The 144,179-nt window shown below is 42.9% G+C and overlaps 2 protein-coding genes and 2 long non-coding RNA genes across 6 annotated transcripts; 2 read left to right on the top strand and 2 right to left on the bottom strand.

Annotated features, from left to right (window-relative positions):
• Positions 1–7,311: 7,311 nt before the first annotated feature.
• On the bottom strand, positions 7,312–46,136 carry LOC149450035 (uncharacterized). Its single transcript, XR_016315317.1, has 2 exons — positions 46,069–46,136; positions 7,312–7,722 (listed from the first exon to the last, which is right to left on the bottom strand). It is a non-coding gene; the product is annotated as an uncharacterized LOC149450035 (long non-coding RNA).
• A 2,701-nt stretch (positions 46,137–48,837) lies between these two features.
• TGOLN2 (trans-golgi network protein 2) lies at positions 48,838–75,392 on the top strand. Of its 3 annotated transcripts, XM_089692471.1 has the most exons (5): positions 48,838–48,945; positions 65,761–66,390; positions 66,571–67,151; positions 70,692–70,793; positions 74,921–75,392. In XM_089692471.1, the coding sequence occupies exons 1-5, from the start codon at positions 48,873–48,875 to the stop codon at positions 74,924–74,926; spliced, it is 1,392 nt and encodes a 463-aa protein (XP_089548597.1). In that variant the 5' UTR covers positions 48,838–48,872; the 3' UTR covers positions 74,927–75,392. The 3 variants fall into 3 exon arrangements, with proteins under 3 accessions (XP_089548597.1, XP_089548595.1, XP_089548596.1); XM_089692469.1 differs by having other exon boundaries at positions 65,761–67,151; XM_089692470.1 differs by having other exon boundaries at positions 65,761–67,151; positions 70,710–70,793; positions 74,921–75,389.
• A 42,365-nt stretch (positions 75,393–117,757) lies between these two features.
• On the bottom strand, positions 117,758–124,096 carry LOC149450037 (caspase-7-like). The gene is made up of 4 exons (XM_089692399.1): positions 123,898–124,096; positions 121,114–121,286; positions 120,871–121,000; positions 117,758–119,690 (listed from the first exon to the last, which is right to left on the bottom strand). Exons 1-4 carry the CDS (start codon positions 124,094–124,096, stop codon positions 119,440–119,442), a joined length of 753 nt encoding a protein of 250 aa, XP_089548525.1. The 3' UTR covers positions 117,758–119,439.
• On the top strand, positions 119,570–138,390 carry LOC149450038 (uncharacterized). Its single transcript, XR_016315318.1, has 2 exons — positions 119,570–119,716; positions 138,214–138,390. It is a non-coding gene; the product is annotated as an uncharacterized LOC149450038 (long non-coding RNA).
• Positions 138,391–144,179: the final 5,789 nt, after the last annotated feature.

Consider the following 144,179-nt stretch of genomic DNA (forward strand, 5'->3'; position numbering starts at 1 on the left):
GGCACTGGCACGAGGCACTGATGAGCACTGACACAAGGCACTGATGGACACCGACAGGTGGCACTGCTGGGACTACACTGATCATCAGAGCACACTGATCATCAGTGCTCTGATGATCAGTGTACATATCCCCTCTGCGGAAAGCCAATTACCAGCTCTCCTCTCCACTCAAGCTGTCAGCGTGACAGCTCGAAAGGAGAGAAATGCCGATAACCGGCATTTCCCTGTTTACATGTGATCAGCTGTGATTGGACACAGCTGATCACATGACCGAGCCGACATCTTCGGCTCTTTCCATGATCGGTGATCCGCTCTGTCCGGGGAACACAGCGCACTGGCGATCGCCGAGCTGCGCGCTCCCTGAGCCGCGCATGCGCGGTGAGAATGGGAGGAGGTCATATGACGTCCTCCCAGAACGAGAGAACCACCTTGCATCTGTCATATTACTATATGGCGAGCAGGAGGTGGTTAAATAACATTTATTGATAAAAAATAATAGGTAATATACTCACAAAGAACAAATGTATAAAAGCTCATCATAAAGAACAGCACTGTCCAGTGCGCATGGTATGGCTATCCATATAGGAACATATATGCTTTGAGGCAAATGCATACTATAGAAGGATGTGCTTTGTTCACTTTCATGTGTGAGGTTTACAACCACTTTAAGATAAGACACCAACATGCTTGGAAACATTGGCAGGGTGAATCAAATGTTAAAGGGAACCAGGAGTGTCATTTGTGAACCAGTTGCCCATCACAATATAGTGACAGCAAGATCGGCTGTGGCAGCTGCAAAATAAACATAATATACAGGCTAAGGTCTCATGCACACCGGGCGCTTTTAATGCTGCTGTTAGGGATGTCTAGCATTTTTTCTTCTGCATCTTTGAAGCAATCATTGTTCAAAGAGCAGACCATTAAAGAGAATGGGCTGCCCTATGCACAACACGCATTTCCTCATGAGAACAAAATTGTGGGAGGGAAAACAAGTATCTGCTACTTGTAGTGTGAATGGGGCCTAAAGGATCCAAAGAAGAGAGCGCTGCAGATAGACAGGTACAACTTATCTAGGAGGCTTTGTTTTATCTCTGTATCACCTGAGGCCAGTCACTTCACTAGATATATGTAAGACTTTTCAACCACTTTTACCAGAGTCTAAAAGTAGAACAGGTAGCAGGAGATCTGTCAACCTAAGCTAAATGTTCCTGCATGCTAGCCTATGTGTTCATGTGTCTATGTGTCCATGCACACCTAAGCATTTAGAGGCAGAAAAAAAAAAACCCCACTGTCAGGGTGTTCAGAAGCAGTAGCGTTTTGGCAGAAAAACTTTTGATGTGTGTAAATGCGTCTAAACATGTATTAACGCTTGGCCAGAATAAATTATTATTCTCATAGATTGTAAACTCCAAGGAGCAGGGCTCTCCTAACCCTCTTGTATTGAACTGTATTGTTGCTGTATTGTCTCCCGTTATATTGTAAAGCGCTGAGCAAACTGTTGGCGCTATATAAATCCTGTATAATAATAATAATATTCTAAAGAAATTAATTAATACCTAAGCGCTTGACGTGCCTAAACATGTTACACACGTTTGCATGCGTCAAATGTTTTTTCTGCCAAAACGCTGCTGTCTGGAGGAAAGGCATCTAGGAGAGATGACCAAACGTCCAGTGTGCATGAAGTCTAATAGTACAGGCAGTACTTATATACTACAAAGGTGTTATAATGGAATACAACAAATAACAGTATCATCTGCTTTATACGAACCGCTATAAATCAATCAGACCTGTTCTAATGTTGTTTACGGGGAGGGGCTGTGAGAGGTAAGGACACCTAAATGTTATAACACAGAGGGGCCCCAATCAAATCTCAGTTCTGTAGCCATACACATTTAGTGAAAACAGACCACAAATAACAGCTTACCTAAAGCAGTATAATACATCACACTTACTTAAGTCATACACTGGAAGCACAGTCCAATGCCTGCTGCACAGTTAACAGCTGCAGGCACATAACCTGCTCCTAAATTAATTGCTATGTAAATAGGTAACATATGCATTATATATGTGTCTGCTTTTGCACAGTACAGCTAACAGCATTATTTACAAGCCTAAGGGCAAGGGAGGCTCTCACATCTGGAAACTGACTGAACAAAACTTCGCTGGAGATTATCTGCTTATTCGGTGAAAAAAAAAAAAGCAAGAAGCGAACTGCTAAATGCAACCATAGCAACCAATCATATTTCCTTTTAAGGATCTCAGATTAGTAGAAGATGGATTGTGATTGGGTGTTATGATGCAGCACTTAGTGCTTTATTCCTTGCATTGTTGTTTTCAATAAGTCTGTATGTGTGGTCATGGCGCAGAGATTCCTACAATCAGACCACGGATGTGCTAAAGTAGGACTTTCTCCGACATCAAAACATATGTAAAACGTTTATAATTTTTTTATTTTGGATAGAATAAGGAAGAGGTAACACCAGGGGCAGACTGACCATTTAGGAACTCGGCCACTGCCTGAGGGCCCAGGAAACATTCTCTTTCACTGCCAGCAACAGCAAAGGTGTCAGCTGTAATTTTGTAGCAGCCTTGGTACCTTGCTCCTGGGATTCATCCAGCCCCGGTATAAAGATACCCATTGATGTTAGCTGTTTGTTGCCCAGCTCTTGCCATTTCAACAGGTATGAATGACTGGTCAGCAGCACACTACTGTGCCTGGACTGGCATGTAAACTGAATGGATAATTATGCAGTACCCTCTAGTGGAGAGATATAGATATGACCAATGTAAAAAGGATTTTAAAGCCCAACATGGACTGATTTCTAACATAAATTGTAATTCAGGGCAAATAAAATAAACCAGATTTAATACATCTCTGAAATACATCCATATTTTTCATATAGTTTTAGCCCTTTTAGCAGGGGTCTCCAAGATTTCTAAGCAAGGGGCCAGTTAACTGTCATTCAGGCTTTTGGGAGGCCAGACTGTGTCTAGTAGTATTAGAAAATTCCCTGGCGTCAGCGGGAGTAAACAATGCCCCATCATTGGTTTTTGTGAGAGAAATAGTGCCTCATTGTTTGTATCAGTGAGAGGAATGGTGCCCCATTGTTGGTGTTTAGAGGAGGAATAGTTCCCCATCGTTGGTATCAGTTGGAGGAATGGTGCCCCAACACTGGTGTCAGTGGAAGGAAGTGTGCCCTATCATTGGCGTCAGTGGATGGAATGATGCCTCAAGGGCCAGATAAAGGCAAGCAAAGGGCCACATCCAGCCCGTGGGACACAGTTTGGAGACCACTGCATGCAAGCACTGAAAAAATAAAACTGTTGATGTGCCAGAAAAAGTATGCCCCCATTGTCACCTTGACATGACAACATGGCTCTTCAGGGATAAGCCCAGTCTACTACAGTGAAGGAAATAAGTTTTTGATCCCCTGCTGATTTTGAATGCTTGCCCAATCACAAAGAAATGATCAGTGTAAAAATGGAATGGTAGGTGTGTTGTACCACTGAAAGACAGAATAGCAAAAAAAAAAAATTCAAAAGAAATGCATATCTAACAAATTATGCACTGATTTGCATGTTCATGAGGGAAATAAGTATTTGATCCCCTATCATTCAGCAGGATTTCTGGCCACCAGGTGTCTTTCATACAGGTAACAAGCTGAGATTAGAAGCAGTCTCTTAAATGGAGTGCTGCTAATCTCATTTTGTTACCTGTATAAAAGACACCTGTCCACAGGAGCAATCAAACAATCAGATTCAAAACTCTCCACCATGGCAAAGACCAAAGAGCTGTCCAAGGATGTCAGGGACAAGATTGTAGACCTTCAAAAGGCTGGACTGGGCTACCAAACTATTACCAAGCAGCTTGCTGATGCAAGATCTCACCTCATGGAGTGTCAATGTTCATGAGAACAGGGAGGAATCATCTCAGAACTACACATGAGGATTTTGTCAATGATCTCCAGGCAGCTGGGACCACAGTCACCAAGAAAACAATTGGTAACACACTACGCCGACAAGGATTGAAATCCTGCAGTGCCCGCAAGGTGCCTCTGCTCAAGGAAGCACATGTCAAGGCCCATCTGAAGTTTGCGAATGAACATCTGAATGATGCAGAGGACTGGTTGAAAGTGTTGTGGTCAGATGAAACCAAAATTGAGCTCTTTGGCATCAACTGAACTCGCCGTGTTTGGAGGAGAAATGCTGCCTATGACCCCAAGAACACCATCCCAACTGTCAAACGTGGTGGAAACGTTCTGCTTTGGGGGTGTTTTTCTGCTAAGGGGACAGGACAACTGCACCGCATCAAAGGGGTGATGGACGGGGCAATGTACCGTCAAATCTTGGGTGAGAACTTTCTTCCCTCAGCCGGGGCATTGAAAATGGGTCGTAGATGGGTGTTCCAGCATGACAATGACCAAAAACACACAGCCAAGGCAACAAAGGAGTGGCTCAAGAAGAAGCACATTAAGGTCCTGAAGTGGCCTAGCCAGTCTCCAGACCTTAATTCGATTGAAAATCTGTGGTGGGAGCTGAAAGTTCGAGTTGCCAAACGTCAGCCACCAAACCTTAATGACTTGGAGAGGATCTGCCAAGAGGAATGGGCCAAAATCCCTCCTGAGATGTGTGCAAACCTGGTGGCCAGCAACAGGAAACTGACCTCTGTGATTGCCAACAAGGGATTTCCACCAAGTTCTAAGTCATGTTTTGTGAAGGGGATCAAATACTTATTTCCCTCGTGAACATGCAAATCAGTGCATAATTTCTTAGACATGCATTTCTTTTGAATTTTTTGTTGGTATTCTGTCTCTCAGTGTTACAATACACCTACCATTCAATTTTTAGACTGATCATTTCTTTGTGAGTGGGCAAACATTCAAAATCATCAGGGGATCAAATACTTATTTCCTTCACTGTATAATTCTGATGAATTATAAAAACCTCTCCTCATCTCCTCCTCCCTCTTTAACTCCATAACCCCTCCTTGTACGTCTCTCCAATATAAGCAATATTTAATTGCTTCAAAAACAGAAAAACACCTGTTGATCCTGCCAGAAATTCAGTGCCCTCCTAACTTCCTTTATTGATCTGATAACACAGAGCTTCTCCTGAACTAAAATCACAGTGTTTTCAGCCCTGCCTGAGTTCCCCTCTCTTGACAGAATACCTCCCGCATATATTATGGAGATGAGGAGGCAGGGGGGTTGGGGTATTCTGTAGTTCAAAATGGGAGAACTGGGCAGGGATGGCTGATAACATTGTTTGGGATTTCAGTGCAGAGGAGCAATGTTGTCTACCCATCAAGAAGGTTATGAGCTAATGCATTTCCGGCAGGATAAACAGATATTTTTCTGTACCTACAGTTTTTGAAGTGGACCTTCACCCTAAAGGGCATGTCATGTTGCCCTGCTTTTTCCAGCTTCCCCCTCTCTCGCAACTGGACATTTTTTAAAATTTAATGTCACTTATTTTTGCTGTCCTGTCGCACTTTGAATGACAATTGCGCGGTCATGCAGCACTGTACCCATATTAGTAATACCTGAAGGGTGTTTAACCACTTGCCTGACAGGCACTTTTACTGCCTTCCTGCCCAGGCCAATTTTCAGCATTCAGTCCTGTCGCACTTTGAATGACAATAGCGCGGTCATGCAACCCATATGACATTTTTATCATTTTTTTCACACAAATAGAGCTTACTTTTGGTGGTATTTAACCCCTTTCCGCCGACATCACACAAATATGCTGCCTCGCAGAACTAGGCTTTTTTCTGTGGAACTGCATATTTGCGTACCTCTCTTTGTGCTGGGAGCGCGCCGCACAGCGCAATCCCAGCACAAAGACTAGGGTGTCACTGAGAGCCCCGGGTCCCGTTCTAACAATCAGGACCCGGGACTCCCAATTCCGGGTCACATGATTGCTGTGATAGCCTTTGATTGGCTATCACAGTCACCAGTCACTGTGAAGCCTTCCCCCTTGGTTTTTTTTCTCTCTGAATGAAAGAGATACATTGCAGAGGGGAAAAAAACTGAGAAAGAAAGAAAGAAAGAAAGAAAGAAAGAAAGAAAGAAAGAAAGAAAGAGAAAGAAAGAAAGAAAGAAAGAAAAAATACCTAGATCAAGGTTTGATCTAGTTCAGTGCCAAGGTTAGTGTTTGGGTCAAGGTCAGGGTAAAAGGTCAAGGTCTTGGCTGTAGTACAGGTACAAAAAACAAATACCATACACATATGTTATTGCTGCAATCGTCAAGAGCTGGAAATTTTATTTTGGGTTGTTCTTTGGTGGTAGGTTATGGCAGTAACTAAAAACACACAGCTAAATTTGAAAAAAAATATATTTTTTTACTATTTTTGGCCAAAAAAAAAATCAGGAGATATCCATTACCATTTACCACCAAATGAAAGCCCAATTTGTCCTGAAAAAAAACAAGGTATAATTCACCTGGATGTACAAAGTAGTAGTGATGATATGTATGGTTTTACAAACACATGTCAAAATTGTAAAATTTTACTTAGGCTTTAAGATTTGTTTTACCTTAGGTGTGAACAGGTTAGTCACAACTGGGTGTTTACAATTTTCCTAGATAAACGAAAAAAAGAAACGTAAAATTTTGAAAAAAAAAACGTTTATCTTTGTTTCTATTATCACATTTTGCAAACAGGCAATCTTTCTCCTTCACTGATGCACTGTCAGTGTAGATGTCTCCTTTCACACTTGCTGGTTATCAGTAGTACTGTGTGAGGAAAGTACTGCCGATAACTGGCAAGTGTGCTTACATGGTGATCAGCTGTGATTGGACACAGCTGATCACGTGGTAAAAGGCCACTGTGATTATCTCTTTACCATGTCATGTGATCAGCTGTGTCCCAAGGACACAGCGATCACAGAGCGCTAGGTGCACGCCATTGGGGGTGCACGGGGGAACATATGACACCCTCCCAGAACTGGAGGATTGAGCTGCCGTCATTCGGCTATAGTGTGGTCAACAAGTGGCTAAGGAGTGTGATTGATGGGACTGAGGTAAGAGGTTTTCCCAGTAGAAAAAAGTACAAAGATTTCAGACCAAAACTTATTGATCACAGGACATGCCCACCAAATGTATAGATACATTCATGGCCAAAAATATTGACAACCCTGCACTTCTGTCAGATAATGCACCACTTCACCCAGAAAATTGTTGCAATTACAAATGTTTAGGCATTCTCATGTTTATTTCTTTTGTTTGTATTGGTATGACACAAAAAAAAGTGAAGAAACAAAAAGCCAAATCTGACACATTCCACACAAAGCCCCAAAAATGGACTGGACAAAATTATTGGCACCTCAGTTTAATATTTGGTAGTACACCCCTTGAAAAAAAATTACTGAAATCGTTTCCTGTAACCATCGATGAGTTTCTTACACCTCTCTACTGGAATTTTGAACCAGTCTTCTTTCACCAACTGCTCCAGCTCTCTCAGATTGGAAGGATTCCTTTTCCCAACTGATGTTTTGAGATCTCTCCACAGGTGCTCTGTGATTGACATCTGGACTCTCAAGCACTTTCTCTGAAACCATTTCTGGGTGCTTTTAGACATGTGCTTTGGGTAATTGTCCTTCTGTAAGACCCATTGCTATTGATGGAGAACCAAATTTTTGACACTGGGCCCTACATTGCACCCCAGAATTCTTTGGTAGTCTTCCGATTTCATAATGCCATGCACATGGTCAACACATCCAGTGCCTGAAACAGCAAAACAACACCAGTGAACCTTCACCATGTTTGACTGTAGGAACTGTATTCTTTTATTTAACCACCTTCTGCCCGCCATATAGTACAATGACGGGCGCAAGGTGGTTCTCTCGTTCTGATAGGACGTCATATGACGTCCTTCCATTCTCACCACGCATGCGCGGCTCAGGAAGCGCGCAGTGCGGCTATCACCAGTGCACTATGTTCCTCGGACACAGCGGATCACGGATCACGGAAAGAGCTGAAGATGTCGGCTCGGTCATGTGATCAGCTGTGTCCAATCGCAGCTGATCACATGCAAACACGGAAATGCCGGTTATCGGCATTTCTCTCCCTCACTAGATCTCCCCCACTAGATCTCCCTCACTAGATCTTCTTTGATCTTCGCGCTGCAGCTCAACTCCTCCTCTTAAAGCTCCGCCTCCTCGCCAGTGATTGGCCGCTGGAACTGTAGCTCAGGAAAGGCACACAGGTGGCCAATCACCGGCGAGGAGACGGAGCTTGAAGAGAAGGAGTCGAGCGGCAGGGCGAAGATCAAAGAACATCTAGTGAGGGAGCGGCCGGAGCGAGTGAAGAGGAGAGCGGCCGGAGCGAGTGAAAAGGAGAGCAGCCGGAGAAGGAAGACAGCTGACCGGTAAGTGCCTGTGCCGTGCAGATGGTGCTGCTGCAGCCAGGTATGCTGGCTGTGGATAGGAGAGGGAGAGAGTGAGCCCAGGCTGGAGCAGGGGTCAGCAAGGTAAGTATCATTGGTGTCAGCAGGAGGAATAGTGCCCCATCATTGGTGTCACTGATACCAATAATGGGGCACTATTCCTCCTACTGACACCAATGATGGGGTGCTATCCCCCCCCCCCACTGACACCAACGATGGGTTACTATTCCTCCCCCCACTGACACCAATGATGGGTCACTATTCCTCCCCCCACTGACACCAACGATGGGTCACTATTCCTCCCACCACTGACACCAACGATGGGGCACTATTACCCCCCCTGACACCAACAATGGGGCACTATTCCCCCCCACTGACACCAACATAGGGGCACTATTCCTCCCCTCCACTGACACCAACAATGGGGCACTATTCCCCCCCACACACTGACATCAATGATGGGGCACTATTCCTCCCACACTGACACCAATGACGGGGCACTATTCCTCCCACACTGACACCAATGACAGGGCACTATTCCTCCCACTGACACTGGCACTATTCCTCCAAATGATGGGGCACTATTCCTCCCACTGATACCAATGATGGGGCACTAGTCCTCCCACTGACACCAATGATGTGGCACTATTCCTCCCAATGACACTAATGATGGGGCACTATTCCTCCCACTGATACCAACTATGGGACACTATTCCTCCCACTGACACCAATGATGGGGCGCCGTCCTATGTGTCAGTGGGAAGAATAGTGCCCCATCACTGGTGTCAGTGTGGAAGTAATAGTACCCCATCATTGTTGTCAGTGGGAGGAATAGTGCCCCATTGTTGGTGGCAGTGGGAGGTATAGTGCCCCATCATTGATGTCAGTGGGAGGAATAGCGCCCCATCGTTGTCAGTGGGTGGAGCTCTAATAGGAAGAGGTGGAGCCTAAATAGGAAGGGGTAGGGTTTAAAGATGAAGGGGTGGATCTTAAACAGGAAGGGGTGGGGCAAATTTAGATGCAGGGGGGTGCCAGATTTTAGTCTTGCCTAGGGCAGCACAAAACCAAAATACCCAACTGTTTGTGAGCAAGATCTAGTTGCAGCGGCGGACTGACCATTTGGAAACTCGGGCACTGCCCGAGGGCCTGGGGTCAGAAGGGGGCCCCATGAGATGCCCCTGGTACCTTTCATAGGCTTTTTTGAGTTTGGGCAAGGACACAGGGGCCCCATGATCCCCTATTGCCCGGGGGCCCCATGAGTTGTCAGTCCACCCCTCTCTGGTTGCTAACCATATTATTGAACCGGTCCTCAGGTACCACTGTGAAGCTGAGGTCAGCCGTAGATTTATCCATGCATGAAGAGGGGAAAGAGGAGGGTTTAGAGACAGGTCATGTGTTGGCAAAGTTTGGAAATAAGGCCTGCAGAGTGATCATTTTTTGTGCACATATGCTCAAAAGGAGAGCTGATCTAAAGAATGAAAATGCACGGTGGAGGTATAGAAGTGTTTGATCTAAAGCAGGGTTTCTCAACCAGGGTTCCTCTAGAGGTTTCTAGGGGTTCCTTGAACATTGAGCAATATTTAGCAGATAAGATCTCACTGACACCATTGATCTTTTTAGCTGTCTGTAAGAGGTAATTCATCCAAATGACCACAAGTATTCTTCCCACTAACCATCACACTAATGTATCATGAGCAGTAGCTATTTATTACAGGTATTTATATAGCACCATCAGATTATGCAGCGCTTCACATATATATATTACATTCACACCAGTCTCTGCCCTCATGGAGCTTACAATCTAAGGTCCTTAACTCACACTCATACATATACTAGGGACAATTTGGAGGGAGCATGGGAGGAAACCGGAGTACCCGGAGGAAACCCATACATAATAATTTTTAGCAGGGTTCCCTGAGACCTGAATCTTATTTCAAAGTTTTCTCTGTGTTGGAAAGGTTGAAAAAGTCTGATCTAAAGATGCCAGATTTCTGAACTGAGCAATTTATGTGTCATGTAGAGCATTTACTTCATTTCTAAATAACTTTGTAACGCTTTGTACTAAAATCGGAATTTTTTTGTCAGTGTAAATGGGACAGATTATACAATAAAACGGATACATTTTATCTATTTTAACCATATTGTTGATTTATTTTTTTTTAACAACCACTTTTAGAAAAAAGCATATATGTATATTGTCTATAGATTGCATAGAAAATAAAGTCATTTTTTAAGAAGCCAAAGAAATAAAGACTTGCTTGTTCAAAAAAATAAAAAGATATTTTGTATGATGTATTTATTTTGTGCTCTTAGGTAGTAACAAAGTTATCACCAAATAAACAGACCCATAGCAGAAATGTACAAATTGCTCTGGTCCATAAGGGATATACAGATGTGAGAGCTCAACTAATTAAAGTGGTGGTAAACGGAATTAAAAAAAAAAAAAAAACACCTGCAAGGTGCTAGTATGCATTGCATACTAGCACATTATGAAGGACTTACCTTGAAAAGAAGCTCTCCAGCGGAGCGCTGTCACAGCTCCCCGGGGCTTCCATCTTCACCCGGTCTTCCTTCCGGGTTTGGGAGCTCTGGCAGGCTGACTGGCCAAGTCATGATGACATCACTCCCACGCGGGAGTCCCGGGCCACGGCACAGTGCTCTGAAGGAACGGCACGGCATGCCGTTCCTTGAGAGCGTATACTCCGAATATCTAAAAGAGCTAATATCTCCTAAACGGTTCAGGTTTAGGAGATATTAATTTTACCTACAGGTTATTATAAGCTTATTTGTAGATAAAATTATTAACCTCTTCCCGTCCAGCCCATGTCGATAAACAGCCGGACGGGACAACTGCGTTGCAGGTGGACATTTCTAAACGTCTCCCTGCATCCATTGCCTGTGCGTGCTCCCTGGGACACAGATTGCTGTACAGGACCTCTGTATGAGGTCCCGATTCATGTGATCACTAATTGGCCAATCAGTGATCACATGAATAGTAGTAAACAAGATGTCACGTCCTCACATCATTGCTTACTACTTGTGAAATCTGTGAATGATCACAGAGATCACATGGTACAAGGCTATTCACAACAGCCTTGTACCATGTGACCAATCACAGCTCTCACAGTAGTTCTCAATGGCTGCAGGATTGCTTGAAATGATTGTTTTTACAGCCTTTATGGGTGTAAAAGCAATCAGTGTAAAAAAAGAAAAAAAAAATCTTCATCACCCCCCACAAGTAGTACAGTGTCACTATGGTGACACTGTATTGCTAGGGTGACAGTATGAAAAAAAAACAAAAAACATAACTAATAATATAAAAAAATTAAATAAAAATGTAAATTTTTTTTTTTTAAAAAAATTATAATTTTTGGTTTTAAACTAATTTGGATTATTTTTTTTTTCACTAAAAAGATAGCTGAATACATTTTGGCCAAGATTTATGAAGAAAGATTATTTATTTGCAAAATTTTATAAGAAAAACCTTTTTTTATAAATGTTTGGACTTTTTCATTTCTATAGAAAAAATCCCAGTGGTGAGTAAATACTACCAAAATAAAGTTTTATCTGTCTCAAAAAAATGCTAAAAAATTCATATGGGTACAGTTTTGCATGACCGCGCAATTGTCATTCAAAGTTTGATAGCACTGAAAGCTGAAAATTGGCCTGGACTGGAAGGGGGTGAAAGTGTCCGGACTTGAAGTGGTTAAACTCCCTGGAGGTATTCCAGAGTGTACCTCGGGGTAAAGTTTCTGCACCACAAACGGTAACCCCGAGCTACACTCGGGAATACCTTGCAGCGCTGCTTCGGGATCTCTTCTTCACTTACCTTGTCCTGCGCTCCCGCGATGTCCCCCCTGCAGCGTCTCCGGCAATGTCCTCAGGCCGATGCCAGCATCTGTCTTCCGGGTTCTGTTCCCTGCGAGCCTTGGGACGTACGGGGGATGGAACTGGCGGGAAATTTTAAAAGTGACATTCACTAAATTCACTAAAATCACATAGTATAACATTACTGTATCAAACCATTTCACATACATTTTGTCCCTAGTGCTTTGTCCACATTTTTACTGTTCTTTGTGCCTTGAAACTGAGAAAAGTCCATGGCGTCCAAAAAGCGTCCCTTTAGGTCAAAAGTGGGTTTTAGACCAGCTAGAGCAGGGCTTGAAATTTGCACTCGCCAGCTCACCAATGGCGAGTGGAAATTATGGTGGGGGCGAGTGTGTCCCCCAGGGCCATCTTGCTGAGCAGGCTCTGAGCTCAGGCCGGATCTGTCATTGGCACTGGGAGCTGTCAGACTGCTCAATAGCTGAGCGCAGTGAAAGCAAAGGAAGGAGTGTGTGCTGTGCTCTCTGCCTCCCCCTAGAGTGCAGTACCCGGATCTGTGAGTGACCTACGAAGTACTGCAACTTTTTATGGGGGGGTGTTTGTGTGTGTGTATGCATGTACAATTGTACATGTGTCTGTGTGTATGTACATGTGTGTATCTGTACATGTGTCTGCGTGTATGTACATGTATGTGTGTGTGTACATGTCTGTGTGTGTGTATACATGTGTCTGTGTGTGTGTACATGTACGTACATGTGTCTGTGCATGTGTATTTCTGTGTATGTACATGTATCTGTGTGTATGTATGTCTGTACGTGCCTGTGTGTATACATGTTTGTGTCTGTGTGTGTACATGTGTCTTTGTGCGTGTGTGTACATATTTATGTGTGTATGTACATATCTGTGTGTATGTACATGTGTCTGTGCGTGTGTATTTCTGTGTATGTACATGTATCTGTGTGTATGCGTGTCTGTACGTGCCTGTGTGTATATACATGTGTCTGTGTGTGTGTGTGTGTGTGTGTGTGTGTGTACATGTGTCTCTGTGCGTGTGTGTACATGTTTCTGTGTGTGTGTGTACAGGTGTCTCTGTTTGTGTGTGTTTGTTGGTGGCGAGTAACTCTAAGGCCTGGCTAGTAGCTCAGGACTTGAAATTTTAAGCCCTGAGCTAGAGAACAGCGATAGTAAATGAGAGCCACTTGCAGAATTGAGTGATGATTCGTGGGGAAATTCGTCATCAGATACTGAAAACGATTTTGCGACTTTGCTCAGTGATGTGCGAACTTGGCGCTATATTTCAAATTTCAGTGTTTTTTGTTAGATTATATTATTGAATTAAATTTATTATTTTTTATGATTATTTATTAAATTACAATTTCTGATTTCGTGTTTCAAATTTTGACATACCCGGGATGTTTACTAGACTCTTGTTCGACAGATTTCAGTGAGTTATTCTTAAAAATTACAGGCCTACAATAAAAAAACGACATATTACCATGCAAAAAAATGTACCGCTTTGAGCACAGAAATATGGTCATAATCAGACCACTAGGGAGGTTAAATAAGAGTTTGCTTCCACTTTAAATCTACAATCTGGAGATCCTGCCATGAAGGTCCTTGCTCAGGCACTTCCTGTTATTGAGTGACAAAATGTCCGTCTTCCAGATTCTCTCCTGTATTTTCACCATGTCACATGTGCTTCTCATTGTGTAGACATGTCCTGCCCTCTAGTTGCCATTATCAGGAAGCCTAATATAGTCCACACAGGCAGACAGGAACTGGTTATAAAGAGGCTGCAGGAGAACAGCAGCACTGAGATGTATAAAAGGATGAAATGACAATGAATTCTGTTTATGATCTACAATGCTTTAGCGAACTAAATGTCATCCAATTAGGTTCTACATCTACTTTAAACAGAGTTCCTCCGAGAGCATTGTGTAAAGCCAGGGCGCTGAACATCTTACAGCAACATCACAGACAATTACTCCAGGAACGATCTCTTGCAGAAATGTTGGCTTAAGCACATAGTAGCAGAAATGACATGGCTCACCGATTAGCCTTTATGACATGCCGAGCTAACTTTAATCTGTTTTACAAGGTATAAAATAAACATGCTTCAGTGGGGAATTGAGCAAATAAAAGCTTTGTTAGCAAATTTAATTTCTGTGAATAATTGCATATTTCCAAAGGTTTTAACTCACCTGCTACTCAGAGCATTAGTAATATGGCTGTGCATTGAGACGTGATTCCTCACACACTGGCCCCCAAATGTTTATATGAAGAAGATTAGTGACATGTCAGTGTATTAGTTAATAACGCTCTCCAAAACACACAGGTTAGAAATGTATGGCTCAGCAGTCTTTGCTAGTTCCCATCCAGGACTTTCCAATCTATTTGTGGCTGAGCCTGCAGAGAGGACACCTCACATACCAAGATTTATAAAGAGTCCATGAAACCCCTTCACCTGCATTGTAAAGTGGTTGAGGGGTATGCGTAAATCCTGGAGTTCCTCTTTTAGGGGTCTTTCACATGGGTGGCTGGAAAGGGGGGGGGCAGTAAAAACAGGCAACTGAGCATAAGTTTTACTACCCTCTGGTTGCCTGCCTGCCTTATACCTAACAATACCATCGGACAGGGCTGTACACATGCTGCAGCCATGATGCTTTGCTTCCCTGCCCCGACATTTTCAACTTGAATTGCAGAGTTTGATAGGCGGCACCACCTGTCAAATTTGCCCATTAATTTCAATGGGACTGCTCCGCAACTGAGAGCTAAACACTTGGCTCACAATTGCAATGCAGTCCTATTCATCAATTAAAAAAAAAACCAAAAAAACAGGCATAAGGAAGCGGCAATAGTGCATCCAGAATGCCTGTCAGCTGCTGCTATACTGCCCTTTATAATGTGATCCAGCTTGCTTTTCAGAGGGCAGTAAGCTTACTGCAAATGTGAAAAAGCCTTAAGCTGGCTATAGATGGATCGAAATTTGGCCAGTTCAGCAAACACCATCCAAATTTCATTCCATCTGCAGCCATTCACACTTGACAGAAGTCAATCTAATGATCGAATTCTCTCAAACAGGACTGTTGGAAAAAAGAAAAATAAGAAAGTGAGCGCTCTCTCAGCAGCAGCCAATGCACTCAGGGTAATCACAGCAAAACCCTCAAAATACACAAAGATAAAAGAAGTGCGGCGCTAATGAATATATGTCTCAGATGATCCAAAACACAATATGATGTATAAGCAGAGATCAATGCATCAGATAAATAATAATGTCCAAATAAATAAACGCAGGATCTTGCATGGAAGATAAAAGAACCAGGATCCAACGGTAAAATTGCGCACTCACCGGACGCGCTATAAGAAAGCGCATATGTAGTATGACCACTGGAAATCCCTCATCATGCGGGGACGGTAGATAGCCTTCCAGGAACAGGTGATCTCAGTGTAATGGACAACCTCCAGATCCAGAAATCCCCTTTAGACTGGGTGAATAATAAGTGAGGAACTCCCTCCGGTGGTGAAGATGAGCAATAGAATAACCTGAAATATGTTAGCTCCAAAAAGGAGCCAAAGAACACCTCATAGTGTAGTAGGTGTAGTAGGGAGGCCTCCCCTCTGATGATGTGCTGGAGCACGAAAGGCCTTTGGAGGAGCCAGCAGAGCGTGACATTTAGCCGCCTGGAGCCACGAGGAGGCCCAGCGGCCATTTTACTTTAGGGTCAGTTGCACTTCATTCATTTTTCATTGTCACAGTGTCTCTGCCCTGTTTTAAGTGCTTAACTTTTGGAATAAACATTTTTGTTTTATTACCTACTACACTATGAGGTGTTCTTTGGCTCCTTTTTGGAGCTAACATATTTCAGGTTATTCTATTGCTCATCTTCACCACCGGAGGGAGTTCCTCACTTATTATTCACCCAGTCTAAAGGTGATTTCTGGATCTGGAGGTTGTCCATTACACTGAGATCACCTGTTCCTGGAAGGCTATCTACCGTCCCCGCATGATGAGGGATTTCCAGTGGTCATACTACATATGCGCTTTCTTATAGCGCGTCCGGTGAGTGTGCAATTTTACCGTTGGATCCTGGTTCTTTTATCTTCCATGCAAGATCCTGCGTTTATTTATTTGGACATTATTATTTATCTGATGCATTGATCTCTGCTTATACATCATATTGTGTTTTGGATCATCTGAGACATATATTCATTAGGACTGTTGGAAAACTTTCATTTGATCAGCACCTGCAGCCAAATGGCTGCAGTGCTGATCAGTGTATTCTGACAGAGACAGCCTGTCTGATCAAGGTTTGTTAAGTGGAACTTAAAGTGATTGTAAACCCTCACCTTGTAAAACAACCCATTCAGTTTAAAATAAAAATTTAATTCAAAACGTGTGTATAGATATAAAAAACATTATATCCACTTTTTCCCCTTGATCACATACCCTCTGTTCTCAGCTGCATTGGACCTGGAGGAGGAGAAACAGCAGTGCACTGCTGAGAACTTACCCTACATACCAGAGAAAGTAAACAGATGTGTCATGCATGTGTAGACAGAGATCTAGCGTCATGTCTATTTACATATTATTCTATGATTCCTGGGATATGTGATGTCGGTATCCTAGGACGCATTACACTCCTCTAGTCATAGAACAGTAAGTAAAGGACACAGCACAAAATCTTTGTCTGCACATAAGCAAGATCTGGCACTGTGCCACTGGAGGGCCGGCTGCAGGAAGAGACCAGAAAGACTGGAGGAAGCAAAAAGGCTCCCTGTAATGTAAAAAGGAAGAAAGTGGCATGGGACAGAACATGGAGTAATAGAGTGTTGCAAGAGATGAGGACAGTGCTGGATCAGCTAGGCTTTTAAGTATATTAATCTAGCAAAGCACCAAAGGCAAGTGAGGAAAAAGACTAAAATTTGCATTGGGAGGGTGGAGTTCCTCTTTAACCACTTGCACACCTGAGGATTTACCCCCCTTAATGACCAGGCCTCTTTTTGCTACTCAGTGCTGCACTAATTCAACTGATAATTGCGTGGTCATGCAATGCTGCACCCAAACGAAATTTACGTAATTTTGTTCACACAAATAGAGCTTTCTTTCCGTGGTATTTGATCACCTGTGCGCTTTTTATTTTTCACAAAAAAACAAAAAGAGACTGAAAATTTTGAAGAAAAACAATATTTTTTACTATCAGCTGTAAAAAATATATAGTAAACTCAAAGTTAGTATAAATTTAGGCCAAAATGTAGTCTGCTACATGTTTTTGGTAAAAAAATCCCAATAAGTGCATATTGATTGCTTTGTGTGAAAGTTATAGCGGCTACAAACTATGGTATAGATACTGCAATTTACACCATTTTTTTGCTATACAGCGCTGCGCTAGTTTAATGGACAATTGCGCGGTCATGTTGCAATATGGTACATAAATGAAAATTATTCCCTTTTTTTCACACAAATAGAGCTTTCTTTTGGTGGTATTTGATCACCTGTGCACTTTTTATTTTTGGCGCTATAAACAAAAAAATTTTGAATAAAAAATTTTAAAAAAAACCAATATATTCTCATTTCGGTCATAAAAAATATCCAAAAAAACTAACATTTCATTATAAATTTAGGCCAAAATGTATTCTGCTACATGTTTTTGGTTAAAAAAAATCCCAGTAAGTGTATATTTATTGCTTTGTGTGAAAGTTATAGCGTCTACAAAGTATGGTATAGATAATGGAATTTACACAGCTTTTACTTTCTGATTGCTCATCACATTTCTTGAGGTGCTAAAATACCAGGATAGTACAAACACCCTCAAATGACCCCCTTTTTGGAAAGTAGCCACTCTAAGCTATCTGCTGAGAGGCATATTGAGTCCATGTAAGATTTATTTTTTTTCCACAAGTTTCTGGAAAATGACAAAAACATTTTTTTTTACACAAAGTTGTCATTTAAATGATTTATTTCTCGCACAAGCCATGGGCATATGTGCAATTACACCCCAAAATACATTCTTCTACTTCTACCGAGTATGGGCATACCACATGTGGGAGACATTTTGGGAGCCTAGCCACATACAGGAGCCTGAAATCCAATGAGCACTTTGAAAGCCTGAAGGTGCGTAACTTCCTCATTTCACTTCCTCAATACATATCACAGTTTTGAAGGCCTTGACATGCCAGGATAGCACCAAACCCCCCAAATGACCCCTTTCTGGAAAGTAGACACCCCAAGGAATTTAAAAAGAGGCATGGTGAGTATTTTGCAGATCTCATTATTTTCTCACAAGGTTTTCAAATATAAAAAAAGAATAGAAAAAATATGTTTTTGTTTTTTTTCTTCCTTTTCCAAAAACTTGTGGCAACAAATGAGATCTGCAAAATACGTACCATGCTTCTTATCAAATTTCTTGGGGTGTCTTTCCAAAAAGGGGTCATTTGGGGGGGCTAGGTGCTATCCTGGCATTTCAGGGCCTCCGAAACTGTGATAGGTAGTCTGGAAGTGTAATGAGGAAATAAAGTCCTTTAAAAGCCTGAAGGTGCTTATTGGATTTTGGGGTCCTGTACTTGGCTAGACTGTCAAAACGTTTCTCACATGTGGTACCCCCATACTCGGGAGGAGTAGCTGAATGTATTTTGGGGAGTAATTCCACATATACCCATGGCATGTTTGAGCAGTAAATCATTTAAGTGACAATTTTGTGTAAAAAAAATAAAAAAATGTTTTGTCATTTTCCAAAAACTTGTGGTAAAAAAATAAATTCTTCTATTGATTCAACATGCCTCTCAGCAAATAGTTTGGGGTATCTACTTTCCAAAAAGGAGGTGTTTTGGGAGATGGGGCGTTTTATGCCCAGCATTAGAAGTTTATGCCACACATCACTCACTTTTCTAACCACCTGAAGATCAAGCCTTTTCTGACACTTTTTGTTCACATGAAAAAAAATCTGTATTTTTTTCTAGGAAATTAATTTATTTCAAATGTTTTTATTGAAAGATTTTGATACAATACAAAATAATATATGTCAGTGCGGTTCACAATTGGGTACATACATACTTATATGAAAAAGAAAATCCCCCACCAATTGGCTGGGGGTATATGAACATATATCGAGTGTTTCAAAAGGTATTGTTTGTTTAGTGTGAACCTGTTAGGTGTGAAACGTTGTATAAGGTGGAACAGGATAGGGGAGGGAGGGGGGGGGAAGGGGGACACCAGTCTAGGACATAGGGTTGCAGTATTGTTCATTTATGAATATATTATCATTTTATAGAGCAGTTGGGGTTTTGTAGCCATAGAGACCATTGGTTATTGAATTTGTAATGGGAAGAATTATTAAGGGCTGACCTTCTTTCCATGTCGCATTGGAAGTTCAGGTCCGCTATAAGGGCAGAGAGAGAAGGGGTTTTGGAAGAATTCCATAGTTTAGTGATGTTAAGCTTTGCAGCTGCTAACGTGGATAATGATGGTACGGGATATGTTACTGAATTTGTCGATTCCTATATGGAGGAGAGCGAGAGCTGGATTTGGAGCCACTTGGGCTCCAACAACTGTTGAGATCAATTGGAAGATACTATTCCAGTACGATCTTAGAGATTTGCAGGTCCAAAGTATGTGTAGGGTTGATCCTGTTTCTCCACATTGTCTCTAGCAAGCGGATGAGGGTGAGGGTAAAATAAAGAGAGTTTGACAGGTGTAAAGTACCACTGGTGTAAAATTTTCATGTACGATTCCCAGTGGGAGCTACATCTAGATGCTCTGTGTGTGATGTTAAAGGTTCTTTCCCATGTGTGGGGTTGTATTGGTTGTGAGAGAAGTTTCTGCCAGTTAGATAAGGAGGTGGATTGTAGGGTAAACAGTGATCTGGTTATAAGCGTGTAAAAGGTCGATATCCCTTTCTTAGGATATTGCGGTTTATTAAGAAAGAGGTATGCGGTTGTAGGAACCTTCAAAAGATGTGGAATATTCATCTCTTGTAAGGAGTGAGCTATCCTCAAGTATGTGAAGATTTCACTATCAGGAAGGTGAAACTTCTGTTGGATGGTCGGGAAGGAGTCTAGTTTGTGGTTTGTATAGAGGTCTTGTATACAGGCTATATCTTGATTTTCCCAATGTAGGAGGTTCAAAGAAGGGGTAAGAAAGTGCAGTACGGTGATTGGGGTAGGAATTGCTTTTGACTCTGAAGAGTTAGATAGTAAGAGGTCATACCAAGCTTGTGTGGAGGCCCGGAATTAAGGGTGTTTGGGTAGATTTCTGGATTGAGAAGTTTGTGGTAGGAATAGAATGTCACAAAGTGTTGGCGGAAGGTGAGGGAGAGTTTCCATAGTGGTCCACGTTTTTTCGATAGTTGGGTGCCACCAAAAGTAGAGTTGGTCTATAAGTACAGCATTATAGCATGATTTTAAGTGCGGAAGACCTGCCCCTCCTCTACAGGTTGGGTGTATAAGAAGGTTTGTCGTACATCTGGGTTTCTTTGAGTTCCAGAGGAATTTGGCAAGTAATGCTTGTAGTTTGGAGAAGAAAGCATTGGGGACGGGTATGGGGAGTATGCGAAAAATGTAAAGGATTTTAGGCAGTATGCACATTTTTAGAGCAGCTACTCTTCCCAGTTTTGATAATGTGGATGTGCGTAGGTTTTTAAGTTCTTGAGGGATGGATTTGAGTATTCGCTTATGATTTGAGGTGTAAAGTTGGTCTGTCGAGGTGGTAAGTTTAATTCGCAGGTAAGGGATGCTGTGGTGCTCCCAGGAGAAGGGAAAGCGTTTGAGGAGTATTTTCTGGAGCTTAGTAGGTATATTAAGGTTTAAGATAGAGGATTTGGGCGCATTGAGTTTGTAGTATGATACCTCTGAGTATTTGTGAAGATGTGTCTGGATCGTTTGGAGTGATTTACGTGGATTGGTAATCATTAGTATGATGTCATCTGCAAATAGGCTAATTTTGTGTTCTCTTTTGAGATGGGTGATTCCTGTGAATGTTGGGTCCTCTCTGAGTTTTGAGGCTAGTGGTTCAATGAGTAGGGTGAAGATTATGGGGGATAGGGGAAAACCTTGTCTGGTACCGTTGGAGATGTTGAAAATCTGTGATAGCGTACCGTTGGTTAGCACTCTCGCTGAAGGGTTGGAATAGAGGGCAAGAATTGCCAATAGCATCCAGTCTGTGATTCCAAACTTATGAAGCGTGAGTGTCATAAAGTGCCAATGTATTCAGTCAAATGCTTTCTCAGCGTCAAGGGATAAAAGTAAGGAGGGTCGTTTAGTGGTTTCTAATGTGTGTAAGAGAGAGATGAGTCTTCTTGTTGCATCTGGTGCTTGGCGACCAGGAACAAATCCTACTTGGTCTGGGTGGATTAGTGTAGGTAGGTGGGGAAGCAATCTTCGGGCAACTAATTTAGCGTATAGTTTTATATCTGTATTTAGTAGTGAAATCGGTCTGTAATTCTGGACAAGTTGGGGGTCTTTGCCGGGTTTTGGGATAGTTGTGATTATGGATTGCAGCATTTCATTACGGAATGTACCTGTAGAAGCGGCATGGTTAAAGAAAGCGGTTAGGTATGGCGTAAGGTTAGGGGCAAATGTTTTATAAAATTTGTTGGTAAAGCCATCATTCCCTGGAGATTTTTTCAGGGGTAAGGTTTTTATAGTGTTCTCTACTTCTATGGGAGAGAATGGGATAGATATAGAGGTGAGTTGTGATGGCGTAAGATGGGGTAGACTAGTGATAGTTAAGAAGTTTTGTATGGACAATGTCGTTGGTTGGTGTGTATCTGGATCATCTTTGATATTGTACAGGGTTTGGTAGTAAGTTGCAAAGGTGTCAGCTATGTCTTTAGGGTTTGTAAGCGAAGTACGGGTAGTTGGGTGTAAAATTCAGGAAATTTTAGATTTGAGGGGTCTTTGTTTGATTATTTTTGTTAGAAGTGAGTTTGCTTTATTACCTAGGGAGTAAAATTGTGATTTAGTTTTTTGAAGGTTGAGGTCATATTTATATAGTAAAAGGGTTCAGAGCTGGTGTCTGTCTGAGGTGAGGGATGCAGATGTGGAGGCGTTGGGGGTTTGTTTGGTAATTTCTTCGTTTAGTTTTATGGAAGCTAGAAGTTGATCGATTTGTTGAGATCTGTGTTTATTGATTCGGGAGTTGAGTTGTATGAGAATACCTCGCATATAAGCTTTGTAAGCGGGCCAAAGTGTGGTTATAGAGATATCAGGTGTAGTATTCAGGTCAAAAAATAAGTTATGAGCTTCTAATAAATGTTTTTTATTCTCTGGATTCTTTAATATGGTAGAATTCAGTCTCCATATGGGGGATAGTGCTGAGCGTTGAGAGTCGTCCAGGATTATGTTGATTGGAGCGTGGTCTGACCATGTGATGGAGCCAATGTTGGATGACGTTACGTGTTGTAGAGTCCATTTATCTGTAATAAAGAAATCGATTCTGGAGTAGGACAGGTGGGAAGGGGAGTAGTAGGTGTAGTCTTTTTCGGTGCTGTGTTGACATCTCCAGATATCATAAAGGTCGTGATCATGCAGGAAACGATTGAAATTCTGTTTGGGGGATCTTTTGTTGGAAGACGAGTCTAGGAGTGGGTTGCCGATAACATTGAAGTCTCCGCCGATGATAAGTCTGCCTTGCTTTTGGGAAGAGATAATGGTGTGAAGTTTACGATGGAAATGGGCCTGATTGTTGTTTGAACCGTAAACATTCACTAGAGTGTAGAGGGTATCGTTAAGTTTTCAGATCAGGATATGATAGCGACCTTGAGGGTCAGCTATTTCTGAAACATGACTGAATTGTATAGTGTCCTTTATAGCTGTAAGAACGCTATTACGTTTCTTAGGATTGGTGGCCATATAAATGTGGGAGAATCGATGTAGTTGTAGTCTGGGAGTCTTGGATGTTGCAAAATGTGTTTCCTGTATGAAAAGAATGTCCGCATGAGATGCCCGAATTTCCTTTTGGAGCATCAATCTTTTAAAAGGGGAGTTTAGGCCACGAACATTTAGAGATGTTATGTTAATCATAATGTAGATCCTTGGTACGGTTTATGGGGTAGTCGGGTTGGTGTTTAAGGCCTTGATCCAGGCTGGACGGATACAGTTGCGAGGAAGATTTTTTGGTCTGGGCAGTGCGGAAATGGCTCGGTCGGAGTTTCAGAAGCTTTGTTCCATGTTCACTTGGAAGACTTAGTTGAGCTGGTGAGGTGTTTGGTTGACTGGTGATGCAGGAAGGGAGGGATGCGGACAGGGATAAAAAAAGGCTTGCAAAAAATGCAAGAAACTTGAGTAGATTGGTACGCTACTTCAAAACTGGGGGGTGTGAACAAGCATTGACCATAGATAAGGTCATGCCAAACAATGTTCTGTAACAAGAGAATTTTCTAATCGGGCCGATCGCCAGATCTCAATAGGATGGGATATAGTGGAGTAGAGCGTCAGAGGTGCGGAATTTAAAGTGGATTAAAAGTATACTATGTCAGAGTCATTCTGCTTCCATCTGATGCGTATTTGCAGAGGTGGATTGTTGGGGATCCGCGGGTATTATGTTCCATGTCTTCAATAAGTCTATGCCCGCTTCTAGGTTTCTAATTGTATAGATTCTTCCCTGGTGTCTGACAGTTATTTTTGTGGGGAAGCTCCATTGGTAAGCAATGCCATGGTTCCGTAAGGCTTTGGTGATGGTAACCAATTTTTGTACGATTAAGGAGCGTAGCTTTTGATAGGTCTGCGTATAATTTGATGTTTGCATGTGATGCCGGGAGTGGAGGGGGGGTTCTGGCTGCTGCCATTATCTTCTCCTTTATGTGGTAAAAATGAATACGTGCCAAGACATCTCTAGGGATTGATGCTGACAGGAAAGACGGTTTGGGTATTCTATGAGCGCGGTCTATGGCGAGCTCTACATCTGAGAGAGACGGAATAAGGTGTTTCATATATTGTTGGATGTAGGGTAGCAGTGCCTCGTTGGTGATATTTTCAGGAATACCCCTAAATTTGATGTTGTTGCGTCTGGAATGATCCTCCAGGTCCGATAGTTTCAAATTAATTTGTTCGATGTCAGACGTGTGGTCAGCATGTGCGTCAATCAAGTCGTTGTGGGCTGTTATTTCCCCCATCTTTGTCTCAATATGGCATAATCTGTGGTCCTGTTTTTGAATCACGGTAGTGATTTGGGCAAGTGATGATGTTAGGTCTCTGTGTAGCGTCTGCCTGAGTGAGAGGAGCATGTTTTTCATGCAGATTTCAGAGATAGGTTGGTCAGACACAGGGAACGATTCTATCACTGGAACATCATTGGCATGTTGAAGGGATGGATGGATGAGGGTTTGGTAGGTGGCTGCAGTGTCTGTGTCCAGGCATGGTCTGGATTTAGCTGGGCTACTTGTTGTGGGGGACAGGGGAGGAGATGACTCACCAGGGTCCTCTGGGTAGAGCGGGTACTGCAGCCTGGGATCTGTCTGCTGGATCCTGTCATCCTCCTCATGTCTGCCTGCTCCGTTCAGACATCTTGGATCCCTTCCTGAACAGCAGGGAAGAAATGTGTAAGTTTTCCCGGCTGTCCCGGGATTTTTCGATGGCGGGGCATTGCTGGGGAGGGTTGTACACCTCTTCCCTTGTCCACTGTGTGGTTTAAATCCCCTGGGGCCGGTGTGTGCCATGTCGGGTCTGGCGGATGGACGGAGAGGTATTCACTGCACGTCCATTCAGGAGTCGGCTGCGCATGCGCCCCCCAGGAAATTAATTTAAACACCCAAACATTATATTTTTTTTTAAAGCAGACACCCTAGTTAATAAAATGGTGGGTACTACAATTTTTTATGGGACATAGTACGCACGCAGCGATTTTTCAAATGCAATTTTTTTTTTTTTTTGTAAAGATACCAAACATGACATGCTTTAAAACTGCGCATGCACCGTGCAATGGCGACAAACTGCATACATTTTTAATATCCATAGGCAACGTTTTAAAAGCCTTTAAAAGGTACCATATTAGATTTACAGAGGAGGTCTAGTGTTAGAATTACTGTCATTACAGGTGTGCGCGCATGGGAGGGGCAAGGTTTTTTTTTATGTTATTTTGATTTTTAAATTATTTTTACACTGTACCTTTAATTTTTTTAGCACTTTTAATGCTATCACAGGGAATGCAAATATCCCCTATAACTTCAATGGGGAATTGTCATATATTCCTTTTTGAGAAATCTGGGGTCTATCAGACTCTAGATATCTCCTCTGCCCTTACATTATCTAATCAAACCAAGATCGGTGTGATCAGATGCTTTCCCAATTTACAAATGGCGCTGTTTATATGCTGCGAAACTGAAGTGATGAAATGCTCGTAGCTTCTGATTTCTTAGGCTATAGAGATGATTGGCACCATTCTGGTCTCCAATCAGCTCAATGGTCAGCTGGCAGAAACACCGGCTGCATTCTCAGGTTCCCCCGATGGCACGGAACTGCCCGAGAAGGCCGTGGAAGGCAGCGGGGGAGGGTGGGCATCATCCCCCGCTGCTTGTAAAAGCAATCCTGCAGCTAATTAGCCACTAGGACTGCTTTTACATGAAAGCCGATCGACAGCTGAAAAAAACGATACCAGGATGATGCCTGCAGCTGTAGGCATCATCCTGGTATTACCATTCAAAGTCCAGTGAGGTACCAGTACGTCGCTGGTCCTTGTTTGGTATATATGCTATGTTCTTTTTTTTGTATGCAACCTGTGGACTGAATGAAAAAAAGAGAAGAAATCTCTGCCAGAAAAAGTGTGTGGTATGCCTACCATTAGAATATACCGCCCTGCATCCACCCACTTCTAATGGTGGGCACACATTAGGTCACACTTTGCCACAAGCGCCAATTCCAAGATTAACAATCAATACAAGAGGGTTAGGAGGGCCTGATCCTGGGAACTTACAATCTAAGAGATATGTGAAAGACCAAGATGTACTAGACTGCTGGTATCGCCAGTTCACCAAAAGGTAGCGCTGCACTAGTACTGGCACTCTGCTGCATATGAGAGTCATCAAAATTTACTGGCAAGTGCTAACAGAGATCAGTCCTGATTCTGCGAACACTGCGCTTTTGTGTGCAATGTATCAAGTGACAGTGACCTACTTGCTGGGGAGAAGGGGGGGGGGGTAAGCATAGGGGCTAAATGCAGGTGTAGGCAGGTGCCGGGGCTGATCCTGCTAACGCTGCGTTTTTGGGTGACGCTATACTAATGTGAACACTGGTATAGTGCTTATCTGATCAAAGACATTGATCTGTTCAGACACTATACTAGCAATGGAGGTTTATTGTGAATGAGCGTCTTCCTGGCAGTCAAGGGGTTAAATGTGATGACTGGTGTACTTACGGGCAATCTGATGCTATCTGGGAGGGGCGTGAAAACCACGGGAACGCAAATCATGTGTATATATATATATATATATATATATTTGTGATTTTGCGCACCCATGTCGCCCTGTAGCAGTATTTCTGCTATAGGGTGATCAGGAAGCGGTTACAGAAGCGGTTTGTGTTACGTCGCTGCGTTACTTTAACTGACAAACGCACCGTCATGCAACACTGCACCCAAATTAAATTTACTTCCTTTTTTTCCCACGAATTGAGCTTTTTTTCCGTGGTATTTGATCGCCTGTGAATTTTTATTTTTTGCGCTATAAAAAAAAAAGGCTGACAATTTTGAGAAAAAAAACAATATTTTGGACTTTTTGCTATAAAACATGTCCAGTAAAAAATTAAAAAATCAATTTTCGGCATAAATTTCAGCCAAAATGTATTCTGCGACATGTCTTTGCTAAAAAAAATCCCAATACGTGTAAATGAATTGGTTTACGTGAAAGTTATAGCATCTACAAATAGTGGGAAAGATACTGGGATTTTTTTTTTATACTAATAATGGCGGCAATCAGCGACTTATGGCGGTGATCAGCGATTTATGACAGTGATCAGCGACTTATGGCGGGACTGGGGGGAACTGACTTGGGATCACTGACATCCCCAGTGACACCAATACAGTGATCAGTGCAAAAAAAAACACTGACACTGTACTAATGGCACTGGGGAGGAAGGGGTTAACTTTTTTTAGGCAATCAAAGGGTTAACTGTGTGAGGGGAGTGTTTTACTAGTGGGCGGGGGGTGTGGACTTCACAGGAACACACTGATCCCCAGAGCTAAACTCCGCTCTCAGGAACAGTGTGTTGGGAACTGACAGGGAGCAGAGCTGCATTGTAAACAATGCAGCTGTGCTCTGTGTCACTGTTTGCCGGCAATCGCCGGGACCCGGCGGGTAATGACCAGCCGGGACCTGGTGATTGACACCCGCAGCCGCGATCGGTAATAACAATAGTTATTATTGACTTGGAAAATCTCCTTCCTGGATTCCCAGCATGTTTTGCAGATTCTCCTCTGCTGTTTACTTCCCATTTCTAAAGACTACATATCCCATGATACCTTGCTGCCTGCAAGCCGAGATTCTTGTACTGTCACCGCCTCCTGAAACTCTTCCTCTCAGCTCCTCTGTAGTTCAGAAGGCAGGCTTTATCAAATGTGTGACACGGCATTGCCTACTCACGTGGTATAGTGAATACATGTCACAGAATTCAAGGAGGTAAATGTGTGGGGATCTTCACAAGGCAACTTTACAAATTTCAAAAGCATTCAGAGTAATAGAAGTAGGCTAGAAATAACTGGAATACAATGTGGAAATTAATATAAAGATTTTAGGCCTCATTCACACTATGCCTAGCAGAAATTTGCATTCTCACTCTCGATTTTGTGTGATTCTCATACAGAGACATGTGTTGCACATAGGGCAACCCATTCACTTGAATGGGCTTCCCTATGAGTGACTGTGGCTCCAAAGAAGCTTAAGGAGCAAATTTTGGCCCTGAGCCAGACTTTACATTTTGACCATAGATGCGCTTTAACATATCCAATCTAGGTATGAAGTTTTGGTCCACCATCCAAAAATCAGAACCCAAAGCAGAATTATTATGAAACAAATCTTGTTTTACTGACTGAATTCTATTACAAGGCTGTGATAACCCTACAATGAATTAACTGAATTGTCAACAACTGCATTAAACTCAGAGAAATTACTTCAATTAGCTATTTAGGCCAGTAACATCTCGTATATATTCATTTCCTTTCATTTCCTAGATTGTAAGCTCGAAAGAGCAGGGCCCTCAAACCCCTCGTATACTGTTTTGTTACTGTATTGTCTCATGTACTGTCCCCCACTACTCTGTTCAACGCTGAGCAAACTTTTTGGCGCTATATAAATACTGTATAATAATAATAATAATTAACTAGGAATGCAAAGCCATTGTGGACGCAAGTCCAGCCAGGGCTTAAAGTAAACCTGACATTTGAGAAATACAGGGACTGCCTCAGTCCACCCTAGTTGTCGGGCTGTTATGCTGACCCTCTGGCTTCAATACTTTCTAAACCATGGAAGAAGCATGCCTCAGGGGCTTTCTCCACTTTGTTGTATCTTAATTTGCACAATTCAAGGTTAAAAACAATTAAAACATTGGCCATCAAATTTCTTTGACAAAGCATGCGGTTAGCATATGAAGTGGCCATTATTGGCCGATGTTTTAATAGTTTTAAACCTTGGGTTGTGCAACTAATGCTGAGACTGTGCTCAAAGTGGATCTTTTAGGGCCCATTCACAACATAAACTGTACGTAACTGTGCGTTCTTTTCTTGTTCCTATGCATGGATTTGATGCACGTTCTACATGCAGTTGACACGTGTTTTACATGTAGTTGATGTGCCTTTACATGCAGTTGAAATGCGCTTTTCTATCTGCATTTGACCTTTGAGGTCTCTCTTTTCTTGGGCTTTTATGTGCACTGTGATGCGTTGCAGTGCAATTGCATGTGTCTATGCAGTTGGAGTGCAGTTTAAAATGCATACACTTGCATCCCACTGCGTTAGGTGTAAAAGGGCCCTTATTGAGCATTACTGCAAAGTTAGTGGTTATGAATGCGTAATGAGACTCAGACCTGGAACACAGAACTTAATCAAGAAGGTTGGAGAAAAGTCAGAAGTCTTTATTTGATTCCTGTTCCTGGTCAGTGACTCAAAGGGGTGTATTTAAAAAAACATTTGTTGGGCGAATGTCACAAGCATTTGTACAGGCTGCACAAATTTATCTCTTATTTTCTCTAATACTACTCCTTCCCATGATTGTCAGATTAATCTAGTTGCCGAAAAGCGGTATATTTTTATTCCCATTCAGAATATATACTGCATTTTTGGCCACTAGATTGAGCTGGTTAAATGTCAGTACCATCCCTTGTTCTGATTAAAAAATAAATTACCCGCTGCTACCAATCTGACATCCATGTGGGTGCGGTTGTGTGCAGGTTCCTGAACCCACACTGTGCATATGGGGCAGCGCATCCGCACTTGCACGGCTGTCAAGGGAGCAGCAGCTGTGTCCTTGCAGTCGCTGTGTCCTGATTGACATGAATGTAATTGCTTGCACAGGGATGCATGGAACACCTGTGCACGTCGTGCAGGCAAAAATAGCTCTTGCAAAGGCGTACACTTGAACAAACCTGCAAGGGGCCCATTACCAAAAAAAAAAAAGAATGTTTAAGTTTACTACCACTTTAAGTGGCTTCATAGTTTGGCGGCCATCACGGTAAATTGAAGGGCTCACTTTTTTGCCTATTTCTATATTCTTTTAGTAGTGCTGGAGTAATCATGCTTTCAAAACAAGTCTGAAAACAAATTATTAAAGGGAATCTGGGGAAACATATGGTACCGTATGGCTATGTACTTATAGGTGCAGGTTTAAGGGATGTTGTCCCAACTTGGCTTCAATGTCCAGCAACAAGATTGGAGTCAGTCTGACCATCCTTCATACTACAATGTTAGTAACTTGCTGGGTAGTGTCATACTTGTAACCAGGAAGACAACACTGTAACAAGCAACTAAGTAGTTAGCAACAACAGCTACCATACTGGTGTTCTTACATATTCCCTTCATCATGGAACTTTTAAAACACAAATATAGAACTGAGAAATTGCATGATTACAGTTCTGACAGATTGCTGACACCTGAGTCCGTTCTCTGTATTGGCATTTATTATTTATTTATTATTTTTATTGAAATACTGCCAAATAGCCATTGGCTACTTCAGACTGAATGATACCCAGCCTCAATCAGCCCAGACGTCTGTACAGGTGGACATGGCTCCACCACTGTTCTCTGGGCTACAAGAAGTATAGCCATTGGCCAGTCTGTCAGTGCACGTCACTGCTGGGAGGAAAGGCAACTGCCCCATGTGCAGTGTTTTCACATGGGGTGCCACTTGGACTGCTGTACCTCATCATGTGTGCCCTGCAGTGGTGTACCTGGGGAAAGTTGGTCTTCACCAAATACCACTTAGAAGGTGCAGCTGCCAGTGGCAGCAGTGTGACACTTAATAGAACGTTCTGTTCTCCAGCACCCAGCACTAAAAAAAAAGAAAACTGTCAAACTGAGTAACAGAACTATAGTGGTGGCTCAACTGGGAGAAAGAAAATATAAAGGACTGCACCATAAACAATATAAAAAAATATGAGCACCCAAGTGCACACAAACTGACCTAATCTCACACGGAAGCTGCTTTTCAATTATAAAGTAATCACCATATATGAATTAATGTGTAAATAGAACAATGATAACCTTCTGCTCCTGGAGGACGTTGAGTGATGAAACTTGTAGGGCGGGGCTTGGATGTGACATCACCACGCGCGGCTGTGGTTGGACTCGTAGTTTGGTTTTCGCGGCCAGAGATAACCCAGTTTATTACAAATGTGCCGAATTACTTGTGTCAGTGGCCACACTCGCTAATGTGAGTGGACTGATGTTTTTACACAATAAATAAGTTTAAATGGTTTTATGCTATGGGAGCTCCGCTTTTTTCTTATTGATGCGATTGATTGAACCATGAGTGTGCTGGTCTGAGAAGTCCTATGAAGGAGGACCATGAGGCTGCAGATTGTTACTCCCAGAGCAACACGCAGTTTAGCTGGTTTACGATTTGACCAACATAGGGCTCTTGTGAGTTTATTTAGTTTGTCTGTAAGGCCACTCAAGCTCTAGGAATGCAGAGCGTGCCATGAAATGTTTATTCCACAATTTAACAATCCATACACAATTCCTAAAATCCAACAGGAACAGGACACATTAATATTAGGTATATACACTGCTCAAAAAAATGAAAGGAACACTTTTTAATCAGAGTATAGCATCAAGTCAATTAAACTCCTGAAATATTGATCTGGTTAAAGAGTTAAAGAGGAGTTCCACTCACACTGTAAAAAATGTCAGACAAAAACTGTAGCTGCTGACTTTAAAAAAACATCCACTTACCTGTCCCACGATCCCGCGGTGTCCTCCCCATAGCCTGTTTCACCAGCCATCTGGTATTCCAGGTGTCGGCATCTTCAGTGTGGGCACCCGGCTGTGGCAGCCTGCGACTTCACAGCAAGGTGCCCACTGTGCATGCGCAAGTTGCACTGCGCTTCCTGAATTGCCCCATAGTCTTCTGGGACCTGTCACTTGTCCCAGAAGACTACGGGGAGGGAGGGTAGGAGGACAACTTTCGCTTCTGATGGCCTAGGTCAGGGGTCTGCAACCTTTAAGACATAAAGAGCCACTTGGACCCGTTTCCGAGAGGGAAAAAAAGACTGGGAGCCGCAAAACCATTGCAACATTTAAAACAAATCCGACACTGCATATATTGCAAAAAGCGCTCTGGTCATGAAGGGGGTTTAAGGGCCCAGTAAGCAAAGGGTTAATCAGGGCCACAGTGTATCGTCATAATCACAATCATAGCCTTAGGTCAGTGGTGGGCAACCTTTTCAACTGAGCCAAATCTCGCCAAAACCACGATTAAAATTTATTTTGAGAGCCACATTTTTAAAACTGAAAATACATCCCCCATATAGTAATTCATCCCCCATAGTAATTCATCCCCCCTATAGTAATTCATCCCCCCTATAGTAATTCATCCCCCCTATAGTAATTCATCCCCCATAGTAATTCATCCCCCCTATAGTAATTCATCCCCCCTATAGTAATTCATCCCCCATATAGTAATTCATCCCCCCTATAGTAATTCATCCCCCATATAGTAATTCATCCCCCCTATAGTAATTCATCCCCCCTATAGTAATTCATCCCCCCTATAGTAATTCATTCCCATATTGTGTCAATTCACTTACCTGTACTCCGCGCGTTCCTCTCGCCGTGTTCCCGCGCAGTTCTGGTCTTCAGGGCGGACTGTGAGAGGAGAGGAGTTCGTCACGCTGCCCCGCCTACATCCTGACAGCCAATGTTTGCCACGCTCCGCGGGCCGGATTATAAGGTCCGCCGGGCCGTAGTTTGCCCATTGCTAGGCTAGCTGCAGAGTCCTGACTTTTGGGGCGGCCGCCCGAGAGGAGGGAGGGGAGCGGGCGCCCGGCACACAGAAGAGCTGCATTAACCTCCCTGGCGGTATGATTCCTTCCGATTTTTTGTGCTGAAAGTGGTACCATTTTTTCGCATGGAAATAGTTTTTTATTGTAGGCTGTAATTTTTAGGAAAATTTCCCCACAAATCATTATCACTCAATTCTGCAAGTGGTTCTGATTTACTATCGCTGTTCTCTAGCCGGTCTAAAACCGCTTTTGACGTAAAGGGACGCTTTTTGGACACCATGGACGTTTCTCAGTTTCCAGGCAGAAAGAACAGACAAAATGCAGGCAGGGCACAGGACAAAGCACTAGGGACAATATGTATGTGAAATGGGATGAAACAGCAATGTTTTACTATTGAAAATTGAAAAAAAAAAAATACATTTTTTAAATTTTTTAAATTTCCCGCCGCCGGCGGCGCCCGTACGTCCCGACGTCACGGGGACCGGAACACAGAAGCCGGATGCCGGCATCGGCCGGAGGAGATGGCCGGGGACGCTGCAGGGGACACATCGCGGGAACGAATGATAAGGTAAGTGCTGCAGGGACCCCCAGAGCAGCGCCGCATGGTAAGCCTGAGTGTAGCTCGTGGTATAGAAATTCTACCACGAGCTACACTCGGGAAAACCGCCAGGGAGGTTAAAAGAGCCGCGGCTTGCCGACCACTGAGCTACGGCAACCCTATTGCCTGTCACCTGGTGGGCAGTGTGCTCCGGAGCCGCAGCAAAGGTGAAAAAGAGCCGCATGCGGCTCTGGAGCCGCGGGTTGCCGACACCCGACCTAGGTGATCGCAGCGGAAGTGGGAGCGGGTACTTGTCAATTTCGGGTACCTGCTCCCCCTCCGCTCCCCAAAGGTTCCAATCCTTAATGGGGAGCAGGGGACCAGTCTTTGAAGCGGAACTTCCCCTTTTGGGTGGAGCTCCGCTTTAAGTAGCAGAAGGAGTTGTTAATCAGTTTCAGCTACTTTGGTGTTAATATAATTAACAAGTTCACTAGATGGGCAACAATGAGACAACCCCCAAAACAGGAGTGGTTTTACAGGTAGAGGCCACTGACATTTTTTTCCTATGCATCTTTTCTGATTGTTTTTCACTAGTTTTGCATTTGGCTAGAGTTAGTGTCACTACTGGTAGCATGAGGCGATACCTGGACCCTACAGAGGTTGCACAGGCAGTCCAACTCCTCCAGGATGGCACATCAATATGTGCCATTGCCTGGAGGTTTGCTGTGTCTCCCAGCACAGTTTCAAGAGCATGGAGGAGATTCCAGGAGACAGGCAGTTACTCTAGGAGAGCTGGATAGGGCCTTAGAAGGTCCTTAACCCATCAGCAGGACCGGTATCTGCTCCTTTGTGCAAGGAGGAACAGGATGAGCACTGCCAGAGCCCTACAAAATGACCTCCAGCAGGCCACTGGTGTGAATGTCTCTGACCAAACAATCAGAAACAGACTTCATGAGGGTGGCCTGAGGGCCCAACATCCTCTAGTGGGCCCTGTGCTCACTGCCCCGCACCATAGAGCTCAATTGGCATTTGCCATTGAACACCAGAATTGGCAAGTCCGCCACTTGGGCCCTGTGCTTTTCCGGATGAGAGCAGGTTCACACTGAGCACATATGACAGATGTAAAAGGGTCTGGAGAATCCGTGTAGGACGTTATGCTGCCTGTACCATCGTTCAGCATCACCGTTCTGGTGGTGGGTCAGTGATGGTCTGGGGAGGCATATCCATGGAGGGACGCACAGACCTCTACACGCTAGACAATGGCACCCTGACTGCCATTAGGTATCGGAATGAAATCTTTGGACCCATTGTTAAACCCTACTCTGGTGCAGTGGGTCCTAGGTTCCTCCTGGCACACGACAATGCCCTGCCTCATGTGGTGAGAGTATGTAGGCAGTTTCCAGAGGATGAAGGAATTTATACCATTAAATGGCCCCCACGCTCGCTTCACCTAAATCCAATAGAACACCTCTGGAATATCATGTTTCGGTCCATCTGACGCCACCAGGTTGCATCTCAGACTGTCCAGGAGCTCAGTGATGCCCTGGTCCAGATTTGGGAGGAAACACCGCAGGACACCATCTGTCATCTCAGTAGGAACATGCCCCAACGTTGTCAGGCATGCATACAAGCACGTGGGGGCCATACAAACTACTGAGTATCGTTTTGAGTTGCTGCAATTAAATTTCAGCAAAATGGACTAGCCTGCTGCATCAATTTTTCACTTTGATTTTCGGGGTGTCTTTCAATTCAGTCCTCTGTAGGTTGGTAATTTTCATTTCCATCAAACGATGGAACATCCTTGCGTTCCTAACACATTACCCAGTCCATATCCGGTATAGATATCCAGCATATTTTTCTCCATTGAGATCTGATGTGTTTTCAAAGTGTTCCTTTAATTTTTTTGATCAGTGTATTTTGCACTTTATCATTACATTATTGTTGCATGGTATTTTTACATTGCACTTTAACCCTTTTATGTGTTCTCATATGAGAGAAATAGTTTTTTCCTTTTAGTGTGGTTAGCGCTGTTCTATGTACACATTAATTTAACTTGGAGAGAGCCTAGCAGAAGCATGTGTTAAATAAACACCATCTCTGGAGGTGTTATTACAGCCAGCCACTGACTACCTATGCTGGGGGAGAAGGGTTAATATAACTACCACTGACCTCCAATGAAGGGGGTGATTGTTGCAGCCACTAATTCTAGGTTTTAATGTTAGTGCCATGGACCCACATTACAAGACATACACCATGAAGTAACACATATTTTGTTGGCCACACTTGCAGGTGTTCAATACACAGTGATGAATGGTGACATGCACCATTTTCTTAATATCTTTAAGATGTTTCTCCTAACCATTTTCAAATTTTGGTGACTAATCATCAGGGAAGGCTTGCCCATAGCTCAGGTGAAGTTTTGCAGCACATACGTACATATGTGCATGCGCAGACTGGCAACCGGCTGGGCAGATGTGCACAAATACGTGCATAGACGCGCGTGCACTCGCACAAACGGGCACGCACCTGTCACCAAGGCTGGCGCCAAACTACCTATTTAAACTGAGCTACTGTACTGGCTAACTGCTGTTTGGTCTGCACCTTCTGTGCTTGTATATCCTGACTCCTGTGTTTGACCTCTGATCTGGACCTGGCTTGCTTCTGACTCAGCTTGTTTACTACCTGCCCTGACCTTGGCTTGTTTTCCGGATTCTGCCTCTGCCTACTGCCTTTGCCTGAGCTGCCTCTGCTGTTGCTGACACTGGCCCGTGACCCGACTTCTCTCTTGTCTGTCGTTTATGCCTGATCTGCCTGTCTGTTGCCAACTCGGCTCATCTGACCCTGCATGCTGCTCATCCAGCCTGTTACAGCGACGTAGTCCAGCACTTCTGCATCTGGTGCATCTGCTTGCTGCCAGCTCGTCAGCTACCAGCCTGCTCTGCTGTGACATCTGCCTGTTGTCAGCTCATCTTCTAGCAGCCTGCTCTGCTGTGACATCTACCTGCCGCCAGCATGTCCGCTACCAGCCTGCTATGCTGTGCTGACTGCCTGCTGCCAGTGTGCTCTGCTGAGACATCTGCCTACCGCCATCTGTCCTAGGCATCTTTCCAGCAAGACCTTGGCTATTACCCACGCAGACCACCGGACTGATCACGGCACTCGCCGTACTCTCGTGGTTGCTGTTCCACTTCCAGTGACCCCTGAGCCAGAATCTGTAAGAGAGGCCTTCCTCTCCAAGTCAGGCTCACTACCAGGTACGTGACACTAATGCAGGAGATGAGGTCTTCTGCAAGATGGGCAAATTGGTGTCACGTTCATTATCTCTGCATAAAGTGGCATCGGTTCTTAGAGCTGCTGCCATCTATCCTCCAAAAGCTAATGCTACTTCACTTACAGCATGCATGACATTCAATCTAATAATTGCTGAAAATTTTAAATGTATGGGGGGAGGGGGATGATCTGCCCTAGGAGCCACTGCTTCCTTTTTGTCCCATCATAATCAGTGCAAGGAACTCGGCAGGGGCAGGGAACGCACAGCAGGAAGACTCCACAATGTCTTTGTACATTTTGGGTCCACAAAGAGCTGAACTGGTGGACCCGGAGTTGTGCAGTGATGCTGAGTGGAATTCTAGTTGCAACATGGGGATGGATCCACAGTGTGGTATATTCATCCTTGGCACTGGATGACATTTTTCTGGCACCGTGTGACATGTGTATGCTGCTCTAGTTCACCAACAGAATGCCACCAGATCAAAAACTAGGAAGAGGTCACGTGCCTGGGAGAACTTTTATTAGGAAAGAGAAGCATTATGTGCAGGAAGGGGCTTTAAAGCACCTTCAACTCCTTCAGGCCCCATCCTTTCTATAAGGCACTTGTGGCTGTAACCCAAGTGTGGTCCTGTATGCGCCTCTTGTGACTTCATGTGGCCAAACCTTCAGCTAGTGCCCTGCTGTAATAAATTGAGCTGAGCTGAGCTGAGCTGTTCTGCTTCCACGCCAATCCTCTTCCCACCTGGAGCACTCTCTTGTAGGGCCTTGCATATACCATAGTTCAAGCTAGGGATGTGAAGCAGGTCTGAATGCCTGAGGACCATGTGACACGGACCCATGCCAGCTGCCAAGAGGGTAAACCTCATTCTAGCTAGTCCCTACCAGTTCCTAGGTCAGGTTTACACTCAACGTCCTACTTCAGAATACTTTCCCCTGATATACACAGCCGCCCCCCCGTGCCCCTGCCACCGCACAGCCCAAAGCCCCGTCCAATCTGGCAGAGGTGAGCCTACCACGCGGCCTACAGCACCCACAGACGCTGGGCCCTACAACACCTACAGACGCTGGGCCCTACCGCTCCCACAGATGCCGGGCCCTAGAGCACCCGCAAGTGCTGACCCACAGCACATACAAGCGCCGGCCCACAGCACCTACAAGCGCCGGCCCACAACACCCACAGACGCCAGGCCCTACAGCACCTACTGACGCCTAGCCTACAGCACCTCCAGACGCCGTGCCCTACAACACCTCCAGACGCCGTGCCCTACAACACCTCCAGACGCCGTGCCCTACAGCACCTCCGGACGCCGTGCCCTACAGCACCTCCGGACGCCGTGCCCTACAGCACCTCCGGACGCCGTGCCCTACAGCACCTCCGGACGCCGTGCCCTACAGCACCTCCGGACGCTGGCCCACAGCACCTCCAGACGCCGGCCCACAGCACCTACAGGCGCCGGCCTACAGCACCCAGAGACTGCCGCGACTAGCCAGCAGTAGACCCAGCTGCCCACCACTCTCCCTCTCCTCCCACAGATGAACCTGGCCTACGAGACCCGACTCAGCCTCTGCCACTGCGCGACAGACTCTCCGCATCAATACGCCCTGATGTGAAACCTTTCACCTCCCTCAATTGACCAGCACTCCGCTCACCCTCCTAATATGCCACCTGTACTCCTCCTCCTCATACTCCTCTCCTCCTTTCCCAAAATCTCCTCCCTCTACCCCCCTACTCCCCCAAAACAACTATACATAGGACCCTCACTACTTCCATCTCCCCATTACGGCTCTCACCACCTCCTCCTGATACTCCACTCTCCCACCGACCCACACGCCACCACTAACAGACCCACACGCTCTTGCACATCCGGCTCCCATGCCACTTTTCCCACCCTTCTTCTTCTCCTAACCGCTGGGGATACCTCCCCGAACCCTGGCCCCTCACCACCTCACTCACCCACTAGGCACCCTCCTACTCCCACAAACCGCCGCAACCCCCTCAACCTTGTCCCCCTCCTCCCCGAAACCACCCCTCCACTCTCGGTTGCACTCCTGAACGCCCGATCGGTTTGCAACAAGCTCACCGCCATCCATGACCTCTTTATCTCCCACTCCCTCAACCTCCTAGCGGTCACCGAAACTTGGATCCAAGCCACTGACTCCACCTTCCCTGCGGCACTCTCCTATGGAGGTCTCGTCTGGTCCCATTCGCCCAGACCGAGCAGTCGCGGAGGTGGTGGGGTCGGCATGCTCTTGTCACCGCTGAGCACCTTCCAGGTCCTCCCAAACCCCCCCCCTCTCTATCCTTCTCCTCCTTCGAGGCCCACTGCATCCGGCTCTTCTCTCCCACCCCTCTGAGGATTGCAGTAATCTATCGGTCTCCTGAACCCGTATCCTGCTTCCTCGACGACTTTTCCACCTGGCTACCCTTCTTCCTCTCCTCTGAGCTACCCACCATCATCCTTGGAAACTTCAATATCCCTATCAACGTCAACAACATGGCTACATCCCAACTCCTCCACTTAACATCCTTTGCACTCACACAGTCCTTCACACACACCGACGGGAACACTCTGGACCTCGTTTTCTCTCATCTCTGCACCCTCCACAACCTCACAAACACCCCTTTCCCTCTCTCTGACCACAACCTCATTACATTCTCCATCTCCCCGTCCTCTAACACCTCCCCCCCAAACGTCAAACCATCACCAGCCGTAACCTGAACCCGGCCCCTCTCCACTCTGCAGCTGACCGTCTGTATGACAGTATCCTTCCACTGTCATGCCCTGACCTGGCCACTACTGCGTATAACGACTCGCTGTCAGCTGCCTTAGACTCCTTAGCACCCCTAACCACACGTAGCATTAGATCCTGACAGCTTCAACCCTGGCAGAACGACCACACTAAAAATCTTAAACAACTCAGTCGCGCGCTGGAGCGATTATGGCGCAAAACCAGATCCCCTCGAGCGTTCTCCCTCTACAAATCTGCCTTCCTCACCTACACCTCCTCCCTCCACGCCGCCAAACAAGCCTACTTCGTAACCCTCATCAACACCCTCTCCACCTGTTCTTGCCGGCTCTTCACTTTCATCTCCCTACTCTCTCCCCCCCCACCTCCACCCAGTACCTCACTCACCGCCCACGAGATTGCCAATCACTTCCAAAACAAGATCGACGCAATCCGTGAGGACATCGCCAATGCTCAATCTACCTCCCCACCTAGCCTCCCTCCCACTATAACCCCATCTACTCTCCCCTCCTCTGACCTCGCAACCGCCCTGCCCCCCACCACACCTAACATCCCGCACACTATAACCTCCCCAACACTCCGCTCCTTCAGCCTTGCTGCCACTGAGGAGGTCACTAAGGTCTTCTCAGAAGCCCGCCTCACCACTTGCCCTATTGACTCTGTCCCCACACAACTCCTCCGGTCACCCTCCTCCTCCATCCTACGCTCCCTCACCCACATCTTCAATCTCTCCCTCTCAACTGGCGCATACCCCTCCCCCCTAAAGCACGCGCACATCACCCCTATACTCAAAAAACCCTCCCTGGACCCCACTGACCTGAACAACCTTAGACCCATCTCCCTGCTGCCATTCACATCCAAGCTCCTTGAGCACTTAGTCTACAATCGCCTAAGCTCCCACCTCACTGACAACAACCTCCTCGATCCACTACAGTCTGGCTTCTGTCCCCTACACTCCACCGAAACCGCCCTACTCAAAATCACTAATGACCTGCTAACCGTCAAAGCTAATGGCCACTACTCAGTCCTCCTACTCCTCAACCTTTCTACGGCCTTCGGCACAGTTGACCACCCCCTCCTCCTTAATAAACTACACTCCCTTGGCATCCGAGACTCCGCTCTCTCCTGGCTATCCTCCTATCTATCCCAACGCTCCTTCAGCGTTACCTATAACGCTACCACCTCCCCCTCTCTCCCCTTCTCTGTCGGGGTCCCCCAAGGCTCTGTCCTTGAGCCCCTTCTCTTCTCCATCTACACCTCCTCCCTCGGCAAACTGATACACTCCCACGGCTTCAACAATCACCTCTACGCCGATGACACGCAAATTTACCTCTCCACCCCTCACCCCTTCAGTCTCCGCCCGTATCACCCACCTACTGAACGACATATCAGACTGGATGTCGCTCCATTTCCTCAAATTGAACCTTTCCAAAACTGAGCTCCCAATTTTCCCCCCCATCTCCAAGATACGTACGTTCCTAACCCCAGACACTACTAAACAACTTGCTCACTCCCTTATTATCTCACGCCTGGACTACTGCAACTCCCTTCTCACCGGCCTATCCCAAAACAGGCTATCCCCGCTTCAGTCTATCCTGAACTCAGCGGCCAGACTCATCCACCTTACCAACCGCTCGGCTTCTGCCACCCCCCTCTGTCATTCCCTCCACTGGCTTCTGATTGCCCAATGTATAAAATTCAAACTACTAACATTGACATACAAAGCCATTCATAACGCTGCCCCAAACTACCTCACCGACCTGATACCCAAATACTACCCAACCCGTACTCTTCGCTCCTCACAATACCTCCTACTTTCTAGCTCCCTGGTCTCCTCCTCCCACGCCCGACTGCAGGACTTCTCCAGGACTTCCCCCATCTTCTGGAACTCACTACCCCAATCCATCAGAATGTCACCTACCCTCCTCACCTTTAGGTGCACCCTGAAAACCCATCTCTTCAGGGAAGCCTACCCCACCCTCACCTAACAGCCGATCTCCTCCACTCCTCCTACCACTCCATTCCCCACAGCCACATACAATTGTTAGGCACACAGGTGACCCTTTGATTGTCCTCCTGATCACACCTGTCACCCAACCAGTGCCATTAGTACAGTGACAGTGTACAGTATTATCACTGGTCACTGTATTAGTATCTCTAGTGATGTCAGATAGTTTCAGTTATAGTCAGTAAGTGTCCCACCCAGCCAGCGTCAGTTAGTGCCAGTCCCTGATTGCCCGCCACACTATCATAGTAACACCATAAGTCGCTTATCACCGTCATTACTAGTATAGTGTCTGTCCGGGTCCGTATCCTGGTCATAGTCAAAACTATCAAGATATTGGATGAAGCGCTCTGCTATAATAATGCTAAAAAAACAAAATGTTATACACAAATGTAAAAGTGACTAATACTTAAATAATATATGTGCTAAAATTATATAAAAAATTCATATAAGACCAGTCTGCCCCCTTCATCCAATATCTTGATATTTAATTTATGTGTCCCATGGTATAGGGTGTAGATGATAGCAGCTAGCTATATATAAGGAGTCTGTGGAGCGCAGGTGGATATATATTTTTTATATAGTCAAAACTATACTAGTGTTACTAGTGTCCCCAATAGTGTAGTGCCCCCCCCCCCCCAAAAAAAAAGTTTGCAGGATCAACCCCAATAACTGCCAGCACTTGTGTTTTTCTGATCACTGCCCCCACTGATACATTGTCTGCAAAACTGTAGTGTTATCAAGATCAGGCCAGGAGCTCTTTTTTCCATAGTTGCCACTAGGTACCTGTAAAGTTAGTGCCCAAAATGTCCCAGAAAAGGTACCCTAGTGAGGACACATACAGGATTCTCAGCATGATAGATTAGAGCAAGGGGAGGCTTCTCAGAATTAGGCTAAGAATATGAACCCGTAGATAACAGTGGCACCCTGACAGCTAGCTTGGACGATGGTAAAGAGGTCCCTGCTAAAATCCCCGACCTCATGTTGCTGGAGTGCTAGAAACACATAATAATGCTCAGATACACCAGGGCGCAAGTATTAGCACTGTTACTACTGTTTGGTGATCTTGCAAGCACAAGTAGTGTAGTACATCCAGGCATTTTACACACCAGCACTGCAGTATTGCATGCTGAAGTGGCAAGCACCAAAAGTGCAGTACAAGCTGGTGAGGTAGCTAGCACTAAGAGCGCAATGCAACCGCAGCCACCAAGAATTTGAGCACAGGCCTGTAGCGCCTGTAGGCCTGTAGAGCCCATAGTAGCCTTCCAGTGGTGCTTGCAAACTCTCTTTGGCTTCTCCCAGATTCAACAGCACCAATTATCCTCCCATTTACAGCTCAGCCCAGGATTCAGGTGGAAACAGTGAACTTAACAACATCCCTTGACTCGATTGAGCTGGTTTTCACCAAAGACCTCTATAATTTGATTGTGGACCAAGGTAATGTTTTTACCCTATAGTACATCGCTGCCAACCCAAATGTATAGCTTGACAGGCCATTCAAGTGGAAACCAATCACAGTTTCTGAATTTAAACTTTTTTGGGCCTAACCCTTAACATGGGCATTACAAAAAAGAAGGAACTGCGGGCCTATTGGTTCTCAGACCCAATTCATCATATGTGCATGTTCTCTGCTGCAATGACCAGAAAAAGATATGACAGAATAATGTTGTTTGTACATTTCAGTGACAATAACCTCTGTTCTCCCAGGGTGACCCTAACTATGATTGGTTCCACAAAATTCAGCGCCTCATAAATTACATGTCCCAGAAATTTGCAGATGAATATATGCCCCAACAAAACATCTGCATAAATGAGTCCCTTGTACATTTTGCTAGCAGGCTTGCAAACAAGCAATATCTCTCCAGCAAGTGCGGCAGATCTGGGCTCAAATGTATAAGCTCTGTGAGAGAGCCACAGGCTATATATACCGCTTTAGGAATTTTGAGGGAAAACACAGTCAACTAGAGCCCACCAGATGCTCAGACTACATGGGGAGCAATGGAAAAATAGCTTTGGACTTGGTGTCACCCTTGTTCTGTGTTTAGTACCATTTGCATGTGGAAAACTTTTATGCAAGCATGCCACTTTTTAGACATTTGTTCCTTAAAAAAATTGGCTGCTGTGGCACCATGTGACCTAATTGCAGGGGCTTTCCCTAATGGCTTGTTAACACCCCACTTAGAAAGGGAGAGAACGCCTGCTTGGAGAATGAAGAACTACTAGCAGTAAAATGGAAGGACAATCGTGATGTATTCATCTTTTCTTCCATTCATACAGACAGGACAAAGGCTCTCTGAAAAGCCTCTCTGTGTGCACAACTATAATCTAAATATGGGAGGTGTAGACTTCAACGACCAAATGATTCATAGTCATATTAAGTCATATTTAACCTCCGGTAGAGCTACACACTGGTACAGAAAGGTGTCTATATACTTATTTCAATTGGCTCTATACAATTTGTTGGTTATTTACAAAGCAAATAGAAGAACTGGAGCCTTTCTAAAATTTCAGGAAGCGATCACCTCAGCCTTTTTGTATCCAGAAGGTGCCATGGCCCAAAACCAGATGCAGTTAGCTGGCTTCATGAGAGACATTTTCCAGATGTCCTCCAACCTACCCCAACACAAAGGTCACCCCAAAAAAGATGTTGTATCTGTGGTAAACTTAGAACAAGCGTTGACACCTGTGTTTTTTCCCTCCTGTCCTGACCAACCTGGCTTCTGCATCAAACACTTCTTCCGTTGCTACCACACTGTAATGAACTATTAGTCTACCTCTCCACCTAGCCCCCCTCCCTCCATCACCCCCTCAACTCTCCCCTCCTCTGACCTCGTAACCGCACTGCCCCCCCCACCATACCTAACGCCCCGCACACTATCACCTCCCCAACGCTCCGCTCCTTCAGCCCTGCTACCACTGAGGAGGTCACTAAGGTCTTCACTGAAGCTGGCCTCACCACTTGCCCCCTGGACCCTATCCCCTCACAACTCCTCCAGTCACCCCCCTCCTCCATCATTCGCTCCCTCACCCACATCTTCAATCTCTCCCTCTCTACTGGCACATTCCCCTCCCCCCTAAAGCACGCACACATCTACCCCATACTCAAAAAACCCTCCCTTGACCCCACTGACCTAAACAACCTTAGACCCATCTCCCTGCTACCATTCACTTCCAAGCTCCTTGAGCACTTAGCCTACAATCGCCTAAGCACCCATCTCACTGATAACAACCTCCTTGATCCACTATAGTCTGGCTTCCGTCCCCTACACTCAACCAAAACCACCCTACTTAAAATCACTAACGACCTGCTAACCGCCAAAGCTAATGGCCACTACTCAGTCCTCCTGCTCCTCAACCTCTCCGCGGCCTTCGACACAGTTGACCACCCCCTCTTCCTTACCAAATTGCACTCCTTTGGCATCAGGGACGCTGCTCTCTCCTGGTTCTCCTCCTACCTATCCCAACGCTCCTTCAGCGTCACCTATAACGCTGCCACCTACCCCTCTCTCCCCCTCTCTGTTGGAGTCCCCCAAGGCTCTGTCCTCGGACCCCTCCTCTTCTCCATCTACACCTCCTCCCTTGGCAAACTGATACACTCCCAGGGCTTCAACTATCACCTCTATGCCGACGACACACAAATTTACCTCTCCACCCCTCACCTCACCCCCTCTCTCTCCGCCCGCATCGCCCACCTCCTGAGCAACATATCAGACTGGATGTCGCTCCATTTCCTCAAGTTAAACCTGTCCAAAACCGAGCTCCTGGTTTTCCCCCCAGCCTGCGCCCCATCCTCTCCATCACGACTAGCAACGCCACCATCAATCCCACCCCACATGCCAAAGTCCTGGGTGTCACCCTGGACTCAAACCTTTCCTTCCAACCTCATGTCCAATCACTATCAAAATCATGCAGACTCCACCTCCGCAACATCTCCAAGATACGTACATTCCTCACCCCAGACACTACTAAACAACTCGTACACTCCCTCATCATCTCACGCCTGGACTACTGTAACTCCCTTCTCACTGGCCTACCCAAACATACACTATACCCACTCCAGTCTATCCTGAACTCAGTGGCTAGACTCATCCACCTCACCAACCACTCCACATCTGCCACCCCCCTCTGCCAATCCCTTCACTAGCTCCCGATTGCCCAGTGCATCAAATTCAAATTACTAACTCTGACCTACAAAGCCATTCACAACGCCGCCCCAAACTACCTAACTGACTTGATACCCAAATGCCACCCTACCCGTGCCCTTCGCTCCTCACAGGACCTCCTACTCTCTAGCTCCCTGGTCTCCTCCTCCCACGCCCGACTCCAGGACTTCTCCAGGACTTCCCCCATCCTCTGGAACTCCCTACCCCAATCCATCAGACTGTCACCTACCCTCCTCACCTTCAGGCGCACCCTGAAAACCCATCTCTTCAGGAAAGCCTACCCCACACTCACCTAACAACTGATCTCCTCCACTCCTCCCACCACTCCATCCACCACAGCCACTTCCTCCTGTACCACTATCCCCTCCCTCCTAGATTGTAAGCTCGAAAGAGCAGGGCCCTTGAACCCCTCGTGTATTGTATTGTTACTGTATTGTCTCATGTTCTGCCCCCTCACTATTGTACAGCGCTGAGCAAACCCTTTGGCGCTATATAAATACTGTATAATAATAATAATATTAGTCTAGGGTACAGCACAACACAGTATAGGGGTCCACAGAATGCTGCACAAGAAGGGTCTTTGTTAGGTAGTTAGGAAACTGTCTATCACATTTTGAGAGACTCTAAGCTCAAAGGCCAGAAAAGTTATTGTTCTGAAAAGTTAGGTAACAAAAAGTAAACAAAAAAAAGTTGTTTTATTGAGTTAATGTTATATTGTTACCTCTTGTCTGCTGAATACATATGTCAGTGCCTGCATGACAACAGGGGGAGATTTCTCCATCCGCAGCTAGAAAAAAAAAAACATGATTGCCCAGCATTAGGAGCGTGAGGGGGGAGCGGGTCAGCCGGTGGTAGCTCCTATGCTCGGCACATAATTTTCTCACTTTTTTTCTAGTGGAAGATCTCTTCCACATCAATCAATATGAATGAAGGAATCTGTTAGGTTCTTTTTTGTAGGCTGAATGAAAAAATAACATTACATTTAAGCTCAACATAATGTTTTTAGAGACACTAAAGAGCCAGGACAGTTCAAACCCCATATGACCCCTTTTTGGAAAGTAGAAACCCCAAGGTATTTGCTGAGAGCGACTTGAGTCCAAGGAAGATTTTATTTTTTGCCATAAGTTTTTAAAAAAATGCCAAAAAATACTTTTTTTTAAAACAACGTTGTCACTTTACTGAGATGTTTCCCACACATGCCATAGATATATGTAGCATTACACCCCAAAGAACATTCTGCTTTTTCTCCTGAGTATTGAGATACCACATGCATGAGACATTTTGGGAGCCGTGCAGCGTATGGGAGCCCAAAATCCTGTCAGCACCTTCAGACTTTCAAGGGGCATTAATTATACATTGGATTTCCTAACTACTTTTCACATTTTTGGAGGCCCCAAAATGCCAGGACAGTATAAACACAACCTAAAAGACCCCTTTTTGGAAAGCAGACACCCCAAGGTATTTGCTGAGAGACAGGGCAAGTCTTTGGGAGATCTTACTTTTTGCCACAAGTTTTTGGAAAATGAAGAAAGAAAATGAACATTTTTTTCATTTTTCAAAACCTTGTGACAAAAAATTGGATCTGCAAAATACTCACCATGCCACTTATCAAATAATTTGGAGTTAGGGATGCACCAATATACCGACCGAAAATAGTGTTATCGGCATTTTGCTGATAGGAAAAAAGCTGCCGATACATGCAAAGTCGCATCTCATAGACTTTTGTGCAAAATTGCATCCCATAGACTTTCATGCACAATCGTAGCTCTATTGACTTCAATGCAAAAATGCCCCCTAGCCACATTACATTAAAAAAAAATTAAAAACTATCCGTTTTCGGCCAAGTACATCCTGTATTTTTGGTTCGGCAACAGAATTTTCATTTCAGTGAACCACTACTTGGAGTGTCTACTTTACGAAAAGAGGTCATTTGGAGGATGTTTGTACTATCCTGGCATGTTAGAACCTCCAAAACTGTCATAGGCAGTCAATAAATCAAATGTGCAAGTTACGCCTTTTGAAAGCCTGAAGGTACTCACTAGATTTTGGGCCCACATTCGCGGCTAGGCTCCTAAAAAGTCTTACACATGTGGTATTCCAATACTCGCAAGAAGTAGCAGAATGTGCTTTGGAGTGTAAGGTTATGTGTACCCATGACAGGTGAGATATATCTAAGTAAACTGATAACTTTGTGTAAAAAAAAATACATTTTTTCATTTTCAAAAATAAGATCTTTCAAAGACTCAACATGCCTCTCAGCAAATACCTTGGGATGTCTAATTTCCAAAAAGGGGTAACTGAGGAATGTGCTTATATTGTCCTGGCATTTAGAGACTCGAAAAATTGGATAGGTAGTCAGGAAATCCAATGCGTAATTAAAGCCCCTTGAAAGCCTGAAGGTACTCTTTGGATTTTGGGCCCCTGTATGTGGCTAGACTGCCAAAAAGCCTCACACATTTGGTATCCCCACGTTTGGGAGAAGTAGCAGAATGTATTTTGGGGTGTAATTCCACATATACCCTTGGCATGCGTGAGAAATATGTAATTAAAGTTACAACTTTGTGTAAAAAAAAAATTTTTTTGTCATCTTCCAAAAACTTGTGTCATAAAAATGAAATCTTCCATGGACACAACATGCCTCTCAGCAAATACCTTGGGGTGTCTACTTTCCAAAAACAGTCTTTTGGGGTGTGTTTATACTGTCCTGGCATTTTAGCGCCTCAAGAAATGTGATAGCCTGCCAGAAAGTCAGAACTGCCTGAAGTCCAGTATACATACTGTAGCTTGCAGATGCTGTAACTTTCATACACACCAATTAATATACGCCTATTGGGATTATTTTTTACCAAAGACATGTAGCGGAATTCATTTTGGCCCAAATTTATGAAGTAATATGATTTTATTGGATTTGTTTTATAACAGAAATTATTTTTTTCAAAATTGTCCATTTTTTTCCATTTATATATATATATATATATATATATATATATATATATATATATATATAAAAATAAAATAAAAAACCAAATGGTGATAAAATACCACCAAAAGAAAGCACTATTTGTATGAAAAAAATATAAATTTCAGTGTTGCATGACCGAGCAAAAATGGCCTAGTCATGAAGGGGGTAAAAGTGGTTAAAACCAGCAAAAATAATAATAATAAGTCCTCAGAGCCAGTAAAGAGCGCTTGTCACACCACTCAAGGTACAGAAGTGAGCACCCCAGGTGCCCCCAGATCCGCCTCCCCGGGGCCCTCTAGCTGCCATCCAATGAGCACGCCTTCTCTTCTCCCCACAACAGTCCTATATGTAAACCATTACAAAGACAGCCTCATTCCCCTACATCTTCCTTATACTATAGAACAACCGTGTTTTACCTCACGATTACCCCAAGATGGCGTACTAACACGTTTCTGAACGTCGCTACCTCTCTCCTCCCACATTGTGCTGGGTGTAGTAGGCGGCTGCCTCAGCCGGAAGCAGGAAGTTTTTCCGGAAGTGACTGTCCAGTCCTGTCTGTAGCTATGGAGTGTCGTGTGTTGTGCGGAGCCGGGTTGGTGGTTGTGCTGCTGGTGGGCGTTTTGTGCCCGGCCCGAGGTGAGGAGAACTTTACTATCATTATATATAGAGGAAGACTGAGGGTGTCCGGGGTTAGGGGAAGCTATTGGCTCTAATTTGTTCTTAACACTTCATTATCTACTTCCGGCCATCGTCCTACTTCCCCCACCCCCCGCTCCTCTTCCACCATAGTCGTGATTGTAAATGGAAACAGGATACCGGAGAGATTACTGAGCAGAATGTGGCATGGATTTCCTTTCCATAGATCAGTGAGAGCGCCTAATTTCTATTGAATGTGAATTGAATGGATGGTGTAGTGTCAGCTTACCACTCACAGTACAATCTACATCTATTAACAGCTTTGTAGTGCAAGGAGCCGCCAGACTGTATATACAATGTGATCGTTTAGGTTGGTCCAAGTATGACATACACTATATTGCCAAAAGTATTGGGACAGCCCTCCAAATGATTGGATTTAGGTATTCCAATCACCTCCATGGCCACAGGTGTATAAAATCATGCACCTAGGCATGCAGACTGCTTCTACAAACATTTGTGAAAGAATGGGTCGCTCTCAGGAGCTCAGTGAATTCAAGCGTGGTACCGTGATAGGTTGCCACCTGTGCAATATGTCCATCTGTGAACTTTCCTTGCTGCTAAATATTTCACGGTCAACTGTTAGTGGTATTATAACAAAGTGGAAGCAACTGGGAACAACAGCAACTCGTAAAATGACAGAGCGAGGACAGCACATGCTGAAGTGCATAAAAAAGAGAAATGTTTAGTGAGCGCTACGCAAAGAAGAGAGAAACAAGGTAGCTGCTAGAACACCAAAAAAAGGCAACCAAAAAAACCTTCCAAACGTACATATATAAGCCAAGACAGGTGCAGCGCTGAGTCATATTGTGCAACTTATTATATATATGTATACCACTGTATATTTACATCTTTAATAATACATCAGGTGCACTAAATGATGTCACCATGTGGTGATTTAGTGAGATAATTGTCCAAAAGAGGTGTAAACGTGTGGATCCCAAAGGATCTCAATTCTTAGTGTATGGATATCCGATCCGGGAGTGACAGACTATGTGTTCCAAGTGAATAAAAATGCGCACTCACCAGAAGTGCGTTTTTACACGCAATATGAAAAATCCTGTGTCATCAGGTGTGTTTTTTTTTTTTTTTCTTACCGTATTTGTAACGCACCCTTCCACCCCTTTGTGTTCATGCAAAAATTCAAATGTGCACATAGGTACCGCACGCATATATAAACGGTGATTGCACCACACATGAGGTATAACCATGAACATCAGAGGGAGAGCAATAATTCTAGTGCCAGAGCTTATGTTTTTAACTCCAAACTGGTAACCTGTAAAGGCTTTTAAAGCGCCTCTCATGGATAATTTTAGGTACCATAGTTTGTCGCCATGTCTTTAGCTTTTATACAGTTTTAAATTTTGACACATTGGGTATCTATTTACTTGACGCAAAATCGTCTTTTCATAGTTTAACCTAAATAATGGGTATTCTAATATGTTTGTGTACACTAAAATTCATTTTAGTGTATTTTTTCTTTTAAATTTGCATTTGATAAACAGCTGCCCAAATGTTGTGAAACACAAAAAAATTGCAACAACCACCATTTTATTCTCTAGGGACTTTGCGTTCAGAAAAATATATCACGTTTGTAGGTTTTAAGTACTGTTCCAGCAAAAAAAATGTAGAAAATGTCCTGGTAGGCAAGTTGTTAGAGGAGCCAACGCCTCTCCCAAACAGCAAGAAATGGCGAATATATATATATTTCTTTTTTCCCTTCTCCTGGGTTGATTTTTTTTTTTTTGTGTCTTAACAACAACTGAATTTAATGCCAGCTTAGTTACTTAGTGATCTCCCTGAAGGCACTAGTGACATTGGCTTCACAGGGAGTATCTCTGTGGCCGAGGCTACACCACTAGGGAAACCAGGAAGTAGATGCAAAAAAGGTAAGTAAAGTTTTTTTAATGTGTTTTTTTTTGTTTTGTTTTTGGTTTTTTTAAATGTGTGTTCACTGATTTCACATGAACATGCAGTGATGAATGCTGATGTGAAATTTAAAAGAGAAGTTTGCAGTGGCTAAAAAGAACAAACATGCATACTCCTCTCTATGGGTGCAGTATCGGTGTGAGGCTGTGGTTGTCCCCCACTGACTTTGAGCCTGAGAACTAAACTATCACATAACTGCTGATCGCTTCGTTCTCGGTCAGCTCTGAGAAGCAGCACTCACTGAAGCACGTGGTTGCAGCTGGCTTTGTTTCTCAGTCACATGCTGAGAGCTGGGGCCAGCTGTCAGTCAGGCAGCAGGGTGGATCTCGACAATAAGGTCAGGATCCATCCAGAGTTTGGAGCTGCTCTGCAACATCAGCCAACAGTGGGCTTTGGCTGAATCTGGGTCACAGTAAAGCATAAGTAAGTGCACTCCTGTGACCCACAAGTATGGCTGAAAAAGCTTTTTCTTTTTTAATTACCCATAAATGGATCGAAATTTAGTGGGTTAAGCAAGGACTGGTTGAATTTTGATCCATCTATGACTATTCCCGCTCGACAGAAGGTGATCCACCAATCGGCTTTAGTTAAACGAGACTGTTAGAAAACTTTTATTTGACCAGCTGCAGCATTGAGCAGTATTTTCTAACAGCAAAAGAGTTCCAATGTCAGAATACAACATCTTAGCGGGAAGGAGTCCTTCAACGGCTTTGCTTGTTTGGATGGAGGAATATGTTCTTTTTTTTTTTTCCAGTCAGCCTGCTGGCTGATTGAAGAATAAAATCAATTCACCTATAGCAAGCATTAGTAAAAGGAAGAAATCTGTGCTTTAACCCTTTCGCTGCCAGGTCCAGCCCTGACAACGGGGGTTTTACACACACTCCTAATGACTGCAGCTTTTCTCACCCAAGCTGATTCTTCAATCAGCTTCAGGCATCGGCAACCTAAAGTGGTTGTAAAGGATCAAGGTTTTTTTACCTTCTATGCATGAAGGCAGGGATGTTTGATTCCTATCACCCGACGCCCCAGACATGTAGTTCCGGGCACCTGGCAGGTAGTTTTTTTTTCCTCCATTAGCCCTGCTGCGGGTAAGCAGCAGGGCTCACCTGTCAGGTGAAGCAATCGGCGGCAGTGCTGCTGCTGATTGCTTTGACACAGTGCCAGCCTCTCCACGCCCCGGGTGTGAGGTTTCGTGGGCTCCACTTGCCCATCTGCGGGCCCGGCTTCCTGACGGCTAGAGAGGAGGGAGAAGAGTGGACAAGTCTGCTCCCCTTCTTATGCTGACCCGGTAGTGCCGCTAAAATGTCACTTCCGGGTCCCCGTTGAGAGATTAATGCAATCCCCAGGAATTAATGTAATGTGGTGCAGATGTGCACCACATTACATTCAGTGGAGCAGAGGGAAAACATGCAGGTTATTTTAGACTTTGGATGTCTCAAAGAGAAACTGTCACCAAAAATCATCGCGTTGGGGACAAAGTCCCCTATGTGATGAAAAAAAAGGGGAAAAGAAATTTTTTTTTTGTATTGTAAAAAATGAAAGGTACACCCAAGCAGATACCATCTCCCCAAAACAAATAATAAGGCCCCCACATATACGCATGTACAAACGTAAAAGCACACGCTGGGGCACCTATGCATGAAACAGTCGATTGCGATACACGTCACATATTGCCGGGCACGCCAGAATGAGAGCAATATTTCTAGCACCTGACCACCTCCGTAGCACTAAACTGGTGACCTATAAAGAGCTTTAAAAGTGTAGCCCTATAAAAAATATAGGGTACTAAAGTTCGTCGCCATTTCACGAGTGCACACAAATTTAAGGTTTTACAAGTTGGATATCTATTTACTTGCTGCAACCTCTTTTATATTTTACAAAAAAAATTTCTTACTAAAAGTTTGCAGTAAAATCATGCAACATAAAAAATTGGAACTACCACTGTTTCTCTAGTGTCTCTGCTTTCAGAAAATATATCCTGTTTGGGAGTTTTGTGTAATCTTCAGGCCTAAAATGATTTTTTAAAAAACGCAAAAAGTGCTCTGGAAGCGAATGGGATAAAGTATAAGCCCTGACCCACCCTTTCCTGATGAGCAGCCAATTGTTGTTCATCACACTGCAAGGTCTCTCTCCTCCCTGCTAGTCCCTGGGTGCAGTGCTGGAGAGAGGCAGGGAGGGAGGAGGAGATAAACAGCGCAGTGGTAAAAATATTACACGTTTTAAGTCGCCAGAAAGCCTCTTTTGTTTTTAAAAGCCCCCTGACATTCCTAAAATCACCTCCAATTTAAATATGGTTTTGGGTAAAAAAAAAAAAAATTATTAGGACAAGTAGATTGGGGCCCTGATTTAGTCCCTGGACAACTAGTTTTTTAAAAAATGTCCACACCCCTGATGAAGGTAAAAAACCTTTTGGGTGCCTTGTCAATGTCCATTCGCAGAAGAGCTGCTCAGGAGCAAGCCTGCTCGAGTGCCCTCATAGGAAGAGGCTATCCCTGTCGATGGTGGACCCAAAAAGAATAGGATCGGGGCTGCTCTGTGCAAAACCATACCTTTTAACTTTTTAAATCCTTCCTTTAGAATTGCTTTAACTAAGGGAAACTGGCAGTGAAGCCTTGCGGCTTTCCAGCAGGTTTCCTACTGCATATGCACGAGCTGCACTGTGGTTTGTGAATGGTCCTACAGTCTTCTGGGACCTGTGATGTGTCCCAGAAGGCAGTGGGGGAAGGCGGGAGGGGGCAAACTGCTTGGACCACTGTGGCGATCCAACAGTGGGAGAGGGTACCTGTCAAAACCACTCTCCCTCCAAAAAAAAAGTGCCAGTTGTTAAAGAGGAGGGGATGCAAATAAGTGGAACTTCTGCTTTTGGGTGAAGTTCTGCTTTAACTTCTTCCCCACCTCCCTATAGTAGAACTACTGCTACATGGCTGTGCAAAATCACATATATATATATATACATGATTTGCATCTCCAGGTAGGGGCGCGCGCCGCCCTACTTGTGCTGTCATTGGCGGCTACGGATGTCAATCACCGGGTCCCGGGTGAAACTGACAGGGGAGAGACCTGTGTGTAAACAAGACGGGAGCCTCAATAAAGGGAACTTGTCACCAAAAAATCATCACATGGGGACTATGTGATGAAAAAAGTAAAAAGAAAAAAATGTTTTCCTTTCTTATTGTAAAAAACAAAAGTTACACCCAAGCACATACCATCCTCCCAAAAAAATTTAAGCACCCCCACATATATGCACATACAAACGTAAAAGCACATGCTGGGGCGCCTACTCATGAAAACGTTGATTGCGATACACATGTCACATATTGCCACGCATGCCAGAATGAGAGCAATAATTCTAGCACCAGACTTCCTCCGTAACACTAATCTGATGACCTATAAGGAGCTTTAAAAGTGTCGACCTATAGAAAATATAGGGTATTGAAGTTCATCGCCATTTCATGAGTACGCACAAATTTAAGGTTTGACAAGTTGGATATCTATTTACTCGGTGCAACCTCATCTTTATATTTTACAAAAAATAGGGCAATTTATTGCTTTTTTGTGCCTTAACATTAATAAATTATATTTACTGAAATTTTGTGGTAATATCATGCGATATAAAAAATTGGAACTACCACTGTTTTGTTCTCTAGGGTCTCTGCTTTCAGAAAATATATAATGTTTGGGGGGTTTCGTGTAACCTTCCAGCCTAAAATTATTTTTGAAACTTGTGCAAAAAATGTAAAAACAGCTCTGGCAGCGAAAGGGTTAAATGATAAGCCCGACACTCCCCTTTCCTGACCAATCGGTGCTCATTACACTGCAAGGTCTCTCTCCTCCCAGCTAGTCCCCGGGTGTGTTGCTGGAGACAGACAGGCAGGGGGGAAAGTAGGAGATAAACAGTGCAATGTTAAAAATATTAAACTTTTAAGTCACCATATAGCCCCTTTTGTTTTTAAAAGCTCCAGACATTCCTAAAATCACCTTCGATTTAAATACAGTTTTGGTTATAATTTATTTTTTATCAGGACAAGTAGATTGTCATGAGGGGCAAGTAGATTGGGGCACCGATTTAGTCCCTGAACAAGTTGTGTTTTTTTTTTTTTTTAAATTACCACACCCCTGCGTGTATCGCCTAATGCTGGTCACTTCACTGGGCATATGTACAGGTTTACAACCACTTGAATGCATTCTATACATTAAGGTTAAAAAAAACAAAAACACTCCACTGCCTCCCCCAACCCCACATCCAGCCCCCCATTCATCCGTAAACACGTATCTGACTCCTCCAACGATGCAGCGCTGTCCGGTCTGCAGCATTGCTCTCCTCTCTTTCTCTTCTCACAAGAGACAAGGGCAAAAGCGGGAGCCATAGGCTCCTACTAGTCTCGCAGTCAAATCCTCTGAGGAGGGAGTGGGGGTGTGGCCAAGCCACACTGTGTGTGCCTATAAACACACACAGCCTGATTTGGGACCATACCTGCAGTTGTAGGCAGAAAGATAAGAGAGCGCCGGCAGGGGACACAAGAAACGGAGGTAAGGGACCACTCTGCAATACCATTAAAAGTATAACTTTTTTTTTTTTTACATAAAATAAAAATATAATTGGTTTATTTTGGGGACCCCCAGGTGGATTATGCTATAATGTGCTAGTATGTATGGCATATTAGTACATTATAGCAGACTTACCTGTCCCTCCAACACTGCGGAGGGATCGGTCTGGAGTTCCCCTGGTGCTTCCATCTTCACCCAATCTTTTGGGTCCTGTTGCGATAGGCCTGGCTGCGATGGGGTCACTCCCGCGTATGTGCATGGGAGTCACATCTCTGCAGCATGGATCGGGGCCGTAAACGTTCGCTGAGCTGCGCATCCGCAGCTCAGTGTATATGACAGTTGACAGGGAGGATGATGCATTTATGGCAGAAGAGACCAGTAGGGTCTCTTCTGTCCTAAATACCCTGCATGTCAGCAACATTTTAGAAATTGACTTTAATTCCACTTTTAAAGGCGTGTTTCCCTTCTGCTAAATTTAACGTCAGCATGCTTCATTAGTCTTCTAAGACACCTAAGGTCAGTCCTGCTATGTAGAAGGACTTGCCTGACTGGATACAAAGTGAATGCACACGTTAGGTGTGCCCTGATATTACATAGTTTTGGTAGATCAAAAGTTATGCATCGTACACTAAGAATGTTAATGTGTATGGTGAGCTTTAGTGTACACTTTCCAATCTGGCCACACAATCTTTGATTTACTAAAACTATGTCATTTAAGGACCTTCTTGATTGTATACATATTGATTGAAAAGATTAGTTTCCTTCTATTATATAGTTTTGGCAATCAGAGGTTGATTGTAAATCGTTTGAGGGGTCAGATTATAATGTGTACCCTAAGCATCACCATGCACAATTGACTACAGTCCATTTTATATCTATATGGTGACCTAAACTATCCAGTCACACAGGTCCTTTCACTACATAGTTGTTGGGAGAACTAAGATTGTACAATCAGATTGCAATGTGTGTGGTAAGCTAAGGCTCACTGTACACATTACAATCTCTGTACAATCTACTTTACATTTTATTAAAACTACAATATGTGATATGAGGATCCACCTAAACTATCCTATCGTGTATACAATCAGGCAGATCCTTGCAACAGATACTTGTTGGCAGATCTAAAGTAGATTGTGCAGTCAGATTGTAATGTGTGTGGTGAGCCTTAAGCTGGCCATACACTATACAATCTGATTCTACAATCTCCTTTAGCGTTTCCAAACTATGTAATATGAGGCTGTTACAGTACATAGTTGATGGTGTTTTTTAAAGGAGATATTACAATCAGTCTGTATAGTATATGATCAGCCTTAGGCTGACCATACACTCTACAAAATGGTTGTACAATCTCTGAAAATCTTCTTTAGATCTACCAAAACTGTGTAATATGAGGACACACCTAAACAATTCAATCAATGATTGATATGTGTATACCTACTGACTGTTTTTTAACCGCTTGCCATCTGCCCTATAACAGATTTACTGCTACAGGGTGGATGTTTTGTGCACAATCACGTATATACATATGATTTTGCACTTCGGCCACTGGGGGGTGTGCTCCTGTTTCCGGAGCATCACTTCTGCTGTACATAGCAGAAGCCGATCAACAGGTGCCAAGCAATGGATGAGTGTCGGCACCTGTTGATAGCAGAGGAGACTGACAGAACACAGCTCTGCCTATGTAAACATTGCAGAATTGTGTTATGTCAATAGCGATCTGCTATATTTTATTCAGGGAACCTACATCATGCATTCAAAGAAGCTGTCCATGCAAGTAAAACAGGCCATTGTAAGGCTTAAATAAAAAAAAAAAATCCATCAGAGAGACAGCAGCAACATTAGGATTGGTCAGATCAACAATTTGGTACATTCTAAGGAAAGAAAAACGCACTGGTGAGCTCAGCAACATAGACATGAACATCCACGGAAGACAACAGTGGTGGATGATCACAGGATCCTCTCTCTGGTAAAGAAAAACCCATTCACAACATCCAGACAAGTGAAGGACACTCTCCAGGAGGTGTGTGTATCATTGTCAAAGTCTACAATCAAGAGAAGATTTTGCGAGAGCAAATACAGAGGGTTCACCACAAGGTGCAAACCATCCATAAGCCTGAAGAATAGAAAAGCCAGATTAGACTTTGCCAAAAAACATCTAAAATGCATTATTTGGTCGGATGAAACTAAGATTGATCTGTACCACAATGACTGGAAGAAAAAAGTGTGGAGAAGGCTTGGAACAGCTCATTATCCAAAGCACACACAGTCATCTGTAAAACATGGTGGAGGGAGTGTGATGGCATGGGCATGCATGGCTTCTAGTGGCACTGGGTCATTGGTGTTTATTGATGATGTGACAGAAGACCGAAGGAGCCGGATGAATTCTGCAGTGTTTAGAGATATGCTCTCAGCCCAGATTCAGCCAAATGCAGCAAAGTTGATTGGACGACGCTTCACAGTACAGATGGACAATGATCCAAAACACACTGCAAAAGAAACCCAGGAGAAGTAAAAGAAGTGGAATATTCTGCAATGGCCGAGTCAGTCACCTGATCTCAACCCAACTGAGCATGCATTTCTCTTGCTGAACGCAAAACTAAGGGCAGAAAGACCCACAAAGAACAACTGAAGACAGCTGCATTTAGAGCCTGGCAAAGGATCAGAAAGGAGGAAACCCAGTCTTTGGTAATGTCCATGGGTTCCAGACTATAGGCAGTCATTGCCAGTAAAGGATTCTCAACAAAATATTACAAATGAACATTTTATTTATGACTATATTTATTTGTCCAATTACATTTGAGCCCCTGAAAATGGAGGGACTGTGTTGTTTGCACTTCCTAAAGTTTGCACTTGATATTTATGTTCAACCCCTTGAATTAAAGCTGAACGTCTGCACTTCAAATTCATTTGGACTGTTTTGTTTTAATTTATGCTGGTGGCATACAGAGCCAAAAGTATGAAAATTGTGCCAAATATATATATGTGTGTGTGTATATATTTAATGTCTGTGTGTTATCATTTATAGTGCAAAAAAAATTAAAAACCCAGAGGTCATCAAATACCACTAGAAAAAAGCTCTATTTGTGGGGGAAAAAATGACAAATTATATTTATGTAGTGTTGCATGACTCGCCAATTGTCAGTTGCATACCGCAGTGCTGTATCGCAAAACAGTGGCCTGGTCATGAAGGGGGGTAAATCTTCCAGAAGTCAAGTAGTAAATTACATTGTTGATGGTAAATCTAAGCCTCTTCTACACAGGCGGGCTGATCAGGTACGCCGGTCAGTTTTTCAGGTGGACCTGATTGGAAGCTCTGTCAGTCTATGGGCAGCCAGATGTAAACAGCCATCTCCTCCTTTTTCTAGTAAGCAGTGTTCCACTGGCTAAAACAAAAAAGTCCAAGCGTGAAAATGCCTCCAAATAGTACAAAAGAAAAGTACTTCAAAACCACATAAACACACTCGTGCTCAAGTGTGAAGTCAGGCTGAGTATTGCACAGAAATGGGGATTTGAAAGCCTGTAACTCTTTCCTCCCAGGGACGGATTTATAAAAAAAAAAATGTGGAATGTTTCATGTAGAATATTGTTATGATCTAAACCTTAAATGGCATTATTAAAATAGTGAACAAGGCCAGAAGAAGGAATATGAAAGTGCAAAATCATTGTGGACCCAGGATATCAAGTAAATAGAGTAACTATAAGTTTAAAAAAAAAAAAAAAAAAAAAAGTATGAATAGTGGGAATTTTTTGAAAGAACCAGTGGAGGGAGGTTGACAGAGGAATGGGGGCAGAAGATCAATGAAATTGCATGGATGTCTTGTAATCCATTCACTGCCAGCCCTGAGGAAGTAGAGCTATTGATGATTTCTGATTTTTTTTTTTTTTAACTTTTAAATTATGTGAATATTAAATCTGAAAACAATTTTTATATTAATTTATATCCTTGGGTGCTGTTTTAGAAAGTCCTTAACACCCCTGTCACATCGGATGCGACTTGGTATGCGATTTGCATGCCATGCAACTTGCAAATCGTATGCCAAGTCACACCCTATTGTCCGCAATTACAACGGTCAAATCGATGTGGTTCTGACTTGGTCGGAGCCTCACCGATTTCTAAAGTAGTAAATGTACTACTTTTGGTGCAATTTGCATAGACATCTGTGTCTGATGTCTTGGAAAGCGCACCTGAAATCGGAATCTCACCCAACTTTGAAATCGTGCGACTTCACTTTAAGTCGCACGATTTCAAAGTCAGGCTTGATATGATTGGAGGGTTAGGCTCCATTGACAGTTCTATGACTCTAAAGTCATGTGACTTTGGGGTGCAAATTTCATGCAACTTTGGATGGGTTTGACTTTGACCAATGTAAATAGACAACTGTTGCATGTAAAACATTCAGGTGCGACTTTCATACGTTAACATTGAAGTATATGGACCTCAAGTCGCATGAAGGTTGGACCAATATAATGCATGACTTTAACTACTTGCCGTCCGGCTGCTGTATATAAACGGCCAGTAGGTGGCAGTCCAGGGGCGGGCCATTTTGGACTGTGCACACTCCCTAGGAGCGTACAGCACCACGATCCAGTACCCGCTGTGTCCTCTGGACACAGTGGAGCACTGAGCATCGTACGGGACCTCTGTGCGAGGTCCCGATCATGTGATCACTGATTGGCCAATCAGTGATCACATGAACAGTAGTAAGCAAGATGTCACTTCTGACATCATTGCTTACTATGTGTGAAATCTGTGAATGATCAGAGGCAAAGTCACATAGATATTAGCAGTACTCATTGGAAAACATGGGGCTTGACTTTTCATGTAACTTTGATGTCCAAAGTCGCATGACAAGTCACACAAGTGTATATGGAGCCTAAAGTGATTGTAAAGCTTGTGTTTTTTTTAATTTAAAATAACAAACATGTTATACTTACAAACTCTGAAAAATGGTTTTTGCATGAGCAGTTCCAATCCTCCTTTTCTGGGGTCCCTCCACCAATGCTCCAAGCTCCCCACCCCACAACCCCCCACCGAATGCACCCATAGGGCACAAAAAAAAGCAATAAATATGCCCTATTTTTTTGGTAAAATGTAAACTATGAGGTTGCATTGAGTAAATGGATAGCCGACATGTCAAACCTTAATTATGCATTGCTCATGAAATGGCGTTGAACTTCAGTACCCTATATTTTCTATAGGCAACACTTTTGAAGCCCCTTATAAGTCATCAGTATAGTGTTATGGAGGAGGTATCGTGCTAGAATTATTCCTCTCATTTTGGTGTGCGGTGATATGTAACGTGTATTGACTTTTTCATGCATGGGCGCCCTAGCGTGTGCTTTTACGTTTGTGCGTATATGTGGGGGGGCTCAACTTTTTTGGGAGGGATGTTATGTGCTTGGATGAAACTTTCATTTTTTACAATTAAAAAAAAAAGTATTTTTTTTAACTTTTTTTTGTCCATCACATAGAGAGCAAAGCCCCCTATGTGATGATTTTTGGTGACAGGTTCTTTTTTATTCAGACATCCAAGGTCTAAAAGACCCTGAATGTCTCCCCTGTGCTCCACTGAATGTAATGAAGTGCACATCACACTGCATTACATTCTTTCCCGTCCTCCATGACCGGGAATCTGTCAACGGGGACCCGGAAGCAACATAATGTCACTTCCGAGTCAGGACAAGAAGGGGAGGGGAGTGGCCGTGTCTGCTTTCCTCCCACCCCTCTAGCTGACGACGGTGATCTGGTCTCGGGCCCGCAGATGGGCAATCGGAGCCCGGGAGACCTAACACGGGGGGAGGGGGCTAGCACTGTTTGGAAGCAATCGGTGGCAGCGCTGCCCCCTGAATGCTTCCACCTGACAGGTGAGGCCGCTGCTTGCCCGCAGCAGGGCTAAAGGTGGGAAAAAAACTACCGTCAGGCGATGTGAATTCAACATCCCTGGATTGATGTGCATGGTTCATTTTTCTTTTGAGTTTAATGGGTCCAGTTTGCCTTCAGTACATTCTAGTATAGTGGTGTTTGGGCTTAAAATGCTGCTAATTAAATGATACAGATAAATATGTCCTTATTCTGCTGTACTATTATCAGCTCAGGAGTTAAGAATTACAATTAAATTTGCATTCTTTGCTTACAACAGCCAGCCAGAAATGTATATTTGCCCATTCCAGCAGCTCAGCTATTTACTAGTGATGATATATGCAGCCATACATGGGTTGAATTCCGAACAATTTTTCTTTAGAAAATAGGACGTTTTGTAATCTGATGGTGACAACATTAATTTTGAAATTCAACCATCCAAGCCTTGGTTCACATGTTGCTACGGAATAGAATTTTCGTGGCCAAGAATTTTCTTTTCTTTCCAGGTCACAGCTTATGCTTGTTTCTTTTTTGATTATATTTCACACACAATTCTCCCATCGATTGGAAATGTTTTGAAAAATGAACGAATTTCTAAAGTGTGTGATCACTCAGATTCAATGGACACATGAAAATCTGTTGTTTCTGTGGCCCACTAATGGTGTGAAATTCGAACAAAAATTCTTAGAAAAGATTTTCGAAAGAAAATTCTTTTGGCATTTAATATATGTATGGCCGGCTCTAAGCTTTTAGTTCCTCAAGCTTGAAACGTTTACGATGACTGAGATGTGTGTTGTTAGATTCTGCTGCTAAAAAAGAAATCATTGCTGACTACAAATTTCAAACAACATGGCTGCCCTGTCTCGTACCAGTTTGTGGAGTGCCCAGTTGGCATTATTACAGTGACATCATCAGGTGCCACAGCATTGCTGACACCATTTTTGCCTAGACAATAATAGTGTCTGGGGTGGGGAAATTTGTATGCAGAGGGAGGGAGGCGCACAGGATGCCTACTGTGCCACTTTAAGAATCTGTTGCTATGGCTGCTACAAAATCAAAAAGCATTACTGCCAGTGTAACGATTAGGGAGCTAGTGGTGAAAGAGTTACTACATGTAAGTGCTGGGAATTTAACAAACTTTGTTGCAGAGTCCTACCTGTTTCTGTTCTAAAGCTATAGCTCTTTGATCATGTCTTGTGTAGGACTGATTTTGAATGAGTTATTTTTTATATTTGATCAGCTGATGCAGGTATCTTAGTGCAGACTTCTGGAGTAATCCTTGAATCATACAAGCAGAAAATGACATTTCTGGGGGCATTCCAACCATGTGTAGAGAATGCCTCCAGGTTGCCATATTGCATTGAATTTTACAGAAAAGCATAACAGAAACGAGTACTGTCCATGATACGTTTCTTGTTTTTTGCACTTACATACATACAAGGACAAGTTTTCAGGGTGCACCCACTTCTTCAAGGTGCAGGCAGTACTAATGCACAAAGTTTAGCAGACTGTTAACCACTTGCCCTCCATAGGATTTCTTCCTGACCAGGCCATTTTTGCAATACGGCGTTGCAATGCTGCACCCAAATGACATTTATGTCCTTTTTCCCACAAATAGAGCTTTCTTTCAGTGGTATTTGATCTCCCGTGCGGTGTTTACATTTTTTGCACTATAAACAAAAAAAACTCGATAATTTTGAAAAAAAAACCTATATTTTTTACTTTTTGCTATTAAACATGTCCAGTAAAAAAATTTTCAAAAATCAAATTTTGTCATAAATTTAGACCATAATGTAGTAGAATACATTTTGGCCTAAATTTATGACGAAATTTGATTTTTTTTTTTTTTTTATAAATGTACTAGTAATGACGGTGATCAGCGACTTATAGCGGGACTGTGTTGGGCATTCTGACACTGGGGGGAACTAACTTGGTGTCACTGACATCCCCAATGACACCAATACAGTGAGCAGTTCTAATAAAAAGCACTGACACTGTACTAATGGCACTAGGGAGGAAGGGGTTAACATGTGGGGCGATCAAAGGGTTAACTGTGTGCTGTTTTACTATGCAGAGCCATACAAAGCAGTGTGCAGGAGCTGAAGGGAGAGATCTGTATTGTTTACATACAGGTCTCTCCCCCTGTTGGAAATCCTTGGAGATCGCTAGGTAGTCCGGAACAGCAAAATCATATACATACATACATACACACATATATATGTGTGTGTGTGTATATATATATATATATGTGTGATTTTGCACACCCGTGCCGCCCTGTAGCAGTATTTCTTCTATAGGGTGGCACGGAAGCGGTTAAAGTAAAACTATCTTTGAGAAGAAATAAAACAAACTACAAAAAGACAGATTGTCTCACTTTAACATTCTGCTAAAACTTTGTGTATTAGTACTGCTTGGACCTTGAAGAATAAGGTACATCCTGAAAGCTTGTCCTGAAAAATGTATTTTAGCGCAAATTAAAAAAAGTTTCACGGACAGTACTCAGTTGTTTGTCGCAAGTGCACTAATACGGCTACAATCACCTCAAGCAAGACAGAAAATTGCAGTGCCGCAGTTTAAAAAGGAAAGTGGCAACATTTTTAATAAATTACAATATGACTTACAATTGTAAATGCTATATTATTTTATATTTTTGTTTGCAATATTTTTTCTCATGAAAGGGATCTATCCTTTAAGATCAACACTGAGTTGTCATACAGAGGGACGCCAATGCTCAGAGTGGGGAACGTATGTGTTGGGAAGTTGGCATGAACGTGACCGTTCCAGTTCAGGGCTACTGGGTTGACTAACAATTAGTGATTCATTTTTTGGGGCTCTGAAGAAGAGGACTCAGCGCTCAAAAAGCATAAGTCATAGGACGCTGTGAAGGCTTCCCACACCATTGTACTGGTGTACCATGGACCTAGAGGTGGTGTAGTTTGCATTCTTTTACATGCTAATCTATGTCATGCATTTTGTGAATAGAATACTTTGTTAAATAAATTGTTATCTTGGCAATGTGCTAGGTCAGTGTGCCTTTTTTTTTTTTGTCCTTAGCAGTACATGTGAGGACGCCTATTGTCCTGTGAGGGCTTCAAGACCTCCAGTGTCATACCTACAAGCCAGTCAAGCAGAAAGTGCAGCATACCTTTAGCACCACACCTAAGTGCAGGAGGTTGTTATTACTACTCTTCATTTGACAGTGATTTATCCCTGACCCCTTTAAGTAGCTGGTGATTTCCTGGCCATTAGCTGATTGTGCAGAAGAGACCAGGGATGCTGGCTGACATCATTGACCAAATAATGCCATTGCCATATATGGGTAATAACAGGAATTTCCTGGCTGGGGATGCATCATTGGTTTTTACGTTTTTGTTTCTTTCCCAGAAACCAAATGCACATAATATAGCTGCAGCTCTGAGTGATCATTTAGTATTATACATGAACAAGCAGTGCTTAATATTCATTCCTACTATTGACAGATCACTGTGTGATCTATCTGCCAGCTGATTGTACACATACAGGGCGCTGGCAGATCAATTACACAGAGCTCTGAAGGATAGATTACATATATGAATGAACAAGAAGTGCTAATTGTTCATAATAGTGAAAGATCACTCAGCTTAGAGAAGGAACTAGGGCTAAGTGCTGCCTGTACCTTCTCACAGTAACAGAGAGCCAAGCCTATGGATCATACAGTGCCACAGCACTATGTAATCTTTCACTTTTTAATGAACAATCGCCAAAGCAGGCTAGTGCTGAGTATGGTACAGCCCCCCAGTGCTGATCGCCTAATTGAAAGAAGTAAAAGAGCCCTCAGTTTTGCAGTGCTATGTGGTCTATTGGCTAGGGCTGTGTATGTTAAGATGCAGTCACAGTTACTGTAGAGTACACAGTACCACAGGTAATCTGATCTTTGGGAATGGCAATGCTAGTCACCAGAGCTCTTACTCACAAATCTATCTCCTTTCTGCCATTGTGATCAGACAGCTGGAGGCAAAATTGCTTGACTATGCTGCTTAGCAACCAAGGGACGGATTTAAACAGGAGTAAGTGCTCTATGTGCTAGGACCCCCCGGGGGAATAAATAAAAGTTTGTATTGAGATTACTTCTTTGTGTCCCAAAAAAAGAAAGTAATTATTTTATAACTGTGAAGTAACAATATTCCAGTTAATCATTATAATGATGAATTACTGGGTCCCCTATAATCCAGTGGCAGCCTAGGTAAAAGTGGAGCACCTGTCATAAACTTTAATTCATCAATGTCCTCTGTGTAATGGATCTAGCTCTGATGTAAATGGGTTTAGGTGCCCTGTAAAGTGGTATGTTATGTGTTACATACTGTTATCGTAAAATGAAGCACAATATGTTGATATTATCAGCCTTGATTAAAATATGTATGTATTTTTTCATATTCCATTAGCTGCTCCTGTGGGTGAAGATGATGTAAAGCAGATCCCAAAAACTGAAGCTGGTGCAAAGAATGAACTGAAACCCAATGAAGATACAAAAGGTGAAGCGAAGCCCGACGAGGGTGCAAAAGGTGAAGCGAAGCCCGACGAGGGTGCAAAAGGTGAAGCGAAGCCAGACGAGGGTGCAAAAGGTGAAGCGAAGCCAGACGAGGGTGCAAAAGTTGAAGCGAAGCCAGACGAGGGTGCAAAAGTTGAAGCGAAGCCCGACGAGGGTGCAAAAGGTGTAGCGAAGCCCGACGAGGGTGCAAAAGGTGTAGCGAAGCCCGACGAGGGTGCAAAAGGTGAAGCGAAGCCCGACGAGGGTGCAAAAGGTGAAGCGAAGCCCGACGAGGGTGCAAAAGGTGAAGCGAAGCCCGACGAGGGTGCAAAAGGTGAAGCGAAGCCCGACGAGGGTGCAAAAGGTGAAGCGAAGCCCGACGAGGGTGCAAAAGGTGAAGCGAAGCCCGACGAGGGTGCAAAAGGTGAAGCGAAGCCCGACGAGGGTGCAAAAGGTGAAGCGAAGCCCGACGAGGGTGCAAAAGGTGAAGCGAAGCCCGACGAGGGTGCAAAAGGTGAAGCGAAGCCCGACGAGGGTGCAAAAGGTGAAGCGAAGCCCGACGAGGGTGCAAAGGGTGAAACGAAGCCCGACGAGGGTGCAAAAGGTAATGCGAAGCCTGACGATAATGCAAAGGGTAACGCGAAGCCCGCCGATAATGCAAAGGGTGAAGTGAAGCCCGCCGATAATGCAAAGGGAGAAGCGAAGCCCGACGAGGGTGCAAAAGGTGAAGCGAAGCCCGACGAGGGTGCAAAAGGTGAAGCGAAGCCCGACGAGGGGGCAAAGGGTGAAGCGAAGCCCGACGAGGGGGCAAAGGGTGAAGCGAAGCCCGACGAGGGGGCAAAGGGTGAAGCGAAGCCCGACGAGGGGGCAAAGGGTGAAGCGAAGCCCGACGAGGGGGCAAAGGGTGAAGCGAAGCCCGACGAGGGGGGAAAGGGTGAAGCGAAGCCCGACGAGGGGGGAAAGGGTGAAGCGAAGCCCGACGAGGGAGAAGTGAAGACTGATGATGAAAGCGATGTAGTGGATGAGCAGCAGCCTAGAGAGGATGAGAAATTAGCTGAGGATGAACAAGAGGAGGACGATATTAGAGAAGAGACAGATGACGCTGAATTGGATAATTTGGATAATGTGGATACAGCTGATGAAGACAACACAGACTCTCTGCGCAAGCAGGAATACCCACCCCTCAGTAATAAAGACACTTCAATCCTCCAGGACGCATCACAAAGCAGCCATTTCTTTGCCTATCTTGTGACCTCAGCTATTCTAGTGGCTGCGCTGTATATTGCATATCACAACAAACGCAAGGTAACCTAATATGTGAGATAGATAGATGGATAGATATATACACACACACATACAGTACATATAAGAGAACACTTGAAAAATGTTTTACCTGTTTATAACCCTTTACTAAATATCAGTCAGTCCCTTTTAGTGGCAAGTCAGATTAGGCTGGGAATAGGAGTGCTGGTAGATGGAGCTTGATTGAATAAACCCTATGTAGCAAAGCTTTGGCAGTCTCAGTTTAATTTATGAGTTTCAAATGCAGCAGGAAACTGTTGGTAGTATTTAGGGACTTGCTTGGGTGAAGAGACTTGATAAAAAAAAGCCTAAAGGAAATCCAGGGCAGTGAAGGAACATGTGTCCAGGATATTGGGTACAGGTTCATAATACACATATACCAGTATACTGCACTGCCAGCTGATGAAGGCACAAGTGTCATTTGTGCCTCAGTGGTAAAGTTCCAATTTGTATACCATGGGATTGCCCAGTTGACCAACCAGAGACAGACGGGCGCAGAGTCAGTGCAAGTTTATAGCAGACAGAAACAGAGGTGTAACCATAGCAATGAGATATAAACAGCAGTAGAAATCAGTACAGGACAGTAGGACATATCACAAAAGCAAATGGAGAGAGGGTCTGCGTAGACTAGATGGATGCCCCAACCCCGGCTAGTGAGGGCAGAGCCTCTAAATAGACAGAAACACAGTCTGTCAGAGTAGCTCTGCCTGGGAAAACACCACCAGACCCATGACACTAATGATTGAGATTTAGACAGCGTTCAGTGGTCACATAGCTACAATAAGCTGTACCTGGCATAGCTACTTTTTCTTACATTTCTTCTTTTATATTTTATTTAAAACATCTAAATCCAAAAACAAAAATTTTCTATATTGCAGCTTGCTGGTCTTTAGATGAGGTGAAGGAATTTGTTTTCTTATTTTCAGTCTTTTTTACTTGGTAATTCTGTGAATAACACACTTTGTGCCCCTTCTTTTATGCTTTCTTGAAGTGACAGGCAGTTCATTTCTGGCAAGATTAAAAGGTTTTTTTTGTACTTGCTGAAAATGTTCTTAGCCTGAAAAAGTAAATAAATGCACAACTAAGGACTGGTAGGCTGAAATATATTACATTTTTGTTTTTAGGTTTAGATGTTATCATAGAAAGTCAAATCACTAGAAGCATACTCACAGGCCACTTTATTAGGTACACCTTGCTAGTACCCCCTTTTGCCTTCAGAACTGCCATAATTCTTTGTGGCATAGATTCAACAAGAATTATAATATAAGACGTTATAGTGAGCGCGACTTAAATGCAAAAAATGTATAGATGTGTATACACAAAAAGTGTATAGATGTGTATATACAAAGAATGTTACTGAGCAGCTGATACACCGAAAAGGTAACCAAATAAAACCTCCAATCAAACATATATGTTAAATAAAATGGTGCAGCGCTAGATACTAGAGCACAGTTTATACACACAATATATATACATGCGTGATATCACTCTAAGGGTGATCAATAAATATAAAAGTTCGATGTAATAGTGCGGATCATGAAAAGATCCTAATTCAAGGTGAGTGGACGTCCTGATCCAAGGTGTGATGATAGGTGTGATCACACAAATAGGTGAAAAACGCACTCACCAGATGTGCGTTTAATATACGCAATATGTAATCCTGCGTCACCAGGCCATAAAAAAATCATCAGATCCCAGATCAGATTGTACCCAGATCACCATCCCGGCTCCACGGAAGTAAGGTCATCTGAAACCGCTACCAGGTATCACCACCGGGGTCCTGAGTCCTCCAGATGGGCACTGCGAATGATAGCACTCACCTGAGCACAGACAAACACATGTGAAAGAACAGCAAGGAGGCATCTAAAGCAGTATCACGCTATGAGGTCTCTTATTGGGCACTCTGTGTGAGGGCTATCATTCGCAGTGCCCATCTGGAGGACTCAGGACCCCGGTGGTGATACCTGGTAGCGGTTTCGGATGACCTCACTTCCGTGGAGCCGGGATGGTGATCTGGGTACAATCTGATCTGGGATCTGATGATCGTTTTATGGCCTGGTGACGCAGGATTACATATTGCGTATATTAAACGCACATCTGGTGGGTGCGTTTTTCACCTATTTGTGTGATCACACCTATCATCACACCTTGGATCAGGACGTCCACTCACCTTGAATTAGGATCTTTTCATGACCCGCACTATTACATCGAACTTTTATATTTATTGATCACCCTTAGAGTGATATCACGCATGTATATATATTGTGTGTATAAACTGTGCTCTAGTATCTAGTGCTGCACCATTTTATTTAACATATAGATTCAACAAGGTGTTGGAAACATTCCTCAGAGATTTTAGTCCATATTGACATGATAGCATCACGCAGTTGCTGCAGATTTGTCGGCTGCACATCCATGATGCGAATCTCCCTTTCCACCACATCCCAAAGGTGCTCTATTGGATTGAGATCTGGTGACTGTGGAGGCAGAGGTGCTCTATTGGATTGGGATCTTTGTGACATGGTGCATTATCGTGCTAGAAATAGCCATCAGAAGATGGGCACACTGTAGTCATAAAGGGATGGGCATGGTCAGCAACAATACTCAGGTAGACCGTGGCATTTAAACGATGCTTAATTGGTACTAAAAGGCCCAAAGTGTAAAAAAAAAAAATCCCCACACCATTATACCACCAGCCTGAACCGTTGATACAAGGCAAGAAGGATCCATGCTTTCATGTTGTTTACTCCTAATTCTGACCCTATCATCTGAATGTTTCAGCTAAAATCGAGACTTATCAGACCAGGCAACGTTTTTTCAATCTTCTGTTGTCCAATTTTGGTGAGCCTATGCAAATTGTAGCCTCCTTTTCCTGTTCTTAGCTGACAGGAGTGGTCAAGGTTCGACGGGTTGTTCAGACATGGTATTCTGCATACCTTGGTTGTAACAAGTGATTGAGTTACTGTTGCCTTTCAGTCATCTGAACTAGTCTGCCCTTTCACCGCTGACATAAACAAGGCATTTTCATCCACACAACTGCCACTTACTGGATATATTCTCTTTTTCGGACCATTCTCTGTAAACCCTAGAGATGGTTGTGGGTAAAAATCTCAGTAGATCAACCGTTTTTGAAATGCTCAGACCAGCCCGTCTGGCACCAACTATGCCACGTTCAAAGTCACTTAAATCCCCTTTCTTCCCCATTCTGTTCTGATGCTCGGTTTGAACTTCAGCAAGTCACCTTCATCACATCTAGGGGCTTAAATGCATTGACTTGCTGCCATGTGATTGGCTGATTAGCAATTTGTGTTACAAAGCAATTGAACAGATGTACCTAATAAAGTGGCCAGTGAGTGTATATGGCTAGATATTTACCTAAGGACCATATTTGGTCATGTTGTGTGATTCATGTTAATGCACATTCATGAACTCACGCATGTTTAGTGACCTATATGATATTTATAGATAGTTGATAAACTGTATATTGGTTGGGTCTACCTACTGCTATTTTTTTTTAACTCGTGTTGCATACACACTGTTTAGGGTTCTTTCTTCCTCCAGATCATCGCCTTTGCACTTGAAGGAAGACGCTCCAGAGGTGGCAGGAGGCCAAATTCAGGGGAATACCAGAGATTGGATCACAAGGTTAGAACTTTTTAATGTTCAACTTCAAGAAATTGATACTATTACAGTGCATCTGCTTACAGATGGTAGAAATAAAAGGAGATTTCTAAAGCTGGCCTTAAATGATGTGATTTTCTTTCCTTCAACCATGGTTTAGAGGAAAGAAAGTCACTCGATTCCCCTATGTGATTGCCGCTGGCAATAAACGCATGGAAAATCTGGCAGGCGGGTTGTACCCAAGTCATGCAACAATCAACTTGGGTACAATCAGCCTGCTCATAGATGGTTTGAATCTTTGTTGGTTCCTGCTGAACTGGCCGAGATTCAAACCAGCTATGGCCAGCTTAAGAAAAACATAAATTCTTACATGGGCATAGACCAGAAATGGGCAAACTACGGCCCGGCGGACCTTTTAATCCGGCCCGCGGATGTGGCTGTCAGGATGTGTGTAGGCGGGGCAGCGTGACGAACGTGAGGGGAGGGGAGCTAGGCTCCTCTCAGTCCGCCCTGAAGACCGGAACGGCTCGGGAACACGGCGAGAGGAACGCACGGAGCAAAGGTAAGTGAATTGACACAGGGGGGACTTGGCTTACTACTTGGGGGGGAATAGTACTGTGGGGGATGAAATACCATATGAGGGATGAATTAATATGGGAAATGAATTACTGTAGGGGGGATGAATTACTATATGGGGGATGAATTACTATATGGGGGATGAATTACTATATGGGGGATGAATTACTATATGGGGGATGAATTACTATATGGGGGATGAATTACTGTAGGGGGGATGAATTACTATATGGGGGATGAATTACTATAGGGGGGATGAATTACTATAGGGGGGATGAATTACTATATGGGGGATTAATTACTATATGGGGGATTAATTACTATGCTTACTATGGGGGAATATTCCTATACTTACTATGGATGACACATACACATCATTCATCTGCTCTTGGTCCGGCCCCCGGGTCCAATATATGAACCCATTGCGGCCCTCAAGTCAAAAAGTTTGCCCACCCCTGGCATAGACACTCTCTCTCCTCCAGCTGCCCCTAGTAAATAACATACTATTAGATTACAAAACTATTTTACTTTCACATCCTCTGAGGGACACAAGAGGACTCAAACATTATGGTTATACTGCTGCCTACAGAAGGATTGGATACTGGCAAACAAACTGTAGGCCACCTCAGGGTATACCCTCTCCTAGTAATATTATTATGCAGAACTTGTATAGCTCCAACAGTTGTGAAACTTTTCACAATATAAAGGTAAACATTTAAAATACCATTCAAGACAAGAGGGTTAAGATGGTCCAGCTCTTGAGAGCTGACAATCTCTAACAGGGGTGGGGCAAATGGTACAAAAGGTAACTACTACCAGCATGCCTATATGTTTCTCTAGTGTTCTAGAAGGATAGACGTCTTCTCAGCTCTGCTGATTTTAAAACAACCTACTTTTTTTCCTGACTGCTTTTCTTTTCAGTCAAGATTCTTCTCCATGTAGCTGCAGAAAGACTGTGCTTTCCCACAACTACCTGACATAGTTGCCCTTAATCCGTAATTTTAGCCTTACTGTATCTAGATCCCACTGGATTAGACATTGGAGTGTGCCTGGCAGTGAACCTCAAGCATCGGGCCCAGCACTTTCCAGGTCCAGATCTGTTTCAATTGCCTTTACAATTGCTCTGTCTCTGAAGACCCACTTTTATGAGTTGGCAAATTTGGCACCAGGATCTCCCTCTTTTTATTATTTACTGGACACCCATTTTAAATTCCCCCTTTCCCAACAGATTGAAGTGCAAGGGGTTAATGCTGTCTGGCTGAGCATTACAAACTACAAAAATGGATGTGACTTTGCAGGTACCATTTTAAACACATACAAATGATTACAGAAAATCAGTTTTTGTTAGAGAACTTGTACACAAGTTGTATGTTCAAATTTAAAACAGTAATTAGTGATGGGCCAAACACCCCCGTTTGGTTCGCGGGCGAACATTCGAACCTACTGAACATTCGACCGTGAAATTCAAACAGGGACAATTTACTGAGCGGTATCTTATGGCATCTGAGTATGTGGTAAGATACCGCTCAGCTACTGAAATACTGCATGAATTATATTAAGTCATGCAGTATTTTAGTAGTGAAACATTTTTTCATTCTTGCTTACCAGGCCCTTATCCAGCATGCTTGGCAGGTCAGGAAAGGAGGGGGGACGAGTGAGTGCCCCCCTCCTGAACTATACCAGGCCATATGCCCTCATCATGAGGGGGGGTGCTTTTTGGCAAGGGGGCTAACCCCCCCCCATCCCCTCCCAAAGCACCTTGTTGATGGGGACAAGGGCCTCTTCCCCACAACCCTGGCTTGTGGTTGTGGGGGTTTGCGAGTGGGGGGGCTTATTGGAATCTGGAAGCCCTCTTTAACAAGGGGGGCCACAGATCCTGGTACCCCCCCCCCCCCAGTCTTTAACAAGTCCTTTAATAAAAACAAAAATAAAAAAATGTCTTTCAAAGTAGATCCAACGTCAATCACGATGCTCGCCGCCACTGCCGACCCGAAAAAAGAAAAAAACCTGCTCTTGAAGCTGGTTCCCGCCGTCTGACAGCTGCACCGCGATGACAGTTCTTAAATACTGTGATGTCACAAGGGGGTGGGGTTACGGCTGTGTTCGGCCAAAGCATTGTACTTGACCTGTGGTCAGGTGTATTGGTTTAGCCAATCGCAATTCACTGTCAGGGCGCAGTGCATTGTGGGGCACAGCAGGCAAACAGGCCACCGAACGCCCTTACCTTTCGTGTGTTCAGGGAACACACGAATGGCCAGTATTTGAGTCGAACCTGCATTAGACTCGAACATGAAGCCCAACACTAACAGTGATACTGGACACTGAACAAAGGTACACTAGTTCATAGGCAGACTCCAGGTGCCAAAGATCGTAAACAGATACAGAGTTTAACTTATCATTCATGGTTTCAAACCACAGCTTGAATGCATTATCAGTCTGTGACCTTTCCATTCTGCCTGTCCTCTGCTCCTTGTGTATTCATTAACATGCTGGCTCCAGTGTTGGGACTCTTAGGCTTTTGAAGTATGCTGCCTGTGGTTTACCCGGACTACCTTCTCTTGAGGGAGCGGTCCGTGAAGGCTCTGAAAGAACATGGGGGAGATTTACTAAATCCCGTGACTGGAGCAGACTGAAAATAGGTACGCATAGGAATTAGGTGGGGAAGGGGACAGCTTTAAAGGATAAGTTCAGCTTTCTGAACATGTTACACCCATATTTAGGGTGTAGCATGTCCAGCATCAGACCCCTCTCTGCCCCCCCCCCCCCCTCTCCTTTAAGCAACGAGCCGGGGATCTCCCCATACTTGCTGTCACAATTCAAAGACAGCGTGGCCATGCAGGCTCCGCCTTCCAGGCACCTAAAACAAAAATAGTGAATGTGCACATTTTTTTTTATACCTGCAAAAAAATGTACATTTATTATTTCTTGTTAAAAGGTGAACTTAACCTTTAAAGTTGGGATGAAGCTGGAATTCCCCTTCATAAATAGAAGTCTCTATTCAAAGTTTTATATGGTCATTAGCATGTATGTAAAAGTGACAGTGCATGCAGTAACCACAAGAGGTCACTACAGTGCTTGTAGATCCTGAACCGGCCTTCCTGGCTGTAGAATGGGAAAGATCCCAAAGCATGATTGAGCAAACTGACATAGGTATTAACTCTTCTTTACATTACTGAACATGCCCTTACTGCTACCTTTATCTGTATTTGAAAGATTTTTGCACACTACCTGTTGTTTTGACCTGGTACCCTGGATTCATGTGAGGAAAAGTTATTACCTGTTTGTTAACATGTGAAACTTGAATGGAAAGCTTGAAATCTCTCTAAAGCTGCTATTCTTTAAGCCGAAGAGCACCAAAATGTGCACATTTTCCACCCAGGCAGCTGCTGTCAGTCAGGCAGGCAGGTATGTAACTAAACTGTGGTTATCTCGCCAAAGAGGGACTGCACAAAGATGAATGGAGTGCACTTTACTGTAAAGTGCTTCTACAAGTATTTATATTGTTTTTAGTTTTTACAGGGTGAGTGTGGCCTAAAATTGGAGATCCACTTTAATCTCCTATCTTTTTTTTCCAGATCTGAACATTCTCTTGAAGCCTACTTGAAGCATACGTCATCATCCAAAAAAAGCCCAGGTTCTGCACACCAGTCACTTCACCTATGAAAGCTGATTAATTTAAGAATTCTTCACCCAGCACAATTAGGTTACCTGCCTGTGTAAATCTGTACTGGGGAAATAGGAGTTTGTTGTTCATATTTATAGTGCACTATTAGATTGTATTTTCACATGCATAATCATTAGATCAGCCTGAACACAAGGGGATGGCTACCCTGTCAGAATAGAGCAGTGCATACATGGAGATTCTGTGCCTATAATTTCCGTTATTTTATTTTTTAACCATAATTGCACAACTATAACAGTAGATTTAAGCTGCCAGGGGTTTCATATGTATGGTTCGAAATAGAAGGTAAATTGCTATTTTCTTTAAATAACATACAGTCATGGCCGAAATTGTTGGCACCCTTGATATTTTTCCTGAAAATCAAGTATTTCACACAAAAAAGGTATTGCATTAACACATGTTTTGCTATACACATGTTTATTCCCTTTGTATGTATTGGAACAAATATAAAACAGAGGCAGAAAAGCAAATATGACATAATGTCACACAAAACCCCAAAAATGGGCTGGACAAAAGTATTGGCACCCTTAACTTAATATTTGGTTGCACACCCTTTGGAAAACATAACTGAAATCAGTCGCTTCCTATAACCATCAATAAGCTTCTGACACCTCTCACCCGGAATTTTGGACCACTCTTCCTTTGCAAACAGCTCCAGGTCTCTCTTATTGGAAGGACACCTTTTCCCAACAGCAATTTTAAGATCTCTCCACAGGTGTTCAATGGGATTTAGATCTGGGCTCATTGCTGGCCACTTCAGAACTCTCCAGCGCTTCTTTGCCATCCATTTCTGAGTGCTTTTTGACGTATGTTTGGGGTCATTGTCCTGCTGGAAGACCCAGGATCTTGGACGCAAACCCAGCTTTCTGACACTGGGCCCTACAGTGCGACCCAAAATCCTTTGGTAATCCTCAGATTTCATGATGCCTTGCACACAGTCAAGGCACCCAGTGCCAGAGGCAGCAAAACAACCCCAAAACATCATTGAACCTCCACCATATTTTACCGTAGGTACTGTGTTTTGTTCTTTGTAGGCCTCATTCCGTTTTCGGTAAACAGTAGAATGATGTGCTTTACCGAAAAGCTCTATCTTGGTCTCATCTGTCCACAAGACGTTTTCCCAGAAGGCTTTTGGCTTACTCAAGTACATTTTGGCAAACTGTAGTCTTGCTTTTTTATGTCTCTGTGTCAGCAGTGGGGTCCTCCTGGGTCTCCTGCCATAGCGTTTCATTTCATTTAAATGTCGACGGATAGTTCGCGCTGACACTGATGCTCCCTGAGCCTGCAGGACAGCTTGAATGTCTTTGGAACATGTTTGGGGCTGCTTATCCACCATCCGGACTATTCTGCGTTGCAATCTTTCATCAATTTTCCTCATCCGTCCACGACCAGGGAGATTAGCTACAGTGCCATGGGTTGCAAACTTCTTGATAATGTTGCGCACTGTGGACAAAGGCAAATCTAGTTCTCTGGAGATGGACTTGTAACCTTGAGATTGTTGATATTTTGCCACAATTTTGGTTCTCAGGTCCTCAGACAGTTCTCGTCTCCTCTTTCTGTTGTCCATGCTTAGTGTGGCACAGACAGACACACAATGCAAAGGTTAAGTGAACGTCTCTCCTTTTTATCTGCTTTCAGGTGTGATTTCTATATTGCCCACACCTGTTACTTGCCCCAGGTGAGTTTACAGGAGCATCACATGCTTGTAACATTCTTATTTATCCGCAGTTGTGAAAGGGTGCCAATACTTTTGTCCAGCCCATTTTTGGAGGTTTGTGTGACATTATGTCGAATTTGCTTTCTTTCCTCCCTTTTTTTGTTTTTCCCAATACACACAAAGGGAATAAACATGTGTATAGCAAAACATGTGTTAATGCAATACGTTTCGTGAGAAATACATGATTTCCTGGAGAAATATCAAGGGTGCCAACAATTTCGGCCATGACTGTATACAGAAATGCTGTCTTTTTTTTTTTTTTTTCTTTAAAAATCATTTTGCAGAATATTTGGAATTGGGTTCTGCTTTTGGTTTCTAACAACCAATGTTTCTCCTTGATTACAAGGAGAAATGGCAGAGGGGTGTGGTGACTAGTTATACTGAATCTGCTGTAGACACACTACCTGCAAGAAACCAGTTGCAGAGAAGCACCATTGACCTGACCTTTAGAGTCAATTTTATGCAATCCCTGGGTGTATACAAAAGAAACATGCACATATAGAGAACTACTATCTCAATGGCTGTGTACATAACGTAAAGTTGGCATTACAGCTACTCACTTTGGTGACCGTGTCATGTCTACCAGACTAGCACATGACTGCTTGCCATTTGTTGTTATTACCCTCTTAGCACTTGACATGAATGCTTGACTGAGCCAAGTTTCTGTTTCTGAGGCAGCATCCACTGCCTGAGATGCTGGGAAGCAATTTTATTACGTCTGTATAAACAACCGCCTTCTTGTCTCTGAACACCAGTGCCATCAAATTTTTTAAAGGAAATATACTTTATAGTCTTAGTGAATTTTTTTTTCTTTACATGTCTGATACGTCCATTTTGATGTGAATAGTTTATCCATCTGTGTTAATATCTTTGTTTAAAATGGGGGAAGCCATATTTCCTTATTACTTATGTAGGCCCTACATCTTGCTTTACTGTTGTTTTTTTTTTTTTATACAGTTTAGTCACCTTATTGCTAAGCAAGGTGAAAGAGTGGTTGTAATGACTAAGGCCCCATTCACGCAGCCAGATTCCTCCAAGCATATCCGCCTGCTCAGTGGGGAAGCTGTCCGCTGGTCCCCGCTGAGCAGGCGGATGACAGTTCTGTGTCTGCTCTGCTTGTGCAAAGCAGACACGGATACAGCCCTCTGTTGGAGTGGTCAGATGTAAACGGACCGCTGTCTGTTTACAACCAAACTGTCATCCAGTTCTATTCACCAGACAGATGGGGAAATGGATCCCCATCTGTTCTTTTCGGATTGAATGCAGGTGGGTGTAAACAGACATGTCCGTTTACATCTGCCTCCCCATAGAGAACAATGGGTGGTCCAATCGAGTCTGCCTAAAAACAAACAGGCGGACCCCATCGGTCCACCTGTGTGAAAGGGCTCAAATTATCCCTGCCTCTACTTGCTTCTCCTCAGTTCCCTATATTAAGTACAACAAAAAAAAAAGTTCCATAACAACTCAAATATACCCTCCTTAGGGATTTACTATGCTTTTTAGAATTAGCCTTTCAAGCTGATTTCAAGAACAAGGGTGTAATGGCATTGAGGAACCCTTCTTTCCATACAGAGGCTACATTCACACATCCAGGTTTTAGTGAAGCGCGGTAATCCATGCACCTGTATGGATAAACCCTGTTGTATCTAATACTTATGACTAAAATGTGCTACATGAAAAGCACAGGTGTGTGATTGAAGCCTAGAGGAGGGGACATTTTCAGTTGTTATCCAAAATCCGGTCTTAATTTTAAACCAGTTGGGTCCCATTCACATCTTTGCATTTTAGGTATGGTGTGTTAAAAAAAAAAAAATACTGCTTGCTGCATCTTTGATGCGCGCTTTCATCAAAGCGTGTGTTGTATAGAGTTGAATAATATATCTAAAATGCTTGTATAGAGAACTGCACAGGTGTGAATGGGCCCTTATTTTTATTAAAACCTTTTCATTTTATACTGTTTACCAAAATTCCATTCTGTTGTTCTACAGTTCATGAACTGCTTCATGCAGTCGTGTCTGCCTAGCAAATCTGGTGTCATCGGGGGGGCTTTTGGGGTTGTATTAAGCAGACATGGGATATAGAACATTTTTAGTTTTTTTCATGCCTCAGTGCTTTCAAAAAGAAATACAAAAATGAAGACGGATATATTCCTTCTATATATCAGTACATTATGTGTCCTGCCTAAAGTTCTTCCTTAGAAAGGACACATAAAACACATGGTGCCATTCCTCCTGAGGCAATTTACTCCATTTATGCTCTGCTGTATTTTATAGCACATGCTTTGCATAGTATGAATAGCACTTTTTAATATTTCCTATGTCCAAATTAGAGGTGCAATATTTCCTCTAGTAGCTGTTTATTTGTAGGTGTAAATGAGATTGAGAGCTCTACCCACAGACCATATTTGTCTAGAGTACAGAGAGCTTGGCCTTGGTTGGACAGCTTTACAGCTGCACGATGTTGCCAAACTGCTCCTGCTATGGTGCTTAGCTTACCCCATTCAGCTAGTTCAGCAGCAGAGCATTGAGAGATATAGTCTGTGAATGGCTGTGCTGTTTTATCTGTGCTCAAGCCTTTTTATTCCACTTAGATGTGGGGAAATATAGCTGCTTTGTTGTAGGATTGCGTTTTGCACTATGCGAAAAGAAAAAGTTTTACATGTTCATTTTGTGATATGGAATGGTGTCTTGCACTAACCACATGATTCAGAATTGTAAGGTTTTGTCTTAAAGCAGCTCTAAATATAATATATCGATAATGTTATTGCCTGTTTTAAGTCATGCTCATTAGTGGCACATGTAACTTTGGGGGGAGCAAAGGTTTTCATTTATCCATGTTGTGGTATAGCTAGTAGTAGCTTGTCCTGTTCATTTGGCCTTTTTTGCCACTCATGCTAGTGGCCTTCTCAGTTCTAATGAGTGTCAAAAACATACCCAGCATTTATAGCCTCGTGGGTGAATCAGTCACCCTAATCCATTCACTGTGAAATCTGTCATGGCAGATGTTGATTATTGAAAGATATCATGAGAGGTGTGAAAGTTTGCAAAACCACCTTGTTCTAATTTTATAATTTACTCAGACCTTCCGATATATTCTTGGACAAATCTTCTGCCTGCCTTTTGGTAAAAAATGATTATTACCTTTGTAAGATGTACCTGTGCCCAGACTATGGACATTAAAAAATGTCTTAGTAAGTAGTAAAAGCACTTTAAAACAAGCACTCACTGACCTTTGTAGCTGCCAGTACTGCCAAAAAAAATAACAGATTACTGTCAGTTTATAAATGCTTACAACACCTGCTGTTGGTTTACATTAGAGAACTGACAGGATTCCAAGTCCTGCCACCATAATAAGAATGGGGAAATGAGATAGGATTTTGGTGCCTCTGTTGTGAAGTTTCAAAATTAAATTCTCCATATTGGCTATAGCTACAGAGATCGGTGACATTGTGATTTAGAGTGCTTTTACTGCTTGTTCAGACTATGAGAATACTTTAATATGTCTAGTCTGGGCACTTAGGCTCTTTTTTCATTAAGCAATTTACTTTTCTAGTAAATTAGTAGTTTTGTGAATATAGGCTTAGTTTTCAATACATCTGCCGATGGACAAATTGAATGGTTTTCAAAAATCAACTTAAATGCTGCACATTAGTTTCTTCTACAGATATGTAAAATGGCTCCTGCCTCCCATCTTACTAGTGCTACCTTGATTTGAGGTAAAATTCTAGGTAAACTAGAAAAATTGCAAACAAACCGATACACCCCTCTGCCAGAAATAGTTTTATATATGTGAATACTGTTTTATTTGATTTTATGTTTGTTTGTTTTTTTGTTAAATATTTTACATTCTGGTGTCAAATGAATGTGACATGATTTGTATATTGTTTGGGAATATTTTCTAAGTTATTTAAAATATAATATATGAGGTTTTCAGGTGGATCTGTGAATCATCTATAGGGGATCACATTGTAGCGCAGTTGTCAGCTAGTTCGTAGTGGGCACTTTTTTGTGACCTGAGCACATTCACATGCATGAGGCCTGTCTATTTACTCCTAATGCCACTAGAATTTAAAATGGCTGTCACTGTGGGGTATGGAAAACAAAGACACTTTGAGGGGCAACATTGTGTTTGTGTCTGATCACACAGTATAACTAGACTCAGGGACCACTGAAGCATCCATTCATTAACCAGAGAGCACAAGCATGCACTGCATGCGTGGGTCAACAGATTTGTGCACTCTTTATGATTTACTAGACCAGTAATCTGGTTCAAGGGTAAAGCTCACTTGAAGTGCATTGTGACTTCCTGTGGAACACTGAATGGTACTTAGCCACTTGCATAAAATATATAGATGGGGGTTACCAATCATAAATAAATTGATTACATGCTGCTTTATAAATTAGAAAAATAACATTATGAAAATTGTTTTTTATATGTTTGAAATAAAACTGGGGAATTTGCACCTTTTCATGTGTGGTGTTTTATAAATTTTTAATTATTGGGGAGCATTGGTTATAAGACTCTGTTGTCAAAAATATATATGTACGTTGCAACCAATACAACACCACAAATGTTTCTGTCTGCATTTTTTTTCTGTTAATTTAATTTCAAGATTATTACTTAAGTTGTACAAAGCACCTGTCCGCGATGGCAAATATGCTAGGTATGCCACTTTTTTTTTTTAAGGATCTAAAATTTAGTAATCACTCTTTCACAAAATGTAGGTTTTAATATTTTTATAAGGGGTTCCCTGAGACCAGTTTCACATGGTTCTCGGTAAAAAGGTTGAAAAAGGCTGGTCTAGAAGTATTACTGTTGATGGGTAAGGATTGGTTTGACCCTGTGGAAACTGAATCTTGGTAATGTCCTGTGTCAAGCATTGTTTATGTAACAACACGGTTTTAATCAATAATGCTTGGTACCCAAGCCTCTTTGGATAGGAAAAAAGAATCCTTGAGGTTTGCCTGTAATGCAGCCTTACGGCACTGGACCCTGCGTAATAGAACCCTATGCAATATATGCTCTGACCAAGGTGCTTTCCAGCACGGTGCTATACAGTACCAAGGGGGTAGACCCCATATATAAGGGGGACAAGTTCTTCAAGGTCTTTTATGACAGGGCCCGCCATGATGGGTGAAGGTTGGACTCCTGTTATGATTCAGAGTCCTGTTGATGGAATGGTAAGTTTATATGCAAATATATGTTTCTTTGAAAATCTGGCTGTCTCGTCATTCTCCTGGTGGGGACAGTGTTCTGTTTGGTCTGGCTGGGCCATGCTCTGTGTGTCTCTAAAGCAGTGTTTCTCAACTCCAGTCCTCATGGACTCCCAACAGGTCATGTTTTCAGGATTTCCCTCAGATGAAACAGCTGTGGTAATTACTAAGGCAGTGAAACTGATCAAATCACCTGTGCAAAATAATGGAAATCCTGAAAACATGACCTGTTGGGGGTCCATGAGGACTGGAGTTGAAAAACACTGCTCTAAAGGAATATTGGGCTGCAGTTTTCTCCTCCAGCCACTAAAGACCATAGGGCTGCTCTGTATAGCCTACTCTTGTGCAGAGGAGGCAGGAAGTAGAGAGGTTACCATTTTGGCTTATGGTTCAAATCACATGTGGGTTGAAGGATTAGTGAGGCTCCTGAGAGATAGTAGGGACATGGAGCAATATATGGCTGGATGATGATGTGTGAATATTACCTGTGGGGGTACTGCATGACCAGACAAGACACGATTATACACTGCATTAATCTGCATAATCCTGGGGGGCTTGTACAACTGTTTTCTGAAGCACCCCTGCATAGCTATCAATGCACTTTAAAGGAGTTGGGTCTCCATAGTAGCTTGCATTTGATCTGCAGGAGCTTACATTTAGGCTGCACTGAAGCCGTATAGAGGCTGCATTCAGGATGAGTTTGATGCATATGTGCTTGACTAGTCCTGTGAAACTAGTATGGAGCCAAGTGCAGTTAATTTTGACACAGTTCTTTGATGAAACAATACTCTTCTAGAAAGTGGAGGGGGGCAGGTGCAGCATAGTATTACATTATTGCATGTATACTTGTGGAATTGTAGAACTGCATACATGCATGCTGGTGTAACTTCATATATGCATACTAGTGTAGCTGTATACATGCATGCTGGTATAGTTGTATGCATGCTTGTGTCACTGTTATATATACATACTTGTGTAGCTGCATACATGCATACCTTCATTGAATTGCATACTTGCCTAAACTACATACTTAAATGCATACTTGCAAAAGCTGCATACTTGTATAGCTACATAATATAGAAGATGTGCATATCTGCGTGATTGCATAGCTGTAGACCATGGGTCTTGAATTAAAATTTACGGCGGTCTGGTCAGAAAAATGTCTCTTTGCTGGACCCAACTGGGCAAAGAGACCTCGCCATCCAGCAAAGCGACAGCCCCATCCACCGTCGCTACAGAGCGGTCACTGTGTGCAGACAGTGAGGAAGATAGGCCGCCATTGTCCCTTCAGTGCAGTGGACAGGTGTCCCTGTGTCAGCGGCGCTTCTTGCACTTCACTGAAGCAACCACTGCTGCTCTTCCTTAGGCATAGCCGCACAGCGGGCAGTGAGCGGCGGCCGTGGACTGTATTGGCCCTGGTTAGACCGCGGTCGCCGCTTACCTTCCGCTGTGCGGCCCAGTCATAGGTTTGCCCTATGGCCAGTCCGGGTCTGGGCCCGAGGGAGGGCACCCGGCAGTGGCGTGGCTGTGGTCCGGATAGGACTGTCCCTCGTGTTACGATCGCGGCGTCAGACCCCAGACCTTCTCACCAAACTCGTGACCGAAGGACTAGCCGATCTATAACCGCGATGTCACGTGCGTAACAATGCCACACCCAGCTGCACCCTACACAACGATTTTCCAGCTAATTGGACCACAATCGATGTACCGGCAGCCTGAGCGATTGTTACTGGGTCAGGTTAATTACGCAATTAACCCTTCACACTGCCACCACCTCCTTTTTGTACAGAGAGAAAACTTGGTGATATCAGCTAAAACACGATAATGGTTGAGATAATCGTCTGCATAATACGGTCACCGCATTGCGGAGGGTTAAACAAACACAGTAGCGTCTCTTTAGAGGCAGGAATTCATAAATTGCAATAAAGCGCTATAGAAACAGTTCAACACTTTCAGAAGGAAAGATTTATTACTAAAAGGTCAAATGGGTGCAATAAAAATATTTACAGTAAAGATGTAACTAAGATTGTTTTATATATATATATATATCTATATATATATCATACAGGGACCAACAGCACAGCAAAGAGATATCAGAGAGAGGTGAAAGGGTTAAGGTACTTGCCAAAGTCCTGGGTTAGCAGATCCAAGTTTCTGAGCAAAAGGGCACGGGTCTCCCCAGGTGGTATTGATATTAAAAATGGCAGACGTCTTCAACTCTTCTCTTAGGCCTGACAGCCCAATTTGTAGTTCCTCAGCAGGGGGTGTCTCTGACGTCAAGGGCCAATACCCCGTGTAGGGCGTGGAGGTCTGGGTGTCGACCTAAGCCAGAGCCAAAATCTCGTGTAGTTCATATTTGGGCTCATAACTTTTCCTATGCACAAGTGACATTCCACCCGCGGGTAGATTATTATGCAGACACGTCTGAGGAATGATTAGAGATGAAATATGTAATTCTATACTAAACGAGATCTACCTTTCTGCTTTCCTATGTATTCGAGACAAGGCAAGTGACCCATCAAATTGTTCATCTTTTCTTAGCCAATCTGACGATATGTCTGGTTTTTATGTAAGTCTCTCATATTCCAAGATATGAGACATAGGGGAAAAATGGATTTGAAAAGTGTTTATCTGATTCTGTCACATAAGCTGAGTTAGGTTTATTAGGTTTGAATCTCTTTCAACTCCTGAGAAAGCTTGCCTTATCTCTTACGAGGTGTTACAATTTGCAGGTTCTATGGACAGGGAGGCCCCGGCTCCCTTGGGGGCTTTCCAGCTCCTGTGACACACATACACACTGGCCAAATGTCACTCAGACTCTCAGAAAGGGAGGGGGGAAGCATGAGGGAGAAATATATTTGTCAGGATGGTAAATCCCTTTGTCTAAATGGAGGTTGAAGCCAAAATGGTTGAACCGCGTCCATCTCTGAGTATACGCTGTTACACCTCGGTCTGGTTGTGGACCGCGGTCCAGTTGCAGACCGCAGTCCGCCATTTAGTGACCACTGCTGTAGATCAACATGGCTATTGTCCTGCATCCAGGTGGGACCACATAATTAGGTTTTAGCAATTATAGGTGCTACTTTATTTACCTATTATACAATGTAAATGGTCACAGAAAGGGGAGACAGCTGGAGGCAAGTGCATCACCCTCAGGTCCAGTAGACTTGGTGGGGTGGGGGCGGTTGCAATCTGGCTGTGTTCGCATTTCACGATAGACCAGTGGTGTCGGGTGTATCCTTGCGTTTCTCTGGCATTGCAGCTATTCCTGGTGGCGAAGAAGCAATGAACTGCAGCTGCATCACCCTGAAAATGCTTGATTTCGTCTGTACTCGGAAGCTAAGCAGGGTCAGCCCTGGTCGGTACTTGGAAGGGAGATTGCATGGGAATAACCAGGTGCTGTAAGCTTTTTCCCCTCCAGAATCTGAGGCTGCTGTGTTTTGAGAAGTGTATCGGGCAGAGGATGCTAGGGCAGTCTCTGAGGCGATTTGCTCAGTCTTTATTGGCAGAAACCTAACAGGTTAAGTACGCCTCTTGGGACCTTCTGGGTTCGTCAGTTATCAGGGTTTTGCCTTGCATTTTCGCTTGGAGCAGAAGTTATGGACTCATTATTGTAAGACTCTCAAAACCAAATGCGGACATGAGGTCTATCTTAGATCTCAAGGCACTAGATATGTCTAGACGTTCTACTGTTTCAGATGGGATTGGTCCGATCAGTGGTGGTCTCTGCAAGAGATAGATTTCGGGTGTCCATAGTCCTCAATGACGTATGTCTTTGTGTGCCAACTTTTTCAGGCTCTTCAAGGGTTTCTGTGATTTGCAGCAAGGAATCGCCATTTTTGTTTTGGGGCACTGCCCTTTGGGATGGCCACAACCCCCCAAGTGTTCACAAAGCTCCTAGCCCCAGTGCTGTCTGGATCATGAAAATCCAATTATTGGATTGCCAGAGGGCTCTGTCTCGGGGTATTGAGTCTGAACTGGTAATTGTTCGGAATCTGGAGAAGGGGTAATTTTCCTTCCAGGGATATGGAAGATGGTAATCGATGCCAGTCTGTCCGGTTGGGGGCTGGTTTGGAGGTGGCTACAGTTCAGGGGACTTGGTCTCTACAGGAGAGAATACTGCCCATCAATATCTTGGAGCCTCGGGCAGTACACCTTGTTCTGGATTATTGGATGAACCAGTTGCATGGATTGTGATCAGGGCTTTGTAGGACAGTGCCACGGCAGTGGCGTATAGCAGGAAAAGGTGAACTACATTCTGTCTGTGGCAGAATAGTATCTGTTCCAGGTATAGAAAACTGGCATGGATTTTTTTTTTTCCTAGTCAGTGGCTAATACTGGGAGAGTGGTCCCTGTGTCCTGAGACATTCTCAGCAGGGGTAGATACGCTGGTAACACCTAAGGACCAGTTTTCCCTAATCTATGCCTTCCGCAGATTCAACTATTGCCCTGTCGTTGAGCAGGATCCAGGAGGAGGTAACACTGATGATGATGGTATCCCGGCCTAGCCTAGGAGGGCTTGATACACCGACATAGTGTGTCTGGCAGGGGACGCTCCTTGGACACTTCTGATCTGCCCATACCTATTGTCTTGGGTCCAATAAAGTGTCCTGACTTACGATCGCTAGGATTTAAGGATTGGCTATTGAAACCCAGGTCTGGAAGGATTGAGGTGGGTCTCGGGTCCTGTTTTCCCTGCACTGAGCACCAGGAAGCCAGGTTCAGGGAGCTTTCGTTGCAGGACCTAGAAATCTGATTTGCCTACTGTGAAGCCAGGAAGTGGCACCCGTGGAAATATGTGATTGAAAGGTTTTTGTCCTTTTTTTTTTCATTCAGGAGGGGAAATTAAATTGGCTATTAAGGGTCAGATTTCAGCCCAATCCACTTTTTTCCCTGAGACTGTTTGTTTTTTTTCTCACTCCTTGATTTGTACTTCATGCAGGGTGTAAAACGGATGGTCCCTTTTGTCAGGCCACCCTTGTGTCCTTGGGACTTGAACATGGTCTTGGCTGTCCTTGCAGAAGCCACCTTTTGAGCCAATTTGAGAGACTCCATTAATCCTTTGATTCAGAAGGTGGCTTACTATCGCTTCAGCAAGAAGTGTCAGAGCTGGTGGCTCTTTCATGTAAGGAGCCATTCTTGGTCTTGCATCCTAAGGTGGTGATGTGTCCTCATTCATCTTTCTTGCTTAGAGTAATTTCTAGTTTGCACTTGAATCAGGACAGTGTCTTGCCTTTCTTTTTTTCCTAGTCCACAGGCGGCAAAATCATTGTATGCTCTGGATGTAGTTCGGGTGATCAGGATTTACTTGAGTTTGGTGGCACAGGTCAGGAATCCTGGCTTGTGCTGCCAGAAGGGCAGGTGGATATCCATGTCAACTATTTCTCATTGGATCAGCCAGTTAATCATTCAGTCTATGGTTTCAAAGGGCAAGGTCCCACCCTTTCGGGTGAGAGCACACGCTACCAGGAGTGTGGGGGCATCTTGGGCTATCTGCCATCAGGCATGAGTTGCTCAAGTTTGCAAGGCCACTACATGGTCTTCAGTTCATACATTCACACAGTTTTACCAGGTGTCAGAGCCGTGGAGGATTCTGCCTTTGGCTGCAGCGTGTCACGCACAGCTGAGTAGAACCTTTGGGATTGGTGGTGGTGTTTATTACAGTGTCACCCACCTCTCAGATTTTTTTTATTGCTTTAGGACATCCCACATAGTTATAAATAGCTATGTGTCCTGTGATGTACAATAAAGAAAATTAGATTTTTTTCTACATACTTATAAAAATCCATTTCTTGGAGTACATCACAGGATACAGAGGTCCCTCCCCTCTTTCTGGAATTTCATTGCTTGCTACAAAAATTTAAGCACTTCCTGTGTGGGAGGGGTTATATAGGGGAGGACTTCCTGTTTGATTAATCTGTCAGTGTCAGTTCACCTATAGGTGGCATATAACCCACAGTCATGAATAACCTGCTCTGTGTCCTGTGATGTACTTCAAGAAATGGATTTTACTGGTCAGTATTTAGACAAAATCCAATTTTCTCTGGTGTCCCAAAAACTTACAAAATTCCCATCATCTACAAAAACTTGATTTTTGCGTGCAGTAGGAACAGAATAATGCAAATAATTTTTTCAGTGGTATTCAGCAAAGGAGGTCTAAGAGGTAAACACAACCAGCAGGCCTTTCTACAGCCCTCAGGAAGCCATCCCTCCTATAAAAAGTGCACCATACATAGTGTGTCTGCAGTGACTGGCTGCTGCCAGTCAAGTCTAGTGAGGGGGGGGGGTGGGAGTCTGAGCTGTGCTGTGTGTGTGTCAATGGATGCACACAGCCTGGCTTGTGAGCAAGTCCTCATATATGCCACCATAGAAACTGGCTTCCTATGGTGGCTCATGGAGAAGAGAAGGAGCCTAGAGTGCCAGTGGGGGACTCCAAGAAGATGAGGTTCGGGACTGCTCTGTTCAATACCATTGCACCAAGCAGGTAAGTATAACGTGCTTTATGTTAGCAAAAAAAAAAAAAGTATCTTTACAACTGCTTAAAGGTTACCATTCCTCCCTGTTTTCCAGGGACAGTCCCCGTTGTGAGGGTAAATGGGCACTGTATAGTAACCATCGCAGTGTACAAGCTCTAACTGAAGTCACGCTGCACAAACATTAATGCAAAATGGCACCATTAGTGCTGCCTTTGTGTTGCCATGCTGTCTGCCAGATTTTATACAACTGAGTGAGCCAAGTATTTTATTTTTTTTTCCTTTGCATGTATGGTATGCAATAACATGACCGCATAAATTTGTGGCCAATTTATATGTCCCTATTTTCACATCATCTAGCATCGAGCTGAATTTGTAGCATGAATTGGCGTCATACATGTAGCTGTGTGCTGGCATTGGTGAACGACTGGCTTTTTCAGTAATCATTCCCATTTCTCATAAATGCACTTTCATGGCTCTGGGACAAATCCAAGACTATTTTTCTTTTATTCTTTTGCCATATCTATAACTGGTACAAACAGCACAGCAAAAGATAAAAGGAGACATTATCAGAGCTGACTTGTTTATTGATTCTGGTCATTAAAGTGGGAGTGTAGCAGTGTGGAATATGATTGCAAGGTGAAAAAGAGGGAGGAGGTGAGAGCAGAATGACTGAAACTGGTTAATGAAGTCAACAAACCTCTGACACTGACCTGTAAAGTCCAGTGACCACTCAACTCAATTTGTCCGTATCCTTCAAAGTGAAGTAATACTGAACTCTTAAAGTGAACTTGTGGCATCAAATTCTAGGGGAGTAGATATCCCACATAGCCAGACGTGTCAAATACTTGCAGTGGCCTGGGAGCAGTGAAGTAGTGGCATTTCTATCCACAGGCAGCTGGACAAGTATTTTCTTTTACAGGTATAATATTGCATACAAGTGACCCTGTGCTCACAGGGTCACTTTAATTCTTTTGTGACCAGATGTCATTGATACCTACAAGCCCTGGTCAAATTTAGCAACATCAGCATCTGTCAGTTCATTTAAGAATACAGTGAAGGAAATAAGTATTTGATCCCCTGCTGATTTTGAATATTTGCCCACAAAGAAATGATCAGTCTAAAAATCGAATGGTAGGTGTATTGTAACACTGAGAGACAGAATAGCAACAAAAAATTCAAAAGAAATGCATGTCTAACAAATTATGCACTGATTTGTATGTTCATGAGGGAAATAAGTATTTGATCCCCTTCACAAAACATGACTTATCACTTGGTGGCAAATCCCTTGTTGGCAATCACAGGTCAGACGTTTCCTGTAGTTGACCACCAGGTTTGCACACATCTCACGAGGGATTTTGGCCCACTCCTCTTGGCAGATGCTCTCCAAGTCATTAAGGTTTGGTTTCCCTTTTGATGCGGTGCAGTTGTCCTGTCCCCTTAGCAGAAAAACACCCCCAAAGTAGAATTTTTCTACCACCATGTTTGACAGTTGGGATGGTGTTCTTGGGGTCATAGGCAGCATTCCTCCTACTCCAAACATGACAAGTTGAGTTGATGCCAAACAGCTCGATTTTGGTCTCATCTGACCACAACACTTTCAACCAGTCCTCCTCTGCATCATTCAGATGTTCAGTGGCAAACTTCAGACGTGCCTGGACATGTGCTTTCTGGAGCAGAGGGACCTTGCGGGCACTGCCAGATTTTAATCCTTCTTGGTGTAGTGTGTTACCAATTGTTTTCTTGGTGACTGTGGTCCCAGCTGCCTGAAGATCATTGACAAGATCCTTGTGTAGTTCTGGGATGATTCCTCACTGTTCTCATGATCATTGGCACGCCACGAGGTGAGATCTTGCATGGTGCACCAGACCTAGGGAGACTGACAGTTGTTTTGTGTTTCTTCCATTTGCGAATGATTGCACCAACTGTTGTCACCTTCTCACCAAGCTGCTTGGAGATAGTTTGGTAGCCCAGTCCAGCCTTGTGTAGGTCTACAATCTTGTCCCTGACATCCTTGGACAGCTCTTTGGTCTTGGCCATGGTGGAGAGTTTGGAATCTGATTGTTTGATTGCTCCTGTGGACAGGTGTCTTTTATACAGGTAACAAATGAGATTAGCAGCACTCCCTTTAAGAAACTGCTTCTAATTGCAGCTTGTTACCTGTATGAAAGACACCTGGTAGCCAGAAATCCTGCTGAATGATAGGGGATCAAATACTTATTTCCCTCATGAACATGCAAATCGGTGCATAATTTGTTAGACATGCATTTCTTTTGAATATTTTGTTGCTATTCTGTCTCTCAGTGTTACAATACACCTACCATTCGATTTTTAGACTGATCATTTCTTTGTGAGTGGGCAAACATTCAAAAACAGCAGGGGATCAAATACTTATTTCCTTCACTGTACATCTATAACTAATTCCTAGATTGTAAGCTCTAACGAGCAGGTCCCTCTGTTTCCTCCTGTACCAAATTGTATTGTAACTGTAATGTCTGCCTTCATTTTGTAAAGCGCTGCGCAAACTGTTGGCGCTATATAAAACCTGTATAATAATAATTTGCACTTGTAAATAAGTATTCCACATATTTTTTAAGGCTATATAAAGTTTTGGTTTATTAATTTTCATTAAACATTGCCTGTTTATATAATAGTGTGACAAGTTAGCAGAAATCTAAAACAAAACTTTTTTTTATAATACAGCCAAAGCTTTTTTGGGTTGTTCTTCTGTAGATCACAGGAAGTTTGTTCTGCACTCCTGTGACCTGTTTTCAGCAGACAGTGGGCTGAAGCCTGCTGTCGGCTGATGTCACTCAAGAGGTCCAGGGTGGGGAAAGATCCTGACTTTAAAGGCAGGATCCACCCCAGAGTCTAGAGTGGCACCTGGCTCGGCCTCTGCCAGCCATTCCCTCCCCCGACCCTGCGTTCCAGTGAGCGAGGTTGGGGGGAAGCAGTCACTGCATTCTGTTCAGCATAGCGGTGAGAACGCATCAATCGATGGTCATGTCATCACTGAGTTCTCAAACTTAGAGACGGTGGGGGACAGATGCTGCATCCACCTAGGTAAGTATAATTTGAGAAAATATACTGACAAACTTTTCTCTTTTAAATCTGTTAGGGTAAAAGACCTGGGGCCCTGTAGTGACCTTTTAATTCTCTAAAACGTATAGGTTCTGTGAGACCTGGCGATCAGACATTTATGTTCAAACTTCTGCAACTTAACAATAAAAAACTTTTTGTAATAAAAATGCGGTATTTCATGGTATAAAGACCAATATCATCAGTCCTGCTGCACAGCATAGAGGGTTGGCACTTGGAATGTATATAAAAAGGGGATTTTCTATATTGTAATGGCTCTCCCTTATTACTAATACTGACATCAACTCTTAATTTTTACCAGATTGGTAAAATTAGGTGACAATCCCAACTTCAGCACTGCCAGATGTGGGCCTGTCATACTGGCAGTGTGAGGATGATGCAGTTATGCTCTAGTTTCTGGTTTATTGCTCTGTGTGCATTGTCAGTGTGTCTCAATCCTGCATGTTACGTGGAATCCTGCTCACCTACTTTCAGTTCCTGGGGTCATGGGTGAGTAGGCAGCAGTTTCCTATGAATGCATCTTATACACTATAATTCACATACAGAGAGCCTTGCTTCTGTGATGGTATGAGAACTGTAAATTTTCTGAAAAGTTTTTTTTTTATTAACATTGCAATTACCGTATTTGCCGGCGTATAAGACGACTTTTTACCCCTTAAAAATCTTCTCAAAAGTCGGGGGTCGTCTTATACGCCGGTATAACATGACATGACACTTTTTAGGGGGGCGGCGCGGTGCCGCCGCCGCCCCCCCCCCCCCTTCCCCTAACGGAAGGGACACTAAGTACAGGGGTGGGCAGGGGCTATTTCTTACCTGGTTCCGGTCCCACGGCGATCCGGTCCAGGAAGCGCGGCTGCGCCTTCAGTTCGGCCACTGGAGTTCGCGCGGCTGCTCGGCTCCGCCTCCTCACCAGCGATTGGCCGCCAGAACTGTAGCTCAGGAAAGGCACACAGGCGGCCAATCACCGGCGAGAGGGTGGAGCCGAGCGGCCATGCGAAAATCGAGTGCAGGACCAGCAGGTAAGTGGTCAGTGTAGAGGTGCTGCTGCAACCACATATGCTGGCTGCAGCAGCACCATACGAGAACAGAGTCAGCAAGTGTCAGTGGGAGGAATAGTGCCCCATCATTGGTGTCACTGATACCAATGATGGGGCACTATTCCTCCCGCTGATACCAATGATGGGGCACTATTCCTCCCGCTGATACCTATGATGGGGCACTATTCCTCCCACTGACACCAACGATGGGGCACTATTCCTTCCCCCCACTGACACCAACGATGGGGCACTATTCCCCCCCCCCACTGACACCAACGATGGGGCACTATTCCACCCCCCACTGACACCAACGATGGGGCACTATTCCACCCCCACTGACACCAACGATGGGGCACTATTCCACCCCCACTGACATCAATGATGGGGCACTATTCCACCCCCCACTGACACCAACGATGGGGCACTATTCCACCCCCCACTGACACCAACGATGGGACACCATTCCTCCCACTGACACCAATGTTGGGACACTATTCCTCCTACTGACACCAATGATGGGGCACCATTCCCCCCACTGATACTAATGATGGGACACTATTCCCCCCACTGATACCGATGATGGGGCACTATTCCTCCCACTGGTGTGCACTGGAAGAGGGGTAGTCTTATACGGCGAGTATAGCCCAAACACTACATTTTAGCAGGAAAAGTAGGGGGGTCGTCTTATACGCCCAGTCGTCTTATACGCCTGCAAATACGGTATTTTTGTCATCAATATAAATTGTTTTAAAAGAAGAATTTGTACAAAAGTGCTAGTACAGGAATGAAAGCCTTATTGATTATCGGGTTCGTTTTTGGTCCTACACATCTTCTCCATGCTTCTTGCGACTCGCTTTATGGTTGAATTATTAACCAGACAGTATCAATCCTTTCCTGTGAGCCCTGGATGTCATGTAGATCTACCCCCTGAGGGAACTTGCTGAGCCAGCCTGTGTTCCCTGTATTGCAGCAGTGAATGGCACTGATTCCATTAAAAGAGCATCGTTCAGAGCTGTAGTAAGGACCACCAACCATCACCACCTAAAGATAAGAGAAAGGCAATCCAGAAGACATACTGGAAATTGTGTATTTTTAAAAAAATTGGTTTGGATAAGCTGTGGTCACAGTGAAATCTGTTAAAATATATATATATATATATATATATATACCCTTTGTGGTAGGTAGGGTACCCTGAATTGCAAAGCCCTAAAACTAGTTGTTTGCCCATGCAGGGCAAAATGACAGGTTATCTTAAATTCTCTCCTCCCAGAAGCATATGCTAACTTTTCTTTTGCCCCCCCCCCCCCCCACCAATCTTCCAGTGGCATGTGTTGTTCCAGTTGAAGCTTACATAAGGCTGAGGGCTCTCCCCGCCAAGCATCAGCAATGTCACATGAAGGACTCATTCACAGAGGCATACTATAGCGTACGTGTACTCCATTGGGATGCAGCGGCTGCATGGATACATGCTCCAAATTTGACAGCTGTATGAGAGGTGCACAGCCCTGCAAACATAGTATGCATTCAGGGCGGTGTGTGCATATGGCTGTCAAATTGGGAGTGGCAGTTGTGACCATGCAGGCACTGCATCCCATTTGAGATAAATGGGACTGCCTGCAGGGGGATGCATGAAACATTTGCATATCCTCGTGTGGGCAAACACAGCCCTTGCATGAGCGTACTCTATAGTAATCCTATGTGAATGAGATCAAAGAGAGCCACACTTACACTGTCTGTAGAGTGTTGAATTGGTGGTTTCTGCCACCTTTCCACTCCACCAATCAGCAGTAGGTGGGCAGGGCCCATCATATTTCATCCTGTTCTGTAGTTCAAATGGCCCTGCCTCAGCCCCTCCAATTAGCAGCAGATGGGCTAGACCTGCAGTTCAAATGACTGGTACCTACCCCAGTCCCCCCCTCCAATTAGCAGCAGATGGGCTAGACCTGGAGTTCAAATGGCTGGTACCTACCCCAGTCCCCTCCTTCTCCAATCAGCGGCAGATGCCTGGAGTTTCTCACTTTGTTCTAGAGGTTGCAGATCCAGGAAAGTTGCCTATAGGATCCCTGGGGCCACAATTAAAACTGATGATGTTGCACTGATACCATCCACAGGTAGTCTCCGGTGGGCCTGGGCCCATTATAGAAGGGCCACCTGTATCCTTTTATCTGCAGCCCTGGCTCTGCCACGCCAAAAGGAACCTAATATTTTCTTTATTGCTGTTCTCAATAAAGGTCATTTCCTGAAACTCACTTTAACATTTTGGAATTTTCAACTCTTAGAACTTTGGAATGACTGTTTTAGGATTGTGTCTTACAATACCCCTGACATTTTTTTTAATAGAGTAGACTTCTTTCAAGGAAAAGCTTTAGTGCTCATAAAATATTACAGGAAAAACCATTTAGAAGGATCTGTAATTCCCCCCCGCCTTCCCCATCTGGGATTACAGAGTGGACTGCACCCAGTCTGATTAGTCACTGATCATGTGTTATGCGCATTTACGATAAGTCACGTCTGCAGTGTACTAAGTACAAAGGTGAGAAAAGTAATGCTGAAAACTAATCAGGCCATTTTTATCATAAATTATGACATTCAGAATTTTCTTTGTAATCTAGAGTCAATACACACACTTCTGTTCATACTGTATTTGCATAATACCCGGTTTTTCTAAAGAAATCCTGTCATTACAAATTACGAAGACTGTTATTTTTGAAAATTCTAGATGTCTGCCATTCTAATCATCTGTCCTGGAACCTCGTCCCTGAATGCCGGTATCTGCTTCCAGCTGTAGCCTGTCATAGACTTTGACCAGTTGCCTGCTGGATGCTGCTCCTGGCCCTCCCAGGGACAATGGGGTAGGATGCACTGCAGCTGGACGACCCCATGTGCAAGGGGCCTTACAGGTCTTGTTTCTCTCGCTTCCTGTGGCTGGACAGAAAAAAGAGAAACGGCAGACTGATGAATTCATCTCTCTGTCACTCTGCTTTCTTCTATCGGCATGTTCTGTGTCGGCACATGAGCGCTTCAGCACAACTAATTGGTTCCTTGTGCTTCTTTTCTTTTTCCTTTTCTAAGCTCTCCTACACAGGAATTGTAAGAGGCTGATACCAAAAGTAAGAAAATTAGTGCAGCAGTGGCACTGAATTTAAGCCCAAAGTCTATTGGATATTTTAATACTAGAAAGAGGTAAAGTTTGTGTTCAAGAAAGTACCCACTGTTGGAAGCTAGTTATCACAAAGTTTGTTCAGATACATGGTTGAGAACTAGCGGATTAGTTAAAGCAGCTGTAACCTCTGAAATGAAAAATGAACAAAGCACATCCTTCTATAGTGTGTACTTGCCTCTATCCAAAGCAACTAGTGTGACTTCTGTTTCCTCTCTCCTTCCTCTGCTGTCTGCATGAATCACTTCTGACAGTCTTTGACAACACCAGACATTCCCAGGAGATGCCCCCACCTCTCCCCTATGCACAAGGTGATTGACAGCCTCAACTGTGCATGTTTCCCTATGAGACTGTGTAAAGCAGTGTGTGTCTTTTCCCTCCACTCTCAAATTACACCCAGCTTCCTGCTGTATGCTGTGCAGTGTGATGATCCCCTCCCCCTGCCTGCTGGAGCTGAGCAATGGCCTTTGATCTGTGTATTGTATGAGGCTGTAGGGAAGAGAGGGCTGCAGATAAACAGGTACAATGTATGTAGGAGGATTTGTTTAATCTCTGTGTATCGCCTGAGGCCAGTCACTTTACTGGGTGTATGTAAAGGTTTACAACCACTTTACATTTTAAATGGGATGCTTCCTATATCTATAATTGGACCGGCTCATTCCATTTCCCTTTTCCCTTTCTTTCCCCCTCCCTCTCCCCTATCCTTCCCTTTCCCTGTTCATTTTCCTATCCTTCCCTAACCCCTTCTTCTCCCTTTTTTTCACAATTCCTTCCCTTTTTCCCCTCCTCTATTTCCCTCCTCCCTTCCCTTTCCTTTTCTTCCCCCTTTTTTGCTTTTCTCCTTTTGACAGTGACATATTGTCCTCTTCAAAAAAATGAATAATATATTCAGATTATGATTATCATCTTCTTAACAATGACTAAGGATTTTTTTTTTTATTTTAATTTTGCTTTTAACTATTGTCTATTAAAGGTTCTTGCTTTTCTTGGGGGTTATATATAATAATTGGGGAATTTTAATATTTATACACATGCTTAAAGAGGAGCTCCGGTCATTCTAAAAAGAAGTAAAAGTCAGCAGCTATAAATACTGTAGCTGCTGACTTTTAATATACAGATACTTACCTGTCCAGGGATCCACTTCTTACTCAGGGTTGTTCTTCACTGGTGTTTGAGTCCCCAGTGCCACCATCTTGCTTATGGGAAGTTGACTGTGGCTTCATAGCTGGCTCCTCAGTGCGAATGCATATGTCGCCCTGTGCTTTTGGAATCAACCCGCAGCCTCCTGTGACGTGTCATAGGAAGTTGCAGACAGTGAAGGGGGCCAAGCGTCTGCTCAGCTCAGTGGGAGTAGTTGCAGGTACCTGTCAAAACTAGGTACCAGGGGTGGACTGACCATTTGGAAACTCGGGCAGTGCCCAAGGGCCCGGGGTCAGTAGGGGGCCCCATGAGATGCCCCTGGTACCTTTTTCATAGGCTTTTTTGAGTTTGGGCAAGGACACAGGGGCCCCATGATCCCCTATTGCCCGGGGGCCCCATGAGTTGTCAGTCCGCCCCTGCTAGGTACCCACCCCCTCCGTGAAATAAAAAAAAGCAGTTTGCAATAATGGGGGGGGGGGGGGGGGGGTGGAAGAACGAGTGGAACTTCCCTTTTTAGGTGAAGTTCCTGTTTTAAATCTAAAAAGTTATAAGGAAATCTTTATAATTGGATAGTTTATATTTATAACAATGGCCAATTGAATAAGAATGCCTCCTTGTAAGCGACTTGACAGTCATGTATTTGTCTCTTTAAGTACTGGCATGTTTCACCCTCTTCATTATCAGGCCATTTTAAATTCTTAGCAATGGGATAGCTTGACTGAAAATTACTCAGTTATACAACACTGTACACAGATATATTTTATATCATTTTTTGAGACAGAGATTTCTTTTGGTATTATTTAATAATCACTGGGGCTATTTTTTATTACATAAAGAAAAAAACTCTCTTGCATTCTGTATTAAAACATATCAAATAAAAATGCCAGAACAGTAAAACAAAAAAAAATTCAAGAAATTCCCCTTTTTTTAAAAATAGGCACCCCAATGTGATCTGATTTTTTTTTTTTTTTTTTTATACAGTTTTTTGGAAATGAAAAAACGTGCTGGTGTTGAGGGGGTTATAACATGGAGCTTGGTAATGGTGCACAGGATACATTATATACAGTATACAGGTCATGTCCAGAGGGATTAGGAGGTGAAGGGATTAATGTATAGGTAAAATACAGTGGGAGGATGGAGGTGGGGTTTAATGCAGGTCAGATCAGATAAAGGCTGGGGCTGGCATATACTGTGGAGGGGTGAACTACAGTAAAGGGGTGGATTTTAATATTGCTTGCACTGGTGCTAACTGATGGTCAGGAGACTTGCTTTCCTTTAATACACTGATCGGAAAGAAAGGGATCCCTGATCACCAGCAGGTAAGTGAGACATGGCTGCTATCATCAGCCTTTGTTTACATTTTGTGATGCTGGGATTGGTCACAGTGATCAGTGAGAGTGTCTCTGTGCCTTTTGCCTGTGATCTGCTGTCCAATCACAGCGCAGTCACAGGACTGTTCGAGCACAGACACACACAGGGTAAGTCCTCCCAAAACAATAGGAAAGGAGATTGGCCAAGAAGGGGTGGGAGGCTGTTGCTGTTCACAATTACCACCTTTATATACCTTGTGCTGTATAATAAAGAACAAGTGTGTTTCAGCCTCCCATCCCCTTTTCCCCACTATATTAATTATAGCAAATCATTACAATTTATGTTATATACATAGGGTTTTTTTCCTGTGTGCCACCCCACATAGTTCAATTGCTACGGTTCCCTTCCTCCAAACTAGGTGATTCGGTAAAGAACCAGACTTCTTTTATGAGGACCTGACTGTCTATTGCAGTGGTTCTCAACCTGTGGGTCGCGACCCCTTTGGGGGTCGAACGACCCTTTCACAGGGGTCCCCTAAGACCAACAGAAAACACATATTTCCGATGTGTAAAGAGCATCTACTGTGTAGAAAGCAGCTGCTGTGTTGAAAGCAGCTACTCTGTTAAAAGCAGCTACTGTGTTGAAAGCAGCAGTATTGGAGGTAAAACGACACTCATGAATTATAATTACTGGGTAAATAATTTTATGGTTGGGGGTCACCACAACATGAACTGTATTAAAGGGTCACGGCATTAGGAAGGTTGAGAACCACTGGTCTATTGTGTTAGGTTACAAAACTCTGATGTTTTGAGTATGTGTTGGTATATGCAAGTTTAATGAGCTGTATTACAAAGGTTGAATATGATTTTGGACTCAACGAACAAGTGATGTCCCAGTTGGACGTCTACAGATTTTTATGGACGTTGAATGATGATGATACCAGAGCAAGTGCAAATAGAATATAATTTGCAACTCAACCTCCTGTTGACATAGAGGAATATACAAGAATCTTTTGGATTTTACAGAAACTTTTATTCAGGGAAATAATGTGACGGGGTATAGCATTGTATGAAATAATATCTGCATGAGAAAAAGTTACCATGCTAACAGTAAAAAAAAAATTTCCCTAGTTTAACCTAACCTTTAGTGCTGGTCCCTCCCGGGAGGCAAGGCGGGGTTTATGGTCAAGTGACTGCCGTGATTGGCTGTCACAGTAGTTACATAAGCGGAAAGATACCAATTTCTACTTTTAGTGAGGCACTTGCAAATTTGCACGTTTACTTTTGGTAAGTTAATATGCAGCCGCACAGCGTCAAGGCCCAGCTGCCGCGAGGCCGCATATTTGCATACTGACGGCTTGAACAGGTTAAAGGATGATCAGCTTAAAACCGCTTGCTCGCTGCCCTGTGGCAGTATTTATGCTATATGGCAGCGGGCAAGCGGTTTTAAACTGATCATCCTTTAACCTGTTCATGCCAACAGTACGCAAATATGCGGCCACTCAGCGGCTGGGCCTTGACGCGGTGCGGCCGCATATTTTGCTATATTTGTGTATATATAAGTGATTTGCATTTCCAGGTATGGGGCGTGTGCTCCGCCCTACCCACACCGCCATTGGTGGTTTGAGGTCAATCAGCGGGTCCCAGCCGGTGATTGTTTGGGAAAGCTGACAGAGGAGAGACCTGTGTGTCTGACAGAGGAGAGACACAGGTCTCTCTCCTGTCAGCATGGACATGCTGCTTTGCATCTCTGTGAACAGCACAGAGATACAAAACAGCATGTCTCCCTAGTAAAAAACAGCCCACAGTATAACACACCCAGCACACAGTTAGTTAACCCTTTGATCACCCCAGATGTTAACCCCTTTCTGCCCAGTGTCATTAGTACAGTGTCAGTTCTTTTTATTAGCACTGGTCACTGGGGATGTCACTGGCAGTTAGTTCCCACCCATTGTCAGAATGGCAGTCAGTTCCCACCCAGTGTCAGAATGCCTGCCACAGTCCCACTATACGTTCACACTAGTGTTGTGTGCAGGCGGCAGAGAGGCATTTGGGAAGCGTTTTTACCGCTTCCCAAATGCCTCTGCCAATTCTACACATTACAGCACATGGTGCTGTTCTAACGGGAGTGTTTGCGTCGCGGCAAAACGGACGCCTCTGGTCGAGTCAGGAGGAGTTGAAGCCTCCTATTCTAGTCTATGGTGCCACTCCGCAAACGCCCAGCCGTCATTTGCGGTGCGGTTGCGAGCCATTTGCGGAGCGGTAACGCCATTCAAACTGCTTTATAGGCGTTTGTGGGACGTTTTTAATGCTCGGCAAACGCCTAGCAACTTCCGTTAAACCGCGCATGCGGAGCGTTAAAAAATGCTCTGCAAACGCCGAACCAACGCTTGCCAAACGCTATAGGGGTGTTTGGCAAGCGTTGGTAAAACAGCCAAGTGTGAACGAGCCCTTAGGATTTTCTTTTTTAGCAAAGATGTAACAGAATACATTTTGGCCTAACTTTATGATGAAATTTGATTTTTAAAAATTTTTTGATAGGATATTCGTTTTTTTAGCAAAAAGTCAAAAATATTAGTTTTTTTTCAAAATTATCGGTCAGTGATTAAAAATGCATCAGTATTGCAGACATAGAAAGAAAAGCATTCACTTATCATACTTTACAGGAAATGGAAGTTGACGGACGTGTTTTCAGATGACTTGGATCAGAGAGAGATACCAGGAAATCTCAACCATTGCTAAAAAAAACACTAAGACAAGCAACCACCTGCATCATAACAATGAATGATGCTGTATGGCCTGGGGGCTCAACATCCACTGTCCCCTTTTGGACAATCCAGCCTCAGTTTCACTCCCCACTGTGTCTCCATGAATGCTGCCTTAGGCATCCGTCTCAATTGACCTCACTGGCCCCACACCCTGCATGTCATTCACATGTTAGAAACATTTCAGAGGTGGTCTTTATCAAAAGTGTTACCTCCTTTTCCTTCTTTCGCTCTTCCTGTTTCCTTCCCCCTTTTTTTTTTTCCCTTTTCTTCTTCTGCCTCTCCTTTTCCTTCATGGTGAGCTTCTCTCGTTGGCAAGTTTTTCTTGGTTGTGGCATATTGTCCTCTTCAAAAAATGATTATGAGTTTAGAGTGATCATAACCTTCTTAACAATAATTAAGGAGTATATATTTTTTTTCAATGTATGCATTGAAAACCAATTAATCTGTTCCAGAGGTAAAAAAAAAGTCAAAAAGTCTTATCTGTTCAAAACTCTGTATAAAGTGCACTTTAAAAGCATAGTACTGTACAGGGACATGATTAAAAAAAAAATCATAAATGCACTGAAAACCAATTAATCCGTTTGTATTGCGAAAAAAATTGTAAACCGAGGCATTCTTTTCAATGGATTTTCATTCGTAAGCCAAAAATTACGTTAACCGAGATGTTTGTAAACCTAGGTACGTCTGTAGTTTATATTTATATTAATTTACATTTATACATTCCCTGTTCATCTACCACATCTGCTATTTCATTATGGACAGTAAGTTAGAACAAAGAGCAAACGTGACATTCTGCTTGAAACTGGGCAATTCTGTCACAGAGACGTTTGACATGATTTGGCAAGTTTACAGAGATATGTTCGAGGTGTTTTGAGTGGCATGCATGCTTCAAGAGCAGAAGAACATCACCGGAAGACGAGAGATCGGAAAGACCTTCAATGAGCTAGCCACCGAAAATGCCCTCTTCCCAAAGATGAAGATACAGCATTTAGCCCAGTTTCATGGAAAATTTGTTCTAACTTGATGAAATAGCTGACATGGTACTGTATGAAGTCAGAATAGCACTATTTGTACAGCTCCCTATGTACACAGGACGATGTCTTTTGGCACACTGACTTATGAAGGTCGGTGCTCCCTGTGACTGCACGTGCAGCCTTCTCCTGCTATCTGTTGGCATGTTACAAAACTTTTTCATACACCTTGTAATAGTGGAGGCTAGAGCAGGTTGCAAAAGGCCTTTTAGGCCAGGCCAAGTGTTCTCTGAAGTGAGCCTATCTCCCTAGAGGACCTGGGAGATGTATATTAAAGCCAGAGGTGCAACTGCAGTGATCCTGTCTCAAGAATTACATGCAAGGAGTTTTAAGCTGGGCACAGATAGCTTATGGCAAGGCAGAGCCCTCTGAGTACTAATAGGCCTGGAAAGGAAAGAGACTGTGTAGGGAAGATGGCTGAAGGGTAATGTGTCATATGCTGCTTTCATATGTGACTGCTGAGGATCGTCCTCTATATGTGATTGACAACATATTGTGAAGTGACCCTGGATAGTATGTCTGTGATGTGAGTGTAAATGATGTGTGTAGCAAGTATACTTCTTTTGTGTGGACATTCCTTCCTTTAGAATAAATAGGCTAATGGCCATGGATGTCAAGGGAATGCCTCTGGCAAGGAGTTGGGCACAATATAGAGGAAGTTTAGGGCTTCAAGCAGGTGGGTTGTTGTTCTAGCAAGAAGAAGCAAGGCAGAGACTTGTACCAGTTGGCGCCAAACATCAGCCACTCATATGCCCCCTTACAAGCTGTGGAGCATGGAGATTAGATTTTAGGCTAGGGAACTCCCAGAAAATATAGCCCAAGGAAGCAAAAGGCAATGGGACTGCTCAGTGTGTATAAATGCACACGTAGGCAAAATCAGGGAGTATATTTAAGTCTCTGCCTGAAAAAGAATCTTTTGGCATTCAAACATGCATGCTTGATCCAACCAGCATCCTAAGTCCATGGTGTTTTTGATATCTAGATACAGGGTACAAGGGTTATAGTACACCTTAAAAAATAAGATTTATACAATTCTTGAAGTAATATTCATCTGACCATAGGCTGTTAATTTTGTCAGAATAATTGTGCATAATTTAATTTTTTTAAAGCCCAACTATGGGAAACCTAAAAAGTATCCGTTGCAGTTGGACTGTGTCCGCAATTTAAGCCCCTTTCACACGGGGCGGACCCGTTAGCAGATCCACTTGCTCAGTTGGGGAGAGTTCCATTTCCATCCGACTGCCATTTGAACTGATCTGACAAATGGAAGGGGAACAGATCCCCATTCGTCTCTTTATGGTGGATCAGATCGGATTGGATGTCGGCGGGTGTAAACACACATATCCGTTTTACACCCGCTGCTCCATAGAAGAGAATAGAGGTTCCCATTGGGTCCACCTGAAAAATTGGCAGACGGACCCAATCGGAACGTCTGTGTGAAAGGGGCCAAAAGGGTAATTACTCATTCAGGTCTGGGGGACATGTTACAGTAGATTTGCTTACCTGATCCTTTGTTGCTAGACTGGTCCCTGCAGCATCTACTCCAGTATGCTCCAGCGGTCTAAGGTCCTGACGTTATGAAAACCAATGCAGGGTCCATAGCCCTACATTAGACATGTTGACATGGGGGACAGTCCACCACCAGAGTGTGGGGGAACAGCATCTGCCAGGGGAGTGGAGGATAAGATAAATTAAAGCTCTCCTTCTTTCCCCTAGATATAAAATGCAGCCCCACTGCAAGTGATCATTTTTAGGTTGCCTGGAGTTGGGCTTTGATTGTGGCTCTTGTGACTCTTTTGGCTATTTCATACTAGAATTTGGGGGGTCAGTAAAACCCATGGTTGAGCTGCGCTTTTACAACCAACCAACCTCTACTCCTTTGGCTGCAGAGGCAGCATTGTGGCTGGAATTATACCCTGGTTGATTTTGGAGAGCCATCCAGTCAGGAAGCCATCATACTGCCCAAGGCCCATTGACACAGGCTCTTTAGGAGATTGTATAAAGGAAGCCTGCATTGAGAGAAATATAGAGAGTGCTGGCCTCTTTCTGTATACTGAATGCTAGCTGCCTAGCTCTCTCTGACCACTTCAGTACCAAGCACTTTCACCCCTTCCTGACCAGGCCAATTTTCAGCTTTCAGTGCTGTCACACTTTGTATTACAATTGCGCAGTCATGCAACACGGGCAGCACAGTGGCTAAATGATTAGCACTTCCACCTGGCAGTACTAGGGTCCCTGGTTCGAATACCAACCACGGCACCACCTGCCTGGAGTTTCCATGTTTCCCTGTGCCTGCGTGGGTTTCCTCCGGTTTCCTCCCACACTCCAAAGACATGCTGGTAGGTTAATTGGATCTTGTCTAAATTGGCCCTGGTTTGTGTATGTATGGATGTGAGTTAGGGACCCTAGATTGTACGCCCCTTGAGGGTTAGGGACTGATGTGAATGTACAATATATATGTAAACACTGCATAAATTGATGGTGCTATATAAGTACCTGATATAAATAAAATAAATAAATGCAACACTGTACCCATATAAAATTTGTATCTTTTTTCACAAAAATAGAGCGTTCTTTTGGTGATATTTAATCACTTCTGGGTTTTCTCTTTTTCACTAAATAAATGAAAAAAGACTGAACATTTTGAAAAAAAATAGTTTTTCTTCATTTCTGTTATAACATTTTGCAAATAAATTTAGGCCAAAATGTATTCTGCTGCATTTCTTTGGTGAAAATAAACCACTTCAGTGGTTTTTTGGCAGTCTGTAGGAATTGTATAGACCACAAATTATGGTATATATCTGAAAATCGATCAATCCTGATGTACTGACACCCTGGAATCCACGGTGAACATCGTTACTTTTAAGGTTGCTCTGACTGATCATGTTTGTCAAGCTAATGCGTTAGAAGTATAGGAGTGGGGAATGTGTAGTTACCAGTGTTTGAAATGAAATGTGATATTACACTCATTCATTGTGTATTTATTAAGAGATGCCCCTCTTTTCAATGCCCCCTGAAGAAGATCTTGGATTGGAATGATCAAAACGTGTTAGGCCTATTGGGGTTACTATACGCAAACATTTGATTGATTTGTTTGCTCTTGACCCCAATATAGGGGATATGTCTAACAATTCTGTCAGAGCTAATATATTAATTGTAGTATATGTGCAATGATTCTAAAGAAATATTGTGTAATAAAGTGTACTTCTTTTTTACATTAATGCATGTGTGCTATATCCTAGGGTGGATTAAAGTCCCAAGGGGGTATTTTCCTTTTGCAATTATGTTGTTTGGGGGTGAGCAGCTGATACTCTAACCATTTCTTGTGTCATTTTTTTGCCATAATTTTTTTGAAAATTAAAATACTCAAAAAAAATTTTTTCCCAATGTGTTTTTTTTCACACATACTATCACTAGTGCAGTACAGCGTCATCATATAACTGGTGTGGCAGTGATCAGGGACACTGACTGGTGACAGTATGTTTAGAAGAAAAAGTCTACATTTTTTTAACCACTTCCCGACCGGCCGTTGTATATAAACGGCCGGACGGTGGCAGTGCAGGGTCGGGTGGCCGTTTATAAACGGCCGCCCGCATCCGAGGCTCGTGCGCGGCTCCTAGAGCGCACACCCGCGAGCCCGGTGATCGCCGTGTCCCTCGGATACCAGCGATCACCTGACGTGGTACAGGACCGTCCTGTACCATGTGACCGACTGTGTCCAATAAGGACACAGTCTTAATGTAAATAGAAGCCGCATGGTGCGGCTTCCGCCCCCTTGACCGCGCACGCGCGTGCCCAGAGATCGCCGGGTCCCTCAGATACAGGGGATCAGGTAACATGGTACAGGACCAATGAAATCGTCCTGTACCATGTGACCAACTGTGTCCAATAAGGACACAGTCTAAATGTAAACAGAAGCCGCATGGTGCGGCTTCCGGCTCCTTCTCCTCACACGGAGTTCTGTCTGTGAGAGAAGGAGCCGGATAGCCTGAGCAAGAGCAAGCCTGATTGCAAGTGTCCCTAATTGTCCCTGATCACGTGTCCCTGACTGTCTGTCCCTGATCACAGTGTCCCTGACTGTCTGTCCCTGATCACAAGTGTCCCTGACTGTCTGTCCCTGACCACAAGTGTCCCTGACTGTCTGTCCCTGATCACAAGTGTCCCTGACTGTCTGTCCCTGACCACAAGTGTCCCTGACTGTCTGTCCCTGACCACAAGTGTCCCTGATTGTCTGTCCCTGATCACAAGTGTCCTTGACTGTCCCTGACCACAAGTGTCCCTGATCGCCAGTGTCCCTGATCGTCCGTGTCCCTGATCGCAAGTGTCCCTGATCGCCAGTGTCCCTGATCGTCAGTGTCCCTGATCGCCAGTGTCCCTGATCGCCAGTGTCCCTGATCGCCAGTGTCCCTGATCGCCAGTGTCCCTGATCACAAGTGTCCCTGATCGTCAGTGTCCCTGATCACAAGTGTCTCTGATCACAAGTGTCCCTGATCGTCAGTGTCCCTGATCACAAGCGTCCCTGATCACAAGCGTTCCTGATCGTCAGTGTCTCTGATCACAAGCGTCCCTGATCACAAGCGTCCTTGATCGTCAGTGTCCCTGATCGTCAGTGTCCCTGATTGTCAGTGTCCCTGATCGCCACACAGCGGCCCAGCTGTGTCCCTGATCACTGCATAGCGTCCCAGTGTCCCTGATCTCCACACCAGCAGGTCTTGATCACCTCCACACTACCAGGTCCTGATCATCATACCACCAAGTCTTGATCACCGCCACACCTGCCTGCAGGTCCCAATCACAGCTATACCAGCGGGTCCTGATCGCCGCCACACTAGCAGATCCTGATCACAGCCATACCAGCAGGTCCTGATCACCACCAAACTAGTGGGTCCTGATCCCCGCCATACCAGTGGGTTCTGATCACCGCCACATCATTGGATCCTGATTGCTGCCAAACCCACGGGTCCTGATCACCACCATACCAGTCCTGATCACCTGAGAGCCATTACAGCAAACTGTGAGTACTTTTTAGTCTTTGCACACAGTTTACACACACACTCACAAAACATTGCCTGCCAGCTCACGGTATCTCTGATCACACATTTGGTATCGCCATATTCAGGAAGACTTATAGAATGTGTTTTGGGGTGTAATTTTAAGTATGCCTATGTTGTATAATAGAAATATCTCATAGATTGACAACTTTGCGTAAAAAAAAAAACATTTTCATTTTCTTTTCACATTTTCCAAAAACTTTTGGCAAAAAATGCAGTCTTCAGAAGACTCCACATGACTCTTAAAATATACCTTGGAGTGTTTGCTTTCCAAAATGGGGTCATTTTGTGGGTAATTCCATTGTCCTGATGCTCCAGGACCTCCAAAATGGCATTAGGTAGTCAAGAAATTAGATGTGTCATTTTTTCCCCTAGAACTGCAAAAGATGCTTATTGGATGTGGAGCCCCCTATGTGGCCAGACTGTAAAAAAAGTCTCACACATTTGGTATCGCCATATTCAGAAAGAGTTATAGAATATGTTTTGGGGTGTAATTTTAAGTATGCCTATGTTGTGTAATAGATATATCTCATAGACTGGCAACTTTGCATAGAAAAAAATACATTTTCATCTTCTTTTCACATTTTCCAAAAACGTTTGGCAAAAAATGCAGTCTTCAGAAGACTCCACATGACTCTTAAAACATACCTTGGGGTGTTTTCTTTCTAAAATGGGGTCATTTTGTGGGTAATTCCTTTGTCCTGGTGCTCCAGGACCTACAAAACTGTGATAGACAGTCAAGAAATTAGATGTGTAATTTTTGCCCCTAGAACGCCTAAGGGTGCTTATTGGATGTGGGGCCCTTCTATGTGGCTAGGCTGTGAAAAAGTTTCACACATTTGGTATCACCATACTCAGGAAGAGTAGCAGAATGTGTTTTGGGGTGTAACTGCAAGTATGCCTATGCCGTGTGAGAGAAAGAACTTGTTAAAATGACAACTTTGTGAAAAAAAAATTAAAATTATTTACTTTCATCATTTCCCCTTAAAAAATTTGCAAAAAATTACAACTTCAAAAAACTCTCCTTGCCTTTCATTAAATACCTCAGACTGTCTACTTTCCAAAAAGGGGTCATTTGGGGGGTATTTGTATTGTCCTGGCATTTTAGGGCCCTGAGAAACTATATAGGTAGCCAGTACATCAGGATTGATAAATTTTCAAATATATCAAATATATATATCGTGGTCTGTGGACTCTATAACTTTAATACAGACTAAATAATACAAACTGATTTGGGTTATTTCTACCAAACAAAGGTAGCACAATGGATTTTGGCCTAAATTAATGAAGAAAGTATATTTATTTGCAAAATCTAGTAACAAAAACGAAGAAAAACATGTTTATTTTCAAAAGTTTCAGTCTTTTTCCACTTTTCTAGAAAAAAATAAAACCCCCAGTGGTGATTAAATACCACCAAATGAAAGCTCTATTTGTGTGAAAAAAATGATAAAAATTTCATTTGGATACAGTGTCGTATGCCTGAGTAACTGGCATTCACAATGCGAGAGCACTGAAAGCTGAAAATTAGCCTGGTCAGGAAGGGGGTAAAAGTGTCCGGTCTGGAAGTGGTTAACACACTGTGACCAGAGCAATACAGTGTTACCATAACAGCATTTTTTTACACACATTATGATTGCTTATACCAGTGAATTGCAGTGGTATAAGCAACCATTTTCACTGTATTGTTATTAGCCACAGCTGTGATTGGCCCTGTCGTACCATGTGATCACAGCTAGCAACATAATTGTACACAATGAATGACATGAATCAAAGCCATTCATTATTTACAATTGTCATGTGATATGCTGTGATTGGTCACAGCAATCACGTGGTACCAGTATCGACTCGGTACAGTGATCTGTCAACAGTCGTTGACAGATCGTCTACCTGATACGATGAAAGTCCCTCCCAGCCATCATTTTACAACCAGGAAGTGGTTAAAGGAGAACTCAACTTGTCGTAACAAAAATGTATTGTATGCAATTGCTACACAACCCATTTTGTAATTTCATATTATTAAAAATTACTTTTCCATTACATTCCACAGGCACTGTAATTTTCTGAAACTGTCAAAAAATGCAATGCACTATAGCAGCCTGGAGGCATTCTGTACATCGCTGGTGTACAAAACACCCACAGAAATGCCATGTCCTGCTTGTGACATCAGCTCAACAATTTTTTCAGAAATCTGCACTAAGATACAAGTCAAGTTTTAGGTTTCCCTGCAATAGGAATTCCATTTTTGAAATATACTCCCAAAGGGTTAAAGTGATTGCAAACCTTTACATATACCCAGTGACATGACTGGCCTCAGGCGATGCACAGAGATTAAACAAATCCTCCCACATATGTTGTACCTGACTATCTGCAGTTTTCTCTTCTCTACATCCGTTCAAAGTGCTGAATTTATAAAGCTTGTCTGAGAGTTCAGAAAAAGGGGGTGGAGAGCTGAAATTACACACTGAAGAGCTCAGTGAGAATTCTGATACCCCTTCACATAGCACACAGGAACAGAGTTGAGGCTGTCAATCTGCTGAAGGTCCCTCCCCTGTCTCCATGTATCTCTTGGTATCAAGAAAACTTGTGTGAAGTGTTTTGTGCTGATAGAGGAACGAAGAAGCAGATAGACATTACGCTTAGTGCTCTTTATTAAGACAAGTACACACCTATAGAGGGATATTTCATGTCTGAGGTTTACAACCACTCTAACCACATGGCAGAGCCGATACGGACTACCGTACCTGTACGTCAGCTAGCATCGGAGGCTCCTGCGCGGCTCACAGAATGTGCCCCCAGGAACCTGGTGATCCATGTGTCACTCAGACACAGCAGATCACATTACCACTGTGTCCGGGTGGTCACATGGTATTGTACCATGTTATTGCTCTTTCCAATCACATAGTAAACAATACAAAGTAAAAGTAAAGATAGGTTCTCTCTGCTCTCAATCTGAGAGCAGAGAGAAGCAATGCTGCAGCCCGTGAGTGTACAAGCAGCCTGTCAGGTTGTTTGTACAGTCACAGACTGCAGTGCCAGCCAGCCCTAGTGTCTCTGGTCACAGTGTAATAAAAAATGCTGCCAGCACCTGTCCCAGTGCTCCTAAAAACACCACCATACACCATATCAATGTCATGATCACCGTCATAACCCATACCAGCACCATGATCACTGCCATATGCCATACACCTTACCAGCGTTCTGATCACCCCATATGCCATACCAGCATTCTGATCACCAGCCAAAGCTCATACCAGGGTCTGGATCACTGCCATACCCCATACCAGTGTCCATGTCACCTCTGAACACCGTACCAACGTTCTGATCACTGCTATGTCTCATACCAACATTCTGATCACCACCATACCTCATGCCAACTTCCTGATCATTGCCACACCCCATAACAAAGTCCTGATCACTGCCGTACATTATACCAGTGTCTGGCAATTTAGGGTCTCAACTGATCAATTTTTAGATATATATCCTATAGTTTATAGACACTATAACTTTCACATAGACTAAATAATATACACTGTTTTGGGTTATTTTTGTCTATTACTATATGTCTCAGACTGTCTACTTTCCAAAAAAGGGGTCATTTGGGGGAATATCTGTACTGTATCATGGGCGTGGGCATATCATGAAATCAGTGGGCCTGTGTGCAATACCAATATCTAGGCATAAAGAAGTGTGCTGTGGCAAAAGGTGGGCGTGGCTTAAATTAACCTAAATATTGGGTGTGGCTTAAAGGGGTGTAGTTAAAATCTCATATGACTTACATAGTGCAGAATTTGATATTGTTAATAGAGAATGTACAGTGCAGAGTGTACGGAAGTGGGTAGTATGTGCAGGAGAGGAGTGTGGAGTGTTTTGCGGCAGATAGTATGTGCAAGAGGAGTGTGGAGTGCATAGCGGTGGGTAGTATGTGTAAGAGAGGGGTACAGAGTGTATGGAGGGTGGTAGTATATGTAGGGAGAGGGGTACAAAGTGTATGGAGGTTGGTATCAGGGGCAGACTGACCATTTGGAAACTTGGGCACTGCCCGAGGGCCCGGGGTCAGTAGGGGGCTCTATGAGATGCCCCTGGTACCTTTTTCATAGACTTTTTTTAGTTTGGGCAAGGACAGAGGGGCCCCATGATCCCCTATTGCCCAGGGGCCCCATGAGTTGTCAGTCCACCCCTGGTTGGTAGTTTGTGTAGGGAGAGGGGTACGGAGTGTATGGCGGTGGGTAGATGTGCAGAGAGAGGGGTACGAAGTGTATGGTGGGTAGTACGTGCAGGGAGAGGGGTACGAAGTGTATGGCGGTGGGTAGTATGTGCAGGGAGAGGGGTACGAAGTGTATGGCGGTGGGTAGTATGTGCAGGGAGAGGGATACAAAGTGTATGGTGGTGTGTAGTATGTGCAGGGAGAGCGGTATGGAGTGTATGGCGGTGGGTAGTATGTGCAGGGAGAGGGGAACGGAGTGTATGGTGGTCGGCAGTATGTGCAGGGAGAGGAGTGCAAACTGTATGGTGGTGGGTAGTATATGTAGGGAGAGGAGGGTGGAGTGTATGTCAGTGAGTGGTATGTGCAAGGAGAGAGGTACAGAGTGTATGATGGCGGGTAGTATGTGCAGGGAGAAGGGTACAGAGTGTATGGCAGTGGGTAGTATATGCACATTTGTACACATCAGTCCCACCCTATCAGTGGATCCTCATTAGCACCTATCAGTATACTTCAGTGGCAGTTTATCAGTGTTGCCTCAGTGCAGTGCATTATTGCACATCAGTGCAACCTCTTCAGTACCCATTACTGCAGCCCCATCACTTCACATCAGCACCCATCAGTGCATCCCCATCAGCGCACCCTCGTCAGCACCCAGCAGTGCAGCCTCATTAGAGCAGCCTCATCAGCACCTATCAGTGCAGCCACATCTGTCCCAGTATGTCTAAAAAAATTTTTTCCTTTGAGGAGGCCTACCAAATCCCAACCATGACCGACGAGAGCAGTGGGGAGCTCTCCAAGTCTGATTCTGATTACGAGCCCGTTTTAAGCAGTGGGTCTCCTACAGAATCGGTGGAGGAGTAAAGTGTGCCCACCAAACGAAGGCGTTCTAGTGAGGAGCAGGCTACCACAAATAGTACAGTGGCATCCACTAGTAGAGCAGTGGCTTCCACCAGAAAAGGAAAACCTCAAGAAAGGCCAGGTACTAGTGGGGTGTCACCTCAGCCCCAAAGGGTTAGGACCCATGCCACTCTTCGATATGCCCTTCAAAACCCCCTATGGCATTCTCCTAACTGTGGATCAGCTAACATCCCCCCTTTTACTGCCCAGCCAGGAGACCAGGTGAACAAAGAAGATTTTGCCCCCATTGATTTTTTTTCATTTAATTTTTACCAATGACTTACTAAATTCAGTTGTGGACCAGTGCCACCTCTATGCCCAACAATTCATAGCCACCAACCCAGATTCATGTTATGCCCATCCCTACGAATGGAAGCAGTTAACAGTGGAGGAATTTAGAACCTTTTTGGGCCTCACATTTAATATGGGACTCACAGAAAAAAATGGTCAACCCACCCAATCCATCTTATGCCAATTTACTCATCAGTCATACCCAGAGCAAAATATAATGATCATGCGGTTCCTCCATTACAATAATAACACCCAGTGCCTTCCCCAGAATGACCCAGCATATGATAAATTGTATAAAATTCGGACACTTCTTAATTTTTTCCTCAGAGAAATTCGTCCAATTTTGTCCCAGAGAAAAATATCTGCATGGATGAGTCGCTTGTCCCCTTCATTGGCAGGCTGAGCTTCAAGCAGTTTATCCTCAGCAAAAGGACCCGATATGGGGTTAAACTCTATAAATTATGTGACAGAGCCACAGGGTACATGTATGCCTTCCTCGTGTACGAAGGAAAGGACACCTAGCTGCATCCCCCTGAATGTCCACATTACAATGGAGCAAGTGGAAAAGTCGTTTGGGAGCTTGTATTTCCACTTCTTGAAAAGAGTTATTTATATGTTGATAATTTTGACACCAGCTTGCCCCTTTTCCGCAATTTTCACCAAAGGAAAACACTAGCATGTGGCACCATGAGAGCTAGTAGGAAGGGCTTCCCACAAAGGCTGGTGAAAACAAGACTAGAGCGAGGGGAGTCAGTGAGTTTGCAGAACAAAGAGATATTAGCTATGAAGTAGAGGCACAAAAAAAACATCTACATGCTCTCATTAATTCACAATGACACCCACATGCAAATCACCAGAAGAAATGGCACAATCCAAAAACCAGAATGTGTCCACGATTATAATTTGTTCATCAGGGGGAGTCAATTTCAATGATCAGATGATCCAGCTCTACCTTGCTGTAAGAAGAACCCACCATTGGTACAAAAAAAGTCTCCATTTATTTTTCAATTTGGCCATTTATAATACATATGTGATCTACCGGATATCCACCGAGACACCCATGTCCTTTCTTTGCTATCAGGAGGAAATTGTCATTGCCCTTTTGTACCCTGGAGGCTCACCAGAAAGTGTTCGCTCAGATGCAGTGAGCAGACTCCACGAATGCCATTTTCCTGAATAAGTCCCTCCTGCAGAAAGAGGTCAAAGGTGTAAAAAAAAAACGGCAGGTGTGCTCCAGAGGAGAAGTTAGACGAGACACCAGTTTTTATTGTCCCCAGTGTCCTTCCCAACCAGGCCTCTGCATAGGTGACTGTTTCCATACTTCTTTATGGTAAACGTAATTCTGAATTTCCTGCCATTCACTCCCCATGCCTCTGCCTACTTCTGAACTGACCCTAGCCTGTTATTTGACAACGCCACTGCCTGAACTGACCATACCCCTGACTGTTCTGAAACTGACCCTGGCCTGTTTATTGACCACATTTTATGCCCACCCCTTAAACTGATATTCTGCCCTGCTACTGTAGTCATACGATTCAAGATAACACAGGGTCTCACATATGTGAGGGGCTTCAGAATAGTTTTCCTGAGTGGAGAAAACGTTTTTGGTTTTCTCCGAGTTTTATAATTCCCGGAAAAGGGTCTGTTAGTCCGGAGGCTTCGAAGAGATGGGTGGGAAGAAAGCCTCTACTCGTGCCAAGGTCTTACCTGCTCGAGGCCATAAGTCTGATATTTCTGCCTGCTGCCAACTTATTGCCAACATGCCTCTGCCTGCCGCATGACATGACCACACTCTGCCTGTTACCTGTACCATGGACCATGTTCCTGCCTACTACACGGACTGATATTTTGGCTGTGCTGACCAGGTCTCTGCCTGGACAATTCCTTTGGCTGCTGCTGACCACATCTCTGTCTGGACCAATGGTTTGGCAGTGCTGATGATATCTTTACATAAAACACAGCAGCGTGACAAGTGCAACACTGCTCACACAGAGTGGTTATTAGAAAATCCAAGCGGAGTAATGTAATAAGTATTAACAAACAAGTTTTATTTGATCACATGGATCATACTGAGGTTAGGCAGAGACATGGTAAACAAATCTTTATAAAATCACTGAATTAAAAACATTTGGTGTCTCCAGATCTAATAGTATTTGGCAATCAGGAATCCACATAAGGCAATGAAGTTCCTAACTACTAGATCAGAGGATTTCCATATTTTCCATATAATATCTGCATGAGGGAAACATTCTTCAAAAATTGTTGGTGACCACCACAGTAAATAGAATGACCTCCTGAAAATGGAAAACCAGAAAAAAAATAAAGAGATCATAGTAGAGGGAACAAAAAATAGGAAATATATACTGACCATATGCAATAACAAAACAACCCCATGACTGGTATATATATTATTCCATTACCTTCTCATAAACTTGACCATCATGAAAGGATGGATATATGGCCTTCCTGGATAGCCACCACAAATGGAAATGTATCCACAGTAGTAAGTGATTCTAAAGGTGTATAAATATGAGACATGAATATAAAGCTACCAGCAAACCTGAATGAGACTAAAATAAGGGTAAAAATCTAAAGAATATTACCATACAAAAGATCAAGACTCCTCCTCACTTGAAGTAAGATCAGGTCTGGATGAAAAAGTGAATATGGAGGTGGGCAGCCAGGTAGTTGATATGTAAAGTCCAGACTGGTTGATACAGTCTATGTATATATGAATATATAGACCCAAATCTGGGTTTCCAAAAATTGCTCAATAGTGAGAAAGTAATGCAGTTCCTTGAAAATATGTATGAGACTGTAGAAGCATGCCACTTACTACTGTGGATACATTTCCATTTGGGGTGGCTATCCAGGAAGGCCATATATCCATCCTTTCATGATGGTCAAGTTTATGAGAAGGTAATGGAATAACATATATACCAGTCATGGGGTTGTTTTGTTATTGCATATGGTCAGTATATATTTCCTATTTTTTGTTCCCTCTACTATGATCTCTTTATTTTTTTCTGGTTTTCCATTTTCAGGAGGTCATTCTATTTACTGTGTTGGTCACCAACAATTTTTGAAGAATGTTTCCCTCATGCAGATATTATATGGAAATCCTCTGATCTAGTAGTTAGGAACTTCACTGCCTTATGTGGATTCCTGATTGCCGAATATTACTAGATCTGGAGACGCCGAATGTTTTTAATTCAGTGATTTTATAAAGATTTGTTTACCATGTCTCTGTCTAACCTCAGTATGATCCATGTGATCAAATAAAACTTGTTTGTTAATACTTATTACATTACTCCGCTTGGATTTTCTAATAACCACTCTGTGTGAGCAGTATTGCACTTGTCACGCTGCTATGTTTTATGTAAAGTATTTGGGTTTATAAATCCACACTAATTATTAGTGAGACGGAGATATCTACATGACACATATTCACGTGTCATGTTAGGTGGCTACCCTCCTTTTTTCCTGATGATATCTTTGCCTGCTTCCTGTACTGAGTATGGACAATATTCCTGTCTGCTGCCTGGACAATCGCTTTTGATATCGCTGACCAAGTCCCTGCCTGCTGCCTGGACCAATGCTCTCCTCTGTGGATAACTGCACTACTAAAACCATAGGTGTTCTTTTGCTTACCATTTTCTCAGCAGAATGTATTTTGGGGAGTAATTCTTGGCATGTACGTGCTATGCATTAGAAATATGAAGGACCTTCAAATATAATAGGTTGTCTGGAAATTAGATGTGTAATTTACGTCCCTAGAACACCTGACGGTGCTACTTGGATGTGGGGGTCTCTGGATGTGGTCAGGCTGTTAAAGTCTCACATGTGTGATATTTCCATACTCAGGACGATTAGCAGGATGTATTTTTGGGTGTATTTTTTGTTATGTGTTAGAAATATCTTATAAATGGACAACTTTGTGTTTTTTTTTTTTTTATTTTCTTCCCGCATATTCTGAAAACTTTGGGAAATAAACAACGTGTTCAAAAGACTAGTTATGCCTCATGGAATATACGTTTGGGTGTTTATGGGGTAATTTTCTGGGTAATTCTATTGTCCTGGTGCATCAAGGCCTTCAAGGTGTAATAGGTATTAGATATGTAATATATGTCCCTAGAACACTTGATGGTGCTCCTTGCATGTTGGGACTATGTGGTCAGGCTGTGGAAAAGTCTCACCCACTTGGTATCATTATATTCCGGAGGAGTAGAAGAATGTATTTTGGGGTGTAGTTGCAAGTATGCCTATGCACGAGAATTGTGAATATGACAAGTAAGTGTGTGTGTATATATATATATAGGAAACTTAAAATGTTCCAAAGACTTGTGGGGGGGGAAAAAAAAAAAAAAAAAAAAAAAAAAAAAAAGTACAACTCAAAAAACAAAATAAAAAAAACTCACCATGCCTCTTAAATACTTTGGAATGTCAACTTTTCAAAAACAGTGTCATTTGGGAGGTGTTTGTACTGTCCTGGCTTGTTAGGGCCTCAAGACATTAGATAGACAGTCAGTACATCATGTGTTAATTTTCAATGATTGGTACCATAGCTTTCACACAGACCAATATACACTGATGTGTTATTTTTACCAAAGAAATGTAGCAGTATAAATTTTGGTCAAAATTGAAGGTTACTTAGGTTTCTGTTGCAAAATTTTGCAAATAAGAAAAACTCTTCAAAAAAAATGTTCGGTCTTTTTTCATTTACCAGTGTAAAAACCCAGTGATTAAATACCACTAAAAGAAAGCTCTATTCGTGTGAAAAAAAACGATGTAAGTTTTATATGGGTACAGTGTTGCATGACTGAGTAATTGTAATTCAAAGTGTGAGCACTGAAAGTCAAAAATTGGCCCTGGCAGGAAGAGGGTATAAGTGCCCAGTAGGCAAGTAGTTAAATTCCCATTTTACCACCTTGGGAGTATTTTCACTCAATATTTTGTTTTTCCATATCGACCAGAAACATGCTGAATATAGACAGTAATAAACAATTCCAAAAATGCTTTATAAAATATTGCCCTTAGATATTTTCCTGTCTATTCAACAAGGCAAACAGTGTACACCATTCCTATGGCAAAGCTTACCAACACGACTTTAGAAACTGAAATCCGATTGGCTGCCATTTGACAAATGCTCATGGCTGAGGGTACAGGTTCATTAGGTAGACTTGATACTGTAATCTACTTTATGTATATTTCCTTAAAGTAAGTAGTTATAATGATATACTTAAAAAAAAAAAAAAAAAAAAAAAAGGAACAGTGCCCTAGTAATAAAAACAAAGAATTGTACACCAATTTTACAAACTAGAAAAACTTTACTTCAAATATTTAAGGTGGTTTTACAAATAAATAAAAATAAATAGCAAAGGCTCATATGTTTTCTATTATACAATATTCAACTTTCTTAAATACACAATTATCTTTTTCTTAGAACATTATTCCAGTAACATATCCATTTTACAATACATACAAATTTATTTGATGGCCTTCTAGCAGAACTAATCCCCGTCCCCTCTTCATAGGAAACGGTCACCATTATTATGTTTACTTAGCCATATAAATACATCCAGTGATAATTCTTTGCCTCATTGCCTTCAGTGTTCAAATGCATAGTGATCCTCTTCTCAAACCCACTCCATCATTTTGAGTCATAGATGTCATTGGTTGAGATTTTGCAACATCTCAATGGGAAGCTGTAAAGCTCCAGCTACGTCACGAGTGCCTCAGGGTTCCAGGAAGTAAGATTAAAAAAAGTAACTAAATAAATCTTAATTAAAATTTAAAAAGGGTTTTTTTTTTTTTAGAATGTAGAGCTGCATGCACCAGGGATTTTTAGTGTTGGAGGGCAAAGTCCGCTTTAAGTGCAGGTTTATGCTACCAAACATCTTAAAACAAAGCTTTCCCTAGAAAACCCATGGAGTCCGCTATAGTGGACATTCAAGTTGCTTGGCTATCTTGCCAACCCAAGGTCACCTCATCCATAGAATTGTTTTGGGGCACCAACTTGAACCAAGCTGATGTACTGAGGGAGTTAAGAATTTTTGCAATATTAAAAAAAAAAAACCAAAATTCACTTTAATTATCCAAGTATGTAATAACCATACTGCTTTGTGAGCCAATAACCAGAAAAGCCACTGCCCCCCTCTCAGTTTCACTTTGTTACTCAGGCCCAACCTAACTTCATAGATAAATCTCTGCCAACTCCATTATACTGTCCACCCAAGAGTACCCTTAATGCTGATTGAGGCCGTCTCATTGGACAGTGGAATGTCAAGTTGCTTAGCCATTCAGTCAGTCCCTAATAACATAATCAAAAAAGGGAAGTAACATTTTTTCTGGCTTATAAAAAGGTAATTGGTAGCGTGTGTTTACTTGTGGACCTGACTTCTCATTTAGAAGTTTAAAACTGTACAGGTTCACTTTACAATATAAAGTACAAGTTAATGCAATAGAATAGATCTCTTGATATACATAGAGGACTTGTCAAGCCATTGTCATATTGTTCAGTCAGATAATACATGAAATGTTTCAACCATGTTTCAATGCAATACACATTAGCTTAATAACATTGTGTATACAATGGTGTGCAATAACTCACAGCAATCAGTTGAAAATAGCCTTCGTTATTGTGCAGATTAGCCACTATGATTTATTGCCCACCACTGCACTAGGCTACAAAAGTGTGAAATGCATAAAATAGTCAAGTGACCAAGTAATGCATGGATCTTATTCTGTGCACCTTCTCAGCATTTGCTTAATCCATTTTTGTGGCATGCAAGTGCTTGATGTCTTTTGCAACCATGGGCATATATATTTTTTCCCTCAAAAATGGCACATCTTTAGGCATTGTGCGTTTTCTGAATAGACGTCTATCTTCATGTGGTTCTTAAAAATGTAAAGTGAACGTTCTGTGCATCTTCTACAGATACTTGGTAATGTCTTTTGCTACAGTCGGGCATTACTACAGCTGTGCAAGTCAGCCATTAAATTGAAAAATGGCAGTGTAGAATTATTGTACAGACACACAGGTGGGTTTCTTCTTCCCCTTGAATGGATACAGGTCCCTGGTGAGGTTGGTAATGTAGCATGGCATCTCTTTGTAACCTCCATATGTTCCTCTGCTTTCAAACTTGTAGGCCACTAGATGATTAAGGCGAGTAAGAAGCTGAGTAATTTCAAGGTCCTTCTCATTTCCATCAAGCATGTCACAGAGCGTTTGCAGGAAGACTGAGCCCAGAGGATTGTGGAATGCAGCATACCCTGAGGAGGGCAACATGGAAGCAACAGTAAGTCATATGCAATCCCATAGGTTTTCAGCTCTAGTATAGAATAAGCTGTATACCTCTGCTTGGTGCCATTATGGACCCTTACTACTTTACTATTACATGTATGACTTTTCATTTCCATCACAAGAACAATGTTCTTACACCTATACTTTCCCCTTTTAGCATAGATGTGTACTTACAGTTCACCCTGTAAGGATCCTTAACCCTAGAAATGAAGTGCTACAGTTTACCCCAACTCTTAATCAGTTACAAGTGTACTGATGCACACTAGAAAAAGGCCTCAGGCCTCATGCACACAGAGGTATAACTGTTCTTGTGTCATCAAGTGTAAGATCCCTTTTTCTGCACCTGCCCTTTTTACATTCAGCAAAAATACACAGTATATGCATGTGTGCTTCCATGCCAATGAAAAAGCAAAATTACATAAGTACAGATCACTTTTATTCAAAGCTGTACTTGGCACCTGTGGCAGGAGAAACCCCAGAGATTTTAAGCTTCAGGACACAGTACAGGAGTTAATAAATGTGTGTGCACCAGGCCAGATTTTCTCTTTTAGCATCTCACTTTCAGTGTCAGGATCATGCCTACTCCTAGCATTGGTGGTCAGGCACTGTAGCTGGCTCTGTGTTCTTCACCTATAGCAACCCCGATTCCCATATGGCAAGAGGGCCCCCAGGTCTTATACACAATGCTATAGTGCCAGGCTACCACGCTGGGGCAAGCACGAGCCAAGTACAGGTACTTGCAGGTTGGCAGACAGGCAGAGTGGTCTAATGGCAGTCCGGGTACAGGGCCAGCACAGTTTGGAGAGTAGTCAGGGAGATGGCATCACAAGACAGCTAGTCTAGGGTAGCCAGAAAAGGATAAAAAACTGACTCATTTGACTGTATCTTGTTACAAACCTTAGGCCTCTGCCTCTATCCCTTTTTCTAGGCTAGATCTTTTGCAATATGAAGTTGACCATTGCGAAGAGATCATAGAAGAAAATGTTGTGGTTCTGTTAGAATTTTTAGTAATCCTTTTTAAAACATGTCCCAGAGTTTTATCTACTAAAACTAGTCTTTACCCTTGTGTCTTCAATGCGGCTTTAATTTAGGATAAGCAGGATTTTGCAGTTTAGATACTGGAAAAATGTTGCAGTTGGCTTCACCTACCTTCACTGCTGGCAAACACAACCACAGTGTCCCTTGGGAGGAAGTCAATATGGGAGAAAGCACTTATTTGTTGAGGAGCACCATCAGTCTCCAGGATGGCACCTTGGTCTAATGCTATTCCTCGACATGCCTAGAACATAAAGCAGATATGACTTGACATGCTTAGAATATAAAGCAGATCCGAACACAGCCCTGCCATAAATCTCTGCACCACTTGTCCCACCATCATTTCTATATAGTCACCTGTATAAAGAACAGTTTGGGTACCCCAGCCAGTGCTGGGCAATTCTCTGGAGATAGAAAGTCATACAGGTCTCTAAGGTACACCTGATCACCATGAAAGTCATAAATGACCCCCTCTTCACCATGGCTGGAAAGGATGCTGATGAAACAGTCCCCTTGAGGCATTATTCGCTCTGAAAGAAACATCAGGGGTAGTCATTGACCAACAAGCACCAGATAAGACGTCATCCACAAACTGCCGAGTCGTTATGGCAAAACACAAGACATCTGCACAAAAAAAAAAAAAAAAAAAAAAAAAAGTGTACCCCAAAACAGAAGATGTGCTGGAAATTGCTGTATCTATTGATAATTTCGGGTCTGGGGATTTGTCCCCAGGAATATTAATTTTTTTTTTTTTTTAAATCATTGGTGGGGTCAGATCCACAGTCTTTGACCGTAGTGACCAGGAACTCGGTAAGAAAAAAATTCCATCCTGCTCTTTCGGAAAGTGTAGTTTTAGTCCAGGAGAAAATCATACATATTGTAATGAGAATGTTCTAGGCACAAAAGAAACTCGATTATGCCTAGGATTTGCACGTCTAGGGCTTCTGAAAAAAAATTAGTTGACTGAATGATGGCAAGATGGAATACTCTGCCAAACAACTTTTTTGAATTTCCATATGAACAGTTAAAATTAAATTATACTGCTGTATAGCCAGTTTAACACTACCTAATAGTCTGTCAAATCACAAAATGGACAGCGTCAAAACTTGGGATCACCTATCTGATGTTCTGTGGTTTCATTTAACTTAGACCATTTCTTTATGTTCTCCCTGAACATGTTTGAATGTGGTCTTAAGCCGTTAATATATTAAAAAAAAGAAAAAAAATTCTTAGAAAACCAAAATTTACATAATTTTTAATGGTAGAAGCTTTTACACTGTTAAATATTAACCTTGGCTTTTCTCAAAGAGAATAACATGGTCTACAAATCTAGCAATAAGATCAAAATTTTAAAGTTGCGTCCGACTATTCAAACTTCTTATGACTGACTAATGAAGCAACATGGAAAGCTCCTTTTTGTTCATAGTAGCATTGTTTATTTTACTCTGTATTCAGGGAATGGGTAGAAGCACAGATACATACAAAAAGTTTACTTTTTTTTTTTTTTTTTATTCTTCAAGGTCTATGACCCATAAAACAGAAAAAAAAAAAACCCACACAAATTGTATTTGGTAATTTTTTCTGCGTGGTTCAGTTGGTTTTAAAAGAAAATACCACATTTGGCCCCTAAATGGCACCAAGTATCAAAGGAAATTGCAGTGATACCTGGCATGGCATCAGGTATCATTGCAATTTCCTTTGATACAGGTATCATTGCAATTTCCTTTGATTTAAAATTTTCCATTTTAAATTAATTTAAAACATTTAACCAACACATTAACATTTGTTTCTGGCCCCATTTGCATTTTCACTTGGCAAAGTGCTATGCAGATTCTTTTATAAATACACCAGTAAGTGTTCTTATTAGAAACATTTTACATTGGCGTTTTGTTATGTGGTCAATGGTGCCTAGCAGAGTTCTTTATAGAGTCTTGTAGTGGAGTTTCATAATTACAATTTTAGAAGCCAAAGTGTCTTTTTTGTAGACCATGGATAGAAATGACTAATTAGACTATGTAAAAAAGTGCTGCTCTATAACAGTGAACCTATATAACCTGCCAGTAAATCAATTGTAAAGGGGTTTGTATGATCAAATGACTGACCTACCTTTTATATTGATACTAAAGTCTACAGTCTGGCCCAGGGGCGGACTGACCATTCGAGCACTCGGGCACTGCCCGAGGTCAGTAGGGGGCCCCATGAGATGCCCCAGGTACCTTTCATTGGCTTTTTTCGTATGGGCGAGGATACAGGGGCCCCATGATCCCCTATTGCCCGGGGCCCCATGAGTTGTCAGTCCGCCCCTGGTCTGGCCACATAAGAAAGTACAACTAAAGTCTGGCCACATAAAGTACAACTAAAAGGCAAATTTTTTTTTTTTCGTTTTGAAAAGATTGGAGATGGATTAGAACACCTGTAAGTTTTTATTGCAGTCCGGGCTCCCATTAGGAGATTCATCCTCTATTTGTCCTGTTTACCATTATAATTGAACGTAAAATAATTCTAATTTTTGGACTGTCCCCTTAAAAGTAAGAGGGTAAATCTTCCAATGGGTACACTAGTTCTGGTGACCCCATAGGAATTCCTTTAAATTTGCATGGATGTCTTCACACTTCTTATTTTGACTATGGGACAGGAAGTGAAGGGGATTCTCGCATATGGGAGATGGCAAGAAATAAACTGACAGGCGTTATGACCCACCCTTACTCTATCCAAAATGGGGGAGGTCCCTATACTATAGTTCTACTTTAATTCTGTAGACAGCCTACAGAATCAGACTATGATTAATCCATTCCCGTCATCTAGTTTCCAAATTGATCTAGATTTGTAGGTTGCCCACAGGAAAACTTGTGTTTCACTGTAGTCATGCTGGCTTCTTGTTAAACAGATGCTGAGATAAGATGTCTGCCACAGCGGGATGGCATGGTTTTCAATGTGTCAGCTGACCCACAGACTTGCATTGTGAGAGCAATATAAAGCATAACTATTATGTAGCACTGCAGAACAGGAAAAGAGCCCGTTTACTCAGTGAGCAAGTATGACAAACCTTTTTTTTCCCTCATCATTAGACTGCTATAAATAGAAAATAAATTAAAAAGGCTATACAATACCATTATGACCACACTATAAAAGTGCAAGTACCTTTTCGATAGATCTCTCTAATCTCTCTGGCACTGACATCAGTGTGCAAAGTAACTGCAAAACCCAGACTGGAGAGAATATGGAAGAGACGACTTGTGTCACGCTTCACACCTTTACGGGGATCTAATGTCACACCATTTCCACCTGGCCGACTGTGAAACTCAGTCATGGAGATGATCAGTGCCCGTGGTTTTGTCATGATGTGCCACTGGACAAAAAGGAAATAAATATACAAAATTAAAAAGGTTATCATTGGACTTGCAAACCAAAACTGTTCCCTTCCCATTGAACACACAGATTCCTGCTTTGCAGTGCTCTGTGCTGGCAGAGCTTAGTAACAGCCACACCCCTCAGCACAAGTGGTTACCATTTGCCACTTTTGGGCCGTCCACCCGAAATGTACTGCGGATGAGCGGCAGCTACAGAATTAGTGACGTACCCATACATCGCAGGTCTTTTGTCAACACAGGAGGGCGCTGCGACCCCCCCCCCATATCTGCTGTGTCTACAGGACACAGCAGAATGAGAATCCTGGTAATCGGAACCCAATGATCACATGATCGCTATGTGATCACAATGAGAATAAAGCTTGTATGAATCAATCTGATTCGTAAAAGCTTTGCTTCTGTTCCTGGAGAGCGGTGATTGGTCCACACCTCACACATGAGGCCAATCACAGCACTCTGTACCATATGGCAAGCTGGAGCCAATCACAGATCACTACTATGTTGAACTGTCATAACGTTAACTCTGACAGTTCAAACCAAGCTGTGCAATGATCTTCATTGCTCATGCAATGTAAAGTGTAGTAAAAAAAAAAAAAAAAAGTGCATCTGACTGCATACAATTCTCAATGTCAGCTGGATGTTAATATATTTTGCTCTGCAAATCTGAATGCAGGATATACTTTTTTTGTTTGTTTTTTTTGTTTCCTGGACCCTTAAAAAGCGGAGTTCCGGTCCCCGCCCTCCCCCAAAGTCAGCAGCTACAAATACTAAAGAAAAGCCTCTCCTTGCCAGTAAATTCATCACGTTGATCACATTTAAGCCAGAAGGTTCCATGACAGGAATTTCCAGACCTGCAGGTCATTTACAACTGTTCTCTCTCATGAATGAAGGGCCATATTTCCAAAGCCTGGAGCTATAGAATACCTCAGCCATTACTTCACCAAGGAAGTAGACTTTTCACAAACTACTGTGGAAAGGTCTTGCACAACCAATGCTATAAAAAAGAAAAAAAAAAAAAAAAGAAAAAGAAAAAAAAAAAAAAAAGAAAAAGAAAAAAAAAAAAAAAAAACCCACCACACACACCAAAAGTATTGGGACACTCCCCCAAATCATTGGATTCAGGTGCTCCAGTCACCTCCATGGCCACAGGTGTATAAAATCAAGCACCTAGGCATGCAGACTACTTCTACAAACATTTTTTGAAAGAATGGAACTCAGAGACTTCAGCCGTAGTACCGCGATAGGTTGCCACCTGTGCAATAAGTCCATTTGTGAAATTTCCTTGCTACTATATATTCCATGGTGAACGGTTAGTGGTATTATAACAATGTGGAAGCAACTGAGAACAACAGCAACTCAGCCACCAAGTGGTAGACCATGTAAAATGGAGTGGGGTAAGCGCACACTGAAGCAAACAGCCAACTGTCTGCAGAGTCAATACCTAAAGACTTCCAAACTTTGTGTGGCCTTCAGATTAGCACAATAGTGCACAGAGAGCTTCATGGAATGGGTTTCCATGGCTGAACAGCTGCATCCAAGCTTTACATCACCAAGTGCAATGGAAAGTGCTGGATACAGTGGTGTAAAGCACGCCGCCACTAGACTATAGCAGTGGAGACGTGTTCTCTGGAGTGACGAACCATGCTTCTCTGTCTGACAATCTGATGGACATGTCTGGGTTTGGCGGGGCCAGGAGAAAACAGTACTTGCCTGACTGCATCGTGCCAAGTGTAAAGTTTGGAGGAGGGGAGGATTATGGTGTGGAGTTGTTTTTCAGGGGTTGGGCTTGGCTCCTTAGTTCCAGTGAAGGGAACTCTTAAGGCATCAGCATACCAAGACATTTTGGACAATTTCATGCTCCCAACTTTGTGGGAACAGAGTGGGGATGACCCCTTCCTGTTCCAATATGACTGCCTACTAGTGCACAAAGCAAGGTCCATAAAAACATGGATGAGAGAGTTTGGGTGGAGGAACTTGACGGGCCTGCACAGAGTCCTGACCTCAACCCAATAGAACACCTTTGAATTGAATTAGAGTGGAGACTGCAGGCCAGGCCTTCTCATCCGACATCAGTGCCTGACATCACAAATGCTCTCCTGGAAGAATGGTCAAACATTCCCATAGACACACTCCTAAACCTTGTGTACAGCCTTCCCAGAAGAGTTGAAGCTGTTATAGCTGCAAAGGGTGGGCCAAATCCATATTGAACCCTACGGACTAAGACTAGGATGCCATTAAAGTTCACGTGCGTGTAAAGGCAGGTGGCCGAATACATTTGGCAATATAATTATATTTTTTCACAATAATTTGACATTGGAAGAATTCCTTAAAGTATTATACTTCCCATCACTTTCTGTCTCAGTGTTGGTTGTCACAAGGAAAATTAGAAGGGACACATACTACAAGACACCTGACAGAGGTTCTGCTCTTTTCCAACTTAATAAAAATGTTGGCTATGCATACCCTTTGGAGCTATAGTTTACACTCAAAACACAAATAATGTTGTAATAAATGATCTTTGCCGTCCAGTGCTGTATCAAAGTACAAGATCACATTTTCACAGACTTCAGATGCAGCATAGACCTTCTCCCTACTGATCAGTGGGGGGCTGAGCAGTGGGAAGTGAGACGGTGCTTCATTTATGGGAGGAGGGGTTGGTGCAGGGATGGACTGACAACTCATGGGGCCCCTCGGCAATAGGGGATCATGGGGCCCGTGTCCTTACCCAAACTAAAAAAAACCTATGAAAAAAAAAAAAAAAAAAGTGTACCAGGGGCATCTCATGGGGCCCCCTACTGACCCTGGGCCCTCAGGCAGTGCCCGAGTTTCCAAATGGTCAGTCCGCCCCTGGGTTGGTGCAATAGATCAGGAGGGACAACAGAAACCGTATTTTTAAACACACACGTGTGCAAGTGCAACTACAAGTGACTAGAAAATACTTGGAGGAGAACCAAGATAGTTCTGCATCTGAGGTCTGTATGAGATCAAAATAGTTATGAGGGGGATAAAGAAACCTATGCAGGGTTTTTAAGAGCCTATTCACACCTTGTTGACAATGTAACAATGAATGCATTGTGTGTTACTACTATTGCGATACTGCAACGCACAATAATGGGCCCTAAAAATCAAACTTGTACCTTTAAAGTGCATCTCAAGGCAAAGCCTTTTTAAATCTTTGGATAGAGTGGGGAAGAGTTACACGCTCTGTCAAAATTTTTATTGCTGTCTGTCTTTCTCCATTGGAGAGATTCACCCTCTATTTGTACTTGTGAATATGACCACTAGAAAGAAAGTCAGAAAAATCCAGTTTTAAAGTTTTCCCCAGAACAAGACATTACAGCATTCCAGGATATACCCAACTACTTTTAAATATGCTCTCTCCCCCTCCTAACATCTATTCTGACGGCTTCAGGGGAGCACTGACAAATGGGCCATAGCAAGCCTATGGGTAAGGTCACCGCTTACAGGCATTACCAGCCATTCTTGAGTGCTCTCTCCTCTCCACTGCAGCTAGCGCTGGCTGACATAGGGTAGATTGTGTGAGCAGACTGAAAATAGGCAATCTTCTGATAGAGACACACCTTTCTAAGATGGGAATTCCCTGTATGGGAGATTTCCACCTCACTGCTCACATCTTTGGGATAGGAAGTAAAAAGGAGTTACTCCACTGGTACAAAGAAATCAAAATACATAACCTGGCATGGGTTTTAACTCTTGCCTTCTCTATCCAAAACTTAAAAAAATAAAAAGTCTGGCTTACATGCACTTTAAGAGTGATGGGAAGAGAAGAGTATGGAGAAGGAAAGGAACTGCTCATGATCCTAAGCATACCACCTCATCAGTGAAGCGTGGTGGTAGTGTCATGGCGTGGGCATGTATGGCTGCCAATGGAACTGGTTCTCTTGTATTTATTGATGTGACTGCTGACAAAAGCAGGATGAATTCTGAAGTGTTTCGGGCAATATTATCTGCTCATATTCAGCCAAATGCTTCAGAACTCATTGGACGCTGCTTCACAGTGCAGATGGACAATGACCCAAAGAATACTGCAAAAGCAACCAAGGAGTTAAGGGAAAGAAGTGGAATGTTATGCAATGGCCAAGTCAATCACCTGACCTGAATCCGATTGAGCATGCATTTCACTTGCTGAAGACAAAACTGAAGGGAAAATGCCCCAAGAACAAGCAGGAACTGAAGACAGTTGCAGTAGAGGCCTGGCAGAGCATCACCAGGGATGAAACCCAGCGTCTGGTGATGTCTATGCGTTCCACACTTCAGGCTGTAATTGACTGCAAAGCATTTGCAACCAAGTATTAAAAAGTGAAAGTTTGATTTATGATTATTATTCTGTCCCATTACTTTTGGTCCCTTAACAAGTGGGAGGCACATATGCAAACTGTTGTAATTCCTACACCGTTCACCTGATTTGGCTGTAAATACCCTCAAAATTAAAGCTGACAGTCTGCAGTTAAAGCACATCTTGTTTGTTTCATTTCAAATCCATTGTGGTGGTGTATAGAGCCAAAAATGTTAGAATTGTGTCGATGTCCCAATAATTTATGGACCTGACTGTATTAATGTTCCGGTCTACTGTTAATGAATGTTTGCACTCACTGTTAAGATTTATCAGACTTGATATGTGGCTGTTTCTATTTTTAATGTAGTAGAATACAGAATTGAAGGTATAAGATTTTTGTGCTGCTCATTATCTATGTGGAACAGGGAAATTCAACTAAGGGGGGGGAAAGGGTTCACATGATTGCGCTCCCAGACTCCCACCCCACTTTTTTTTTTTGCACCCTCCCCCCCAGATCCACGTTCAATTACCAGAAATGGAAAACATTCTGTCTCAGAAATGCAACAGAAAGAAGAGATCTCATTGAGAAAAAACAAAAAAAAAAAAGAAGAGAATGCACTTTCCCTATATCCAAAAGTTGGAAAAGCTGGGTAGCGTCATGCTTTTGCCACATTGTATGCAACTTGATATTTCACTCAGTCACTCTTACACACCGCTTGTCATCTATTTTTTTAATGATACGCTGGTTTGAATTTTGGTTCACATTGTCCTTGATGGCTTTTGACCCTCATAGATGTGAATTTCATTGTGTCGGTTTGTCATGATACAGTACATAACATAAAATAAAAAATTTAAAAACAAAAATGGAGGAGAGGAATTCCCATCATAAGCTCACCACACATGTTCCAGTTTGGTCATACAGGCAGGGACGTATTTGCCATGAGACAAAAAAGGCATTTGTCTTTTTTTTTTTTTTTTTTTTTTAATAAGGGGGGCTGCACCACTCCCTGGAAGAAGGGATGCGGTTTCTCTTGGATGGGCACCGTGGCTTAGCAGCAGAGCTTAGTGAGTGGAGTGCTGCCCCCCCCCCCCCCCAGAAGAAGGGATGCTGGTTCTTTTGGCTGGGTACCGTGATCATAATGAGTGAAGCGCTGCCACCCCCCCCCACCCCCGAAGGAGGGGATGCCAGTTCCCCTGGGCACTAAGGCTGGGCGGCAGAGCGGAATGCAGTGTCCAACTGGTGGCGCGGTTGGCCTGCTGACGCGTTTCAGAGACGTGTCCCTTTCCTCAGAGCTGAACTTGTGAGTTACAGGCTTTTCATGCACTTATTTTTGGAGTATGTTTTTTGTCTTTTAAAACATTTTAATAAATCTTGGATAACGCGCTAGGTGTTTGTGCCACCTGTGTGCTTTTTTTCCCAGTTTCGTTGATCTCCCAATTTGAGGAGGACTTTATCCATAGGTCATGTACATATCTGATTCCCTGGCTTCCTTCTGGCATTGACCCCTTTGAGGCACTGGAGAGTTAGTGCTTCTGGTCAGGAAGGGGGTAAATCCTCTGGAGGGCAAGTGGTTAAATTAATTTTATACTGCAACAGTTAATCACTGGTTGGCTGCCACCTCATTTGCAGCACACAGAGTTTGATATGTTAATGAGATAATTGTTAGTGCGCAGCAGTTTATCCCTCGAAAGCAAAGAAAACTAATCACCCATGTAGCCTTAAGCCTAGTTCACACAGTGAGAAAATTGGATGAAAAATATTACTTTTTGAGCAATCGTCCAATAATCTGATCATTAGTACACAGGTTTTGAGAGCTGATCAGGACAGTTCATGCAAAATTATGCGAACGGACAATCATGAAAAATTCTCATACGACAACAGAAAAACTATTTTCATTTAAATATTACATGAGAAAAAAAAAGAAAAAGAAAAAGAAAAGGGGGGGGGGGGGGGAGAAGAATACTTTACAATACAATATTGTGGGAAGTTGTATTATGTCTTACAAGAATTTTTGTATCTTTAGTTTTTTAGTGACCTACTCATTTTTTGATAGGAGACTAATATGCAAAGAAAAAAAAAAAAAAAAAAATAATAATAATAATAATAATAAGCAAAAGATCATTTGTCTGATATTTTCATGGTGTGCAAGAGGCTTTAGCCTGACCATACACCCTACAACTATGTAACAAAAACCTTACCCAAACAATCTACCCAGTTTGTGTCTAGTCTGGTAGGATCTTAGATCACGTAGTTCTTGATAGATTTAAGAAGCTTGTTCACTCGGATTGTAAGGTGTATGGGCAGCATTACCCTTTATCCATCAAGGCAAGCAGAACAGTCACTCACTGCTGTTTACGTGGACTAGGACACAGCCTGCAGATCCACTTATGATAAAAGACCAAAGGCAGTCATCATGTAGACACATGAAAGTGATGCAGACATGAGCAGATTGCAGAACATGGGTTATCTCTATCCACATACCCAATAAATCTTTACAGTACCACTGTTAAACTGGCCATTCACTAGCAGATTGTCAAAACAAACATTTGTACAACTATCCATGAGAAATATCGCAGGGCATTATTATTATTATTATAATACAGGATTTCTATAGCGCCAACAGTTTGCTCAGCGCTTTACAATATAACGGGAGACAATACAGCAACAATACGGTTCAATACAAGAGGGTTAGGAGGGCCCTGCTCCTTGGAGCTTACAATCTAAGAACATTAAATCACTTAAATGTTCAAAAGCACTTAAAAATGTTTGCTTTTAACCTTTGATTTTGGCATGAATATCATTTCGCAGAATAGATAAACATTTTCAAATCATACTCCTTCAAATGTTCTCACCACTATTAATATTATTATTATACAAGATTTATATAGCTCCAACAGTTTGCTCAGCGCTTTACACTATGGGCAAAATAGACCATCGATTTAACCCCACAAATGACTAGAAAATCAAATGAGCATTCCTAAAACAAAAATCTTGACCGAAATTCTATTGCTTTATGAGCTGCTATAGTAAAGGAAGACTTGCACATACCTCCTGGAAGATGAAGTGTTGTTAGCCAACTTCTGCTTACTGAGCCTCAGCTTGCTCTGGGCTGTGCTTCTCCCAGGTTTAATGATAAGTATTCCAATCAGGGCGGGATAACATGTCACACCTCCACATTTGTTGCTTCACCTTTTATTGCAAGCTGACTCAGAGACTTCCTGTCATCCATTCTCCGTCTGTCATATTAAATACCCCCATGTGTCTTTGGGGAAAAGAATAGAGAAAGAATAGATGCTACTGGAATTCACTAAAGTGGCAAATCAGACGCATTTACTTAATGCGTGTTATAGTTAGAATCCATATCTTTTCTTTTTTTTTTTGCTGTCCATGTTCTTGTTAGAAAATTCCTTTTTTTTAGTGGCCATCATCAGCACAAGAAGAAAAGATAGGCCAGTAGACATGTGCAGTTTGTTTTGTTCCGAACTGAAATTCGGACGCAATTTTTGTTCTTCGGATGTATCCGATTTACAATATAAAATATAAACGTAGTGCAGTGCTAAATAATACAATAACTTATAGACTCGTACACTCCCTTATTATCTCACGCCTCGACTACTGCAACTCCCTTCTCACCGGCCTACCCCAACACAGGCTATCCCCGCTCCAGTCTATCCTGAACTCAGCGGCCAGACTCATCCACCTCACCAACCGCTCCTCTTCTGCCACCCCCCTCTGCCAATCCCTTCACTGGCTCCTGATTGCCCAACGAATTAAATTCAAATTACTAACATTGACATACAAAGCCATTCATAACGCTGCCCCAAACTACCTCACTGACCTGATACCCAAATACCACCCTACCTGTACTCTTCGCTCCTCACAAGACCTCCTACTCTCTAGCTCCCTGGTCCCCTCCTCCCACGCCTGACTGCAGGACTTCTCCAGGACTTCCCCCATCCTCTGGAACTCCCTACCCCAATCCATCAGACTGTCACCTACCCTCCTCACCTTCAGGCGCACCCTGAAAACCCATCTCTTCAGGGAAGCCTACCCCACCCTAACCTAACAGTCGTTCTCCTCCACTCCTACCACTCCATCCCCCACAGCCACTTCCTCCTGTACCTCTACCCCCTCCCTCCTAGATTGTAAGCTCAAAAGAGCAAGGCCCTTGAATCCCTCGTGTATTGTATTGTTACTGTATTGTCTCATGTTCTGTCCCCCCACTATAATGTACAGCACTGAGCAAATCTTTTGGCGCTATATAAACACTGTATAAAAATTTATCTGTTTATGCCGTCATTTTGCATGATATATATTCCCACATAAGGGATACACGCACAGGTTCAGCACCTATTGATCCCTCAATTGAGGATCGGTTTCAATTTATGAGATTTGAGTCTCTTGTGGTATAACGGTTATCCTAGTTATTGATAAGTTATTGTATTATTTAGCGCTGCACTACGTTCACATTTTATATTGCATTGTTTGGTGCTCAGGTTATGCCAATTTAGTGCTGGCTGCATAACTTTCATGTTTAATAGCGCAGGAGTACCTTCCATATCTACTTTCGATTTACAATAGTAACGAATTTCGTCCAAAATAACAAATTATACGAATTTGAATTGAATTCAAAAGAAATTTGAAAACTAAACCAAATTCAAAATGTAAACATATTGCTGACTATTGTTCATTTCCTTCAAAGACTGTGTGTATAGTGTTAAAATATATCAATTCAAATTTCGAAAACAATAGAATACAACAGAATAGAAAATAAAAGAATAGAATAGAATAGCAAATAAAGGAAATGAATAGAATATAAAAGAATACAATACAATAGAATAGAAAAAAATAGACTAGATTAGATTAGAAATAGAACAGAATAGAAAGAATATAGCCGTCTTTTGAAATTCAAATAGAATAGAACAAAATAGAAACAATATAGCCTTCTTCCAAAATTCTAATTTCAAAGAGAATATGATGAAATAGAATATAATAGACAAGAATAGAATAAAACAGAATAGATTAGAATGGAAAATAAAATAATATAATAGAAAATAAAGGAATAGCATAGAATACAATAGAATAGAAACAAATTGAATAGATTAGACATAGAATAGAATAAAAAGAATATAGCCATCTTTCAAAAATCTAATAGAATAGAACAAAATAGAAACAATATAGCCTTCTTCCGAAATTCTAATTTCAAACAGACTAGGATAAAATAGAATATAAAAGAATAGAATAAAACAGAATAGAATGGAAAATAATACAATAGAAAATAAACGAAAAGCATAGAATACAATACAATAGAATAGAAAATAAAAGAATTGAATAGATTAGCAAATAAAGGAAATTAATAGATTATACAAAATAGAATATAAAAGAATACAATAGAATAGAAAAAAATAGAACAGATTAGATTACAAAAAGAATAAAATAGAAAGAATATAGCCGTCTTTCGAAATTCGAACAGAATAGAACAAAATAGAAATAATATAGCCTTCTTCCAAAATTCGTATTTAAAAAATAATAGGATAAAATAGAATAGAATAGAATAGACAAGGATAGAATAAAACAGAATAGAATAGAAAATAAAATAATACAATAGAAAATAAAGGAAAATAATAGAATAGAAAAAATAGAATAGATTAGAATATAGCCATTTTACAAAATCTGAAGAAAGACTAAAGCAGAATCGAATAGAATAAAAGAATAGAACAGAAAATAAAGGAGTAAAATAGAATACAAAATAAAGGAACAGAATAGAATAGAAAATAAAATAATAGATTAGAACAGAATAGAATAGAATAAAATAGAAAGAATATAGCCGTCTTCCAAAATTCTAATAGAATAAAACAGCTATTCTTCACAATGAATTCGGATCGATTCAATATTTTTGATTCAAAATCAATTTAAATACTTTGAATCTACTGGAAAAATTTGAATCAAAAACTAATTAAAAAAAACTAAAGTAAACTAAAAGCTTTTTGTTATGAATTTAATTAAATGAAATTAGTAACTTAATGAATCTATCTGAAATTAAACACAAGTATGTGAGGCCCTAGCTTAATGACTTCTCCCAGAGCTAATTGGAGCCAGGAGTGAGCCAACCTTGACTCCAATCAGTGTGATGATATTGGATGTGTTGCTGACAGCTGTCCTGCCCTTAAAAAACACACACCTGTTTTGGTTTTACTGGTTTCAAGAAGCACTGTCTGATGTGAACCATGCCTCGCAGAAAAGAGCTCTCAGAAGACCTATGATCAAGAATTGTTGACTTGCATGAAGCTGGAAAGGGTTACAAAAGTATCTCCAAAAGCCTTGATGTTCATGTGTCCACGGTAAGACAGACTGTCTACAAATGGAGAAAGTTTAGCACTGTTGCTACTCTCCCTAGGCGTGGTCGTCCTGTAAAAATGACTGCAAGAGCACAGCGCAGAATGCTGCATGAGGTAAAAAAGAATCCCAGAGTGTCAGCTAAAGACCTACAGATATCTCTGGCACATGCTAACATTTTTGTTGACACATCTACAATAAGGAAAACATTAAACAAGAATGGAGTACATGGGAGGACACCACGGAGGAAGCCATTGCTGTCCAAAAAGAATATTGCAGCACTTTTGAAGTTTGCAAAAGAGCACCTGGATGTTCCACAGCACTACTGGCAAAATATACTGTGGACAGATGAAACCAAGATTGAGTTGTTTGGAAGAACACACAACACTATGTGTGGAGAAAAAAAGGCACAGCGCACCAACATCAAAACCTCTTCCCCACTATAAAACATGGCGGAGGGAGCATCATGGTTTGGGACTGCTTTGCTGCCTCAGGGCCTGGACAGATTGTTGTCATTGATGGGAAAATGAATTCCAGAGTTTATCAAGACATTTTGCAGGAAAACGTACGACCATCTGTCCGCCAACTGAAGCTCCGCAGAGGATGGGTGATGCAACAGGACAATGACCCAAAGCATACAAGTAATTCAACAAAACAATGGCTGCAACAGCACAGAATACGCCTTCTGGAGTGGCCCAGTCAGAGTCCTGACCTCAACCCGATTGAAATGCTGTGGCATGACCTTAAGAGAGCGATTCACACCAGACATCCCAAGAATATTGCTACACTGAAACAGTTTTGTGAAGAGGAGTGGTCCAAAATTACTCCAGATCGTTGTGCAGGTCTGATCTGCAACTACAGGAAACGTTTGGTTGAAGTTATTGCTGCCAAAGGAGGGTCAACCAGTTATTAAGTCCAAAGGTTCACATACTTTTTCCTCCCTGCACTGTGAATGTTTATATGTTATGTGCAATTAAACCATGGCAACATCTAATGTTTGTGTAGCATTATGTTCAGCAGACTGTGTTCTTCTATTGCTGTGACTTAGATGACGTTCAGAGCACATTTTATGCCCAATTCATGCAAAACTCCACGTAATCCCAAGGGGTTCACATACTTTTTCTTGCAACTGTAAACCAAAAATTATTAAAAAGAATGCACATGAAAACTTCCAAATTGTGGAGAATAGTGAATACCACCCAAAGAGAGGACTACAATGTAAGGGGGATTACGATATAAGAGGGAACTCTGATGTGAATAGGGGCTCTTAATGTAAAGGTTTCTAGGTTGGTACTGTCTTGCTGTATGGTTGCTAAGTAGTCACTGACTATTTGATGAAGTTTTAACTTACATTAGGCTGAAAAGCATATCTTATAACGATTGTGCTGAATGTTGCACACATCTGTTAGACTCAGGTTTTATGTAACAATGCCCTTTTAAGCCCTTCCCACTGTGAGAACAATTTGATTCTACCTAGCATTCAGGGGACTGCTATAGCTGAAAATGCTAGCTGCCCAGCTGTCTCTGGCTTCAATATTTTAAGTCACTAACCTGGACCAAGCGTACAGCTTCTAAAGTCACTGTAGATGAATTGATTCTAGATATTATATTCTGAGTTATTCTGAGTTACACCCCAGTCACACCAGACCCGACTTTGAAATTGATTTCAAAGTTCGGTGACATGCTGATTTCAGGTGCGATTTGCAAAACATCTGACACAGATGTCTATGCAAATCGCACCAAAAGTAGTACATGTGCTACTTTAGAAATCGGTGTGGCTCCGACCAAGTTGGACCCGCATTGATATGACCGTTTTTATTGTGGACAATAGGGTGAGCCTTGGCATGCAATATGCAAGTCACATGGCATTCAAATCGCATCCAGCGTGACCGGGGACTTATGCAAGCCACAGACGGGTCGAAAATCGGCGGATTTTTCGGCCGAAAAAAAAATCGCCCGATTTTCGCACCGTTAGTGGGTTAATTGGTTGGCCATTTTTCAGGGTTTTGGCGTATTTTTTTATCTGTAAAGTTGGAAAAAAATCGTCCGATTTTGCCAGCAATGATGGGCAAATCAGCCGTTCGTTTTACTGATAAAAAATCTGCGCATGAGCCGTGACCTGCAAGAAGAAAAAGAAGAATTCCAGTCCGCTATTATATTTTATATGAAAAAGTCTTGCGGTTGCAACAATGTATCTATTTGTATCCAAATAAAAACATCTGTATCCAAAATGGATACAAATGGATACAATGTTGCAACCGCAATACTTTTTCATGTCAAATATAATAGTGGAGGTCTCTGCAAGGGACAGAAGTAATTAAAAGCCGGCCGTAGACGGGTCGAAAATCGGCCGATTTATTTTACCATTGTTGGTAACATCGGCCTATTGAACGACCGATTTTTCGTTTTTTTTTAAACGGCCGGTTTTCGACCCATCTATGGCCTGCATAAGTGTCTCAAGGTATTGAAGCTGGTGGCCAGCTGATCACATGGACAGCCAAGCACCAGGGATTTTCAGAAGGAGGGGTTAGCACCTCATAGCTGGATTTTTTTTGTGAAAACAAACTTCTTTTTAAGAACTTGAACCTCTCTGCTCCATGGCCAACCACCTACCCCTACCAGTGATTAAGGCGTCCTAAACAGCACAGACAATGCAAAGATTACCCGGATGTAGAATGTAGATTAAAGTGGAACTTCACTCTCTCAATCAACATTTAGTCCTCATGCACACGGGATGTTTTAATAACGCTGGTAACGCTAGCTGTGTAAAGTCACGTTAAAAATGTGAGTTTTTCAGCTTTTTTTTAGCATTTGTGCATTAGCGTTTAGCGGCCTTTTGCCATGTTTTGCCACTTTCTTTAGCATTTTATTTACCAAAAAAAATGGTTTTTTTGGTCATAAAAAGTCTGGTTTGCGGCATTTTACAGCATTATTCAGCATTAGAACATTTTACAGCTAAAAAACTCCTCTAGAAACCCACTAGTCCTGGGGTTTTTTCCAGCCAAAAAACAATGATTACAGTCTGTGTGCATGGACACATAGGATAACATGCTGGGGGGTTTACTAGCTGTAGAAAAAAATGTCAAATGCCTAGAACAGCCGCTGTAAAAACGTCCAGTGTGCATGAGGACTGACTATGTTTAATCTTTAGGCCCCTTTCACACTGATGGTCAGATCAGGTCCTCCTGTCAGTTTTTCAGGTGGACCAGATCGGACCAACCATAGACCTGTGATGGATATGGTAAAATGCCTATTTGGTTTCATGTTGAATATATACATTTTTCTATATATATCTACTTTTATATTTCTAAATGCTTTGTATGAATATATATATGTGTTGTGTGTATATTTGTTGTCTGCTGGTCTTTGTAGTCCTCCTTGCTCAAGAAATGTCTGCTCAGCGACCCCTCCCATCGAGCCAACTTGAAGACAAAGGAATATTTTTCTTTCTATAGATAAGACATCGGCCAAGATCACGCCTATACTCTGAAGAAGATTGTTTTCGTGTAGAGTGACCAATCAAAGACTAATATAATGCTTATGCTGTTCTCACGTGATGTTCGCATCATTTTGCATATATAAACTCACTTTTTCATTTCAATAAATTAGAGAAGATGTTTTCACAGACCAAACGTGTCAGTGTGAGTTTCTTTATGTGCGCACATTCCAGAGCTAGCCAGCAAGATTAAGTAGGACAGGAGCAGATAATCACCGGACACTTAGTCCTCACTAAATCAGACCTCTATGGACAGGTGGGTGTCAGCAGACACCCGCCAGCATCTGATCCTGTACGCCAACAACAGATGGATGGGGAACCTTTCCCCATTCGTCTGGTGGATCGGATCAGATGGCAGTTGGATGGAAACGGAAAGGTGGTCCGTTTCCATCCGACCGCCCCATAGAAAGACGGCGGGCAGTGTCTGTGTCCACTCTGCAGCAACGGATCGGACACAGACCTGTCATCCGCATACTCAGCGGGGAGCAGCAGAGAGATCTCCCGCTGAGCAGGTGGAACCGCTGATGGGTCCAACCCATCTGAAAGTGGCCTAATGCTGCTAGCATTAGAAAATAGATAAGAAAGTATATCATATTTACTTGTTTTAAACTTTTTTTTTATACATTTCTTCTGTTACTTCCTGGTTTCCATGCCTAGGCCAGCCTTTCTCAACCAGAGTGCTCAGGCTTCAGGCTTCTTCAGCCTGAAGCCTGGCAAAATGCCCCAAAATTGTATACAAGCCAGCAGGTGGATTAATCCTGCCTTTTAGTTACAGGTTTTTATTGTGCACTTTTATGACCTTCTTTCTGTCTGCATTCTAAGAACCAATGTCATCATCAGTTGAGAAGGAGGACATTGGATGCATGCACATCATCCTGGTTTGGCCCTCCCCTACCCCTGTCTGCCAGCACTGGGGCCACATTAGTAGAGTGTGGGAATACTAGTCAGTACCAGTGTGCAAAGGTGTATTTGCTTTGGAAGAATAAATCACCTCTAACGTTGGGTGTACTGGTTGTGTGTAGAATAGTTTTTTACATTTTAGATTGGGGTGCCTTGACATTATCCATAATTTTAAAGGGTGCCTTGACTGAAAAAAGGTTGAGAAACACTGGCCTAGGCAAATTATGTCATACATCCCAGGAGTCTTCAGGAGCGGAGGACGGTTTTTCAGGTCAACCAATGCCTGAGCTAAGGGCAGATGGATTCCAGGAAGTATCTGCTACTCATCTGCCCTTACTCAAGATGGCCACTGCTAGAAATACCAGGGGGTGTTTTTCAAAATGAATTCTCAGTAAAATAAAGCATGGAGGCATGGATGGATGGGGGAGTTTACTTTGAATATTAAAAGTGAATGAAATAGCATTTTTGGTTTGTGGTGCTCAGATGGAGTGCAGTTCCACTTTAAGCATATAGGATATAGGTTAAATATTTGCTTTGGACAAAAGAACTCTTTATATCAATAACAGAAAAAAGTCATTTTGTGTATGAACGCAAGACATGAAGATCAGATTTACACTGCCCAAAAGTTATGCTGCCATTGCTTGATATTTTCAAGACATTTGACAAGCATCCGTAGCCATATTTGATAGCAAACGTTCTCCCTCCTAACTGTGGTTCAAGCAATATACACCAACTCACAGGCTAACCCTACGTATTATGGATTGGATGTCCCTTTTTCCCCCTATTTGGCATTAGAGCCCCTTGCCAAAGTTATACAAAGAGCAAATATTAGGGGACTACAAACTGTCAGCCTGGAGCACAAACTTTCTTCTTTTTTTTTTTTGCAGAGGATATTTCATTAGAAGTGAATGCCCATTTTTTTTGCAACCCTAGGCAATTGTGCCGCAGTCTCAGGGCTTTACAAGAACCAGGCCAAGTCCAAAGCAATGGGTGTTACCACACCTGCAGACTAAAATGAGCCTTCAGAACTTGCCCATTCTTGTGGATCAAAACTCCTCCCTACTTGGGAGCTCAAATCTACTTAGGAAACTCTCTGCCGAGCTGCCCATAAAAGTTTTCATTTATCCTGATCATGGTATAGAAATTAGGCTGGCCATACATTATACAATTTTCTTGAGATTTGTGGTTTAGTATTACCAAAAACCATATAATATGAGTTCAAACCTAAACGACACTTTCAATTGTATCCAATTAGGCAGGCCCTTGCACTACATAGCTGAAGGTAAATCTAAAGGAAATTGGGCATAAATTGGGAAAGAAAATTGTATAGTGTATGGACAGCCTAATGCAGGCCACAGATTGGTTGAAAACAAAAAAACTAAAAATCGGTCGTTCAATAGGCCGACGTTACCACCAACGGTAAAAAAAATTGGCCGATTTTTGTCCCATCTACGGCCGGCATTTAATTACTTCTGTCAATGCAGAGAGCTCTGCTATTATATTTGACATTAAAAAGTATTGCGGTTGCAACATTGTATCCATTTGTATCCATTTCGGATACAGATGTTTTTTCCCGGATACAAATTGATACATTGTTGCAACTGCAATACTTTTTCATGTCAAATATAATAGCGGACTGAAATTCTTCTTCTTTTTCTTGTTCTTCTTTTTCTTTTTCCTCTTTTAGGTCACAGCTCATGTGCAGATTTTTTATCGGTAAAAAGATCGTCCGATTTGCCCATCATTGCCACGAAAATCGGCCGATTTTTTCCCAACTTTACCGATCAAAAAAATGTGCCAAAATCTAGAAAAACGGCCAACCAATTAACCCATTAATGGTGCAAAAATCGGCCGATTTTTTTTTGGCCAAAAAATCAGCCAATTTTTGACCCATCTATGGCCTACATTACTCATAGTCAATACTCATAGCCACACCAGTCACCTCAATCACCATTATAGGTGTCAAGGCTCATTAGGCTGGCCCAAAGCTGGCCATACACTACACAATTTTCTTACAATTTTCTGTCCAATTTTCTTTATATTTACCTTCAACTATGTAGTGCAAGGGCCTGTCTGATTGGATACAATTGGAAGTGTTTAGGTTTGACCTCATATTATATCATAAAGCAAAATTCTCAAGAAAATTGTATAATGTATGGCCAGCCTACTATACAATTTTCTCACAATTTTCTGTTCACTTTCCTTTAGATTTACCTTCAATTATGTAGTGTAAAGGCCTGCCTAATTGGATACAATTGAAAATGTTGTTTAGGTTTTGGGTAGAATTCCGCTTTAATTACACAGGTTCTGAGGCTAAATTAATGCAAGTAAGGCCCTAAGTGAGTTTAATTACCACCTTAATCAGTCACAGAACCCGTGTAATTATTATGTGTTTGGGTTTAACCACTTTACCGCCACCCTATAGCAGAAATACTGCTACAGGGTGGCAGGGGTGCGCAAAATCACATATATATACGTGATTTTGCATTTCCAGGTAGGCAGCGCGTGCCATTTACGGCCTCGGCTGTCAAATATTGGGTCCTAGCCGGTGATTACTCGCTGGCACCTGGTGATCGTTGAGTAATACCCACGGGGGGAGATAACTGTATGTAAACAATACAGATCTCTCCTGTTGGCTTCAGCACACTGCTTTGTATGGTTCTGCAAAGCATACATACAAAGCAGTGTGGTTACAGTGGAAAGCACAGACACAGCACACTTAGTAAAACACACACAGCACACAGTTAACCCTTTGATCGCCCCAGATGTTAACCCCTTCCTGCCCTGTGCCATTAGTACAGTGTCAGTACTTTTTATTGGCACTGATCACTGTATTGGTGTCACTGGGGAGGTCAGTGACACCAAGTTAGTTCCCCCCAGTGTCGGAATGCCCGCCGCAGTCCTGGTATAAGTCGCTGATCGTCACCATTACTAGTAAAAAAATGTTTTAAAGTCCAGTATCTATACCACCATTTGTAAACGCTATAACCTTCACATAAACCAATTAATTTACACGTATTGAGATTTTTTTTAGCAAAGACATGGAGCAGAATACATTTTGCCCTACATTTATGCCGAAATTTAATTTGTTAAAATTTTTTTGGACAAGTCAAAAATACAGTTTTTTTTCTCAAAATTATCAATTTTTTTTGTTTATAGCGCCAAAAATAAAAACTGCACAGGCGATTAAATACCACCAAAAGAAAGCTCTATTCATGGGGAAAAGATGACATAAATCTCTTTTGGGTGCAGCGTTGCATGACCACGCAATTTTCAGTTAAAGAAACGCAGCGCCGTATCGCAAAAAATGGCCTGGTCAGGTAGGGGTAAATCCTCTGGAGGGCAAGTGGTTAAAGGGATGAGGTGCAACCCTATCTAATGCCCATACTAAAGCTCATTAATGCCTGTCTAATGCCTATACTAATGCTATAGGAGCATTTGGTAAGAGTTGGTAATGTAGTCATGTGTGAACAAGCCCTAACACTCGCAACTACTGTATTATTTTGTTGTTAACAATACATCTAAGTATATCTGCATACTACCCACTCTGGGGAGTCTGAACTCCCTCCGGGCCCATTCTTTTTGGCTTTAGGACTCCATCAAATACTCTGGTGGATGAGTTTTACCCCGCCTCCCATTGTGAATCTTACACTGACTCGTATTCCCTCAAAGTCAGAACTTGAAGTTTGAACCAATTTTTGGGGGTATATTCCTTTTGTTTACCAACAACTCTGAGGGAACACTTTTATTTCCTGCAGACTTAACATTACATCCACACCCTTTTACGAAACCATCCTTCCTCCTAACCACCTTTGAGCACAAATGTAAGTCATACGCAGGGTCTCATTTTGTTAGTTTTTGTATCAGATAGTTTTTATTAAGCAATATATTGATAGTGCACAGTACAATAAGGCCCACAACAATGGGCTCATACAAAAATTACATAAACAGTAGAAAACAGAAGCTGAGGTCATACCAGTGTTACAATCACGAAAAGTACATTTATTTATTTTTTATTTATTACAGGTACTTTTATGCAGTGCTTTACATATATATATTGTACATTCATATCAGTCCCTAACCCTCAAGGGGTGTACAATCTAAAGGTCCCTAACTCACATTCATACATACACATACTAGGGCCAATTTAGACAGGAGCCAATTAACCTACCAGAATGTCTTTGGAGTGTGGGAGGAAACCGGAGTACCCAGAGGAAACCCACACAGGCAGAACATGCAAACTCCAGGCAGGTGGTGCTGTGGTTGGGATTTGAACCAACAACCCTAGTACTGCCAGGCAGAAGTGCTAATCATTTAGCCACTGTGCTTTCTTTGTTGTTTCTTTACCTTTTGTGTGTCCATAAAAACCTTAAAGCAATGAAGCAAGAGCACGCAACCAAAGTCCTCTAGACATATAGGGGTTTATTTACTAAAGCTGGAGAGTCCAAAATCAGACTCCCTTCTGCATAGAAACCAATCAGCTTCTAACCTCAGCTTGTTCAATGAAGCTTTGGCAATGAAACCTGGAAGCTGATTGGTTTCTATGCAGAAGGGAGTCTGATTTTGGACTCTCCAGCTTTAGTAAATAAACCCCATATTGTATCATAGTAATTATATGCTCAGACAAGTATGGATTATACTCAGGGGCGGACTGACAACTCATGGGGCCCCCGGGCAATAGGAAATTATGGGGCCCCTGTGTCCGCTCCCACACTCAAACCACACCCAAAAAAGCCTATGAAAGGTACCAGGGGCATCTCATGGGGCCCCCTACTGACCCTGGGCCCTCGGGCAATGCCCGAGTGACTAAATGGTCAGTCCGCCCCTGATTATACTATATTCTTGCACTATAAACCATCAAATCACTAGTACTATATTGTCAGGAGCATTAAGGCTCCATTCACACCTATGCAGTTTGCTTTTTTTCTGTTTTGCAGTGATGCAGTGATTTTTGCAGTTCATTTTGCATTTTTCTACATGCGTTTTTGCCACAATTTGTGTTTTGTTCAGCTTTTTCTTTTTTTT

Source organism: Staurois parvus, unplaced genomic scaffold, assembly GCF_062004578.1.
Source record: "Staurois parvus isolate SC_StPar_1 unplaced genomic scaffold, SC_StPar_1.0 ptg000586l, whole genome shotgun sequence".
Classification (NCBI taxonomy): domain Eukaryota; kingdom Metazoa; phylum Chordata; class Amphibia; order Anura; family Ranidae; genus Staurois; species Staurois parvus.

Bases quoted from the DNA above. Each gene is read 5' to 3' on its own strand.
- TGOLN2 (XM_089692469.1), top strand. From the start codon at position 48,873: ATGGAGTGTCGTGTGTTGTGCGGAGCCGGGTTGGTGGTTGTGCTGCTG. The intron at 48,946-65,760 runs GTGAGGAGAACT...ATATTCCATTAG, and splicing joins CGTTTTGTGCCCGGCCCGAG to CTGCTCCTGTGGGTGAAGAT. The intron at 67,152-70,691 runs GTAACCTAATAT...CACACTGTTTAG, and splicing joins CATATCACAACAAACGCAAG to GGTTCTTTCTTCCTCCAGAT.
- LOC149450037 (XM_089692399.1), bottom strand. From the start codon at position 124,096: ATGACAAAACCACGGGCACTGATCATCTCCATGACTGAGTTTCACAGT. The intron at 121,287-123,897 runs GTACTTGCACTT...TGTTTCTTTCAG, and splicing joins TAGAGAGATCTATCGAAAAG to AGCGAATAATGCCTCAAGGG. The intron at 119,691-120,870 runs GTAGGTGAAGCC...TGCCCTCCTCAG, and splicing joins TGTGTTTGCCAGCAGTGAAG to GGTATGCTGCATTCCACAAT.